Source organism: Bubalus bubalis, chromosome 14 (genome assembly GCF_019923935.1).
Source record: "Bubalus bubalis isolate 160015118507 breed Murrah chromosome 14, NDDB_SH_1, whole genome shotgun sequence".
NCBI classification, from domain to species: Eukaryota; Metazoa; Chordata; class Mammalia; order Artiodactyla; family Bovidae; genus Bubalus; species Bubalus bubalis.
This window is the reverse complement of record NC_059170.1, coordinates 23171675-23314744: the sequence shown is the minus strand read 5'-3', so window position 1 is coordinate 23314744 and position 143070 is coordinate 23171675. Positions and strand designations below refer to the sequence as shown.

The following is a 143070-nucleotide window of genomic DNA, read 5'->3' as shown; positions in this document are numbered from 1 at the left end:
CCGCCTGCAATGCAGGAGACCTGGGTTTGACTCCTGGGTTGGGAAGATCCCCTGGAGAAGGGAACAGCTACCCACTCCAGTATTCTGGCCTGGAGAATCCCATGAACTATATAGTCCATGGGGTTGCAAAGAGGCAGACACGACTGAGCGACTTTCACTTCACTTTACTTAAACAGGTCACAGCACATGGCTCTAGAGGGCTACAGCCAGACGGTCTCCAAGGGCCTGTCCAGAGATGGAGCTCTATAATGTGAGAAGAAGAACTCCAGACTGGAATTTTATATCAGATAACCATATTTTTGTAACAGATAGTGTGCTGTGTTTACATGGTTCACAAATCAAAATTATGTAAAAAGATCTACACTGAGATGCTGCAAACATCCCAGCAGTCTCTATGTGTCCTTCAAAGTCTGCTTTGCGCAAATACAAAGAGAACATATTCTTCCTCCTCTTCCCCTAAGTCCAAAAGACCATACACTGTCCACCTACCTTAATGTTGTTCACTTATCAACTCAGCCTTGAGGCCTGTCGCCATCCATCAGCCAGTGAACTCTCCCACCCCACTCTCTTTGTAACAGGTGTGTGCTATTCCAACAGGCCATCATCTCTTCCACTAGCCCCTCTTCTGTGAATGGCACAAAGGTTGTCTCTTATGTTTTGCTGTTATCAACAAGACTGCAAGCAACAGTAACCTCATGTATAACTCATGGCTTTGGAAAATCTCACAGTGAGAAATGGAGTCACTGTTGATTGACATTTCCCATGGCGAATGAAGGGGACGGTCTAAGGCTTACTTGTATTTTTCCCTCTGAACTGTTCATATCCTATGTCGACGTCTCTGTTGGGTCTTTTTGTTCTTAATCTGCAAAAACTCTTGACATATTAGGAAGATGAACCTTTTGTCTGTGCTTTACATTGCAGTATTTCCCCCCCCGCCGCCAGATATCATCTGTCTTTTGATCTTCTTGTTGGTATTTTTTTGTCATTTTTTGCAGAGGCTGTTTTATTTGCTTGCTTTTGTGTGTTCTAATATTTATGCAGTAGAATGTATTATTGTAGCCACGTGTTCCAGGAAACAAACTCACTCAGAAAAACAATGCAGATAGTGGAGTGCAGTTTATTACACCAGCGGGCCCAAGGCAGAGTCTCCTCTTAGCCAAGGACCCCGATCAGTTTTTGTGAAAACCTTATGTACCCTAAGTGTACGTGCCCAAACCCACCTCCCCAAATTCCCTGAAACTAGTCTGAACAAAGGAAAAGAAAGATACAATCAAAGTTAACCCGTGATTCATATGCCTTAGGCCTAGGTAGTTAACAGTGGACAGTTATCAATAGGCCTGTGATCATACCCCAGTAAGCATAATAGAATTTATGATTCTATTCGGTTACACAATTAGGGTATTCTTTTAGGTGAGGGAGAGTCTAGGTACGAGCCCTGAGGCTCTTCCATCTGGGGGGGGGGGTCTGGTTTTCCAGTTGGTATGTCATTTCCATAGATACTGGGCATATAGCTCAAAGTCCACAGTCAGGCCCAAGATGGAGCCTGTTCTGTCTGTTTCCTCCTTCAGTATCAAATTTTTCTTTTGTGGACTCTGGATTTAGGAGTCATGATTAGGAAATCTTTCCCTGCTGAAGGGTTAGTTATAAAGGGATTTGTCTGTGTTTTCTGCTAATAAAAAGCCAACGTGTTCATGGAGAGGGGAATAATAAGAGAAAACCCTGGGCCCAGAAGCACAGTCTTTTGCTATATGATGCACCTGACATTGCTCACCTGATATTCTTCTCTATCAGACACATTGCAGGCTGATCTGCAGAGGGAGCTGCCTCCAGCCCAGGGCGGACGACACCATGGCCTTCCTGATACACCTGCTGGTCTGCACGTTCGGGATGGGCTCCTGGGTGGCCATCAACGGGCTTTGGGTGGAGCTGCCCCTGCTGGTGACAGAGCTACCGGAGGGCTGGTATCTGCCCTCCTACCTCACAGTGATCATCCAGCTGGCCAACATCGGCCCCCTGCTGGTCACCCTGCTCCATCACTTCCGGCCCGGCTGCCTCTCCGAGGTGGCCGTTGTCTTCGCCGTGCTGGGGGTGGGCACCATCGCCTGCATCCTCTTCGCCTTCCTCTGGAACGTCACTTCCTGGGTGCTGGGCAGCCAGCACAGCATTGCCTTCCTGGTCCTCACCTTCTTCCTGGCCCTGGTGGACTGCACCTCCTCTGTCACCTTCCTGCCCTTCATGAGCAGGCTGCCCACCTACTACCTCACCACCTTCTTTGTGGGCGAAGGACTCAGCGGCCTCCTGCCCGCACTGGTGGCTCTTGCCCAGGGCTCGGGTCTCACCACCTGCGTCAACGTCACGGAGATATCGGCCACCACCCTGAGCCCTGACACCACCAGGAACGTGGACAGCCCACAGGTATCTGCCATCTCTCAGGGTCGTTGCAGCTCTGTCCTTGGTCACAAGCAAGATCTTACCAAGGTGTTCCCTAGATGTTGGGTGGACCTGTATTCTTGACCCGACAGCACTTTCGATCACCTGGGGGCACTGCTGAGACACACACATATCTAGGGTGGGGTTCCTCTGAAATCCTTGCGGTCAGGTGTATTTTGAAATCTGGAGTTTCAGATCGTAGAACACACTTACCCCACGTCTAAGACAGGGCCTGTGACACAGCAAGGGGCACAGCGATCCCCACAGCCCACAGCCCAGGGCATTCATGCCCCATAGGCAGATGAGGGCTATAAACAGCTTCATATCCAGTTCAAATGTTGCTGTCAACCAAGTCACGAAAACATTCTGACTTTCAGAGCCTTTCAGATTTTAGAGTTGCAGATAAGGGATTGTGAACGTGTCTTTATTGAAAATTCCCCAGGTGCCACTAATGTACAACCAAGCTTGAGAACCACAGACTTTAAACGTGGATTAACGTTTAGACGTTACCCCATGTGTTTACAGCATCCAACTTTCTCACTGGATGTGGGACAATATATGTGTCTGATATTATCCAAACCGCAGCAGTGCAGCAATGGTTGCAAACCAGCGGCCTGGGCCACCGTAACAGGCAAGCTTTTTTTTTTTTTGAGAGTTTGAATTAGTTAATAACATTCAAATGTTTTGAAATTTCGCATAAATCTAGATGCATGATATCTCTTGAAAACAGTCACCACAGGGCGCCTTTGGGTGGGGCTGTTCTTCTGTCTCAAGCCAGCCCCATCTCTGAATATGCATATTTTCGGTTGCCAGCCCTGGAGGGCACTGAGTGGGCGGAGCTGTAGCTTCTGTCCTGACACCTCCGCGCTCCGTAAAGTGGGGATGCACTGGCGCTGTCAGAGGACACACACAAGCTGATACAGATCCAGTGCTGCTGCCCAGCGAGCGAGTCAGTGTGAGCATGTATTATCCTCGCCATAGTAGCTGTGCGTATATTATCCATCACTTACATAATAATGATAATGCCTAGTATTTCTTCTATACACACAGACCTCGGAGACAATTGCAGATTTGGTTCCAGACCACCATGATAAAGCAAATATCTCAATGAAAAAGTCACACAAACTTTTTGTGTGCCTATAAAAGTTATGTTTACGCTATATGTCGTCTATTGAGTGTATAATAGCACTGTGTCTAAAAAAACAATGTCCATAGCATAATTTTAAAATATTTTATTAATAAAAAGTGCTGACTATCTAGGAATTTCCTTGTGATCCAGAGCTTACAACTCAGCTTCCACTTTAGGGGATCTAGGTTCAATCCCTGGTTAGGCAATGAAGAGCCCACAAGCTGTGTGGGGCAGCCAAAAAAAAAAAAAAGAAAGTCAACTATCATCTGAGCCTTCAGTGAGTCATAATTTTTTTGCTAGTGGAGGGTTTGAAATAATTCAAGAATTACCAAAATGTGACCCAGAGGCAGGAAGTGAGCAAATGCTGTTGGAAAAAATATGAATAGACTTGCTCAACATAGGGTTGCCACAAACCTTCAGTTTGTTAAAAAAAAAAAAAAAAAATCACCCAGGGATCTGACTGGCCCTTGTTTTGTCTTTGCCAGGGAGCTAGCAGCACTTTGGTGTCTAAACTCGCTGGGACAGCACCCTCCGTGATCCACCTGGAAAGCCGTTACCTGCCCGCCAACTTCTCGCCCTTGGTCTTCTTCCTTCTGCTCTCCTTCATGATGGCCTGCTGCTTCATCTCCTTCTTTTTCCTCCAGCGTCAACCCAAGCGCTGGGAAGCCTCCATAGAAGACCTCCTCACCTCTCAGGTCACCCTCAACTCCATCCGGCCACAGGAAGGGAAGGACCTGGGTCCCCCAGAGGAGAGCGGCAAGGCCCAGGACCCCCTGGAGGAGAAGACGGCCCCCCAGCGCCTGGCCCACCTGACGTTCATCTACGTCCTGGTGGCCTTTGTGAACGCGCTCACCAACGGCGTGCTGCCCTCGGTGCAGACCTACTCCTGCCTGTCCTACGGGCCTGTGGCCTACCACCTGTCTGCCACCCTCAGCTCCATGGCCAGCCCTCTCACCTGCTTCCTCTCCATTTTTCTGCCTAACAGGTCTGCCCTCACCTGGCTCTGGAGAGCTCGGGTTGGGGGCGCACTTCGTGTCAGACCCCAGAATCCACCACGCCTACCTATCAGGCTGGAGGTGGGATAGTTAAGAACACGGTGTCTGGGGCTCAACTGCCTGGGTTCAAGTCCCGGCTCTGCCACTTGCTAGCTCTGTGATACTGGACACCTCTCTGGGCCTCAGGAGTCTAATCTGGAAAATGGGGAGAATAATAGCTCTTCTTAGGTTGCTGGGGGCTAATTTTGTAAAGCTTTTAGAGCAGTGAGTGCCTGGCGCATGTCAGGTCTACATTCACCACCACTGGCCCATGAGGAGGAATAAGCAGGCAGGAAGCGAGGCTCCTATTTACAAATGGAAACCCTGAGGCTCGGAGAAAGCGTTTGCTCGGTCTAATTCCCAGGATTTGAGTCCTGCCCTCCTGCCTCCGGCCCACGCTGGCCCTCTTACAGCTGTAATTCTAGAAGAATGGCTGGGCAAATTGATAAAACAGAAACTGAGTCAGCCTAGATCGAGGCCTGGGGTTCCAAATTTTAATAAGCAACCTAAGTGGTTCTGATGCAGGGGCTTCAGACCCCCACAGGAGAAACACCCACCTTGGGGTCATGAAATTTTAGGTCCCCCCTGCCTCCCACCTTCTCCTCTGCCCTGCCTGTCCTTACTGCCTCTCAGCCCTGCCCATCCCCACCTGCCATCCCCACCTGCCATCCCCACCTCCCCTAGTCCTGCCCACCCCACCCCCACCCCCTGCCAGGGAAGGAGGGATCATGAGGATGGGAGAGCTGGACAGATGTCAGTTTGCCAGAAAGCTGAGTTTTCTCCCTTGGGTTTGAAAATTGTGGAGCGAAGCTGGAGATCTCTGAGGGAACAGACCAGAGGCTGCAGATCTGTGGACTCTGAGATGCCCAGAATGTTAGAAATATAGAATCTGAGAGTCCCAGAATCCAAGAATCCTGAGACAGAAAATGTCCTTAGAGGTAGGCAGCCCTCCACTCTAACATGTCAGCGTGGATGGGGAGATCCCAGGGAAAAGGCCTCAAATGAAGGATGGTGTCCTCAGTGGTCAGACCGAGGGCTACACAGAAGGTCACCGGTGCCTCTGAGCTGGCTACCAGGGCCCATGGATCATGCAAATCTCACATTGTGGACCAGGGAGCTGAGGGTGGAGGGAGGAAGGGTCACCCGAGGCTGCACAGCACACCCTACAGTCACGGTGCCATGATCCAAGCCTCCCACTCATCTGCCCAACTTCCTAGAGTGGGTGCGAGGTATTGCAGGAGGAAATAGCAACAGTTGCTACCAGGTGGGCCCACAACCAGGGCCAGCCCCTACACACTCTGCTCCCCTGCATTCTCCCAGCCACATAAGACTCATCTCACAGGTGAAGAAACTGAGGCTTAGGGCCCAGTCTTGCAGAAGGAACTGGGATTTGAACCAGGCTTGTGTAGCCCCAGAATCTGTTCTGTTTCTTCCGCTGGGATGCTGGGCTCTGCTGTTAATACTCAGGATGACTTGTGCCAGTCTTGATCTCAGGAACCTCACTGATGCACTTGAACTGGGTAGCCTGGAAGTTTCCACATGGGTCTAGCCTCTAAACCTGGAGAAGCTGACCACTCCATGTGGCCCCCTGGAGCTTGAGCCGGGTCGGGGAGTAGGGGCAAATGTTCAGGCTTCTCAGTCTTCCAATCATGCCCCACGCCCCCAACTCTGTCCTAGGTCTCTGCCATTCCTGGGAGTCCTCGCAGTGCTCGGGACCAGCTTCGGAGCCTACAACATGGCCATGGCTGTGATGAGCCCCTGCCCCTTCATGCAGGGCCACTGGGGCGGAGAAGTCCTCATTGTGAGTGTCTGGACTGTGGCGCTATCCACCCCCAACCCCTACCTAGCCAAGGCCTAGGAGACCCAGAGTACAGCTCCTTCTACTGACCAAGTGCTTTGTGGTTACTTGCTCAGGAAGCCCAAGGTGGGTGTGAGGAGGAGGAGGGATGCTCTCATTGGGGAATAGAGGCTTCGGAAGGTTAGTTGGCTGGTCCAAGGTGACAGTGCAGACTCTCCCATGAATGCCACACTCTCCACTATGTGTATGGCAGCAGTAGCCTTCTCCCAGTTGCCCCTGACTTGATCATGCTGTGCTGTGCTTAGTCGCTCAGCTGTGTCTGACTCTTTGTGACTCCATGGACTGTAGCCCACCAGGCTCCCCTGTCCATGGGGATTCTTCAGGCAACTTTGGGTTGCCATGCCCTCCTCCAGGGGATCTTCCCAACCCAGAGCTCAAACCCAGGCCTCTCCCATTGCAGGTGGATTCTTTTACTGTCTGACCCACCAGGGAAGCCCAAGTATCCTGGAGTGGGTAGCCTATCCCTTCTCTAAGGGATCTCCCTACCCAGGAATCGAACTGGATTCTCTTGCATTGCAGGTGGATTCTTTACCAGCTGAGCTACCAGGGAAGTCCTGACTTGATCATGGGGGACAGAAAGCCATTGGGTTCTCCTTTATCCTTGGGGAGGTCAACTCAGGGGGCCCCATTAGCTCTCCTTGCACTTAGAGGCTATTCCATGGGGTTCTCTTAGCCATGTTAGGTCACCCTAGAAGTGCCCTTTGCCCCTGGGGCTCACCCCAAAGTCACCTTCACTGAGCGTCTCTCCCAACGTGTCTCTGCAGGTGGTTTCTTGGGTGCTGTTCACTGGCTGTCTGAGCTACGTCAAGGTGATGCTGGGTGTGATTCTGCGCGACCACAGCCGCAGCGCCCTCCTGTGGTGCGGGGCGGCGGTGCAGCTGGGCTCGCTCCTGGGAGCGGTCGTCATGTTCCCGCTGGTCAACGTGTTGAGGCTCTTCTCATCCGCTGACTTCTGCAGCCTGCAGTGCTCCGCCTAAACCAGCTGAAGGGACGTGATCCATCATAAGGCCCCGCCCTCATTACTAACTCCTGAAAACTGGGACACCTCGAGGCAAGGTGTGTGCCCAAGGTCACAGAGCCAGTGGTAGACAGCAGGGAGGCAGAGCCTGAGTACTTTTGTGTACAACACAAACTCCTCTCAGGAAAGGTGGGGAATGGTATGGGCCTCCCAGGGGACACGGAAATGCAAAGCACAGCCCACCCCAACTCTGTCACAGCGCCTGCCGTTCTAGCTTCTCAGATCTCATTTAGCTCTTGAGAGATGACTGTGAGAAATGAACTGTTTTCTGCCATATCAATAAGCAAAGGATATCACAACCACCAGCAATTGCAGGTGTCCAACATGAGCCAGTGAGCCCTGAGGAAACTCAGGATATGAAAGCACAGGATACTGGCCCCAGATAGCTGAGGTGCATGTCAGAGGGATGATTTCAGTGAGCCCAGACTCATGCTAAATACATAGAAAAGCGCTGAATTGCTTAGCTTGCAGTTTCTGGTTTTCTTTCATAACAGTAATCTATTGATGTTTCCACTACCTGCCCTTTGTGGCCAAACTCCTATATCCTAGCTTCTCCCCTAACCTCTAACCGAGAGCAGTTCTCTCAGGATTACTTGAGATGCTGCCTCCCAGGCTTGACGTCCTAAAAATTCCCGCTGAATAAAACATAACTCTTTAACTTTTAGATTGTGAATATTTTTCACGTCGACAACGGTTCTGCAGCACCCAGCTGGATGGTGTTAGAAGGGGAACAGCTGGGAGGGTGAGCCGCCTGTTATAAGCCATGTGACCTTAGGGAAGTCACTTTATTGCTATGTGCCTCTGTTTCCTCTTCCACAAAATGGAATTATTAGCACCTATGTCATAGGTTTGGCACAGGGATAAAAGGGAGAAGCACCTAGAATGTCCTGATCTGATGACCAAGAGTAATAACAGGAGTGACAATCAACAAAGCCTAGAAGTGGCTAGAAGGGTTAAGAGATGTTCCCTTCTCCATATCCTTTCCACCCCTGTTCTCACAGAGAAGCTTCTAGAAGACAGATGGCTAACGGTGGACTCTCTCTCAGGCATCTTGGTGTCCCAGTATGGAGGAACGTTGTACCTCACCTACCCCTTCTTGTTACTCCTGCTGACCCAGGAAGGCTCACTCCTTGGAGAGTAAATGACCTCCTAAGAGGCAGAAGGAGAGGTTTGGGGTGGAGGGGCCACAGCAAGACTCTGAACATGAGTTCCCCCACCCCATTCACTGGCTGGCTCTGAACTGGGAGGCAGTCCTCTGAACTGGAGGGAGGAGAAGAATGGGGAGGAGTGTGTTAGCTACCTGATAGTTTTGGGGCTTTATCTTTTTAAAAAAAATAAATAAACAAAGATATTCCTTGTTTTTACACTAAGGTCATTCTTCCAGAGAAAGTCCAACATGAATGCCAAAAAAATGTTTCAATATAATCAGCTTTCAGTTGGTGCTAAAGTGAAGGCTGAGCTCAGAAACAAACAGAATCAAGGGCTGAGAGAAGGTCTGATCCTGGGACTTCTTTTCTTCACAGGTTTGTTTTGTTTGCTTACCACCACCCCTCCTTTTTATTTTGAATAGATAATATAAAGTCACATATTTCAAAAATCATAAAATATAAAATGATATTCAGCAAAAAAGAAATTCCGTCCCTCTCTACTTCCCACTCTGTCCAGTTCCTCTTAACACGTACATGAGCACTTTTATTACTTCCTTGTTTATTCTTCCAGAGATTATGCAAATGTAAACAATTTCAAATATAGAGTCTTTTTACACAAAGAGTAGTAAATCACTGTGTACTTTGCATTTTCGCGCAACAGTGAAAATGTAGTCTTCTCATTCTTTGTCATGACTGCATAGTACTCCGCTGTGTGGAGCTGCCAGATTTGTTTCAGCCAGCCCTCTGTAGAGAGGCATTTGAAGGTGTTGGAGAAAACATTTTAAAAATCTCCCACCAAATCCAAAAACCTCCCACAAAAGCAGAAAACATAGAAAACTGATTATTGAATATATGTTCAGTGTGATTGTGGTACACATCACGGACAGTCTGCTAAAGAGACCGCAGAGGTGGAAAGAAACTCCACCCTTTTATAAAGCCCAGCAGACACAACCTGTTAACATTATATCCAGGTCCTCAAATGACAACTTGTCCTCAAGAAAGAGAACTAGATGGTACGGTTGGTCATCCCAAACTCGGCTGGCCTGTGGGGTGGCTGTCTGTTAGCTAATTGTCCTCGTCCACAGGAAAGAAGAATCCATACCTTTCTATGGAGGTGGCATTGCAACTTGGAGCCAAACCTTGAGGTTAAGCTCCTCACCTGGCCCGGAGTGTGGGTGAAGGGGGTGTGGCTTCCTGATATTTACGTTGCAAACAGAGGGTTCCTCCATCCTTGAGAAAAACATTCCTGGATGGAAAAACTGACAAGAGGCTTATTCAGCTTTTTAAAAAGACTCATATACAAGGGAAAAGGATCCGAGAAAAAATTTACAAGTTTTCTAAAGTAAATGCTCTAAGAGAAAGGGATGTCTCTTTCCTTTTTTGGTGCCAGGAAGAAATGTTTTTATTTGTATTTGCCCTTCCAAGGGCATTTGGATTGTTTCTAGTCATTCCACCCATAAAAAATACTGGAGTGGATGATGAGCACAAAGACCATCTCTCTGTACTGACATGGGAAGACGCTCCAAGATTAATTACACACACAGGAAGCAGATGCAGAAGAGCGGGTAGCCTGCCGTGCTAGCCATAGCAGTACATTCTGTCAAGGACGATGTGGGAGGGCAGTGACTTGGTAACTGGAAAAGGCACCTCCATCTGACAGCCCTCCCTGTGGTTTCGCTTCCACCCACCTCCTTGGGAGTCCTGTGACCTTGACAGCCTTTAAGTTACCTTGCACAAGTCAGCTCTCCTTGGTCTCTTCCTCTGTACAATGGGGACAATAAAAGCCCCGCTCTTTCAGGGTTCTGGTGAGGATTAATTAGCTTCACATCTGCAAACAGTGAGCGCTCAGTCATTTTCATTAAAAAGCTTCCGCTTTGTGAGAATATCTGCTAGAGACCCTGAATGCCCCTTAACCTCAGGCCTGCCCTGCAAGTCTGACCCAAGTCACATGATGTCTTTATGGTCCAACCAAGGGCATTTCCCGGAAGAATGAGATCAGGACTATGGACTCTGCCTAGGGTTGGCAGCGGGTGGGTATCCCTGAGGACACCCCCTGATAGAATTAAGGTTATAGATCTTAAATAGGGTGGTTACTTTGGATTACTTGAATGGACCCAATCTAATCACATAAGTCTTTAAAAAACAGAGAATCAGAAGAGACTCAGTGGGGACTCGCATGGTGGTTCCATGGCTGGGACTCTGCACTCCCAATTCAGGGGGCCCCAGTTCCATCCCTGGTCAGGGAACTAGATCTCACAGTCTGTAACTGAGTTCACACGTCATAACTAAAAAAAAAAGAAGAAAAAAAAAATCCCACATGTCACAACAAAGGTCGAAGATCCTACGAGCCACAACGAAGAGCTGGTGCAACCAAATAAATAAATAAAAATAAACATTAAAAAAGAAGAGAGTCAGTGAAAGAAATAAGAAATATACAGCATCATACCCTTCAATAGCAAAAAAAACCCCAAACAATCCTATTAAGAATGGACACAGGAACTGAAAATATGTTTTTCCAAAAAAGACACACAAAAGGCAAAAAAAAAAAAAAAAAAAACCCAAAAAACTGTATTATATGCTTGAACATCAATAAAAGAGTGGATCTGAAGTATTATCACCACACACAAAATAGTAACTATTGGAGGTGACGCATGTGTTGACTAACCTTATTGAGGTTACAACATATATGTGTGTCAAGTCATTACAGTCATACGCCTTACACCTACACAGTGTTATGTGTCATCAGAGCTGGAGAGAGAAAGGGAGGAAGGGGGACGAGGGAAGGAAGGATGGAGGGAATGGAAGAGAAAGGAAAATAAAAGAAAAAAAGGAAAGAGGGAGAAAAAGAAGGAGGAGGAAGCAGGGAAAGAAGGAAGGAAGAGAAAGGAAAAAAAGACCTGGCAGAAGTCAGAGAGATGCCAAGTGTCTTGGCTCTGAGATTCAGGAAAAACCTATATGCAAAGACCAAGAAGAGAGGCACCGAGGAGCCAAGTACAGCCCTGGCTGACAGCCATCAAGGAAGCAGGAAGCTGTGACCACAAGGAACTTGATTCTGCTGACAACCTGAATGAGTACGGAAATGGATACTTCTCCTGTGTAAGGACACAGCCCTGTGGACACTGCGATTTAGCTCTATGAGACCTGTGTCCAACTTCTAACTGAAGAGTTGTGAGATAGTAAATTGGCATCACTTCAGGCTGCTGCTTGAGGTAACCAAGCAGCAACAGAAAACAGGTCCAGTGGTGTGCCCTCTTGCATCCTCACAGACTCTTTAAGTTTATAAGGTGCATGATGTGTGTTATGACAGCCTTTATAAAACAGCCCCCAGAATCCAACATCACACGGCAGATGTGGAAGCAGAGGTCCAGATGGTGGAATGAATGAGCCAGAGTTCCCCAGAAAACGGGCTGCAAAGTCAGGGCACAGACCCTGGTTCTGAATCCAGGGTTCTTTCTAATGAGCTGTTGGCTTAAATACTGAGGTATCATACTTCGGATTTATCCTGGAGGAAGGTGGTCCCAAGAACTTGGAAACGTAAAATCAGGACTGCTCTGAGGAGAGACCTGTGGAGTCATCTAAAATCGGATTGGTCATCACTGGAATCCCCGAAAAGGAAGTGCCCAGCCCCCCACCAATGTCCACCACAGTGACCTAAAAGCTTCCCACTGCCGCCCTTCCTGGTGGGCCAGATGCCAGGCATGGGGCCATTCCTGCGGTCATCCGCCACAGGTCTCCCCATGCCCTGGGCTCTTCCTGAGCCTTTACTGATTTAATTCTCACAGAAGCACTATGAAATACTTCCTGTTATTATCAGTTCTATTTTGCAAATGAAGAAACTGAGGCACAGAAAGGTTAAGTATCTTATGTGAAGTCACACAGCCAGTGAGTGGGGGAACCGATACTTGGACCCAGAATGCCTAGGCTCTGTATTACATGATCTTTCTGCATCAGAGACGTGAGTCTCAAAGCATGCGAACCAGACAGGAAAACCTTGGCTTCAGACAAGGAAATGGGGCCACAGAGAGATACAGCGCCTTCTCAGTTCATTGTCATTGTCATCTGGTTTGAAATAGAAACAGAAAACTCCAGTCCACCCTGTGGCCCCAACTCTATCATTCCACAGGACAAACACACACACACACACACACACACACACACACACACACACACACACACACACAGACTCCTCCGGAACTGAAATGAAGAGACGAGGAATTACTGCTTTTGTAGGCAGAATGTGCAGAGACTAGTGCTATCCCTTTAAGAAGGAGTAGCTGAGACACTGGAACTTGCCAGAGTTGTGTATCATGTATTACAATTCTGGTTTTGCAATCGCATGGTCTTTCCTGATTCACTTCATGATGTTTATAGAGGTAAAACCTGGGGGAAGACGTGAGACGTACAGAAAATATAAAGTAAGATGGCAGATGTCACTGTAGTTCTGATTGGACAAAAATACCATGCTGTAACAGGAGACACGTTCTAGATTCAAAGATACAGATAGGTTGAGAGTTAAAGGATGATATATATATATCATGAAAACAGCAATATCAGAGGGTTAATCCATCAGGATGATATAAAACTATAAACATATATGCACCCAAAATATATGAATATATAACAACAGAGCCCAAAAATATATGAAGCAAAAATGGACAGAATTAAAAGGAGAAATAGATGATTCAATAATAAGTGGGCCCTTTAATACCCCACTTTCAATAATGGATAGAACAACTAGGCAGAAGATCAACAAGGAAATAGAAGACTTGGACAACACTATAAACCATTAGATCTAAAAGACATTTATAGAATATTCCACTCCAAAACAGCAGAATACATTTTTCTCAAATGCACATGGGAAATTCTCTAGGATAGACAATATGTCAGGCCACAAAATGAATCTCAATAAATTTTAAAAGATTGAGATCACACAAATAGTTCCTTTTACCACCAACTCTAAGAAGTCTGTGGAATGGTTCCACATGAAGATTTAGCCAGAGGATTTCATGGTGGTTGTTTGAAAGCTGGAAGCTTCTAGAAAACTTTAGGGCCTCTATCTAAGCATTACCTCATGTCACCCTATAGTGAGCATTAACTTAGTTAACACTTGAGAAGCACTTACACATGTGCCTGGCATGTAGTGAGCATGTGGTAAATTGTAGATGTCATAATTCTCACAATAATATTATGGAGCAAGCTTCAATATTTTCCCTATTTTACAGGTGAGGAGATAGAGACTCAGAGATGCACAGTAAGCTGCCTGAGGTCACACAGCAAGTTAGCAGGGGTCCCGGATTAGAAGTTAGTTAGACTTCAAAGCCCATGCAAATGCAGAGGGGCAGGTCTCAAGGCTTTCATCACCATGTTATTTTCAGTAGCTTAAAACTGGAAACTGCAGAGGTCCACCAGCAGAGCTGTTCTGTAGCCCGGCACACCCAATCAGGCAGTGCTTTGCGCTGGTTACAAGCAACGAGGCCACCCTCTATGTAGGGACATGGAACCATCCCCAAGGCATTTTGTTCAGTAAAAAGAACATCTGAAGAAAAGTTCCATAGCCCACAGGAAGCAAAGTCAAACCTTCTGTAAAATCTATGTTCGTATGTGTGTGTGACCTAGGAAGGCTCCTATGAACAAATGAAGGTGATTTAAACAATAGGATCTATTTATAGGATGCTTCCTTTCTTTAGACTGTTCTTTTTGTAGAGTTTTGAAATAACACATGCTCAAAGAAAAAGATTCAGAGTACAGCAAATTGTCAAGAAGAAAAAAGGAATCATCAGAAATCACTTCCTCCAGAATTAATTAGGCTAACATTTTGGTATCTATCTTTTCAAGTCCTCTTTCTGTGTGACTGACTGTGAGTGTGTGTGAGTGTGTGTGTGTGTATATATATATATATATATATATATATATATATATATATATGGTTTTTCCAGTAGTCATGTATGGATGTGAGAGTTGGACTATAAAGAAAGCTAAGTGCCGAAGAATTGATGCTTTTGAACTGTGGTGCTGGAGAAGACTCTTGAGAGTCCCTTGGACTGCAAGGAGATCCAACCAGTCCGTCCTGAAGGAAATTCAGTCCTGAATATTCATTGGAAGGACTGATGCTGAAGCTAAAGTTCCAATACTTTGGCCACCTGATGAGAGGAACTTACTTATTGGAAAAGACCCTGATGCTGGGAAAGACTGAAGGCAGAAGGAGAAGGGAACAACAGGGGATGAAATGGTTGGATAGCATCACCAACTCAATGGACATGAGTTTGAGCAAGCTCCGGGAGTTGGTGTTGGACAGGGAAGCCTGGCTTGCTGCAGTCCATGGGGCTGCAAAGAGTCGGACACAACTGAGCAACTGAACTGAAATTATATATATGTAATATGCTTACACATGGAGAAACATACATATACAAATCTCTGGAGCAACCCACTCCAGTATTTTAGCCTGGAGAATTTCATGGACAGAGGAGCCTGGCAGGCTACAGTCCATGGGGTAGCAAAGAGTCAGACACGATTGAGCAACTAACACACACACACATATACAAATATGAGAATTCCGTTGTGTAACAAAATGTCCCCCATATTATAGAAGCTTAAGAAACAGAAAAGTGTATTTCTCTGTCACATTAAATCTGGGTTCCAGGCAGAGTGTTGCTCCACAATCATCACAGTTTCAGCCTCCTTCTATTTTCTTGCTGTATTACTCTCAACCTGTGGCCTCTCTTCAAATGGGTAGCATGACCATCAAGTGTATGGGCTCTGGTCCTAGACTTCCTGGTCTCAAGTCCAGTCTCTACCGTCTACTAGCTCTGTGATCTTGAGTTAGTCACTTAACTTCTCAGCTCCTCAGTTTACTCATCTGTCATAATGCTACTTCATAGCGTTATTAGGAGGATGATGTGAATTAATGCAGATAAAGGTCTCAGAACAGTGCCTGCTCAATAAATGTTAGCTGTTTTTATTATGTAACTTCAGAAAGGCAACTGTGTGTCCAGAAAGAAAGAGAGGGAAGGGAGGATGCCTACACTGTACACAGTGTGGGCGGTTCGGCCTGGACATGAGCCCAGCTGTGAGCAAGATGCTGGGGGTGTGGACAGAATCCCACACATCTGAGCGAGAGCGAATCTAAAATTACAGTGTGCAAACCAATGCAATGGCTAACACATTCTGCCACTCTTTATGTTCAGTGTATTTATTACTGCAAAGGACTCTATTCAGAAAACTGCCAATGCCTTATTTTATGAGAGATTGAAAGGATTTTTCAGTGTTTTTTTTAAAAATGTGTTTAATTTCAATTTTCTCCTCACCCACGTTAAATGCTCTCCCCCGCAGTAACTATCTTTTCAAAATGATAAGGGCTAGAATAAATGCTAGGGACTTACCGAAGGTTGTTGAGCTGATAGTTGGGGAAGCCAGAGAGAGACTCCACCTTGAGGACTCACAGTTCAGTGCTCTTTCTTCTTCGATCCGAGCCCTGGAGGACAGCCATGACATTCTCCCACGGACCCCCGACCTCCGCTCCGGCTCCTTCCTGAGTGGAGGGGAGGGCAAGTCTACATGTAGAACTTGAACATACTCTAGAAGGGTGTTTGGAGTGAGAAGAAAGGGGATATGGATTCGAATCCCACCCAGATTCACAGCTAGCTCTGTGTGACGTCCCTGAGGTTGCTGCATGAAGGTGGCACTATAGAGATTGACACCTACGTCGACATAGGCGCACACAGTAAGAGCTCCAGAATTTATTCTCTTCCCGCCATGTAGACAGGGAACTCTGGATGCAATGTAGCTTTAAGCCAGCAGGTGGCGCTGCAACCCAAGAAGCAGGAGAAGGGGTAAGAAAAGGGTCTGTCTGGAGGATTGATCAGCTAGGGTCCTGCTGACTGGAGGGCGGGGCCGGGGGCTCATCCAGAGGGAAGATGTCCGCACGACTGCCTGCCACGCCCACACGGGCAGACACACCCAGCATCTCGCGCAAGTGCCTAACCAACAACCAACCTTACATGAGAAGGAGGCCTTCCCATATGAGATCTTCTTGAATCCTCACAACTGCGCTATGGATAGTGCCAATGCGATCCCATTTTACAGGTGAGGAAACTGAGCCCAGAGAGGCAAAGTGAGCTATGCTAGGTCAGAGAGCAAGTCCGTGGCAGAGCAGGGATTTGAGCTATGCCCATAATAATATTAACAGCCAACCCTAGCAGCGGAGCAGAAAATGTTCTGCTGGAACAGCTAACACTGTTCCAAGGCCTTCTGTACACATTAACTCAATAAATCATAACAGCCCTATGAAGTAGGTATTAGCATTTTTCGTTTCAGGTTACAGAGGAGAAGATGAAGGCACTGAGAGGTTGGGCCACTTGCCCAAGGCCACACAGCCAGAGCATAAGAGCTGAGATTTTTAACTCCAGCGTCTCTGCTCTAAACCACTGCACTCCTTGGCCTTCTGAGGACAGGCGTATGGGATGCATGGACACACCCCTTCTCGTGCTCACATTCTCAGCCAGGGTGGTGCCAAACTACGAGTGCAAGGTCCCTCGGTGCTATGCAGGGAACAGAAACACAACACACCCCTCACCTGGCCCTGACACCACCCTCTCTGGCCATGTCAGGAGCCACTCCCCTGTGGGGAGGAGAGGAGACGTCCCCTGGGGAGGCCCCTGCTAAATGCTGCCATTTCCCCAGGGGAGCCTCCTACTTGAAGTCTTCCTGCAGCCCCCCGATGCCATGAGGCCACCGCTCCTGTCACAGCCCCACTTAGGCACGAGGGCAGGATCTCTCTGGCCGCCTAGGCAGTCCAGGAAGAAGTGAACAGAGAGACTGGTGCGGAGGCCATGGCAGTGGCCCAGGTGGTGCTTGTGGAAGTGGAAAGAAGGATTTGAATTCTAGGTATATCTTGAAGGATGAGCCCACAGAATTTGATGAATTTGATGTGTGGGTGTGAGAGAAATTGTTATGATATGGAATAAAATGCATGACATACATTTGGTGAGAAGGTATTTGTTATCAAGTGCTGCACAGCAAACGAACTCAAAACTCAGTGGCTTAGGATGACAGTAAACGTTTATTATCTCAAACTGTTTCTGTGGGTCAGGAATTCAGGAGTGGCTTAGCTGAGTGGCTCTGGCTCAGAATTTTTCATGAGGCTGCAGTCATCTGAAGGCTTCGCGGGGCTGGAGAATTCATACCCAAGGCAGATGACTCACATGATGCAGGTTGTCACCGAAGAGCCCTAGTTCCTCTCCACAGGCCGCTTGAGTGTCCTCATGACAAGATGGCCACCAGCCCCCAGCCAGTGACTAAGTGAACAAAGTGAAAGATGCCGGGCCTTTTATGGCCTAACCCAGGAGTCACCCTCTCATTCCTGCTACCTGTTGGCTGCACAAGGCAGCCATCAAGGCACGAACAGCAGCAGGCTGGGTCCCTGGGCACCATCTTGGAGCTGGCTCCCACGTTAGAAGAGAATTGTTCTCCTTTCTTTCTTTCTTTTTTTTTTTTTGTCTTATTTTTTAAATTTTTGGTAAAATATATATAACATAGAAGTTACCATTTTAAGTATACAGTTCAGTGGCACTAAGCACATTTCCATTGGTGTGCAACCAACACTACCAGTTATCTGCAAAACTTAATCATCTTTCCAAACTGAAATTCTGTACCTGATCAACTACAATGCCCCATTTCCCCTTCCCCCGAGTCCCTAGCAACCACGATACTACTTTTCATCTCTGTGATTTTGATTACTCTAGGTAGCTCACATAAACGAAATTATGTTTGTCCTTTTATGCAACACATTTCCCTCAGCATAGCATCGTCAATGTTCACCTACATTCCAGCATATGTCAGAAATTCCTTCCTTTTTAAGGCTGAGTAACACTCCATTATATACGCCACATTTTGTTTATCCATCTATCTGTCGTCAGTGGACACTGGAAATGCTGCCACCTTTTGGCTGTTTCGAATAACGCTGCTATGAACAGGGGTATACAAATATCTGCTCAAGTCTCTGCTTCCAGTCCTTTAGCTATCTACCCAGAAGTGTAATTGCTGGATCATATGGTAATCAGGAAGACACCCTCGAGAAGGAAATGGCTACCCACTCCAGTATTCTTCCCTGGGAAATCCCTGGCGGGCTGCAGTCTGTGGGATCGCGAGAGTTGGACAACTGAGCGACTAACACTTTCACTTTCATGGCAATTTCATGTTTAATTTTTTGAGGAACTGCTATGCTCTTTTCCACAACAGCTGCACCATTTTGTATGCCAACCAGCAGTGAACAAGGATTATATTTTCTCCATATCCTCACCAACACTGTTTCTCTGTGTGTGTTTTTTTAAAACAATAACCATCCTAATGGGTGTGACATGCTATCTCATTAATTGTGATTTTGATTTGTGTTCCCTTAATGATCACTGGGCTTCCCAGGTGGTGCTAGTGGTAAAGAACCTGTCTGCCAGTACAGGAGACTTAAGAGATGCAGGTTTGATCCCTGGGTCAGGAAGATCCCCTGGAGGGGGCATGGCAACCCCTCCAGTATTCTGGCCTGGAGAATCCCATGGACAGAGGAGGCTGCTGGGCTATGGTCCATAGGGTCGCAAAGAGTTAGACACAACTGAAGCGACTGAGCACGCATGCAATGATGACTAGTGTTGAGAACCTTTTTATTGGCTTACTGACCATTTGTATATTTTCTTTGGAAAAATGTCTGCTCAAATGTTTTGGCCATTTTTTTCATTGGGTTGTTTGTTTTTTTGTTGTTGTCGTCTCCTTTCTTGGCAAATACATACCCTGCAAGCAGCAGCAAATCATCCATTTGGGCTCTGCCTGTTTTCACTTAACTTCAGTTTCTGCCAAGCCTCACTCTATGGATGCTGTGCAGAGCATAACTCAAAGTTACCTGCCCCGTGGAGCTCACTCCATGGGGAACCGGGTGCTGATGAGAGGTCAGCTGGTGACAGAGTAGCTTTTATTTCAGGGAACAGCAACAGGCAGTCCCAGGCCCCTTTCAGCCTTTGTGCCTGGCATGTCAGCTCCTCACAATGTGTTCTAAAAGTCTGAAAGAGTTTCCAGTATTTTTAAAAATTGGGAGACAACATCAAAATGTAGATTTACTGCTACTTGGGAAAAACTGAAAGCTGTGACCACTGGGCCTGCCTTGCCCACTAGCCGACATCACCTGGATTGAAGTGCCAGCCCCGCCCCCCGCCGCCCCCATGCCTGCAGTGTTGGCTGCTGACAGCTCATCCCTCCAGAAGTCACTCCAAAGACTGGTCAGTGCAGAGTCTGACCTGCCTGTCGTAGATCGTGACATTTCTGAAGGGCTGTCCCCACTCCAGAGCTCCTCATGGAACTGCCCAAGGCCTCCTCTGTTGCAACTGCCTAACCATACCACTCTCACTCCCTCAATATCTAAAGAGTGTTCCCTGGGAAACCACCTGCTCACAAATCTTCATCTCAGGGTCTGGGGACCCTGACCTTCCAGAAGGATATGTGCTTGCATGCTCCCCAAAGCCCTGGCATAGCCCACCAGGCTCTTGAGTTCTCCAGCCTTGGTTATGCCCTGGCCTCCCCATCATAATAACAAAAGGAGGAGCTAAGGCTTCTGAGGTGGAGACCATGTGCTCATGTTATAGGCATTATTTCCAGCATTTAATGCCCACAACGACCTCGTGACCCTGTGATCACTACATACTTTTTGAAAATCCAATTAAAAAAAAACAAAACTGACAGTCCTAAGTGCTGGTGGGAATGAAAATGGTACAGTCACGTTGGAAAACAGTTTTTCAATTTCTTATAGAACTATAAATATAGTTGTAATATGATCCACTAATCACACTCCTGGATATCTACCCTAGAGGAACAGGCTCATGTCCACACAAAGGCCTGCATGCACATGTTCATAGCAGCCTTATTTATTATAATCACCAGTAACTGGAACAGGCCCAAATGCCTTTCAACTGGTGAATGAGAAACAAGTGGTGGTGTATTCATATAATGAAATACTACTTGGCAATAAAAAGGAACAGACTTCTGACAAATGGAACCACATGGATGAATCTCAGATGCATTATGTTGAGTGAAAGAAACCAGACTCAAAGGGCTACATACTGTAGGATTCCATTTATCCAACATTCTTGAAAAGGCAAAATTCTACAGACAACAGGTCATGGTTGTTGGGTGTATTCATTTCCTAGGATTACAGTAACAAAATACCACATACCAGGTGGCTTAAAACAACAGAAACTGGTTCTCCTATAATTCCAGGGCCAGAAGTCTGATATGAAAGTGTTGGCAAAGCTGCACTCCCTCAGAAGTTTCCCAAGGACAAGCTGTTCCTTGCCTCTTCCAGCTTCTGTGGCTCTCTCCTTGGCTTGAGGCCACATCACTCCAGTCTCTGCCTCTGTGGCCACATCAGCTTCTCCTCTGCGTGTTTGCCTCTCTCTTATAAGGGATGTGATGGCATTTAGAGGCTGCCTGAATAATGTAAGGTAATCTTCAATTCAAGATCCCTAATTTTATCACATCTACAAAGATTTTTTTTTTTCCAAGTAAGGTAACATATATGAAATTCAGGGTTAGAACTCAGCACCTTTTCGGGGCACCCTTATTCAACCTACTGTACCAGGGATTGAGGGAAAAGAAATAAACTACAAACAGGCATGAGGGAAGGTGGGGGTGATGGAAATGTTCTATATATCAATTGTGGTGACAGTCACCTAACTTACACATGTGTCATGCCTCCAGCGGAACTGGGGATGAAGGAGGCAGGCTTGGTGCTGAGACTGTTCTCAAGGTAATCAATGCACTATTTATTATTTGGGGAGAAAAATGAGGTAGGGTGGGGGGGCGTTCTGTGTTCCACTGCTAATAATTAAGCAAAAAAAGTTTGAAAATGATCGGAAAGGATGAGCTTCCCGCCAGCAATGACATTTCACGATTCTCCAGTTCTTTGGCTTTCAGGCTCCTTCTTTCAGAATTTCACAAGGCTGAAGATGCTGCCCACTCTGGAGCCAAGAGGGCAGTTGTCTGGGATGCAAGAGCTGGGTGGAGGCGGGGAGAAGATGCTAGGGCTGGATGGAAATAATAGCAGGGGGAGGGTTCTGACCCCTCTCCCCACAGAGCACTCACACCCTTTCTCTAGGGACAAGGCCTCTGTCCCCTCCATTCACTCACCCCAGCTGATACCACACCCCCCCACCAGAAGCCCCCCGCCACCTCCTCTCATTGTCTGAAGGGCTCAGATGGAGGGGCAGCCCATTAACCCCTTCCTGGCCTCATTGCTTCACTCCGCAGCTGTCACACCCGCAGCCTAAGGCCCGAGCAGGAAAGAGGACCCGACAGTTAATCACAATTACCACGCAGAGTGTCAGCTGTGAGGCTGGCCTCCTCCATCGACTGCCAGCCGGCCCAACCCGGGGCAACCCGCACCAACCACGCAGCAGATTCTAAGACCTACAGAGGCAAAGAGAAGACAGTCTCTTCCTGGTTCATTTCTGGGGACTTCCCCAAAGACCTTGGCAAGGTGTCCTCCATGGTCAGGGCTGCAGCCAGTAGCCTACAAAAGCCCCAAGCCCGTCCCCTGCCCCCAGCACCTGATCATCACATGGTGGATTCCTCATCTAGAAATGTCACCTCCTCCAGGAGGCCTTCCTTGAGCATCCTGGCTGATATGGGGCTGCTATTCCCAGTCAGCTCTCTGTACATGCCCTGTTTATGAGCCGCTTTACTTTTCCCAAGCACTGTCACTGCCTAGGATTGTCTCAGGTGTTGATTGGTTTAGCATGAATATTAGTTTCCTGGGGCTGAAGTAAGAAATTACCACAAACTAGATGGCTTAAGGCAACAGAAATTTATTCTCTCACAGTTCTGAACACTTGAAATCCAATATCATGGTGTCAGCAAGGCCATGCAGTTTCTAAAGGCTCCAGGGAAGGAAAAGGATGCTTCTTTACTTTTCCAACTGTGGAGGATTGCCCGCAATCCTTGGTGTCCCTTGGCTTGTAAACACATCCCTCTATCTCAACCTCCATCTTCATATGGCCTTCTCCCTTCTGTGTCTGTGTCCAAATTTCCTTCTTCTTATAAGGACACAAGTCACTGGATTACCTAATCCAGTGTGACCTCATACTTGATTACATCTGCAAAGACCCTATTTCCAAAGGAGGTGATCATAAGTGCCAGGGGTCAGGATTTAAGATCACACAATGCCAAGAAATGTGTCTTCTCTACATGTCCTAAGAGAGCAGGGCTGTGTTGGCCTTGTCATGGGGTGGATCCTCTATGCAGCTCTTGGTTTCAAAACATCACATTTATCAAGGCCTCTGCCCCAGGCCAGCAGCTCTAATGCAGTCTCTGGCAGGAGAAGCCTGCCGTCTAAAGGGGAACAGACATGGAAGCAGGTTCCTATCCATCTCCAGGAACCCTGCGGTCCAGCTCGCAGTGAGCACCAGTACACATGGCAGTCTGGACAGATGAGGAAGAAAGGAGGACCATGGAGGCCAGAGCAACCCACTCAGCCTGGGGGCTGGTGAGAACTTCGCCAAGCAGCCAACCCTTGCAGGAAAGTGTGGCTGAGGTAAGAGCACAGGCACGCAGGACTGAGAGAGCACTGGCGTTGAGCTGTCGGTAGGCAGGTGACAAGTACCTGGAGGGATGCTGCCTGGATGAGGCCGGAGAAGGCAGAAGCAGCTCAGAGTCTGAACTTTGCCCTAATGGTGCTGGGGAACCACTAAAGGATTTAAAGCAGGGGCGTGTTCATGTCAGGGTTTCCCCGGTAGCTCAGCGGTAAAGAATCTGCCTGCAATGCAGGAGCCACAGGAGACATGGGTTCGATCCCTGGGTTGGGAAGATCCTCTGGAGAAGGGAATGGCAACCCACCCCAGTATTCTTGCCTGGAGAATCCCATGGACAGAGGAGCCTGGCAGGCTACAGTCAATGGGGTCACAAAGAGTCAGATATGACTGAGCACTGAGCACATGTTGATATCAAATTTGCATGTAACTGATCTCTTCATTTTTTAATTTTTATTTAGGTAATATATTCAGCTATATAAGAGCTGAATTAAGAGTCAACAGGTGTAATAGGATATGGCAAAGATATTAAGAGTCAACAGATGTACCAGGATATGGCAAAGAAGTCTCCTTCACCACCCGGTTCCCAACCTGCAGGCAGCCACTGTTACCAGCCTCTCCCAGAGACAGTCTATGCAGATACAGGCAAATTTCTTTCCTTTTTAAACATAAAGGACACATAATTTACATATTGTTCTGCACCATGCCTTTTAAAGGTGAAAAGGAATCATTTAATACAGTGAAATGTATCTGTGTAAACAATACGCAACCATGAAACAGAACATTTCCAGCACCCCAAGAAGTTCTTTCACATCCCTTCCCAGTCATTCCCTCCCCATGGCCTGTGGGAAGTCACTGATCTAATTTCTATCACCATCAATTGATTTATTTCAATTGTTCTAGAATTTCATATCAATAACATCACTGCGGCAAGTAATTTTCTCGTGTCCAGCTTGGTTTTGCTCAGCTGTGTTCTGAGATTCTTCCAGGTGGTTGCATGTATCACTAGCTTACTCACTGGTGCCACCGTGTAGCATCCCACAATGTGGAGTAGCCAGTTTGCTTATCCATCCCCTGGTTGACGGACACTAAACTGGCTCCACTTATTGTCTATTACAAATGAAACTGTTATGGATGTTTGTGGACCAGTCCTTGTGGGAACATATATTTCTTTGAGGCAAAAACCTATGGGCGAAGTTGCTGGGTCATAAGGTAGGTGTATGTTTAACTTTATAAGAAACTGCCAAACTGTTTTCCGAGGTGGGATATCGGATAGCTGTTTCATGTCAGTGCGCCGTGAATGTCTTCGTTTGTGTTTATGGCTGCGTAGTGCTCCAGTGCCTGGATGTCACCAAATGTGTTTAACCAGTCCCCTAGTAAGGTTTTCAGTCCTTTGCTGTTACAGACAATGCTGCTGTGAATAACCTTTGTAGATATGTCACGTGTCACATGGGTGAGAGTGAACCTGCAGGACACACCCCTCGAAGTGACAGAGACTAATGGTTCTAATAAGACTAATAAGCCTCTACTGTCCAGGCTTCACTTCTTCCTTTGAGACAGAACCTACTGTTTTCATCTGGACACAGGATGCCCGGAACACACACTGTTTTTCAGCCTGTCTTATAGCTTGCTGTGGCCATGCAATCAAGTTTTGGCCTATGAAATATAAGCAGAAAGATTGCGTGTGACTTCCAGAAAGGGTCTTTAAAGGGACTTGACCTCTTTCTAATGACGGGAAGCCTCTCCCTCTAGGATGCAAATGTGATGGCTTGTGTGTGAGCAACCATTCTGGGCCATGAAGTAGAAGCCATATAAAGCCAATATATGAAAAAGATAGAAGGAGTCTAGTTCTTCAAACTACAGAGTACCATGCCAGGCCGAGACTGCTAGCCACCAGACTTTATTTACATGAGAGAGAAATGCCTCTACTTTGTTTGAACCACTATCAATATGGGGTTTCTGCCACATGCAGCCACTGAGATCCTGTGCGTTTATAGATCCTGTGTGTTTGTAAGTTTAAAAAGTAGTGCCACATAGCTTTGCTTTTAGAAAGGTCATTTTGGGAAATGGAGTACAGGTAGACTGAAGGGCTGAGGAAAACAAGGAGATATCAGGACAGTGGTAAAGGGGAAGAATGATAAGGCCTGAGCCCACATGGGAGCAAGTAGATGGTGGGGGATGGAGAGAACAGCCAAATTCTCTCCAAATCTAAAGGAAAGAAGGATAAACTAGAACCAACAAGACAGGTGCTCCCATCCCACTCCACCCACAGCCTATGCTTTCATCTGACCTTTACCGGCTTGGCCACCCCACTGCAGAGTAAGTTCCAGGCCTCTCCCCAGTGAGCCAGTCTTCCTGGGTACACCCTACTTGCTGTTACAGCAACCCTGTGTACCTGCCGACCCTTCTACCGGCAAAGCCCTCCTCCCGCCAGGCCCTCCACCCCCTCAGCTGGCTAATAACCTCTTGTCTCTCTGGCCTTATCTCAGACTAGGCCTCCTCCAGCCAGCCCTCTCAGGCTCCCTCCTCTGCAGAAGGTCTTGCTCTGAGCCCACGCCCCGTTGCCGCCCTTCGACTAGCGTTTGCCAGGCTGCGTTATGATTGTATAGAAGTCTGCCTGCAGCACTAGAGAGCCTTTGGCTGGTGAGAGAGGAACCAAGAGGGGCCCAGCCCAGGACGCGGCATTTTTAAAATGTGACCCACTTGTCAGGCCCTGATCTGAGCACTTAACACTTGACTAACTCAAGCAATGCTTCGCAAAGAACAACGCTGCGGCTGGGCAAGTGAGTGAACGAATGAATGAGTGAACGAATGAATGAAGTACCCACCAGGGGGCGGTGGCGCTTTGCCTCTTCAGACTGGGAAGAGCCGCTTTCCCACTGCCCCTCCTCTTCGGGTCTCGCCACACACACGCACACACACACACACAGCCCCACGAGGGAATCGCCTAGCCCCGCCCGCCCCCTCCCCGCCTCAGATAATTAACTCGAACCAATAAAACGCTGATTGCGGCGCCTTTGTACGCGCCGCCTCGGCATTGTCATGGAAAACGGGGGTCCGCTCCCCATCCCGGTTGCCCGCCCCTCCCCAGCCCCCGCAGCTGGCCCAGAGTCGGCCCGAGCCACCTGGACGGGACCGGGGGACCCCGAGCCGTCCGGCGCCCCGTCCATCTGCTCCTGCTCCCCAGCCCCGCCCGCACCGTCAGCTGCGGACCCGACCCAGCCCCGAGCCGGCGAGGGCTGCCTATGAAGCCCGCACCTCTTTCCTCCACTGCACCCCGCGGGACCTGGGAGCAGGCGCCCCTGATCCCTGCCTGCAAGCCTGGGGTCCGTCCTCAGACACTGCTTGGGTGGAGGTGCGTTCATGGTCAGAAATATTACCAGTGATGAGAAGCCAAAGAGTACAGAAGGGAACCAGTGGGAAAGCCCACCCGCCCTCCATCCTTAGCTCCCCAACCAAACCTTCCAGAAACCTTCCAATATATGTAAGTACATATAGGAATATATTTTAATGAGGACACAAGTAACAAGGAAAAGAAACTGGAGGTAAGCAATTCAGAAACTGCCCTAGGTTTCACAAGACTGTTCCCCCTTCGTCCTCACCTCCCCCACGACTGTCAGTTTGGGGATATTTCTCCAGAGAGCCTTCTCTGCGTGCACATTCATAAATGCATCTGCATATACACACACATGTACCACCCTAAATGGAATCATGCTCTACCAATTATCTACGGGTCGCTTTATTTTACTTGACAAGGAATGTAGTGAGATCCCTTCGTAGATGTGTTGTCTACGGAACAACACTGCCGCAGGCCCCTCTGATGGTTCCCAGCCCCCTTCAGCCTGGGTGTGATCTGCTGCCTGACCTGTGTGCCCTTCCCAACGCGCTCACCCTTAGGGGAAGGTTCTGTCCCAGTGTCCCTGCATGAATATGGGGGCAGGGTGAGGTCTGTGTGTTTCTGGGCTTCTGGGAACCTATCAGGTCTGTGAGCTGCCTTTCAGCAGAGAGAATAGGAAAAATAATAATAACAGCAGCAGCAGCTGCTGTAATGCAAATATATCCAAAACATAAGAAACAAGACAAAAGGAAGCCTGTGTGTCTTTTCAATGTCATCATAAGCACTGTCTGATCAGCCCATCAGGGCACCTGTTTCTCTGGGTGATACACCTTTGTTTGACTTTGCTGTTGATTATTGATCCATGTCCTTGCTCAGTGAAGTTACAAGTTATCTTATAAAAAGATACACAGTTGCAAATGATTTCTGTCCTATAGTAAAAATAATGGGAAAGCTTGTGACTTTGTTGCCCTGTAAGATTTTCACCTCAGGACCATCTTGTCCTTTACTGAATCAGATTTACCAACCTTCTGTTTCCCCCATTACAGAGTTAAATAAACCTTTGACGTGTACTTACTCTGTATTTGCATGAGCTTCATGTTTTCAGCTTTCTGAAAATAATACTTTGAACCAGTTAACTTTTCATGAAGGTTCACTTTGTGCCAGGCACCTCCTCTGGGCTTCACTTGGAAGAAGGAGCTTAGAGGGCCAACTCTAGGGTGACAGATCTGGGTGTGACTTCCCCTTTGGCCACTCACCAGCTGTGACATCTCAGGCAAGACTTTATTAAGCACTATCTCTGTGCCAGGCTCACCTACATTCTTATCTTTTACTCAACTCAAATTGCATGACATCCTTGCAAGAGGAGAATGGCTTTTACATTTTCCAGTTTGTACATGTCCTGTGTACATCCCTTCCCTCAAGACTTGGGCTCATCGACTGTGAGGTGAGGTTGGTAATGGCAGCCTCCCAGAAAAGTATGAAGATATAGTGGGATAATGCTTGAAAAGACAGCTCCATCAGAAGTGCATCTTGGTACTTGTAGTTCAGCAGCCAGAAGCTCAGGGAGGGGAAGTAACCTACCAACAGTCACAAGGTCCCAAAGCCTGGGCCGTCACACCTGCTGCCTCAGTCATGTAATGTCTCAGAGCCTCCATTTCCACACCTGTAAAATGCGAATAACAAAAGCTGTTGCCAAAATGAAAGCAGACCCTGCTTGGCAAAGAAGTCAGCTCTCGTGGCAGCTGCAAACTTAGTTTCATTGTATGAAAGCTGCAAAGTGCTTATGTCACACCTCAGGTCACCTGTTGAGATGCCTTTTGACTCTTGTTTTTATTTATTTTAAAAATATTTATTTACTTGGCTCTGCCAGGTCTTAGTTGTGGCATTTGGGATCTAGTTACCTGACCAGGGATTGAACTTGGGCATGCTGCATTTAGCCACTGGACCACCAGGGAAGTCTCTTGGCTCTTGTTTTTAGAACTAGCTCCTAAGAGGAGGGGTATTTTTCTTTCTTTCACCCCAACAAGATGATTGCTTGTGTTCTGAGTTCCAGGCTCTTGTTAGGGGATCCTTGGCAGCCTCTTTGTTTGTCTAGGGTTTTCTTCCCTTAAATGGACCCATCCAGATTTGGGGTCAAAAGTAGCAGCTCCCAAGACCTCAGGGTTAGAGACTGCATTGTTTTCTGAGACTTCTGTAACAACGCAGCAAAACAAACTGAATAGCTTAAAATAACAGAAATAATAATAGTATTGTCTGATAGTTCTAGGGGCTAGACACTTAAAATCAAGGTGTGAGCAGGGCCATCTTTCCTCTGGGGCTCTGGGGAAATATCTGCTCCAGGTCTCTCCTGACTTCTGGGCTTGTCCACAATGGGTGGCATTCCTTGGCCTGTAGAAGCATCACTCCAGTGTCTGCCTCCATTATCACATGGCCATCTCTCTATACCTGCGTCTGTGTCTAAATTTCCCTCTTCTCATCAGGACACTAGGCATTGGCTTAAGGGCTGCCCTACTCCACTATTACCGCATCTTAACTTGATTACATCTGCAAAGACCCTATTTCTAAATAAAGTCACATTCTGAGGTTGTGCATGGACATGCATTTGGGAGAAGGGGATGTCATTCAACCCAGTACAGACAGCAAGTATCTCCCTGGTGATCCTGAAGGGACCTGACCCTCCCTACATTTTCTGGATTGCTAAAACCCCAGGATTCCTGTGAGACCCTCTGGATGAGCAGTATTGTCTGACCATCCTATCAACGGAGAGCTAAAAGTGGCATTTCCTCTGATAAATAAAGTATGAGCATGCGGGTGAGGGCTGGACGATACCTACGGCCCATGTCTCTTCACTTTAAACTGTGCACGTAGTGCTTGGCTCTGAGTTGCCAACAGGTATCTGGTCTGTTTTTCCTCATCTGTCAAATAGGGCACAGTGAGAATACTTATACAAATTTTGAGAATACACAACATTCATGGTGATAAAAAATCAGAATAGTGGTCACCTGGGGGTTAGGCAGGAGGCAGCCTGCTGGGTGAGGAAAGTGTTCTATAGATATGGATAGTAGTCACACGGGTGTATACTTACACATTTAATAGCACACTTCAGATGTGTGTGCTCTAGCTACTTTAGTGCATTTTTTAAAGGTTATTTATTCATGGCTATACTAGGTCTCCGCTGCTGCTCACGGGCTTTCTCTAGTTGCATCGAGCAGGAGCTGCTCTCTCGTTGTGGTGCACAGGCTTCTCATTGCCATGGCTTCTCTTGTGGAGCACAGGCTCTAGGCTTGCTGATTGAGTATTTGTGGTACCCGGGCTTAGTTGCCCTGTGGCATGTGAGATCTTCCCAGACCAAGGATTGAACCCATGTCCCCTGTACTGGCAGGTGGATTTTTAACCACTAGACTACCAGGGAAGCCCTAGTTTGTATATTTTAAACCTTAATTAAAAAAAGCTTAGAAAAGGAAGGAAAGGGAGAAGGAGGGAAAGAAAAGTGAAGGAAGAAAGGTGAGCACAGTGGCCCTTGCCAGGCCTGGCTTCCAGGACAAAGTGGAGAGACCCACCACCAGGCCTTCCTGCAAATGGTGGGCAGAGGGGCCCTGAGTTGTAACCCTGGCAGCAGAAACTGAACAATGGGGTAGTGTTGGGCATGGCCTTCTTTCTTTGTCCTTGCACCCCAGGCCTGTATGTCTCCCAGGCCTCCCTCCTGGAAGATTGGAAGGAGGACTTGGGAGTCACATCCACTGGTTGTGTGACCTTGACACACACATCCACATGTTGCTTGCCTTCTCTGAGCCTTAGGCACCTCACCTGAAACCTAAAGACAATACTCTCAGAAGTGTGGCAGGGACTGGGTCACTGGCTGGTGGTGGGCCCTGGTCAGTGGTTCACGCTGCTGCCGCTCTGCTCATAGCTGCTCCTCCTAGCCCAGGCCCAGCGTGGGCAGGGACCCAGCCACACTGTTCTATCATGATTATAGGCAGGTGAGAAGCAGTGCTGGATTCCTGGGGTCAAGTCCTGATGTCTCTCCCTCACCACTTAGGTGACTGTAGGTCAACCGCTTGTCTTGGTTTCCTCCTCAGTAAAATGCCTCCCCTCCTGAAGTCATCATTTCATCCACTCAATTCAACCTGGGGCAGTTTCCCACACTTTTCTGTGGCTCAGTCTGTGTGTGTGATAGTCACTCATTTGCGTCTGACTCTTTGTGACCCCATGGACTGTAGCCCACCAGGCTCCTCTGTCCATGGGAAAAAAATCTAGCAAGAATACTGGAGCAGGTTGCCATTCCCTTCTCCGGGGTCTCTTCCTGACCCAGGGATCGAACCCACGTCTTCTGCATTGCAGGCAGATTCCTTACCATCTGAGCCATAGTGGCTCAGTCTGCTCATCTCTAAAACTGGGATTTAGAGAGGCAGAGGACTGATGTGATGATGAAAGAAATCTGCGCTTAGAGCAGCATTTGGCCCAAAGCAAGGCTGATATCACCCTCCATGCCCACCCACTGATTGAACTCCTGCTGTGTGGGGGGTACCAGGCAGGCACTGGGGGGTCCCTGTGAGGCCAGCCATCCAGCAAGTGGAGGAGAAGGGGCTTTGGAGCACCCAGCCTTCCAAGGCTGCTGCCTCCCAGGCTGAGTGTTTGAGCTGTACCCAGGCCAGATGCACAGTTCTGCCAAGTAAGGTGCTGAGAGAGGCTGTCACCCCGCGGCACAAAGGCAGCTCCACACGTCATGGGCGGGGCTGGGGAAGAGCTCCAACCACCTGGCTCTGCAACTGCTCCAGGGGCAGCCTGGCCCCATGACTGCGCTCCTGCTTCTCCTCTCCGGTCCAGGAAGGATGAAGCAGGGCAGGGCCTGGGCAGGAGGCAGGCCCAAGATCCAAGCAGAGAAGGGGCGAGAGCTGGAGCATAGGGTCTACAGGCAGGGAGGGAGGGAGCCCACGAGCAGGAAGGAGAAAAGGAGGGGAGGGAAGAATATCAACAGAGGAGCAGATGCTCACTAAGCAGTGACTCCTCAGTTATTCCTCATAACAGCCTCAGTCACTGGCCTGTTACTCCTCATAACAACCTCACTCACTGGCCTGTTACTCCTCATAACATCCTCAAGAGACATACCTGTTTGTGAGCACTTCATTTTACAGTTCAGAAAACCAAAGCACAGAGAGATTAAGTAACTTGCCTGAGGTCACACAGCCAGTACATGTTGGAGCTGGAATCTGAACCCAAGACAGCCAGGGTCCACGCTGTTAATCTTTATGAAGATGAAGAGGAGGGTAAAGGAGAGGGGAAGAAGAATGGCTAGAAAGGCGGAGAGAAGGACAGAAAGCAGAGGGAAGGGAGAAAGGAGAAAAAGAGGAAATGAAGGAAAGAATAACAAAGATGGAAGGAGAGAGAAGGAGAAAGAAGAGAGAAGTGGAAAGAGTGGAGCGGGGGGAAGCAAACATTCCATGGGAGAAGGGAGCCCCTCCTTGGGGGCCTGGGAGAGGGAGGCTGCCCTCTGCCCATGCCATCCCTCCCCCTGCTCCTGCACCCCCAGGTGCTACCCACCCCACCTCCCCATCCCTCGTCCCGCTTACAGAGCTGCTTCCTGAGTCACACACCAGGCTCCTGAGAAGGTGGAGAGTTGAAGCCAGAAATGGTGGCTTCCCTGAGAGAGGTGATGAGGCCAGCGGCTGCCCAGAGCCAGAGAGAGGAGGTTGAGGGCCAAAGAGCCAGAGGGTCTGCCAGGCAAGGAGTCCCCAGTGTGCCTGTCCAGAGGCCTTGTTTCTACCCCATAGCCCCGCTTCAGGGGGCTTGTCCCCAGTTCAAAGTTGAAGAAGCCAAAGTCAGAAGGTGAGGTTAAACCCCCAGGGCCCAGGACTGGTAAAGCTCCACTGCAGAGCTGGAGCCCACGGTCAACCCAGAGGCTGCTGCACCCTCAGCCTCCACGCTCCTCAGCCTCCACGCTTCCCAGCCTCCAGAGCCCACAAGGTGGAGGCTTGGGCCAAGTACCAGCTTCAGCACCAGGCAGAGCTCAGCTGGAGAAGCCGCTTGTACACAATCCATCGGGTACGCTCACCCTCTTCTCTCAAGTGACCTACTCAGCACCCCAGACCCACCAGCCTCTCTGCAGGACAGTCGGCCAAGGGCACAGAGAGGAAAGCCCAGGCCACTCCCATTCGGCCTGGACCAAGCTGAAGGCCCCCTGCCGTCAGCCCAGGCTGTGTCATTACATAAACATCAGATCAAAGCTGAGGCCTTGCTTACTCCTCACTGAGCTGATGTCCACTAGGGGCCAGATGGGGACTCCGGAGTCTGGGGGGCTCAGATTCTGTTTGGGGTGGCCTGAGATCCCTTTGAAAGTGCACCCCAATTTAATTCTGTGTATAAGTAACCTTTTCTGGCCTTTGTTTTTCATCAGACTCTCAAAAGGGGTTAAATCTCCCCAAAGGTTAGGAGTCACTAAGAGACATTCAGCTCAAACAATTGGTGACTTAACGCAGATGAATTTAGAAAATCACAGTAAAATAGGAGGCCTGAATCTTGGAACTCTGAGGATAGGGGCCTTGTCTATTGTAACCTGTGTCTCCAATGCCTGATTCACAGGAGGTGACCGATAAATGCTCGTGAATGAATGAGTGAACAATTTACAGAAGGCCACCAGAGCAACAAACAGGAGGAGCCAAGAAGGGGTGGGGAAGAGCCCTCATTGTTTGATGCTGCAAAACAAATCACCCCCAAACTCAGTGACTTATAACTACAACAACCATAAGTTAATGGGTTTCAGGAATTCTCTGGGTCAGGAATTTGGGACCAGCTTGACGGTGGTTCTGGGGCTGCACTTATCTGCAGGCTTGACTGGAGCAGGAAGATCTGCTTGCAGAGTGGTTCATTCATAGGACTGGCAAGATGGTGACAGCTGGAGGTGGGCCTTTCCACAGGCTGCTAGAGTGATTTCATACACGGCAGCTGGCCTCCCCAGGGTGACCAAATCCCAAGACCAAGGCACTACATCTCAAGACCTAGCCTTGGAAGTCACATTTCACCATTTCCAGAAAATCCAACTGGTTACACAGGTCCACATTATTAGAATTCAAAGTTTATGTGAATTTCAGGAGAAGGGGATCCTTGGGGGCCACCTTAGTGGCTGGAGGCCACAGAGGAGTCTGAGGAAAGGTGAGATGAGTCAGGAGTCAGGTGCGAGGAAAATATGGAGAACTCAGAATCCTGAAGATCAGAAGTCTCCTGCAGAGAGCAGTCCTACCTTGAACAGAGTCTGGGTCCAAAGCTTAACCACACTCCCCTGGCCAACATTCCACTCTGCCTTACTTCTGGCCATACCTTCCTCCTCCCTCCACCCACTGTCTCGGCATTCCAGACTTGCTGGGTTTTAATCAATTTCCTAAAAGCAACAGGAATTCTCCCACCTCCAAGTCTTATTTCTAGTCTTCGCTCTGCCTTGCATGCCCTTCTCACTTCTCCGCTCAAGCTATCTTCTCCAGGAAGCCTCCCTGAATGCAACCCTACCTGAGTCAGTCACCTTGCCCAGTCTCCAGTGCCTCCTCCATGGCTGCATAGTCACCCTTTACCACATCTACCTCTCCCATCCCAAGTGCCCTGGGTTGGAAGGCTGACCCACAGGTGCCCAATGCTGTATGCCAAATGCATGGATGATGGTAACACCCCACACAGCAGGCGCAGAGAGGAACTGAGACATGGCTGATGACCTCCCTGGGCCTCAGTGTCCCCACTGGTCAAACCCCTCCCAGCCCCAAGATTCTGCTCTTCCATCTTCCTATCAGTATCCAAGGGTAGCATTTGCAATTAGAAGAGATGGGTCAGAACAGGGCTCAAACACCAGAGCTTCCAATGACTTCATTTGCATAGTCAGGCAAGTTGTTGACCTCTCCACACCTCAGAGTCCCCAGCTGTAAAAGGCACAGGTGTTCTTCACCTCCCAGGTGGAGAGAGGTGAGTGCTATGACATGCTGCTGCTGCTAAGTCACTTCAGTCGTGTCCAACTCTGTGCAACCCCATGGACTGCAGCCTACCAGGCTCCTCTGCCATGGAATTTTCCAGGCAAGAGTACTGGAGTGGGGTGCCATTGCCTTCTCCAGCTATGATATGAGAGGGGTTCAAATTCTGGCTCCACCTCTGGGCAAATGACTTCATCCCTCAGAACCTCACTTTTCCCATCTGTTAAATAGGGACATAGCTCAGTTGGTAAAGAATCTGCCTGCAATGCAGGAGACTCCAGTTCTATTCCTGGATCGGGAAGATCTGCTGGAGAAGGGATAGGCTACCCACTCCAGTATTCTTGGGCTTCCCTTGTGGCTCAGCTGGTAAAGAATCTGCCTGCAATGCGGGAGACCTGGGTTCGAACTCTGAGTTGGGAAGATCCCCTGGATGAAGGGAAAGGCCACCCACTCCAGTATTCTGACCTGGAGAATTCCATGGATTGTATAGTCCATGGGATCACAAAGAGTCAGACACAACTGAGTGACTTTCACTTTTGCTTTCTTTCAAATAGGGACAACTAGATTTGAGTTGTCAGATTGCTCTGGTTCCGCAACTGCAGTCATCCAGGTAAATGCTCTACCCAGAGCCTGGCACATGGCAGACACCACAGCAGGCTTGGCAGGGTGCTTGTTCTCCCTTCAAGGGAGAACTTGCCTTTTGGGTACCAGGAGAGCAGTGAGCCGACAGCCTCCAGCTACAGCAACCTCAGCACCCACCTCAGCTTTTGAGCCAAGGTCACGGCCTTCCTGGGCAATCCCAGCCAATGTCCGAGCCAGCAGGAGACTTCTCAGCGTGAGGCTTCCCTGATGGGCAGACTCTTCTCCAGAGCTCCCCGTTGGGTTGGCGGTGCCAGACTGCCACATGGCAGTCTCAAGTTCTCTCTGTCCACTTCTGCTCCCCACGCCCCTGGTCTTGCATAGCCATCAAGCCCCAATAAACCTCTTACTCTCCTGGCTCCATCTCAGTATCTGCACCTAAAGGACCTGAACTGTCAGGGCCCTCAGTGGAGCAGTGGTTCTCAACGTGTGTCACCAGAAGCAGCAGCATCACCATCACCCAGGAACTGGTAAGACACGCACATTCTCGGGCCCTACCTTAGACCTAGAGGAGGGTCCCAGCAATCTTACGCAGCCTTGAGGACTGCCGGAAGAGAGGAGAGCTATTGTTTAGACATCACAGTGGCAGTGCGGTGGGGGGTGTGGGGGGAGTTGATCTGTGGGAAGGAGGGAATGTTTTATCACAGCCTCAGCAATTGCCACCCACCAAGTCCCTCCCTCATTTATTCCCAGAATCCAGAGGGCTGAACCAACAAGCACCCCTCTTCACCCCATTTGAGGAAGGGACCAATCTAGCCTCCAGCTGGAGATATCACAGGTCCAGGGTTTGTGAGGCTGCACATAGCCCTGCCTCCTTTCCTCCTGCTCCTCGCCCCTCCTTCTTCCCTCCCTCCCCAGGGGCACCCCAGCCCCACCCGCCTGCCGCCCCTTTGTCTGCCAATCTGTCTCCATCCCAAGATGAGCCCCGGGCCTCTGCCAGCCAGTCTGTGCTCTACCTACAGGACACAGAGAGAGGCCTCTAAGCTCCTGACTTCTTCTCACTTACCCTGGGGAAAGCTCCAGGGGAGTAGTTCATACTTCCCAGCCTAGGCCAACATTCACCACCTCTTCACTGCCCCCAACCCCCCGGGTCTGGAGTGCACCCTCCTATCTAAGCACTCAAAGCGTCTCCACGTGACATGTGAGGAAATGGGACACAGAGGCACAGAGGTTTGCTCAAGGTTACAGAACAAGAAACAGGAACAGCCAGAACTTGGACCTTGCTCTCTCTTCCCGTCTCAGCCTCCCACTCCCAGGCCCCAGCAGGTGGCAGATGAATTCTGAGATGGTCACACATGTAGCAAGGACATGGCTGGCCCTGGGAGATCAGAGGCCACACAAAAGCAGACACAGCCTATCCCTGTGGCATGGAGGGGCCACATTCTTCTTTCTCCAGTGGGCGTGCTGCTCATCCTTCTTGCTCATGCCACAGCCCAGTGCATAAGACTCAGAGACAGGCAGACACTGGCCAGAGGTCACACAGCTGCTCTCATCTTTCTAAACTGGAAGTAGGGCGATACTTTATGGGTATCCAGCTCGTCTTCTCTCTAGCCCCACCTCAGAGAACCCTGGACTGTCAGAGCCAGAATAACAGTGGCAGTAAGGACAAGCACGGGCTTCTCAGGTGGCTGAGCAGTAAAGAATCCACCTGCAATGCAAGAGACTCAGGTTCGATTCCTGGGTCAGGAAGATCCCCTGGAGAAGGAAATGGCAAATTCTTGCCTGGGAAATTCCATGGACAGAGAAGCCTGGCAGGCTACATTAAGTCCATGAATTTGCAAAAGAGTTGGACACGACTTAGAGATTGAACAACAAAAGATAGGCAGACTTACAGAGCACTCACTGCGTTGCCAGCATGGCCGGCATGTGCTCCACAGACTCTGTCCTGCATAATCCTCCACAGGAGCCCACGACAGGCATGCAGCTGTCAGCCCCACTCCACACTTTCAGTCACGAGCCTCGGAGAGGCTAATACCATAACTCTAACTGCCCTAGACCAACCCCTCCATTTTATTTTATTTATTTCATTTATTTATTTATTTATTCTGGCAGCTTGTGGGATCTTAGTTCCCCAACCAGGGAATGAACCTAAGGCCTCAGCAGTGAGAGTGTGGAGTGTTAACCCCCCAGGGAATTCCCCAATTACCCCCCCCACCCCCCACCACTTCATTTTATAAATGGGGAGTTTGCAGCCCAGAGAGGTGATATGATTTTTTCAAGGACGCATAACTAGTTAAGTGGCAGGACCAGCCTTCCCCAGGCAGCTTACCTAATGAGACTAACCCTAGTCCACTCATACAGCACCTGATGGCTGCCAAGCTCTCATCCTCTCTCAGTAAGACAGGGTTTCTTTTGCTTTGCTTCAGTTCAGTTCAGTTCAGTCTCTCAGTCATGTCCAACTCTGCGGCTCCGTAAACTGCAGCACACCAGGCCTCCCTGTCCATTACTAACTCCTGGAGTTTACTCAAACTCACATCCACTGAGTCGGTGATACCATCCAACCATCTCATCCTCTGTGGTCCCCTTCTCCTCCCGCCTTCAATCTTTCCCAGCATCAGGATCTTTTCAAATCAGTCAGTTTATCACATCAGGTGGCCCAAGTATTGGAGTTTCAGCTTCAGCATCAGTCCTTCCAATGAACATTCAGGACTAATTTCCTTTAGGATGGACTGGTTGGATCTTCTTGCTGTCCAAGGGACTCCTCTTTCGCTTAATGGTTATCATTTGGGGTTTTTATATGTTGTGCCAATATAATTCTGAAAACTTTATAAATATTCACCCGTTTATTGTTTACAAATACTCTATACAAGGTGGGTGCATTTATTATCCTGATTTTACAAGAGAGGAAACTGAAGCCAGAGAATTTAAGTCATCTGCCCAAGGTCACACAGCCAGGATTCAAATTCAGGCTGCCTGAGGTTTTAACCACTATGATGTCCCGCTTCCTTCGCAGATGAAAAACCCAAGGCTCAAATAGAGGACATGACTTGCCTGAGGCCACAGAGCTGGGGCTGGGGAGGGAGATGGACAGCAGCTGGTCCTCCTGACTCCAAGCCCAGCGCTGGTTTTCCTCCCCAGCAGTGCTCTTTCTCACTCCATGTTTGTTGATTAACGTACACTGGTTGGGAAACTTCTTTGCCAGAACAGCCTGTCCCAAATGTGAGGCAGACAGGATACAGACACTCACAATACCGAGGGATGAACAGGTTCATGGAGGTACCAAAGACAGCTGTGGGAGTACCTAGCAGGACACTGACCCACCCTGGTAATAAAAGGAGACTTCCAGAAGTCTGACCCTTGAGTGGAGTCTTCAAGTTCAAATGGGAAATTTTCCAGGACAGGGAGACATAAGGCATCCCAGACTAAGGAAAATCATTGTGAAGAGTTTGGTTCAGCCCTGAGCAAGGGTGGGGGCAGAAATAACTGCACAAGGATCATGAAATGCTTCTGAGAGAATCAGGATACTGAAGTCCTGGCCCCCAAATCTGCCTATATCTCAGAGTGACCTCAATATTCCCATCCACAAAATGGGAGTGGCAGTAGAAGATTGGCATCTAAGGGCCCTGTCAGCTCCAACTTTCAGCTGGTGGAGTCAGGATGGATTTGAATAGGAGGAAAGTTTTTATATGAAGGCAGGAAGCAAGGGAAAGAAGGTCATTCTGGGAAGAGGGAACCATAGGAACAAAAGTCCAGAGGAAAGAAAGTGTAGGGCAGGTGTTGAAAATGGTAAGGAAAGGCTATAGTTTCAATACAGTATCTCTGGGATGGTACAGACAGAGGAAAGCATGTGAAAATGTTGTATCAGTCCGGATTCTTAAGTTACAACTCAAAGGAAGGAAAAGAAAGGAACCATTGATTTATGAAACTGAGAAGACCAGAGTACTGCCTTCAGGCATGGCTGGATCCAGGAGCTGATATATTATTGTATGGACCTTGTCTCTCCTGCCAACTTTGTTTGATTTCTACATCATCATCTTCACTCTCAGGGAGTTTCTAACCTCACAGAAGCAAAGGTAACCATCAGTACCTCCAGCATCCACCACACAAACTATACTCCTAATGAAAAAATAGATGCTCAAACCCACTCATGGTGTTATCCTGGGCCCTTTTCTTTCCCTCATGTCTAACATTACGTCTATCCTCAAATCTGGTTGGATTTACCTATAAAAGAGATCCAGAATCTGCCCCCACATCTCTCCACCTCCACTGGTAACAGCCTTGTCCAAACCACCCTCATCTCTATTGTGCTATTTGAGATATTGCATTCATGTGGATGAGAACACAACCAGAAATGTACACGCAGTTCAATGAGTTGTCACACAGTTGACACATGATGTAGCCTCCATCAAGATGCAGAACGCTAACAGCATCCCAGGAGCCCCCCTCGAAGTCTTCCTCATTAATACCCCCCACAACAGTGTATCCTTTTATGTGTCCAAGTCACCATCCCTCTCTTCTGGTTCATTGCACCAGTTCCTGGCTGTCTCAAGCGTTCACTCTTGCCTCTCTTGGTTAATTTGGTTAATTTAGTCAATTCAAAGATCCTGTAAAGTGTACGTCAAAAGATCGTCCTTTGTCTGCCCAAACCTTCCCACAGTTCCCATTTCACCTGTTATAAAACCCACAGTTCTTACCATGGCCTGCAAGGTCCTACACAAGCTGGCACCTCATCTCCTCTCCCAAGTCACCGCCCCCCCCTTCCTCAGCATCCCCTGCTCTAGGCATACTGGCTCCTTTCTGTTTCTTGAACACTCCCAGGAACACATGCACAGGACCACTATACTTGGCCGGCCCCATTATCTGGATGGAATCATCTTCTTCCCCCCTACACCCATATCCCATGGTTAACTCTATAATCACCCCCTTCAAGTCTGTGAAGGTTCCATTCTGATGCCTGCTCCCACCCAAGATGGAGTAACAGGAACTAAATTGACTCTCCCACTTGAAAGAACAAAAACCAACCAAACAAACAAACCAAAAACCAAGACAAAAGACATGAAATGACAGTTTTCAAGGCACTGGGTATCAGGCAATGAAGAACAGTGATTCCTGAGTGAAGAGAAGCAAACAATATGAGCCCTGTGGTTACTCAGGTATACTGCCTGGGAGGCGTTTACAGATCCTAGTACAGGAAGGAGGTGATGTCCAGCAGATGCTCTGAGTTAAGGAAATGCAGCTGAGAGTCCACGAAGACCAAGGAAAGCAGAGTTTTCCCTGGTGGCTCAAGTGGTAAAGAATCCTCCCGCAATGCGGGAGACCCAGGTTCAATCCTGGGATAGGGAAGATACCCTGGAAAAGGGAATGGTTACCCACTCCAGTATTCTTGCCTGGAGAATTCTATGGACAGGGGAGCCTGGCAGGCTGCTGCTGCTGCTGCTAAGTCGCTTCAGTCGTGTCCAACTCTGTGTGACCCCATAGACGGCAGCCCAACAGGCTCCCCCGTCCCTGGGATTCTCCAGGCAAGAACACTGGAGTGGGTTGTCATTTCCTTCTCCAATGCATGAAAGTGAAAAGTCAAAGTGAAGCCATTCAGTCGTGTCTGACTCTTAGCGACCCCATGGACTGCAGCCTACCAGGCTCCTCCGTCCATGGGATTTTCCAGGCAAGAGTACTGGAGTGGGGTGCCATCAACTAACACTTTCACTTTTACATCAGACAGGAGAGAGCTGCACAACATGAGAATTCTAGAACTCTTCAGGAAGTTCCCCTACCCTAGAATATTACACTGAGTACTGGTTGGTTCTTTTGTGTAACAAAACTACTCTGAGCTGGGAAAAACATGGTTAAAGATTAGAGAGCAGTGCCTAGCAGTCACACAGGACCAAATATAGTGCCAAATAGAGAAAAATCATAATTCATGGGGTAATGGTTAGAGTAATCAGGAAGGTCGTCTCTCAGTATTAGTACAGAATTAGCCTTTAACAGAGCACTGCTCTAGACACAGTCAACAAATCATAATAGCAAGACTTGAAAGGATCAAAGTATTTCCAAGTAACCTAATTGAATCTCAGAGCAAAACTCAAGATTTATCAGTTCGGCTCAGTTGCTCAGTTGTGTCTGAATCTTTGCAACCCCATGGACTGCAGCATGCCAGGCTTCCCTGTCTATCACCAACTCCCGGAGCTTACTCAAACTCATGTCCATCAAGTCGGTGATGCCATCCAACCATCTCATCCTTTGTCATCCCCTTTTCTTCCCGCCTTCAGGGTCTTTTCAAATGAGTCAGTTCTTCACATCAGGTGGCCAAAGTATTGAAGTTTCAGCTTCAGCATCAGTCCTTCCAATGAATATTCAGAACTGATTTCCTTTAGGATGGACTGGTTGGATCTCCTTGCAGTCCAAGGGACTCTCAAGAGTCTTCTCCAACACCACAATTCAAAAGCATCAATTCTTTGGCACTCAGCTTTCTTTATAGTCCAACTCTCACATCTATACTCAACTACTGGGAAAACCATAGCTTTGACTAGATGGACCTTGGTTGGCAAAGTAATGTCTCTGCTTTTAAATATGCTGTCTAATTTGATCATAGCTTTTCTTCCAAGGAGAAAGCGTCTTTTATAGAAATATAAAAATCTATAGCATCCACCAAAGGTAAAATTCACAATGTCTGGCATCCAAATGAAGATTACAGGCATGCAAAGAGGCAAGAAAACATGGCCCATAGTGAGGACAATAATGAATCAGTTGAAACTGACCCAGAACCGACACAGAAGTGGTGGATAAGAACATTAAAACAATCTAAAAAACTGTATTCTATATGTTCCCATGTGAAAGAGACAAGTGGAAGATATAAAAAGATCCAAATCAAACTTTTAGAAATGAAAATTACAAAATCAGAAATGAAAAATGTGCTTGAATTAATGGCTGACTAAACACGGCAGAAGAAAAAAATTAATGAATTTGCAGACACAGCAAAGAAAAATCATCCAAAATGGAACATGTAGAGGGGGAAAAAAATTCTTTAATAAAAACAAGAAAAGTTTCAAGAAATGTGGAACAACTTCAAATAGTGTAATATATATGAAACTGAGTTCCCCAAAGGAAAGGAAAGTTTGAAAAAGAATGGTTGAATATATTCCAAATCTGATGTAAACTATGAACTCACAGATGTAAGAAGTTTAAGAAACCTCAAGCACAAAAAAACAGAAAATTACCTATCATGATCAAATGGCTCAAAACTGGTGACAAAGAGGAAAATATTTTTTAAACTGTCAAAACAAAAAGGTATGTTAAGTACAGAGGAACAAAGATAAGGATAATGGCAAACTTCTTATTGGACACACGGAAGGGAGAAAATAGTAGAGCCACATCTTAACTTACTGAAAGGAAAATAAACAGGTCAACATAGATTTCCATTCCCTGTTAATATATCTTTCAAACATGAAAGTGAAATAAGATATCTTCAGACACACAAATGCTGAAAGAATTCTTTACCAACAGATCTGCACTACAAAAAATGATAAATGCACCTCTCCCCTGCACATGTCTTTTTAGGCAGAAGAAAAATAATACCAGACAGAAATATGAATCTATAGAGGAATAAAGAGCAAAGGAAAAAATGTTAACTACATGAGTAAATATATAAGATTCTATATTATCAGTTCAGTTCAGTTCAGTTCAGTCGCTCAGTCGTGTCCGACTCTTTGGCAACCCCATGAATCGCAGCACGCGAGGCCTCCCTGTCCATCACCAACTCCCGGAGTTCACTCAGACTCACGTCCATCGAGTCAGTGATGCCATCCAGCCATCTCATCCTCTGTCGTCCCCTTCTCCTCCTGCCCCCAATCCCTCCCAGCATCAGAGTCTTTTCCAATGAGTCAACTCTTCACATGAGATGGCCAAAGTACTGGAGTTTCAGCTTTAGCATCATTCCTTCCAAAGAAATCCCAGGGCTGATCTCCTTCAGAATGGACTGGTTGGATCTCCTTGCAGTCCAAGGGACTCTCAAGAGTCTTCTCCAACACCACAGTTCAAAAGCATCAATTCTTCGGCACTCAGCTTTCTTCACAGTCCAACTTTCACATCCATACATGACTACTGGAAAAACCATAGCCTTGACTAGACGGACCTTTGTTAACAAGGTACTGTCTCTGCTTTTGAATATGCTATCTAGGTTGGTCATAACTTTCCTTCCAAGGAGTAAGCATCTTTTAATTTCATGGCTGCAGTCACCATCTGCACTGATTTTGGAGCCCAGAAAAATAAAGTCTGACACTGTTTCCCCATCTATTTCCCATGAAGTGATGGGACCAGATGCCATGATCTTCGTTTTCTGAATGTTGAGTTTTAAGCCAACTTTTTTCACTCTCCTATTTCACCTTCATTAAGAGGCTTTTTAGTTCCTCTTCACTTTCTGCCATAAGGGTGGTGTCATCTGCATATCTGAGGTTATTGATATTTCTCCTGGCAATCTTGAGTCCAGCTTGTGCTTCTTCCAGCCCAGTGTTTCTCATGAGGTACATTTAGTTGTCCTTAAAAGGTAATTTGCTGTTTAAACAAAAATAATAATATTTGGTGGAGTTTGTAACATCTACAGAAGTAAAATGCATGACAATAATAGCATTAAAGTCAGGAAGAGAGAAATGGAAGTACACTATTATAAGGTTCTTACACTACATATGAAGTGGTATAATATCATTTGACAGCAGACTGACAAGTTAAAGACATATACCATAAATTCTAATGCAACAACTGAAATAACAGAATGAGGAATTATAGATAATAAGCCAATAAAGGAGGGAAAATGGAATAATGAAAAGCACTCAGTTAATCAGAAATGAGGCAGAAAGAGGGACTATCCTGACAGTCCATTGGTTAGGACTTCGCCTTCTAACGCAGAGGGTGTGGGTTTGATCCCTGGTCAGGGAACTAAGATCCCACATGCCTCAGGGCCAAAAAATCAAAACATAAAACAGAAGCAATGTTGTAACAAATTTAATAAAGACTTTAAAAAATGGTCCACATCAAAAAAGAAAGAAAGAAATGAGGCAGAAAAAGAAGAAAAGGAAAGAGCAAATGGGACAGAGAAAGAAAATATGAGATAATAGGCTTAAATCGAATCATATCAATAATCACATTAAATGTAAATGGTCTAAACACTCCCAATTAAAAAGCAGAGATTGTGAGATTGAATTTTTATAAAGACCCAAATACATGCCATCTACCAAAACAAAAACAAAACCACACATCCACTTCAGATATAAAGACACAAGTTAAAAGTACAAGCATGGAAAAAGATATACCACACTAACACTAATTAAAAGAGCACTAGAGTGGTTAGGTTAATATCAGAAAAAGCTCATTTCAGAGCAAAGAATCTTACTAGGGATAGATAAGGTCATTTCATAACCAGTAAGGGATTGATTAATTAAGAGCATAAAACAATTTTAAATGTTTATACTCCTAATGGCAGAGATCTAAAATATGTACAGCAAAAGCTGGTAGACCTCCAAGGAGAAACAAATCCATAGTTATACATTGAGATTTCAAATTTCAATAAATGAAAGAACAAATAGAAAATCAAATATTACCTTCCTAGTATGTCCTACCTTGACCATCAATTTGAATTGTGCTTCCTCACTCCCTAACCCTCTCTCCTGCATATGTCATCTTCTAACAAATTGTGTATCTGTCTATTTATTTATTAATATTTAAATTTATTTATTTGTATAATCCAAGAACAGTGTCTGGCACTTAAAAGATTCTTTAAATCAGATCAGATCAGATCAGATCAGTCGCTCAGTCGTGTCCGACTCTTTGCGACCCCATGAATCACAGCACACCAGGCCTCCCTGTCCATCACCAACTCCCGGAGTTCACTCAGACTCACGTCCATCGAGTCAGTGATGCCATCCAGCCATCTCATCCTCTGTCATCCCCTTCTCCTCTTGCCCCCAATCCCTCCCAGCATCAGAGTCTTTTCCAATGAGTCAACTCTGCATGAGATGGCCAAAGTACTGGAGTTTCAGCTTCAGCATCATTCCTTCCAAAGAAATCCCAGGGCTGATCTCCTTCAGAATGGACTGGTTGGATCTCCTTGCAGTCCAAGGGACTCTCAAGAGTCTTCTCCAACACCACAGTTCAAAAGCATCAATTCTTTGGCGCTCAGCCTTCTTCACAGTCCAACTTTCACATCCATACATGACCACAGGAAAAACCATAGCCTTGACTAGACAAACCTTTGTTGGCAAAGTAATGTCTCTGCTTTTGAATATGCTATCTAGGTTGGTCATAACTTTCCTTCCAAGGAGTAAGCATCTTTGAATTTCATGGCTGCAGTCACCATCTGCAGTGATTTTGGAGCCCAGAAAAATAAAGTCTGACACTGTTTCCACTGTTTCCCCATCTATTTCCCATGAAGTGATGGGACCAGATGCCATGATCTTCGTTTTCTGAATGTTGAGTTTTAAGCCAACTTTTTCACTCTCCACTCACCTTCATCAAGAGGCTTTTTAGTTCCTCTTCACTTTCTGCCGTAAGGGTGGTGTCATCTGCATATCTGAGGCCATTGAGATTTCTCCCGGCAATCTTGATTCCAGCTTGTGTTTCTTCCAGTCCAGCGTTTCTCATGATGTACTCTGCATATAAGTTAAATAAACAGGATGACAATATACAGCCTTGACGTACTCCTTTTCCTATTTGGAACCACCACAACAAAAAGAACTGTTGAATAAAAGCATGATTGAAAGACTGTTAGTTGCTATCGTTATGACAAATCATGTGACTCTGCATGGAGTCTTTCTCTTTTGTTACTTCAGTGAGTAGACCCCAACAAAAATCAATATTGGGGTCCCAGAATTCTAGAACACAAGGGCAGAAATCATAGACATCCAGAATGTTCATGTAAGATGTATAGAATGTTAATATTCTAGAATGTCAGAGTCAACAACTCTGAAGTCTTAGAATGTTTAGAGCCAGAACATTAGAATCAGGGACTAGAGTTGACAAGGGATCTAAACTTAGTCTGTACTGGGGAGCGGACGGGTGGTGCATTCAGAGTCAAATAGTATTCTCTTTATTTCACTTGCTGGTTCTCGGTGTCTCCTAACTTTAGTACCCATCAGTTCAATTCAGTTGCTCAGTCGTGTCTGATTCTTTGCATAGGGAGGTATATACCCAGCTCACTAACTCAGCTTAGCAAGGCAAATGGACTAAGAAACTATTCACCCATGGCCTCAGGGGCTGTGGGAATGAGGGAAGTTGGGCCAGGGGAGGGAAAGGAGGGGAGGAAGGGGAGGCTGTATTTCTTCATTTTAATTCAGCTTTTGCTCACAGGGCCCCTTCTGGACTATAAACCCGTGAGGCCTTTCCGTCATGCAAGACTGGAGGCTGTCATTATCAGAAGGAACCACCACCACCACCTGCACAGGAATAAGGGGGAGAGCCCACAGCAGACTGAGCCAGCCCATCATCCCAGGGACCCTGCCCCTGGGATGGCCACAGAACTGCAAGGGGGTCTAGGTCCCAGGGAGTAGAGAGATAGGTTGCAGAGAGTCAGGGCAGCCTAGGTCCCTGCATTCCAGAGTGCAGACTTCACTCCCCAGGCATCGGGGCATCCTGGTGGTGGTGGGGAGGGCATGTCCAGCAAGTGGGGCCCACACACCAACTCAGTTGTCCTGCTTTGTTTTTATCTCCGGCTCTACCACCTCATGACTTCTGTGTTTATCTTCTTTCTCATCCATCTCTCAGACTAGATTGTGAGCCTGTGAGGACAACAAGCAGCTCTGCTTTGCTCATGCTGTCCTAGCATCTGGGGGTGCCCTTGTGAACTCTGCAAACAGTGAGTGTTCGGTCAGCATTGCTGGTGGATTACTCGAATGAAGCTGCTTTGCCAGCCCTCTCCTCAGGGATTCTGTGCACACTGGGTCACACCCTTATTATGAGCACTAGTGAAAGCTAAGAATCCTTTACTCAAACAAAACTCGAACCCTTCACAAGCTGGTGCAGACACTTCCCAGGGAACGAATACACACACACACACACACACACCAGCCCTAAGCTCTGCACAGACCACAAGCTTTGCACCCCTGGAGCAGGAGGAAACTCAAGAGCCTGTTTCCAGCATCATCTTTCACCCATCAGCTTTCAGTCCCTGTCCTGTGTCGTCCAGGGAAGGCCAGAGAAAATCCCAAGAACCAGCACATGCTGGATGCCCAGCGCTGACAGCCCGTGGCCTCCACCACCCCTGGGCATAGAGCTGTTACCCGAAACACAGCCTCCCACAGTGAGTTGGGAGCCCCTTCTGAACCACCTTGCTATTGGTCTCTACAATCGTCCTTCATTTAGCCTCCATTTAGGACCCGGGTTCTCAACACTCACTAATCACAGGCTGCCTTTTTGAGGCTGGGTCAACTGCTGGCAAAACACCAGGAAAAAATGCACAAAGAAGCATGACTTATCAGACAAATTCCCAGGGCCTCTCCTTCTCTCTTCCTACCCCAACCGCAGCCATCCGAGTCTGCAGAGCCCCAGGCGTGTAACCAGGGGTTACACACCCGAGTACAGGATGGGTGGCGGGGCCCCTTCTTTTTTTGGACACAGCTCGGAAACCCCTCCATTGCTTAGACTGCTGCTGTGCCTCGCGCCCCCCACTTCTTAATTACTACCGCGCTGCTTAATTGGGCGCTGTGTGTGTGTGCGTGTGTGTGTTTCTCGGGGGCTGGGGGGCGTCTCTCCTACACATGGAGCGATCGGGTGGAGGGGGTGCTGGCTCCCGGCCCGAGAGCGAGACCCCTCCCCAGCCAGGCCGCTGGAGGATTGCGCAGCTCAAACAGATGGACCGAGCCGAGGGGGCGGGGGCGCGCTGACGGGGTGCTAGACGGCAGCGACGGCCGCGCCTCCCCGCGCGCGGACAAAGGCGGGGGCCGGGCGGCGCGCGCGCCTTATCAGCGCTAGCAGACCGGCCGTCCGGGCGGGCGCCGGCGGCCCGCGTGCAGGCGCACAAAGGCCCGGGCCGGGCGCGGGGGGCTGGGGGGACGGCGAAGATTAATTGCCCAATCAAGTTGTCGGCGCGGGGCGGGGGCGGGGCCGCGGCCCCGGGGGGACGCGGGGCGGCGCATAATGAAGTGTGCAAAAAGTTAATTTGCTCGGCGATTCGCTGCTAGCCGTAATCAAAGGCGGGCGGCGGGGAGGGCGGGAGTGGGGAGTATGCCCCTCCCCGACCCCCGACCCAGACTGCGATCCCGGGGGGCGCCGGGGTAGGGGACCCGGGACAGCCCCCCAGCGCCGGAGCAGGGGTGGGGTAGAGGTCTCCAGACGCGCGTTCCACTTCTCCACTTCCGCCGGCCGAGTGTCCCAAGCGCCGCTCGCCTTTCCTGCAAACACAAAGGTTGACATTTCTGGAGTGTTCACTCCGGCCCGGCTCCGCGCCAAGCGTTTCCGGGCGTGATCTCCACTCTCAACCTGGGGAGGTAGGGCCGGTGATCATCACGTTTTGGAGCAGAGGAGCCCGGAGCCCGGAGATGCTTAGGAAGTGATCCAAGGTCACACGCAGGGCCCTAAAAAGGCTCGGGAGCCTTAGCTGAAAAATGGCACAGTGGAAGAGTGTCAAAGACAAAATACATCAGACAATGGGAGAGGTGATTTTTTTTTTTTTTTTTCAAGCTCCTGCAATGGAGAAGCACCCGCGAGCCCAAGACCACGGTGTCTGGGCCGGGCCGGTTTGCCTGACTTTTATAGGGTGGAGTAGACAGGTTACAGGTGGGGGATGTTTTACAATCAGGGGAAGTCGTCTCAACCAGCCGAACAGGAAATGTTTATCTCTGTGTCTAGTTTCAGATGGCACAAACAGTTCTAACCTCAGCTAATCAACCAGGAGACAAAGAATGGGAAGGTCTTTGTTTGGCCTTAGCAGGCTCAGGCAAAAGCGAAAAGGTCACAGGCAAACAAGGGGAGTCTAGTCTTAGGGGAGCCATGAGAAAGATGGATAGAGTCTTATCTAAGTATTATGGAGAAGGTGGTGGCTTGCAGTAAGCCATTTACCAGAACAAAATGGGTTGCTGCTGCTAAGTCACGTCAGCCGTGTCCCACTCTGTGCGACCCCATAGACGGCAGCCCACCAGGCTCCCGTCCCTGGGATTCTCCAGGCAAGAATCCTGGAGTGGGTTGCCATAATGGGTAGAGGGACTGCAAAAAAACAAAAGGTTGAGGAGATTTCTTAACCATCCATATTTTCTATGGGCACAGGTAAAGTTTAACATTGTCAAAAGGTTGGCAGATGGTAAGGCAGAAGCTCTGATTTCCTGTGACAGCAGCTTTGCTGAGTGGTTTAGAACCACTGCCTTGTGGGGCCCTCGTCCTCAATAAATATAAACGCCCCTTTAGTCAGCTCCCCTGGGGTTGTGACCTTGGGCAACTCATCTGACCTCTCCTCATACAATGGGAGCCATAACAAAATACCCACCCTATAAGATATAAGTCCCCCACATACAAACAAGTTCCTTTCCAAGAGTGTGTTGGTAAGTCCAGTTTGTTCGTAAGTACAACAAAGTCACCCTAGGTACCCAACTAACACCTAGCTATATAATACTGTACTGTACTAGGTTTATCATACTTTTTTTACACAAATTATACATTAAAAAAACAAAAAATAAAACATTTAAAATCTTACAGTATCTTGAAAAGTACAGTGGTACAGCACAGCAACTGGCATACAGGGGCACGTTCACGTCTTTGAAAGTTCCTAACTTAAAGTTTGTATGTGGGGGACTTGCTGTATTATTATCAGTGAGAGCCTAAACAGTAAGCACCAAGCAAAGCACCTGGGTCATGGTAGGTGCATCATTCCTGTTAGTATGAGTGCTAGCATTTTCTCAGGAAGCAGAGGTGTCAGGATTTGAATTCCAGCAACACGGTTTCAGAAACTGCGAGCTCACCCAGGTGCACAGCCAGATCTCTGTGTACGGCTTCAGTTCTCCAACACCAGATACATCCAAAACCTGTGTCCCAGGTACTGGGTGTACAAGAAAAGGAGCAGGCCCTGCCCTCCTGGAGGGGGTCATCCTGCAAGGCTGGCCAACCCCAGACAATAGCAGGAATGCCACAGTGGCCATGGGAGCTCTGCAGAGGTGCCAAACCTGGGCTTGGGGCTGGCTTTGGGAAGGCATGGTGGACATGCCCCAGATACCCAGGACAGCTGGCACAGAGGATTGGCAGCCATGACCCGAGCCCCATCAGATTTCCACCCAGACCCCCTCCTCAAGAAGCAGCTTCCACGCCCTGGAGCTGACTAGTGGCTCCTGAATCCTGGTTCTCTGATCCGTTGCCCAGGCCTGTCCCTGAGCCCAGGCAGGACCAGGAGACTGGAGAGGAAGCCCTTGAGGGTGACAAGAGCCAGGCTTGCAGGCGAGAAGGGGCGGGATTACAGCCAAGCCAAGATTTATGGGCCCCATCATAATAATGAAAGAAAGAAAGAAAAAAGGGACGCGTGTTCGGCAATGCCCAGGGACCAGGGCTGCTGCCCTATTACCAAAAATGTCGTAGCTCTCGACTCTGCAAATTAGCATAAAACATGCTGTTTTGCATCTATTTGCATGTAATTTACATGCTAATAACTTGACGCCACAATGCACCCAGTCCCCTAAGTGGCTTCTGGTCCTTGCTTTTCTCCCAGCTCCTGCCCCTTGTCTTGCTTTGAGAAAACCAGGGGATCTTGGTTCTAGGCTAGGCTGAGCCACTCAATCCCTGTGGGACCTGGACTGGTCCCTGTCCCTCTCTTGAGTCTCAGTTTCCTGACTGTGAGCTGAAGGAGACAAACTGAGCAGGAGTTCTCAAATTATGCTCCAGTATCCCCCTTGAGGGCTGCAGACACAGAGACGGGGAAGCAGGTGGGGCAGGCACCCCCTCCCTCTATCCCCTTGAACAGCTGGGCTTCTGAGTAAAATTTCTCTTGAGCAATGCAGAGCCTCTTGTTAAAAACAAAGACCAAAAAGTTTGCAAACAAACAGACTCGGTTATCTTAGAGTCTTTCTAAGTCTTTCCAGTTCAATATTCTCTTAAGATTTGAATAATAATACCAATCAGAGTTAAATATAGCACTTACCATGGGACAAGCAGTGTTCTAAGCACCAGACACAGTCTTCCAAGCACACATAACTCAGTCTTCAGACAACCCTTGAAATAGATGCTATTATTATACTCCCATTTTATAGATGAGTAAACTGAGGCACAGAAAATAATTTACCTAGGTTCAAATAGCCACTACATGGGAAAGTGAAGATTCAGACAGTCTATCTCTAGAGTCTGCACTGAATTTAGTCAAGTCAACCCTTCCATTGTATAGATGAGGATACTGAGGCCCAGAGAGGGAGATTGAAAATTTCTAAGCACCACAGCTAAACTGGCACTTGAACCTTGCTTCCTGCATGAGCCCCAGGCTCTTTGCCATCTGGGGAAAGGTGAACAGAAAAGGGAAGTCTGGAGTTTCATAGGTGCTCAGGACTACTTCTCTCTGGGTCTAATGGGCTTGCCAGGGTGAGACATGCTTTCTACCCGGGTTACTACCAGAGCCTGCTTCCTCCTCCTCAGCCAGCCTCATCCCAGCTGGTGGACCTTGGGGAACAGGCCCTGAAACCAGCCAGGATGAGCCCCTAAATCAGGACAGACAGCAGGCTAGTGAGAGCACCAGGTGTGCCTGTCAGAGCCAGCACACAATGCCCTGGCCGGCTGTGCAGGTGGAGCAACTGCCCAGGGGGGCGCCACTGCAGGGGGCTGTGGGGCTTTATCTCTGCAGAGGCAGACAGTGCCAGGCCAGCAGGTGCTCAGCGCTCCCCCTCGGGGGTCTGGCTGGGAAACCCCCAGATGTAGGGACGACTGGCCTGCCCAAGCGGTGCCCCCCTGTGGGTCTAGTCATCCCTCTCTTGATTCAGTATCCCTCGATGGCACCCTGGCCCTTCTCACGTCCCTGTCTGACCTGCCACCTCTCACCCTGCTCCAGCCACCTGGCCTTCTCTCTGCTCCTCCCCGACACCTCCAAGCTCAGTCCTACCTGGCCCCTTTGCACTTGCTGTTTCCTCCAACTGGAACACCCTGCTTGGCTGCTTCGTGCCCTTCAGATCTCAGCTCCAGCCCTCAAACCTTCCCTGACCACACCCTCCAAAGCTCTGCCTCCCTTCCCCCTCACTCGCTAGCACTTAACCTTGATGTCTTCTCTGCCATTATTACAATCTGAATTTATCTTGTTTATTTATGTGTCTCCTCATTTAGTGCCTGTCTCCACCACTAGACCCTCACTTCAGGAGAGTCAGGACCATGTCTGTCTTATAGAAATATAGTTCTCAATAAATATTTGTTGAAGGAAAGAAATACAGAGGGAAGACAGTAGCTGCTGAAGATTTATTTGGTTAGTTTCCTCCACCTCCCCCTCCCCAACTCTGCCCTAGAATGTTAGCTCCATGGTGGGTGGGCGGTGGGGGGCGGGGCGGCGGGTACAGGCATTTATGCCTGTTTTTGTCATCTCTGTGATTCCCAGAGGCTAGCACTGTGCCTGGCACACAGTAGGTGTTCAATAAATATTTGTACATGAAGGATCCTGGGCAAGTTCCTTCCTTCTGGGGACCTCCATCTCCATCTCCTCATCTGAAGCCTGGACTTGAGAATCCCTGTCACCTTCACCAGGACCACAAAAGGGAGAGTGCAGTCTGTCCTCACTCCTCCGTGGGGAGGCAAACGGGGCAGCTGGTGGAACTCCAGGGATTAGGGCCTGAAATCGGCCAGGATAAGCCCCAGGAGGCAAGGGGCAGAGAAACCTGGGTTTCAATCAGGACATGGTTATTACCTGGCTGCATGGCCTTGGGGGAGTCACTGTTCCTCTCTGAGCCTCCATTTCCTCATTTGCAAAAGGGACACAGTCGCTGTGAGGACTGCCGCAAGATGACAGAAGGGAGCACTGTGTACCATGCCCACAGTTGTCATTTCTCATCAGCAAGGCAGTGCAGCATGGAGATCATGACACGCCTCTACCCAGCGTGTTTGTTTCTTATCTAAAGAAGGAAGTCCTAAGGGTACCAACCTAACAGGTCACTGAGGTTGGATTGAGATGGGAAAATGTTATCTAAGTACCTGGCACATGGTAGGGACTTTTACAACCACAGCCCTTAAAGTTTTCAACTGCCTCTGTGGCTGATCTTGATTATGGATTTCCCAAATCATCAGAGCACAGAGGAGACTCGGGGTTAGAGTGGGTGTGGGTATGGTTTGAGTTCAGTGTTGGGGGTGGGCTGGAGAGGATGAGGCAGCAGAGGTATAAGGTCAGGATAAGATCAAGCAGTCCTGAGAGCTGGATAAGGAGTTAGCCTTTATAGTGGGAGCAGGGGGAGCTACAGGATGCATTAAAGCAGGGAAACAAGATGATATGAGTTTAAAAACACTCACTCTGGCTGTCAGTTTTCGGGTGTGGCTGGGATTACTGGTGCTTTCCAAGCCTACGGTCTCCCTTTCGCTTAGTATTAGGACCCTGTAGACACTGCTGAGCACATGGACACTAGAATAGAGACCACACTTCCTAGCCTCTTACAGTCAGGTATGGCCATGTGTCTCCATCCTGGCCAAGAGGGGAAAAGTAGACCACCACATGCAATTCCTGAGAGAGGTCCTTACAGAGAGGCAGAGCATTCTTTGCCTCTTGACCCTTCCCTTGAAATGTAAATATGATGACTGGAGAATAAGCAGCTATTTTGGGCCGTGAGGTGTTGAGGAGTGTGGAACAGTAAGATAGAAGGAATCTGGGTCCCTGTGAACCAAAGAGCCATCTTGCTAGCTTAGGACTGCCGGCCTCCGGACTGTTTATGAGAAAGATAAATCAGTGTTTGTCTCCTTTAAGTCGCTCTTCTTTGAAGTTCTTTTCCACTCACAGCCAACTCCAAAACAGATGCAGTTGGCACAGGTGATCTTGGAGCACTGTGGCCCGTCTTGAGGTGCACAGGGCAGAGAACTCACCTGGGTCTCTTTTCTGCTCATATTGGCCCTGAAGCCCCCGGCCTTTGCAGCCAAGCTCTGCCTGTCCAAAGGCACAGCCCAGGTCAGCCCAACTGGTGGGTATCCCTGGCTGGGCTAAGCTCATGAGGAACTAAGATTAGGACTCCTACTGAGTCCTTCACAGAGAAGGGCTTCTCAGAGTCCTTCTCAGTGCTTCAGAGCTCTGAGAGGCAGGGCAGAGAGAAGACAGTAGACAATGGCAGGATGGCACTGTCCATCCCAGTGGCCACTTCAAGCCCCTTCTCAGCCTCTCAGCCTCTCCACATGGCACCCTTCTTAATGCCCTTTCCCAAACTCACAGATTCCACCACAGCACCCTCCTGCGGCCCCCCAAGGCCTTCAAATTGACATCTAATCTCCTCTCTGGCCCACCATGTCCTTGAAGATGGTGCGCAGCTTTGAATGAGACTCATGAGGACAAATCCCCTCTCTTAGGTGCTCTGTGACTTTGAGGAACTCATTGAAGCATCTTGGATTTAATTTCCTCCTCTGTGAAATGGAAATGACTATAACAACTACTTCCTGAGTCAGCGCAAGGGTTCTGATTATTGACTGTTGAGTAACAACCCACCCCAAATACAGTGTTGTTAACCAGTTTCTTAAGCTCACGGATTCGTATGGGTCAAGAATTCAGACAGAGCACATGGGAGATGGCTTCCTCCCATTCTACAGTACCTGGGGCCTCAGCTGGAAAGAACTGAAGGCCAGGCACCAGAATCATCAAAAGGACTCTGCTCTTACATGTCTGGCAGCCAAGCCTAGCTCAGCTGAGGCTATTAGCTGGAACAGCTGTATGCAGCCTCTCCTTGGGTCATGAGCTTCCTCACAGCATGGCAGATGGGTTCCAAGAGGGAGTGTCCCCTGAGACCCAAGCACAGGTGATTATGGCCACATCTAACCTATCCTCAGAAGTCACACAGTGTCACTTCAGCCATATTTTATTTCTAGAAACCATCACAGGAGGGGTCATAGACCCTGCCCCTTGACAGGAAGAGAGTCAAGGAATTTGGAGTCACATTTTTTAAAATGCTTGAACAATGTGTAGCTCATCATAAGGACACATTAAATGTTAGCTGGAAGAAGTGGCAGTAGTAAAATAGTGGCAGGGTGCAATCCTGTATATACTGAAATAGCCATAAGACACTAGGCATAAAAAAGTTAATGGAGGAGGCACAGAAACAGGTCCCTGGAACCTAACATCCCCACTAGGCTGAAAGACAGAGTTTGGATAATAAGAGCTAATAGGTATTGAGTGCTTACTAGATGGCAGGCACAGAGCCAAGTACTTTCCATGTATGATCTTATATAATCCACATAGTGATCTAACAGGCAGGTCTTAGCTTCCCACCCATTTACTGATGAATAGCCAGGGCTCAGAGAAGCGAGGGCTTCCCGGTGGTGCTAGTGGCAAAGAATCTGCCTGCCAATGCAGAAGCATGAGAGATGAAGGTTCAATCCCTGAGTCAGGAAGATCCCCTGGAGAAGGGAATGGCAACCCTCTCCAGTATTCTTGCCTGGAGAATGCCAGGGATAGAGGAGCCTGGCGGGCTACAGTCCATGGCGTCCCGAAGAGTCAGACACAACTGAGTGACTAATACCTTCATACCAGACAAGGGAAGGGTCTTGCCTGAGCCCACGCAGCTAGGAAGAGGCACAGTCAGGATTTGAACCTAGGCAGCAGGTTGTCAGAGCTGGGCAGCAGGTTGTCAGAGCTGGTCCTCGTTTCCCAAGACGAAGCTGGGCACTAGCCAGCCTGCCAGGTGGAACAGGCCATCCTGACTGTTTGGTGACAGACAGGGAGGGCTCGTGCTACTGGATGGAGAGCCAGGACCAGGAGGTTTGTCAGCTGCAAGCCCACAGTCACAGGCTGGGGGAAGGGGGCCAAGACCTCCGTCTGGAGGGATGGGGGAGGGGGACAGTGAAGAGAGCCCAAAGAACAAGACAGAACCCCAGAGGCAGCAAAGCACTAAGGGATGATGATAAAGCCTGGGTCACCAGAACTGAGCCTCAAGATCACAGGGGGGCTCTGACCTCTGTTCCCTGGAGCACCCACCAGGCGGTCACTGGTCCCCCGCCTGGAGCAGGACTCAGCCTGCCACTGGAAGCCAGGAGGACTCGGTGTAGTGGGAGGAGCAGGAGGATGGGGAGGGAACACCACTCCATACCCCAGCCAGGAGGGGACTCACCATAGTTCCAGGTGCATAAGGGAGGCAGAACACTGCCGGGGGCTGGGTGGCTCTCTCCCACTGCCAGTGGGGTGCTGCTGGCCTTGGCTCCTCCTCTCAACTGCTCGCTTTCCCTTCCTTCCTTTCTTTCTTATTTCCAGCCAGCCCTCCTTCCATACTTCCTTCTATCCTTTCTTCCATGCCTTATTTCCATGCTCCCCTTTTCCTCTCTCCTTCCTTCTTGCCTTTCTGGCATTCCTTCCCCCTTATGAAATCTCACAGGGAGAAGCTACATTCCCCAAAGGCAAGGGTCAACCTGGTCCTAACCTGGTCATGACCATGGACTTCTTCATAAAATGAAGCATGTCTGCTGAGTCATCACAAAGCCAGTCCTAAGGGTGTCATGTGTCTGTGATGAGCTCCTTCGACTCTCCCCAAATCAGATACTGTTGTATCTGCCAAGTCTTCTCTACCCCAGAGTCAGAGGGCATCTCCCAGAGCACATGAGTACCCTGAGTGTTACTAGAAGGCAGCTTCAGGGGCACTGGATTATGAGCTGGATCGCCTTGGCCTAATTGCTCAGTGCCTCTGAGCCCTGGTTTTCTTGGCTGAAACCACTTCACAGGTTGAGAAGAGGGTGGGACAGAACAACAGCTGTGCCCAGTCCCAGGAGGACTCTGTCTCCACCAGTCCCCTGCTGGCACAGGCCTCTGACCTTTCTCCCAGGCCCATGAGGCAGAGCCAACTCCCAGCTGACATTGGCAAGCAGCTAGGAGGGTGGACCGGCAGGCTGTCAGGGCCGGCCTTGTGCCCAGAGAACCTTCTGTGCCACTGTTCCTCGGCCAGGCAGGCCCAGCCCACCAGCCACTTCTCGTGTCCCTGGCAGGACAAGGCTGGAGGCCCCTCCTCTCTGCCTCTTGCTCAGTTGACCATGGTGGCTACCCTCCTCCCCCCAGGCCCTGGAAACAGAAGTCTCCAATATAAATGCAAATTCGCTGTGGTCCCTAGTCTCAGGCTGGCAGCTCCAGCCTGTACCACAGGCTGGGGACCTGAGCTGACACTGGCCCAGAGCAGATAAGCCCCTCTGGGCCACCCCCGCCCCAGGCCCTGCCCACTCCTCAGCCTGTCAGCTCCACAAAGACCCCAGGGAGTCCCAGGCCTTCCCCTACCCTGCCCCAGAACGCCTGTGATGAGCTTGCGAAGCCCCCCTCACCATAATCAAGAAGGACTGCAATCCTCAAATAGTGGTGATATTCTACTTCCTGAGCCTCCTATTCTAGCCTCCTGGGCTGGCAGGGGCAAAGCCTCAAAGCAGAGAGAAGGGCAAGCAACATGGGCCAATCTCTGCCCTCATAACCCACCAAGCTCAGGTTCACCACTAGCCCACAGCATCCCTTGGTGTGAACCAGGAACAGCCACCCCCTCTTCCTGGCGCCAGGTGGCCTCTTAGCTTACCCTCTTAGCTGGGTACCCTTGAGCCCAGCACTTGTACAACGTAAGCGTGGCCCAGCTCCTCTTTGGGACTTGGTCACCTTTCTGGCCGAGGGATCACCTGGAGAGACCTCTGGGTATTGCACAACTCCTCGAACACAGAGGCCCTAGAACTGGACAGGGCAGTCCCATGGGTACGAGCTCTTCCGGTTGGGGTGTCTTATCATCCTTTCATTCCTAGGTCCCAGAAACTCCTGTCCATAAGCCACAACTCTAGGACACTTAACAAGGGAGCCAGGTGACTCTGGCAGAAGCACCTGTGAGCCACATGAGACTGAGTGGCATAGGTCTGAGGTCATGAGTAGGGCTGGGTACAAATCCAGCTCATTCATGGCGCCAGCTTCAATGTCACCTCCTCGGAGAAGCCTCTCCTGATGACCTCATGTGGCACAGTCCTTTCCTTACCTCCGTATCTTTTTGCCCTGTTGGTTTTCTTCATAGCAGTTATCATTATGTGAAATTACCTCATTCATGTATGTCTTTCTGTGGTTGTTTTCTGCCTTACTTTTGCCTTACTGGAATTCAAGTTTCTACAAGAGCAGGCACCATGAATTGATAACTTCTCCCTCGACACTTTCTGGGAAGTGATGGATCCGACGCCAGAGGGTGAGTGTAAAGTGTTCATGGAGACAGCCAAGGTTGCTTAGAGAGCCAGCACACAGCAGGCACTCAGTAAATGCTAATGGTTATCGTTAACTGTTGTCATCAAAGGGTTGTGGGTGTCCTGGCCCCAGAGGTCCAAGCCTGATATACTTCTTCACAAATTCCAAAGCCACCACTAGAGCCAAGTCCTCCTCTCCCATGTATTCACCCCATAAGCGTGTGTGTGTGTGTGTGTGTGCGTGTGTGTGTGTGTCACTCAGTCATGTCCAACTCTTTGCAACCCCTTGGACTGTAGTCTTCCAGGCTCCTCTGTCCGTGGGATTCTCCAGGCAAGAATACTAGAGTGGGTTGCCGTTCCCTTCTCCAGGGGATCTTCCCTAACTTCCCAACCCAGGGTTTGAACCTGAGTCTCCCACGTTGCAGACAGATTCTTACCATCTGAGCCACCAGGGAAGCCTGCTCACCCCATGAGCAGCACGAGCAAATTGCTTCTTCCCTCCAGGCCTCCATTCCTCTCTGTAAAGGAATAGGGTAACCTCCCCCATAGCCTGAAACTGCACAAAGTTGCTACAAGTATTAAGTGACAATGAAGAGGGAAAGACACTTGTTAGTCCCTACATATGTTTTCAGTAACATAAAGAATGACTTGCCCCTCCTCTGAATAGGATGTCTCCATCTTCTGGAGCTGCCCAGAGTCCTCTCTAGAGTCCTGAGGCTTTGCTGTTCCCTGACCCAACCCAGCCATGTCTTAGACTTCTTCAAAGGAGGGGGTTTCCATCAAGGCAGAGTTTCTCAAAGTTTCGACACAACTATACCACCTCTCCCCACCAACTCTTTCTTTCTTTCTGTTTGTATTTCATATAATTTACTCAATATTTTTCTTTAAATTGTCTCATTAAAAAAATAATAAATAAAGCCAGTTCTCACTAGTGGAAAACTTTACATCACTGCCATAAACAAAATTTAGTATCAATTAATAATTTTAGATTATGTTGATATTTGCTAACATAAATATTTATCTATTAAAAGTGTGATACTCCTAGCAAGATGAGGGTCCTATTCTAAGGTTTTCAAGTTCTCAAGCTGAGCATTCTCTGGGGGACTTTTTTTATTTTTCGGTTCACTGGGAAACTACTTCATGAGAAAGCTTACTCAGTCGCAGTTGGAAGCAGCTGTAAGTGACACTATTATCAGCTCAACACACAGAAAAACTAGTTGGGGCGGCCACTCACGCCATTCCAAATATGATTAATTAGAGGCTTCTTTGGCAGTCCACTGCAGAGCTTCCACTGCAGAGGGTACAGGTTTGATCCCTGATCGGGGAGTTAAGATCCCACAAGGCATGCAACGTGGTAAAAAAAAAAAAAGAAAGAAAGAAATACAATTAGTTAGCAGAGAAGTAACACCCAGGCCAGTCTCAACAGGTATTTCTTGGCTCTTTCTGTTCAACACCACCTAATAAAGGCGTCTTACCTGTGAGGGGAGTGGGAAGGAGAGGGGTAAAGTCTTCTTCCCGTAGAGGGACCATCTCCATGCCTGCAACCAAACCTACCTCCTAACTACTCCCAGCTCAAAACACAGTCTCCAGGACCCCCTACCTGGTGCCATCCATCTACTTTGCTGATTCTAGACTCTTGGGAAGGGCAATTTAATACAATGTCATGTTGTTCTGGGAAGGGAATCAAGTAAGACCTCTGGCAAATTTGGTACAATGGATCAGAAATCTTTAATTGGAGGGGCAATTTCTCTCCTAGGACTTTATCTACGAGAAATCACCATGAATGTAGACCAAATAGCTGCAGGATGTTGTTGACAAATCTGTTGATAATAATGAAAAGCTGAAAACAACATAGGCGATGAAAACATGCATAGGGGATTCAGTAAATAGTATGTTTCATGCAATAAAAAACTATGCAACCATTTACCAATAATGCTGTAGAATTTTAGACATAGAAAAATGTTCATGTTATATTCTTAAGTAGAAAGTATTAATCACTCAGTCATGTTTGACTCTTTGCAACTCCATGGACCATAGCCCGCCAAGCTCCTCCATCCATAGGATTTTCCAGGCAAGAATACTGGAGTGGGTTGCCAATTCCTTCTCCATGGGATCTTCCCGACCCAGGGATAGAACCCGTATCTCCTGCATTGCAAGAAGGAGATACTTTTTACCATCTGAGCCACCAGGGAAGGCCCCATAAGTAGAAAAGTAGCTATAAAATAGGACATACAATATGTCTTATTTTTAATATATGTACAAATGTACTGTAGAAAGATTAGGATGGATTTGTGTTGGAGAAAATTTCTCAAACAAGAAGCAAAAAGTCCAAACCATAAAAGGCAAATATTAATAAACTAATCTACATTAGAATTAAGACTGTTCAAAGTTCACCATAAAAAACTGAAAAAATAAGCCGCAAACTGGAAAATGTTTGTAACAATCTGACAAAGATTAGTATTCAAAGTATATAAAGAGTTCCTACAAATCAACAAGACAAAGACAATCAAAAAGAAAAATAAGCTGAAAATTTGAACAAACACAGAAAATAGAAAACATGAACAGCCAATGAGCATATGAAAAGATGCTCAACCTTTTAGTAAATCAGGAAATCCAAATTAAAAGCTCATTTCATGTTCACTAGATCGGCAAAACCTAAAAGGCTGAACAAATTCAAATGTGATCACTTGCATGGAATAAGGAAAGCTCCTTGACACTGGTTTTAGCGGGGTCAATCTGTACAACTTTGGAGAACAACTTGTCATTATTCTGCACTTACTCTACAACCCAGCAATCCCATTCCTGGATATATTCTAGAGAAACTTATACCTGTGCACAGGAAAGGTGGGCAATGATGCTCAGGTTGGCAGGACAGAGCCCTCAGCCTCCTGCCCTTCAAAGTGAAAGCGTCAGTTGCTCAGTCGTGTCCGACTCTTTGTGACCCCATGGACTATAGCCCACCAGGCTCCTCTGTCCATGGGATTCTCCAGGCAGTACTACTGGAGCGGGTTGCCATTCCTTTCTCCAGGGGGTCTTCCTGACCCAGGGGTTGAATACCTACTTCCCACATTGCAGGCAGATTGTTTACCATCTGAGCCAAAGATGCCTAAAGCACCTGATGAATTCATCTCCCTTCCACCCTGCCTTCTGGCTTTCTTTCATTTCATTTGCCCTGGGGCTGGGCCCTAACTCTTGCACAATTCTGGGTGGTGTGATTCAGCCTTCAGCCTTGTTGGGCAACCATGGATGGGCAAGCAGATCTCAGACTCATCAAATGAGTGGAAGTAGTGAGATGAGCCGGAGCTTCAGTGACTCTCCCAGGGGCCAGGGAGAGGCCAAGAGTGTTGGGAGAAGTGGTAGGTTTGCAGGCACAGCTGGCTCACAGACCACTCCGCTGCTGTACAAAAGACCAGGCAGCTCGATACAAAATCATAAGAAGCATCTCTAAGATACACTGCCAAGGGGAAGAAAGCAGGCAGAGCAGCTACCCTTGTAAAGTGTATATACGTGCATTCACTTATGTGCAGAAAATACTTCTGAGCCCAGAAAACTGGTGTCCAGAGAGGAGGAGCAGTGGCTAACCGTCAACAGTAGGAGAGATTTCCTTTCATTCCATCCCTTTCTGTACCTTTTTATTTTGTATGCTGTATATGATCCTATGGGGAAATAAATACAGTAATTAAAAAATGGAAACAAAATGCAATCATATTAAATATAACACCAATGTAACTATTTGGTGATTCCAATCTGTTGTTGATCACCATTGACATAATGCTGCTTTGTAGACACATAATTAAACTTTATTGCTTTGAATTTTAGAAAGTTTTCATTATTTTTTATTTGGCTGTGCCGGGTCTTAATTGTGGCATGTGGTATCTCAGCTGTGGCATGCAGGGTCTAGTCCCCTGACCAGGGATCAAACCCGGGCTCCTGCTTTGGAAGCTCATAGTCTTAACTGCTGAACCAACAGGGAAGTCCCTGGGAAGTTTTGAAAATATTTTTCCAGTCAACTTTTATAGGTTTCAGGACCCTATGGCTTCTTGCATTGCCCCTTCCAGGTCAAAGGCATAGAGCAGGCCCCTTCAGCACCTATGCCCAGCAGCGCACTGATTCCCCAAGGGCTACTTTAGGCCTGCATCCCTTTGATTTAAATCATCTTTTGGGTCGTACCTCAGGGTTGCTCTGTATCTCAAGTGGGTCCATGGGGAACTGGCATGGCCCTCCCCTTACTCAGGAGCAAAAATACCCAAGGTCACTTTCTCGACCTCAGTCTCCCAGTGGTCTCTATGGTACATGTGTGTCTTCCCACCTGAGATACTCGGCTGTCTCCCACTCCTCCTCCCCTTGCTCACGCTTGTATAGCCCCACTGGTTTCCCTGTTCCTCAACTCCCACCATGTCAGGAAGCATTCTAAGATGGCACCCAAGATTTCCAACCCTCTAGGTGTGCCTGTCCAGCATAATCCCCTGGGCTGTGACTAGGATGGAGTTCACTCCCATGATTAGGTTAGGTTATATGGCATAGCTGACTGTGTGATGAGATGGTTGGATGGCATCACTGACTCAATGGACATGAGTTTGAGTAAACTCCAAGAGTTGGTGATGGACAGGGAAGCCTGGCATGCTGCAGTCCATGGGGTCGCAAAGAGTCCAACGTGACTGAGCGACTAAACTGAACTGACTGTGCCAGACTTGGGACTCACAGAGGTGTGAGCTAAATGGATCTTGTTTTCAGCCACTAAATCAATCCCTGGGTCAGGAAGATCCCCAGGAGAAGGCAATGGTAACTCACTCCAGTATTCTTGCCCGGGAAATCCCATGCACAGAGCAGCCGAGTAGGCTACAGTCCATGCGGTCGCAGAGTCGGACACGACTGAGTGACTTAGCACGCACGAACGCCAGGTCTTCGTTGCAGCCTGTGGGATCCCCAGTTGTGGCATGCAGGATCTAGTTCCCTGGCCAAGGATTGAACCAGGGCCCCCTGCTTTAGGAGCTTGGAGTCTTAGCCACTGGACCACCAGGGAAATCTCCATAGAACCCTATTTTTATCCAGTGTGTTGTAATCATTTATTCACTGTCATCATTTTTTCTGATGCTCAAATCATCCCAGCAGTTCCTAGGCTCTGCTGACATGTCCCCAGCATTACTTGAGCGCTTCTACTTATTTTATAGCACAAAGTAGACGTTCCAGGCTTACTGTGTACTTTCCTTGGGCCAGCTCTCAAGTCAGTCATTTCCCCAAGGATTCCTGGTTCCTTTCAGTGGACAATGCTACATTTAGCAACCAAGATTTGGTGTTATGAGTACTCATTGCTATGCGGGTATTAGTGCTCTTAGGCTCTCTTTGTGGATAGAGCTGAGAAACACATGTCTGGGGCACAGACACACAAATTTACATCTATGCGTATCTGTCTATACTTATCTAATGCCATTAGCTCACCCTGATTCCCCCAGCACCACGGGGTTCACACTAGTCTTTTCCATTTCCATATCTGTGATTCCCTTCTCTGACCCGTCCTCATTCAGCTGCTTTTCCATGACTGGTCCCACATCCTGCCCACCACCTGCAACAAATATTGGAAAAGGGAAGGAGGAAAGAGGAAGCTGAAATTAAAAACTTTTTTTGAACTAGTACAAAAATTAAAACTATAGAAAAGAACATAGTGAAAAATCTCCCTCCCACCCATCTCATTCCAATCCTGGTCCTGTCCACAGCTAACAAGTATTATTATTAGTTTGTTATATGCACAAGCTGGTTTTAAAATATTTTTTATTTCCCCCCTCTTTTACCCAAAGCATTCCAGACATCCCTTTTATTTGTCAATATATCTTGGAGATCTTTCTGTATCAGTACATAAAAAGCGAACTCACCCTTTTTGTAGTTGTATAGTCTTCCTCTGGCTAGTCCATACTTCATTTAACTTTATTTAAATGATAGACATTTAGACACATCTGAGGTGAAACAAGACTAAACTGAGCTAAACAAGACTGCAGTGAATAACCTTGAATGTATTCATTTCACATGTGTCCATACACATCCACAGAATACATTTTCAGAAGTGGGATCATTGGTGTGACCTTATATATTTAAGTGTTTAATGATGAAAGGTCTCCCCTCTTAGAACATCAGCGCCGAGAGGAAAGGGACTCTGTTCTTTTTTTTCCCCTGGCTAAACTGGGTCTTCATTGCAGCCGTGGGCGTCCTCTAGTTGGGGCATGCAGGCTCTTCATTGTGGTGCATGGGCTTCTCAATACAGTGCTTCTCTTGTTGCAGAACATGGGCCCTAGAGCATGGGCTCAGTAGCTGTGGTTTGCAGGCTTAGTTGCTCCACTTAGTATGTGGCGTCTTCCCAGACTAGGGATTGACCCCATGTCACCTGCATTGGCAGGTGGATTCTTAACCACTGGACCACCAAAGAAGTCCAGGGACTGTGTTCTATTCATCACTGTTTTCCCAGCATCCAGAACCATCAGACTGTCAGGCACTCAGTACATACGTATTCACTAAAAGAATGGCCAACGCCCTCTGGTTGTGGACTTGAGTCTCAAACACGAACGGACCATTCACTGTGTGCTAAGTGCTATGCATCATCTTGCTAATCCTCCAAACACCCCTGTGGGGTAAAGACTGTTTGGACGCCCCCACTTTACAGATGAGAGCCCTGAGGCCCAGAGAGGAAACACAATAGGCTGATGTCACACAGCTAATCAATGACAAAGCCACAGTTCCCATCCAGTGAGTCAGACTCTGGAGCCACCAACAACCTCACCTACTGTTCTCAGTACATCTCTTCTCTCCCCACACACAGCTCAGTCTCCCAGCCCCACGTGGCCCCTTCATCTTGATTCATCTACTTTCCTGGTCCTAGCCACTTCTTCTTAGCCTCAACCCCAGCCAAAGGCACCGGCTCCGCACCCTCAGCCAACACAGGACAGATCCAAGGAGAGGCGCTGTCATTTCCATACAGCTGTCCCCAGGAGCCAGGCCCTGCCCAAGCCCCCCCATTTCCCCTGAAAAAGCTGAATTGTCTTGGCTGTTTGGGGGGCACCTCTCGGCACAGGCCGGGCTGCCTGGGCAGGGCCTGGCTGAGCTATTATCCTACATTATCTCACTCCCCTGCTCCTGAAAAGAACCAGTGACTGCTCGCCCCCCTCAGCCCTCCCCTGCCTGCTCCTGTCTTTTACACTTAATTACCTCACTCATTACCCTGCAGCCTGCAGAGGCCGGACCACAACTGGGGCGTGAGTAATCCCCACATCACACACCCAGCCAGCCGGCCAGCAAGGAGCAAATTGCTCACGCAGCCCATAAATAAAGGAACAGGGCCCACTCAGGCCTTCGGAGCAGAAGGACCTTCACGGAGGCTACAGTGTGGGGCAGGCATGGGCCTCAGCTTCCCAGTCGGCCTTTGCCAGCCCTGGTGAGATGATGGCCCCTAGCTGCCCTACCTCTGCTACCCCAGACGGTGACCTTGAACTTCCCCAGGCCACTGAAGTCACAGCTCATTGCCACTGACAGATGGGGCAGCAGGGGCCCACGCACCTTCCTTACCGCAGCCAGGGAGCTGTCCGCATGGCTCCCAGGCTCCCTGTGTGACCTCTCCAGCCATCTCTCACCAGCTCCAACCCCCACACAGAATGCCCCTGTGTCCTCTTTCTTCCTCAGCTCCTCTGCACGTGCTGCTGCCCCCGCTTCCTAAGAACCTTTCCTGAGCATCCACAGACCTTGTTCATGTCTACTCACTTGAGAGACCACCTCCTCCAGAGAGCCTTCCCTAATCCCTCCAGGCTGTGCGAGGGAACCTCATGGACCCATCAAAGCATCAAGCCTCTACGTTGCCACTGGCTTTGCTTGTGTCTTATGAAGGGAGGACTGAGCCACACACATGCCCCTTTGCCTAGTGCCCAGCCTAGGTCCTGGCACGTTACCAGGTCACTTACATGAGTGAGTGAATGAATGAATAAGTGAATGAATGAGGTTGATGACTGGTAAGCTGTCTGTGCTGCATGAAGGGATTTGAACCCCCTTTCCCCTGTGACAAGGGTCTCCCCCTCCCAGGCTGTAGGTTCCTGCACTCCAGGGCCTCTGAGTTCATAAGGGAGGATGATCTAGGACTTCTCTAAGGCTAAAACTTCCCTCCCCCTCTAGAAGGTCAGGCTCAGGCTCTTTCCCTTGCATCACCTTGGCAAACACAAGCTTTTCCCCACTGAGACAAGATAGCCCAGCCTTGGCCAGGAAGTCACCTACACAACCTCTTCTCTTTCACTTCCTACATCACCTCCCACCACTTCTGCTGGTCCATCACCTCTCACAGCACTTCAGGGCAGCTGACCCAGGGGCTGGCTGTGTGGTCAGCTTCTCCTGGCCTGAAGAACTTCATCTCACCCTCCTGCTCCCCTCATAGACCCAGGATACCGGAGGGAACTCAGAAAGGTTCCCTTGGAAAGGCAGGGAGCTCCTAAAACCCGATGGTCCAGAGTTCATGAAACCCTTTTTTATCTGGTGAAGCCTATGGACCTCTCTGAGAATAATGTCTTTAAATTCATAAAATATATAGCATTACAAAGGAAACCAATTATATTTAAAGTTATCAAAATATTAAAAATAAATCTACATTACAGTAACATATATGCTTCTTGATTATGCATTATAGCACAAGGATTTGGCAAAAAACTGTTGCAATTTCCAAGTCATGATGAGTGTAAATGGTATTTCAAGTTATCCGGAACATCTGTAATGTGACAAGAAAATATCTGTGATTTCTATTAGTGACAATGTTACAGGCCCTGTTAATGCCACTATGGTCTGTGGCCTGCATTCATTACAGAAGAAATGATAAATTTCAGAAAGAAGCTAGTGAAATTGAAGGCGCAATCCTTTTTCTATCTCAGTTAATGGTGGGCCTCCTGTATTATTTCTATGGACCCCAGGTTAGGAGCATCTGTGACGGGGAATGACAAGTGTATCTCAAGTAGACTAACATTTCCATTCCTATATCTTGGCAGACATCATTAATCAATTATAGCAGTCTCCCACACTAAGCCCAAACTCAATTCCAAAATCTATCTCAACACTATGCTTTTGGCTACAGCTACCAACCAATCAACATGGGTTCTTAAGCTGAAGTCAATTTGCCATTCCTTGGGGTGGGGAGGGGGCAATGCCATTGTCAGAATGAGATTAAGGGCAAAGAGGCGGTAAAATGAGGTCGAGCAACAGAGCAGAACAGCACAGCAAGAGCGTATTAAACAGCAATAGCGCATTAAACAGCAGAGACATTACTTTGCCAACAAAGGTCCGTCTGGTCAAAGCTATGGTTTTTCCAGCAGTCACGTATGGATGTGAGAGTTGGACCATAAAGAAGGCTGAGTGCCGAACAATTGATGCTCTCACACTGTGGTGCTGGAGAAGACTCTCAAGAGTCCATTGTACAGCAAGGAGATCAAATCAGTCAATCCTAAAGGAAATCAAATATTCATTGGAAGGACTGGTGCTGAAGCTGAAGCTCCAATACTTTGGCCATCTGATGCAAAGAGCCAACTCACTGGAAAAGAACCCTGATGCTGGGAAAGACTGAGGGCAGGAGGAGAAGGGGCAACAGAGGATGAAATGGTTGGACAGCAACATCAACTCAAGGGACATGAGTTCGAGCAAACTCCAGGAGATAGTGAAGGACAGGGGATCCTAGTGTGCTACAGTCCATGGGGTTGCAAAGAGCTGGACATGACTGAGTGACTGAACAGCAACAACAGTACAGGGAGAAGGCATAAAAGCAGAACAGCCTAATGTACGTCAGCCGGACAAACAGTCACCAAAAAGCTTATGAAATATCTGGACAAGTCACTAGAAGTCCAATATCTAGAGTGAGGAAGGTGACAGTCCCTTTCTGCTCAGCTCTGCTTATATATTTTGGGGAGTTCTGTGTTCAGTTCTGGGCCCCACACTCTCAGAAAAACATCAAAAACTGGAACATGGTTCAGGGAAGCAACCAGGATGGGCAGATATGCGGAAAGCATATCCTGTACCACTAATTTACTCATGTGAACAGGTTCTAAGACTTTCCTCTGAGTCACCTTGTGCTGGGAGCTGGGGACACCAATAGGAGCAGCCCCAGGCCATGGCCCTTGGAGTGAACTTGGAAAGAACTGGGTGTCTTCCTATCCCTGAAGAGCCATTCTGGACCAGAAGGATGGAACCTGTGGTATTCCACTCAATCTGGGGAAAATATTACTACTGGAGTTTCTGGCTTCCCAGGTGGCACTAGTGGTAACCCACCTGCCAATGCAGGAGACATTAGAGACTGAGGGCTAGATACCTGGGTCGGGAAGATCCCCTGGAGGAGGGCACAGCAATCCACTCCAGCATTCTTACCTGAAAATCCCATGGACAGAGGAGCCTGGCGGGCTACAGTCCACAGGGTCACAAAGAGTCGGACACAGTTGAAGCAACTCAGCATGTACCCTGGAGTTTCCAGACAATGGCTGCTGAGTCATCAAGGATCCATGGTAGCAAACACGCTTGAAGAATCTCCAAGAGGGTCAGACACCAGGATAAGAGGCTTCTTGTGTCCAAAATAAAAAAGAAGAAAAAAATAGGTCATAGGCCTGGCCTGAGGGAGATGTCCCTGCTAAATGGGCCCCAAGGCCAACGCTGGAGGCTGAGTCCCTGATCTTTGTCCCTGGTGCTTTTGGACACTCAGTGTAGAGGCTGACATACTCTAGCCAGTGTGTCATGGGCTTAGGGCTGACTACATGACTGTCCCTGGCTAAGAGGACATGGGGGAGGCCAGTACCGACCCTGCTAGTGGGAGGAGGGGACTCATCAGACCAGGTAGTTGGAAGGTTGTGGGCAATTGAAAGGAAGGTCACCTGTCCACTCCAGTCACCAAGGGTTGGGTTCCTCTGCTGTGCCTGACTCTGTGCTCAGCACTTTCCTTGGATTGTCTCTGTTAAGCATCTCCTCTCTCCCCAGGGTGTGACGCCTCCAGCGTTGGCCTTGGGGCCCATTTAGCAGGGACATCTCCCTCAGGCCAGGCCTATGACCTATTTTTTTCTTCTTTTTTATTTTGGACACAAGAAGCCTCTTATCCTGGTGTCTGACCCTCTTGGAGATTCTTCAAGCGTGTTTGCTACCATGGATCCTTGATGACTCAGCAGCCATTGTCTAGAAACTCCAGGGTACATGCTGAGTTGCACATTTGACAATGCACATTTGACAGGTAAGAAAAGCAAGACCCAGAGGAATTAAGTCATTTGCCCTGTTCTTTTAACTCCTCCACAGAGGTGGGCCAGCTGAAGCAGAGGGAATCACTATCCACTTTGAAGCCAACCCAAACAGGTGAGTTCTAGGTGCCCCCAGACCTGGGATCTCTAGGACTGCAGACTGCACCTGCCACAGCCAATGCAAGTGTGGATTCCCTGTATCCCAACCAAGCACCTGCTGCCTTCTGGACTCTATGCAAAAGTCATCTTTTCAGAGAGGTTCCTTACACACCCCATCTAAAACAGCCCCATTCTATCTCTGCCCCACATCACTTGTCTTCCTGACACTTTGTAAATAGGAAGCTGGCATATCTACCTGTTTATTATTTATTATCTGTCAGTACAGTAGGGTGGACATGAGCTGCCTGAGAGCAGGTTTTTATTCTGTCCACTGCTGCATCCTCAGTTCTGAGCATGGTGCCTGGCACAGAGTAGATGCTCAGTAAATATCTGAAGACTTATGAGCTGTGAGCCCTTGGGCAATTTCTTAACTTGTCTGTGCCTATGTGGTCCTTTATAACCTGAGTGTCATCATACTACATCCAAAAGCGGTCATGAAAATTCCATGAGTTCATGCTGTATCACAGCCAAGGAGGAAGAGAAGTTGCTCAGACATGTCCAACTCTTTGCGACCCCATGGACTGTAGCCCACCAGGCTCCTCTGTTTGTGGGATTGTCCAGGCAAGAATACTGGAGCAGGTTGCCATTTTCTTCTCCAGGGGATCTTGCTGACCCAGGGGTCGAACCCAGGTCTCCTGCATTGCAAGCAGATTCTTTACCCTCTGAGCCACCAGGGAAGCTCCTGTGTCACAGCCAAGAAGACCTTTTAATGAGCCCCTACCATGTGCCAGGTCAGTGGGATTTCACCACAGGGTCTTGACCATTGGAGCCTCAGGAATCGACAGGAGATACTCCTTGGGGCTGAAAGGTTTAAGAGGTCAACAGAGAGAGTGAACTCCACATTCAGAATGGCTGATGTTACTGAGTACCAACTGTGTGTGAACGAGCATCCTAAACATCTCACTGGATTCCCACCTGCTCTGTGAAGGAGGTACAATTAGCATCGTCTTTGACAGCTGAAGAGACGGAGGTACAAAGAGGATAGGTAAGTTGCCCAGGGTAGATAACTCATCCGTAAGCAGCAGAGGAGGGATCTGAACCCAGGCCATCCAGGCTTTATACCTCTCTACTCCCCTGGCCCTCTACAGCCAGAGTGAGAGAGAGGGAGGCTGTGAAGGGGTGCACTTGGAGCCTGTGGGTGTTCTGACTTCTTAGGGGTCTGTCCACTAGTCTGGGGTCAGGCACAGGTCAATATTGACAGCCCCCTGCCTCCATGCACCTGGGCCACCGCCTGACTTTCTCCGGAAGCTGAGGGGTCCCAGCTGGTATATGAGCAGAGGCAGAAGCAGGAGACAGAGCTAGAGGGTGCAGAGAAGGGTTGATTCCTCTGTGCCAGGAGCCCTGGGAGCCCGGAAATGCCAACTCTGCAGCTTCGGCAGCCGCCTTAGCATCTGCCAGGGATGGTTCTCAGCTCAGCTGGTAGGGAAGATATGGAGGCAGGAGAGGCCACCATGGGGTGAAGGAGCCAGCCTTGATCTGGCAGACAGAAGCCTAAAAGTTCCAAAGAAGGCACTTGCTTGTTCCATGCCTCAGTTTTCCCAACTACCAAACAGGGATAGTCAGGGAATGATGCTGATATCCTGAAGCCTGTTCAAGTAGAGCTTCTATTTATCAAGTGTTGATTATGCTCCAGGCCTCATAGAGCCCTATTTAGCCTCAGTTTACAAAGTTGACACAGAGGCACATAGAGGCAAAGTGACTTGCCTAAAATCGCACAGCCTGAAGACGCACAGCTGGGATTAACACTTGGCTCAGGGTGACCCAGGCCCAAACTCTGAGCTATCTCATTTGCTTCAATGTGAGGCTCTTGTGAGACGCTGTTTAGCCTCTCCATCCCTGACACATGCTGAGGGCTTGTCCCAAGGCCCCCTGACCTGGCAGGGAGCCCAGTGATCAGATTCTTGCAACCAGTCCTTTTCAGAGGTTTCAGGGAGTTGCTTAAAGGGTGACCTTGCCATGGTTCAGGAACATTTCAAATTTGGAAGGAAAGATACTTTAATGGGGGAAGGTCAAGGACTGTGGTAGTCAGGATAAGGACTCAATTATCCCCCAAAGGTGGAGAAGGCAATGGCACCCCACTCCAGTACTCTTGCCTGGAAAATCCCGTGGACGGAGGAGCCTGGAAGGCTGCAGTCCATGGGGTAGCTGAGGGTCGGACACGACTGAGCGACTTCACTTTCACTTTTCACTTTCATGCATTGGAGAAGGAAATAGCAACCCACTCCAGTGTTCTTGCCTGGAGAATCCCAGGGACGGGGGAGCCTGTTGGGCTGCCGTCTATGAGGTCGCACAGAGTCGGACATGACTGAAGTGACTTAGCAGCAGTAGCAGCAGCATCCCTCAAAGGAGAGGAAAACCTTGAGAGTTGATGAACTAACCCAAGCTCAGGCCAAAAAGGATCAAGGTGAGTTGGGGGAGATGCATCACAAGGAGGTTTTTCCAGTCAGTTTATTCATTCATTTAAGATACATATTTATTGAGCACTTATTATTTGCCCAGCACTATGTAGGTAATAAGAGTGTGGCAGTGAATGGAAGAGATATGGGCCCCTACCCCCATTAAGGAGCAGTCAGCCCTGGGGGATGCAGAGGAGGGAGACTCCCTTTGGCACCTCTGGCCCTGTTAGAAAGAGGGATTGTATATTTAAGATCAGGGTTTGAATCCTGACACCTAGCTGGGTCTCCGTGGGCAAGCCACTTTGCCTCTCTGAGCCTTGGTTTCTTCATCTGTAAAATGGGGATAGCTGTGGGCCCCCACTTCAAAGACTGTTGTGATGATTAAATGAGGTAATCCACAGAAAGGGTTAGATTTGGCTCCTGGCACATAAGAAGTGCTCAATAAATGTCAGCTAGCATTATTATCATCTGTGTCTTTACAACACGCTCCTTCCCACTGCATATCATCTCTGTCCTGGGCTAGATCTTGGAGTCAAGCAGGGCAGCAATGGAGGAGGGGTTAACTAGGCAAAGAGGGAGGGAAAGCATGCTCCGGGCAGCAGAAACAGTATCTGCAAAGGCCTGAGGTGGGAAGCTTTGAGGAACAGGGTAGGAGCTCCAGGAGCATGTGGGACCCTGCCACACACTCAGCTGCACTAGTCAGGCCCTTTCCTAAAGTCTGTTGAGGCTCTGAGCTCTGGAGCCCTCTACAAAATGAGAATGGAAAGGTTCCCAGGAGAGGAGGTGGCATGGCAGAGTGGTGAGACCACAGCCTCTGGGGCGGGCTGCCTGGACTGGACCCATGGCTCACCACCTACTGGCTGTAAAGCCTTGGACAAGTTATGTAACCTCTCTGGGCTCAGTCTCCTCCCCTGAAAATGGGGCTCATGATACTGACGAGTCAAAAGGCGAGTGTGAGGATTAACTAAGGTGATATTTATAAAGTGTGTAGATGAGTACCTGGCACATAGCCCAGAGCTATGTTTATTAAATGAATCAAGAAAAACATGCAGCAGCTGAAGGGAGGTGCCCGCCGCTCTGGACTGCAGTCCCTGACAGGCTCCCACTGCAGCGCCCTCTCAGTAGGCCACAGCATCTGAGCTGAGGCCACCCTCCTTCCGGGACAATCGGCTGATGCCTGGGCACCATGGGGAACCAGGGCCTGGTATTCCACCCAGCATGAGACTCCTCTGCAGGAAGTCTTGGGCCCAGAGCTCCCTGTGGCTCTGGCCAGACTTCCTTTGAGCTGCACCGCTGCCTGGGGCTCCTCTTACCCAGTCTCCTTCTCTCCTTTCACAGATGTCAGACTTGCGCCCTAGTCTGAAGGCGTACTTCTTTTTCTTGCAGGTGTTATCCCCATAAGTTGCACTTCCATCTTGGTTTTCAAATCTGCTTCCAGGGACCAAATTGACCAGAGAGAGAATATAGCAGGGATCAGATTCCAGACGCCCCGCCCCCGCAAGGCCTTGGGCCACTCTCTCCGAGTCATGGTGTACAGAGCTGTGAAAAGTCAGTTTCAGGCTTCTCCTACCCTCTTTCCTTAGGCTTGGAAGAGGGAGGGCCTGGAGAAATACACTGGAGAAACAGGCAGACTAAGGAAGCTTACCAGAGAAAAAGCCCCATCAACATCAAGTGGATGCATTTAGCCACTCTCCTCCTTGGAATTCATACAGAATTCCATTATTGGCACTGGAGGGCAGCTCAGGGACCAACTTGTCCCATGCCCATTTGACAGGCCAGAAGGCTGGAGCCCAGAGGAGGAGCAGAGAGAGAAGAATCAGGCTCCCAGCTCCCAGAGTGGTGTTCCTTTCTAATACCATGGAGTGAGGCCTGAATATAATGCCTGGTCCCCTCTTTACAGATGTCCAGAGTGAGGTTCAGGTGGCTCTGCCAGCTAGCTGGGGTTACACAGCATGCGAGTCACACCAAGACACTAGCAGCTCCCCTCCTTCATGATGGGCAAGACAGGGTTGAAATCTGAAGGACAGCAGAGCAGATCGGTAGGGCAGAAAGGGATGAGCCTGCAGCCTTCACCAGCTAAACCAGTTATGCCAAGCCTGGGACTCCTGGAGAGGCAGGCAGTAGACCACAGGGATGTGAGACCCTCCCAGCTCTTCCCCACAATAACCATATGGCCTTGGGCCAGTCATTTCACCCTCATCTGTCAACAGGTCAATAACAGAGCCTTCTCCCATGAGGACATGGTAAGGCTTAGATGAGAAATGATATATAAACAAAAGTACAGTCAACAATTATCAAGTCAAATGACTGTGTGCCAGGCACTGCTCTAAACCCTTTACAGATAGATACATTATCATTTAATCCTCATTGCAACACTGGAGATGGGCTTCCCAGGTGGCTCAGCAGTAAAGAATCCACTTGCCAATGCAGGAGACACAGAAGATGCGGTTCAATCCCTGGGAGAAGGAAATGGCAACCCACTCCAGTATTCTTGCCTAGGAAATCTCATGGACAGAGGAGCCTGGTGGGCTAAAGTCCATTGGATCACAGAGTCAGACATGATTGAGCAACTGAGCACACACGTACACAACACTGGGGATAATCCCTTTTAAAATCTCCATTTTACAGATGAGGAAATGGAGGTACGGAGAAGCAAAGCTGGGAAATGACAGAGCATGGATTAGAACTGAAAACAGGCTGATTCCAAAGCCCTCTACAGAAAGCCTCTGGCAAGGCCAGTTTCTGTGAAGGGTAGATGTTTAGAACAGTGCCAGGCACGTGAAGCTACTGTTGGTATAGTAATAATTATTGTTTGTCATTGGAGAAATTTGCCATAGGCAATGCTATCTTCTCAAAAGTCAGAAGAATGAGTTTCCTGACATGTTTTTTGAAATTTTATCATTTCTTCTCTTCAGAAATAAGGGAGAAGTTAGCAAGTGCTCAAGATAAATGTTTCTTGAACCGCAACATTTTATAGTCTTCTTTGAAAACACAAAAAAGAAGGTGGAGAAACACATAGTTCTGCCATCCTTCTTCACTTTTCTGTGCATATTTATCTTTATTTTGGCCCATAGTTGCAAACGTGTTGTAAGGGATTTCAAGATTTTGCATCTTTCATTGAAAGACAAGGTCTTCCTCCATATAATTTTTAATGGCTGCAGAATATTCCATCAAGGGAATGTTTTCCTCACAGCTCCTCCCCATTTTCTCCAACTTGAGGCTTTTATTCCAGTCTCTGATGCTGTATCAAACATGCCTGGGATTAAAATTCTTTCCTTATTTGATGTGACTTGGAGAAATGAATTCCTAAACATGGCTTTTCTGAAACCAGTGAGCCAGTACTGGGGGGAAGTTTGGGAGACAGAAGGCCCTCCATGGTGTCCTAGAGCTGAAACCATGCCAGAGGTTGTGTATTTCATCCTTGCTTAAGGACACCCGCCCACACCACCTACTAGTCAGAGGTCAGAGACTTGGGATCTGATCTTCAACCCAACAATAGTGAACTATGGACCTTGGATACATCACTCTGTGGGCCTCTCTCTGTCAGTTCAAGGGGGAATTACCTCTCTCAAGGGTGGGAATTACCCACCCTGCCCACTGAGAAGATCTGATGAGGGAGAGTCCAGTCTCAGTCCAGTTCTATGCCTAATTCACTGTTGGACCCTCACTGTCCTGGGAAGCTCTCTGGGCTCAGTTTTACCATCTCTTATGTAAAAGGTTGGAACGGCAGGATGGTCAGGCAGGTAGAAGTGAACTCAAGGGTGCCCACTTGCATTATTTACTCCGCTGTACTAAGCACCACTAAGGGACAGACATCCCAGTACAAACTCAAGAAAATATGGCTACACCACCAATAACTAATAACAATTTCTATGTGAGCAGTGAAACGTTGTTCTCCAACTTTAAAGATCTACCTTTGAATAGATCCACCTTTTAAGGCTGAATCTCACCCAAGAACCAGAAATCAAATTGCCAACAATTTTTGGATCATAGAGAAAGCAAGGGAATTTTAGAAAAACATCTACTTGTGCTTCATTGACTATGCTAAAGCCTTCCACTGTGTGGATCACAATAAACTGTAGAAAATTTTTAAAGAGATGGGAATACCAGACAACCTAAGCTGCCTCCTGAGAAACCTGCATGCAGGTCAAGAAGCAACAGTTAGAATCAGACATGGAACAATGAAAAATTGAGAAAGGAGTTTCTCAAGGCTGTATATTGTCACTCTGCTTATTTAACTTATATGCAGAGTACACCATGTGAAATGCCAGGCTTGATGAATCACAAGCTGGAATCAAGATTGCTGGGAGAAATATCAACAACCTCAGATATGCAAATGATACCACTTTAATGACAGAGAGTGAAGAGGAACTAAAGAGCCTCTTGATGAGGGTGAAAGAGGAGAGTGAAAAAACTGGCTTAAAACTCAACATTCAAAAAACTAAGATCATGGCATCTGGTCCCATCACTTCATGACAAATAGAAGGGGAAAAAGTAGAAACAGTGACTGTCTTTATTTTCTTGGGTTCCAAAATCACTGCTGATGGTGACTGCAGCCATGAAATTAAAGACACTTGCTCCTTGGAAGGGAAACTATGACAAACCTAAACAAGCATATTAAAAAGCAGAGACATCACTTTGCCAACAAAGGTCCGTATAGTCAATGCTATGGTTTTTTCCAGTAGTCATGTATGGATGTGAGAGTTGGACCATAAATAAGGCTGAGTGCCAAAGAATTGTTGTTTTTGAATCATGGTGCTGGAGAAGACTCTTGAAAGTCCCTTGGATTCCAAAGAGATCAAACCAGTCAATCCTAAAGGAAATCAACCCTGAATATTCATTGGAAGGACTGATGCTAAAGCTGAAGCTCCAATGTTTTGGCCATTTGATGCAAAGAGCAGACTCATTGGAAAAGACCCTGATGCTGGGAAAGATTGAGGGCAAAAGGATAGGAGGGCGACAGAGGATGAGATGGTTGCATAGCATCATCAACCAATGGACATGACTTTGAGCAAACTCTGGGAGATAGTGAAGGATAGGGGAGCCTAGCATGCTGCAGTCCATGGGGTCAAAAAGAGTCAGACATGACTTAGCAACTGAACAACAACAACTCACCCCATAGTCATTCACTCATGATTTATTGAACACCTTCTGGGTTCTGGCCCTGCCAACTTCCTGACCTCATATCCTCCCACTCCTTACTGTTCCTGAACTGGCCCAAGCTCATTTTTGCCTCAGAGTCTTTGAACTTGTGAAGCCTCTGCCCAGAGCTCTCTTTCTCTGGCTCCTTCCATGGCTGGCTCCATCTCATCACTCAAGTCTCTGCTTAGATGTCACCTTTTCCAGGAGACCCTTGCTGGCCACCCTGTCTAGGAACCAGCACCCTCCATTGCTCACCCAATTTTATGTCCCTTGAATGTCACCTCCAAGGAGACCAGGGACTGTTGAGGTTACCATCTATTATGTAGAACCCCACAAACATGTGTTAGATGAATCCTGGGTGCTCCCGGCGCAACTGTACTTACAGAACACACACAGAATGAGCACCTCCTATAGGTAAGTGCTCATCAGCAGGCTTACATACCTACTATATGCAAGCCCATTTTATAAGATGGGAAACTGAGGCACAGAGAAGTTGAATAACTTGCTTAAGATCTCATGGCTAGTAAGTAGAGGAGCTGGGAGATCCTACTGCACGTTGGAAGAGTATGCTGAGCCAAACACAGGACAGAGTCACACAGCTCAGGGGCCAATGGGCAAGCTGGCCCAGTCTACCATGTAGGAAGTCAGGGACACTTCCCAGAAGAAGTGAGGCCTCAGCTATGCCAATGCAGGGTTCCTCTGAACAGAAGAACCAGAGCAGAGGCCAAGGAGAGAGTAATAAGTCTGCAAGATGAGAAGTCGGCTTGTGTGGCTGAAGCAGGGAATACTGAGTGTGTCATGAGTCCAGGGGTGTGGTCAGCTCAACCCTCTGTGATTGAGGTTAAAAAAAGTCCCAGAGGGCAAAATGTGGGACAATATCTCTGAGAAGATGGGCAGGACCCTCCATATCATTCAGGACCTTGGCAAGATCAGAGGTCCAAATTTTATTCTAAGATTTCTAAGCAACACCTCAAAATTTGTGTGAGGTCCCAAAGGACCACAGGAGTCTCTGGAAATTTCTGTTGACTCCCTGTGGGACCCTGGGCACCTCTGCGGCCTCTCTTAGTCTTCAAGGGTCTTAGTCTCCCAAATGGTATTAGATGATCCAGTCCCAAAAGCACAACCCCACTCCATCAGTCTAGCATACCATAAACAGAATGCTGTTAACCAATGAGATCTTGACATTCCTAGAGTCTGATTCTGGGACTCTTGTGCTCTGGACATCACATACTTGCTAAGGCCAGCCCACCACCACGGCACTTTGCCAAGCAGCCTCTCTGAGCAGGGGTTTGCATTCTCCTGCTCCTTGGTCCTACCCAGATATGGAAGCTCCCCTAGGTTTTGGCTGGATTGGAGGGGGGTTTCTGCTGAGATCCTCCTGGAGACAAAGGAGCTGACCTGCAAAGAGTTCCAGCGGGAGCCCCGCTCCCCCTCCCTTCCCCCCCTCTCCCTTCCCAGTCCACGTGTCTCTATTGTCTGCTCCCCGCTTCAGGGAAAGACACAGCCTCGGATGTGTCAAAACCACCACCCCCCGGCAGCAGGGAAATTAATTACTGGACGATTTTCACTTCCTCTTGCAGCGCCCGCCTGAGCTAGGCACCGGAACAGGACTGGCTGAGCTAGGCTGGGCATCAGCATGGGGGACTTGCTCCCTTCATCAGTTCTGGAAGAAGAAAGTTGAACCCCAAACCCAACAGGGAGCTTCAGTGGGAGGACAAGCTGGGGAGGGGGGATGACTTCCCCTAGTTAAAGCTGAGTGTCCAAACTGACCCCTTCAGAACTAGGGGACAGGGAGGGGGCTGGAGGCGGGGGTGGGGGGGGGGGTCCGCCGCTGGCGAGCTCACACTCCTCTCTGCATTCCCTTCCTTGTGTCCCCATGTGCCTGAACCCCGCCTGCTCAGATCGGTCTACCTCCTGTCCTCTCTGCTTCTGTCTTGCACTTCTCTTCCCCTTTCTTTGCATCCCTGGGGTGCTTTCTTTTTGTGTATCTGGAGGTCTCTTTTTCTCCCGTGGGTGTGTGTTATTACTTCTCTCCGTCTCTGCCTTTCTCTCTCTCTCTCTCTCTCTCTCTCTCTCTCTCTCTCTCTCTCTCGTGTCTTTTTGTCCTTATCTTGGTTTCTGCTCCTATTTCAATCTCTTTCACTGTGTATGTGTCTCTCTTTTTCTGTATGTCTCTTTCTGTCTTTCTCTGTGTATCTCATCTCCGCGCGCTCTCTCTCTCTCTCCCCCTTGTTCCACCCCCCCGCGCCCCCACCTTTCTCCGTCTCTCTATATCTCTGCTTTTCTCGCCCTCACTTTCTCCCCTCCTGCCTGCCCGCTGCTCCCTGCGCCTGGCCTGCCCCCACCGCCGCCGGTTCAGGGGAACGTGTGCGGAGCGATTGTCCTGGGGGACATTTGATGGATTAGAGCGCTGAACAGTTCCATTGCTAGGGGACCACCTGATCTCCTCCAGCCTGCGTCCCATATAAAGCCGGCAGCCGGAGTGCTGAGCACAGCTCCAGCGATCGCCTGTCTGAGAGCCGCCGCCGCCAAGCCCGAGCGGGAGCCAGAGCTACAGCCGGGGCCGCCGCCACCGGTGCCGGCTCCGCGCTGCCGCCCGCCTGCCGCCCGCTGGGAGCTGTCCAGTGCTGAAACCCCGCGCAGACAGCCAATCGCGCCCGGCTGGCCTCCTCCCCCCGACCAGGGCCCCTCGCAAGTGCCCCCGCCGAGTCCCACGCCAGTCGCACCATGCCCCGCTCCTTCCTGGTAAAGAAGATCAAAGGCGACGGCTTCCAGTGCAGCGGGGTGCCGGCCCCCACCTATCACCCCTTGGAGACCGCCTACGTGCTGCCTGGAGCCCGGGGGCCTTCCGGGGACAACGGTGAGTGGGACCCGGCGGGGGGGAAGAAGAGGGGAGGGGAGTTCGGGCCCTCCCCAACTCGGGCCACGAGGAGGGGTGCGCGCGGCAGGGAACCCCGGGAGGAGATTTCCTTGGCTGTGTGCGCCTCCCGGGCTTCCCGAGGGCCAGGCAGGCGGGGCGAGGGCCAGGTCCGTACAAAGGGAAAGTCGCAGGGTCGGCCCATCCCGCCGCCGAGCGAGCGTCAGCCTGGACTTTGAAAGTTGTGGCCCTAGATTGGAACTGGAGTGAAGGATGGTGAGAGAATGGAGAGACAGAGAGTGGTGTCCATTAAGGGTTAGTGCTGGGGGGCTAATGCACAAGGCGTTCTAAGGGTCCCCTCTTCCTGGTTGAGGGAAGGAGGCTGGTTGTCCGAGAGTGCTCCCTTGATGGCGAAGGTAAACTGGCCTGGACCACCAATCCCTGGGGAGAGAGGGTTGGCTCCCTAGGGGTAGCTGGGGGCACCCTCTTTCCCTTCAAGTCTGCTCTCCCTGGTGATGCCAGACAAGTCTTCTCAGCCCCCTCTCTCAGCAACTCTTTTGTTACCCTCAGCCACATGCCTGCCAAAGGCTGGGCCTGTCCTGGGGACTGAGAGGAAGAGGGAATTTCTAGGAGGGGTTCCCCCAAAGTGGCTCGTGGTCTCCTAGGTCGTACCCTCTTCCCCCCTCCAGCTTCTCACTCCCCTCTAGAGCCAGCCCTGCTGTTTATTGTCAGTCCCCCACCCCCAACACACTCTATTTCTTTTCAGAGCAAGTTCCTATAGTGACAAGGGTTTGGGGGACAAGAGAGGTCATTCAGGCCCAAAAAGGGGTGATCTCTGGAGGTTGTGGGGGAAAATTAGAGACTGGTTCTGTGGACCCCATCCCCCATCAAGGGGATCATAAAAGGGTTCTCCTCTGATGGTCCCCCCAGGACAAGTGTCTGAAGAGGAGGCATCCCTTTGGCAGAAGAAATTTGACATCACATGTGGCATCACCTTTGGGGTGTGCGTGTGTGTGTGAGCGTGTGTGTGAGCGTGTGTGTGTGTAAGTGGGAAGGAAAGAGGAGAGGAGAGAAAAAGGAGAAAAGAAAGGATTGAAGATGAGGGGGTAGCTGAGATGGCAAAGGCAGGAGGGTGGGAGCTTCTGCCTCAGGGATTTCCAAGCACTTCACCCACATTCCATCACTCCGCCAAGCCAGGTAGCAAGAGGGTGCTGGGTAAAATGCTCTGTGACCTCATCAAGGTCAAAGAAATTACGGAGCTAACAGGGATACAGCTCCAGCCCCTCACCCCCTGACCTCCCCCAGATCTCCAAGAGAACCAACCCCCTTTTCTTTGCCCCACGTGTTTCTTATTCTACTGTCCTCTTTCTTGACCCCAGGGCCTCTTGGGGTTGAGGACTGAATCCCAGGGATATGGCTGGGCTTATCTGAGTGCTGGCAGGGCAGAGGGTGGACCTGGGTCCATGCCAGGGCTGGGGACCTCGGTAGAAATGGAAATGCCTGCAGGCCTGAAATGTGGATCCCTGGGAGGACGGACACAAAGCCCTGGGTTCCTGCCCACTGAGGGCCCCTTGGTCCTGTCCCAGGCCAGCTGAGGAAACCCAGAGAAGCCCAGAGAATTTCTCTTGCACAGCCAAAACTGCAGACTGTTCCTCGGGAGGGAGGCAGGAATGCCTTGCCTTGAATTCAGTCCAAAAAAGCTTTGAAAGGAGCCTCTGAGCAAATAGTGGGAAGCAAGGTAAGGGCCAAGCCATCAGCAGGGATGTTCTACCAGCTTTAACCCCCTAGAACCAGTCCTTGGCCCCTTCCCTAAAGGACTCCAGACCAGCTCCTTCTGGGGAATTGTGAGGCTGTCCTAACAGTTTGATATCTGGCGTGGAAGATATCCTAGGCCTGGGCTCTAGGTCTCTGACTTGCTATGTGACCTTGGGCAAGTGCCTTTCCTTCTCTGATCCTCCATCTCCTCAACAGTGGAAGAATTTGGATGGCATGATCTAAGCATCCTTCCAACTTTGACAAGCTCAGTTTCTGTGAAGGTCAAGTGTGGGGTGGGAGGCATTGGAGATGACCGGATGAGGGTCTAACAGAATGCAGGGGGCCATTGTCAGGGTTTCTGTAGGGCTCCGTTCACCATTCGACGTCTGGCTGAGGGTGGCAGAGTTTCTGAGGCCAAGCACTTTTCTTGGCTTCAGTCTCTGCAGGCAGCCCCGGGACGAGGACAGGTACTCTGCCCTGGCTGCTCTGGCAGTGTCTGCAGTAAATGGTTAGTGCCAGAGACCAAGGGGTGACCCTTCAAGCCTGAGTACGCCTGGGAAACACAGAGTCTGCCTTATTTTGTTATGGGGCGGGGTGGGGGGGGGGGCTCTTCCATCCCTGGGGTGTGGCCAGACCGGGAAATGAAGGCTCCCTCATCCCATGGGTGGGTAGGGGTGCTGGGGGTCCTCGGAGAGCCTGCCAGCATCTAGTGGTCCCTTGTCTCCGCTCTGCCGGAAATAACCTTGCTGAGCGTTTGAGGGAAGTGTGAAAAATTGCTGAGCCGACGTTTTTCTCTCCCAGCGTGTGTAAGTGTGCTGGGTAAACAAGGAGAAAGAGAGGAGGGGGGGAGGTGAGGAGAGTGAGGGAGAGGAGGAGGGGGGAGGAGAAAGGAGGGAGGGAAAGGGGGAGAGCCTGGGGCTGGAGATAGTTCCAGTTATTAGAAAGATCCTCTTACAAGCCATTCCTGCAGCAACAACGGCCGCAGGGTCAGGGTGAGACCAACGGGAGGGGAATCTGGGGTGGCGGTGGGGGCAGGAAGGGAGCCTGTGAATGTGGAGGTCAGGGGAACCACAGGCTTCTGACTGATGAAGATGCAAGTCCCCAAATTAAAGAGTACCCCCAGCCCAGGGAAAGCTTGGGAGTGCTGGAGAATTCCTGGAGGACTCCTCCTCCTACACACACACACACACACACACACACACACACAACAGCAGCCTCCGTGGGCCCGGCAGAGGGTGTGGCAGGTACATCTGGGCTCCAGGCTCCCCCTGAATGCACCTAAATAGGGAAGAAGCCCCACAACGGGGCAAGTTCCAGGTTTCTTTGCAGCGCTCCCCAAAGAAGGGAGAGCAGATCTAATTTCACCATCCTCTCCAACGTAATGCCTCTTTTCTCCCCCTCTTGCTTCTCCACTGCTTTCTACCTCCGTGGAGCTCTCCCTTCCCCTCCTTTCCCCTGGGTGATTCTGAGCACAGATTCACTCCCCCAGTGAGGTGGCAATTCACATCCTCCCAACCCTCTCAGAACCTCATCTTCCAACTCCATCAAACTTCCCCCTTCCCAGGCCTGGGCCCCATCCTGGGGAATGCTAGGGACTCATTCATTTCAGAGAAGGAAGGTGCCCACCCAGCTGCACACCACTGGTCTCCAAGGATCTGTGGACATCTTCACTGGCCCCGGAGTATCGACCTCTCCACACACCCTAACTCTGAACTCCAGCTGGATGCCAGGTCCTCCATCCTCTTAACCCCCACCACGTCCTGCCCTCATACTCCTTCAGAGTGCATCCGACCCAGGCAGATGAGGGATCAATGCCAATCCAATAACGCAGTTGTCTGCCCTCCACAGCTACATTAAGCCTCCCCAGCAGCTGAGGAAGTGCTCCTACTTCTGCCCGTGGGCTTCTCTAGTTGACCACATTATACCAACACCAGCTTCCGCTCACTCCCTCTGATGGCGCCGAGGAGTCGCCCCAGGCCAGGCCTGGGAATCTGCTCAAAGTCCCCAATTACCACATGTCTACCCTACACTTTAGAAAGCCTATTTGGGGTGCAGGGATGCAAAAGGGTAGCCCCGGTCCCTTGGCAGAGGGAGCTCAGAGAGGGCTGTAGAGGGGTCAAAGGACACAGAGCAGGCCCACCTGAGTGTCTTTAACCACCTCTGCCCCTGGCATCTTGGTCTCGGTCTAGGTCCAAGGTCGAGATTAGAGACATGGCAGAGGTTCAAGTTCAAAGTCCATGTCCAACCTTCATTCTAGGACAAGGTCTGAAGTCTAGTTCTAAGGTCAGTGTCCCAGGTTACAGGCTCACTTCAAAATTCAGAACAAATTCATGTCCAAGTTCAAGTTTCAATCCATGTCCAAGTCAACTTTCATGCTCCAGGATCTGCATCTGGATCCAGATCCAATTTCTAGTCCAAGGTCATGTCTAGGTCCATTCTCAAAGCTGGCCAGTTCAAGACTTAGAGCCAGCTTCCTCTGAAGCTCTGAACTAATCTTCCCTTACCCGAACCTCAGTTTCCCTCTTACAAAAATAAGCAGTCAAACTTGATCTCTTTCAGCTCTGGCCTTTCAGGGGCCCAAAACTCGATTTTCTTAAAAATCTGTCAGTGGGAATGTGCAATAAAAGGGATGGGATACTGAATATGGGATACTGAATCTAGGGTCCATGCCCCCCGTTAAGCCTGGGGTCACAAGGGGGACATGAAGGAACCAGGCTGAATGTCCACTCTTCAGACAGTCTCAGTTTTTGGCTCCTGATAGAGATCAGGAGAGTATATCAAGTCCCTATGGCAGCATAGCAATTTATACATCCCAAACACACACACATACACACACAGAGTGGGCACAGGGCAGCAAGCTCAGAGTGCAGGTGAAGGTTAGCTTCAACCTCCAGAGGCAAAGCTGAGACTGGAGAGGTGACTTGCCTGCGATGACAAGGGCATAAGTGGTGCCTGCATCACCCCTCCCAGGTGGGTGCTTCATACACATCCCCGGGACCCCCTCAGCCTAGAGGCCCTCTCGGAGCGGGGGGGCGGGGGGGCCTGTGAGATGCTGCTGGGAGAGATGAGGCCCCAGAACTCTTGGCTTCCTTCCAGCTGTGGTCTCCCCTGGGATGGAGTAGCCGCCGCCAGCCTTTGGCTAAGAAGGGAGGTTGGAATGGGCCCTCTGCCTCTTCTGGGGCACAGAGAGGGTAGGGCAGGAAACAGGGGGCCCAGAGAGACAACATACATTATACGAGACACCAGGTCTCCAGAAGGAGGCCCAGAAAGGGCCCCAGAGGTGCCCGGGAGGGAATGGGAGGCTGCTCCACTGACCAGTGCTAGGTAACTCCAGACCCTCAGCCACCAGGTCTATTTCCTACAACCCCTTGAAAAATCTTTCCTATTGATTCCTGCAGAGCTGTGGACCTCCCTGTGGGCCACAGGAATTGGGTCACAGTCAGAAGAAACCAGAATATGGGGGATTTCAGGAGGCGGGGACAGTGGGGAGAGGCTCTGGAGTGCTCTCCACATTCCCTTGGTTTGAGTCAGTGGGCACGAGCCCCACACCCTACAGCCCTGGTCATGTTGGGCCAGACCCCATTCTGTCCCCCCTTATCTGGACTCAAGGGCCCCCTCCCCAGTGGGCAGGTGTACCAGCTGCCAGGCCCTTGGAGGAGGTGGGTGTCATTTCTGGTCCAGTGCCCGGGGAACTGCGAACAAAGATGCTATAATAAGGGGAGGGGGAGGCACCAGCCCCTTTGCCCAGCTCTGTGAGCAGACAGGAGAAACTATTTTTATCCCGCTTTGCTGCTGACAGACCTGGCTTTCTGCTCAGCTGGCTGGAGCTGATTCTCAAGGCCCGAGGCCCTGGCACAGCAAGACGCAGCTCTAAATATATTCATGCAGCAGCCCCTCCAGCCCCCCACCTAGCAGGGCCCAGCCCTCCTCGGAAAAGTGGGCTACCTGGGAAACTGGCCCATCACTAGGCCCCTTTCTTCTACCCAACTAGAGACAGGGAAGTGGGATTTGGACTGGAGATTCCCTGGAGGAAGTCTGGGACACTGGGAACCTGAGGGAGACTGGGAAAAAGAACACTGGCCTAGGAGGCAGAGGGCCAGCCTAGCTCTGGTGGGAATTTGCTTTGTGACCTGGTAAAGGCCCCTCTCTGGGCTTCAGCTTCCTCGGAAGTAGGGCATTGGAGCAAGTGACCACTACATTCCCTTAGACATGAGCTAACAGACATCAAATACCGAGCAGGGTGCCTTGTACACAGTAAGTGCTCAAGCAGGGTTAGTCATTACTTTTATTAATTATTCACAAAGGTTTACAAAGGGCTGGTGCATTTTCTAGAAGAATAGCTTCTCCCCACCCCCAATACCTCATCATTACATCAGACACAGGCCAACTAGGTGGTGATATTTGAAGAAACTCATTGCCCCTGCCTCCCACCAGTTGAAAATCTTCCCTCCCTCAACAGGTTTCCATGCCTGCTCAGGGGTTTGGGGAAAAAAACACAGATTCTGGAGGATTTCAAGCCTTACTCCTCCTCTAGTGACCTTGAGCAAGTCCTCTGCCCGCTCCAGGCCTCTGGGCTTAGTGCAGTGCCTGGCACAGGGGGTGGGCACAACGGTAGCTGGAATCAGCAGTGCTTCTCAGAGAATCCCCCACCTTCATCCCAGGGGGTCAGACAATTGGAAGAGACAATGTTTGTGAAATGCCCAGCACCTGATTTCTCATAAAATTCCCTTGCAAAAAAATTTTTTAATGTATTCTGGATCTTCAGTCTAAAATATCAAAACTCTTGAGCAGGGAAAATCCAAAGTCATTCTCAGGTGATGTACATGACATCTCCACTTCTCCTAAGTGTTTCTGAGCCTTCCTTATAGCCCCATGCGACTGGAGGGGCTCTGTTCTATCCCTCAAATGGGGCACTGGAGCCCAGAGAGGCTTTGTGACTTACCCATGGTCACACAGCTGGAATATGAGTAAAAGAGTCAGTCTTTTCTCCCTGGGTCCCTGGCCCTCCCTGCCTCTATCTGTTTCCAAATGAGAGAGGCCTATCTCACCCTGTCAGCAAGGAGACAGGTAACTCATCCTTCTATAGTCACCTGTAGGACAGAGGGAGGCATCTAAAACCTGTGTGAGCCCCATGCACAGAGTCAGAAAAGCGCTGCCTATAGTGTCCTAAAGGATTCTCCAGGGTTGAGGTCCAGAGAAGTGAGGTGGTTTGCCCAAGGTAACGCAGCAGCCTGAGATGACCCACGTGTGTCCCCTTCACTCTTTAGCAGATTAGAGGGTATCATTAGAAAACATAGGAACAATAATAATGACAATTAAATAACGGCTTGAGAGGCTATTGTCTGCCAGGCATTACTAAGCATTATACACCATTAATTCAGTCAGTCCTTTTATAAGTGCCTTTATCCAGATGCAACACAAAAAGGTTTACTAACTTGCCCAAGGTCAGATGGGCTTCCCTGGTGGCTCAGCTGGTAAAGAATCCGCCTGCAATGCGGGAGACCTGGGTTTGATCCCTGGGTTGGGAAGATCCCCTGGAGAAGGGAACAGCTACCCACTCCAGTATTCTGGCCTGGAGAATTCCATGGACTCTATAGTTCATGGGGTCACAAAGAGTCGGACATGACTGAGCGACTTTCAGTTTCAAAGTCACATAGCTAGGGAGAGGTCTGTGAGTCTGAGGAGAATGAGATGGAGCTGATAGGGATTGCAGGGTAGGGGACAAGACAATGGGCATCATTGAGGAGTCGGTTCAGCCACGATGCAACAAGGGTCTTTCTAGCATCTCAGTCAACCTTTTACAGGTAGAGACAGAGTCCAGAGAGGTCAGGCAACCTGATCACGATCACAAAGCAAGTTAGAACTACCTCCACCAAGACGACCACATAAACTCTCATACAACCCTCCACCCCCACCCCACAACTCATGCCAAACTCCGCAGGAGCTGACCACCATGTCTGGCCCCACAATTCCTGACCAGAAGGCAATTCCGCAGCTGTCCCTAAGCAGAGGCTCAGCCTTTGAGGTGCCAGTATTTCTGTATAGAGACCCCCAGCAACCGGAGTGATGCAGTACTGCAAGTCACCACCAGAGGACACCACAGAAAGAGAGTCCCCCTAGGGCGAGAACTGCCCAGACCATTGAGAGGCTACCAATTCTCTGGATCACCAGCTTTCTCATCAGAGCATGAGCCAGAACCTAAACATCTTGGGTGAGGAAACAGTGGCCCAGGTTGGAGGTGCAAGATGTCTCTGTGCAGATGCCAAGAACACTGTGGGTTTCCAGCACAGAAACCCACCTGGGGAGATTGTTATTGTTCAGAGTAACAGCCAACATGTACCATGCCAGGCACTGGGTTGGAATTCTGGCTCTAAGTTACCAGCTGCACAACCCTGGGCATGTTGCTTAACAACTACTTTATGCCTCAGTTTCCTCATCTGTAAGATGGTACCAACCTCAGAGCCATGAGGGTGGGATGCATTCGTGTGTAAAACCTTTAAATTGTATTAGACACAAAAGTGCTCTGGCAATGTTGGTTATTATTTGTTCACTTCTCACTTATTGCTTGCTTATTCATGGACTCTGTACTATAAACTGTGTGAGTTAGGTGCTTTTATTGTCCCCTATTTCACAGCTGGGGAAACAGAGGCATAGAGAGGTCAAACACGTCTAAGATCACACAGCCAGGAATAGTAAAGCTGGAACTCAATCCTGGTAGTTTGGTACCAAAATTGTGCTCTTAACCAATATGCCATCCTTAATAATAGCACATCCAAGGTCACATGATCAGTGAGCCCCTCCAAATGGATGCTATACTATCCCCATACCCAGAGAACGGAGCAGAGACGCAGGAAGACATACAACTTGCTCTAGGTCACCCAGCTAGAATCAGTGTCGGGAAATCAAATTGTCCCAAGATCTGGTGGACAGCATGGTCCTGGCAGACCCTGCTGCACTAGGGATTGAGGCTGGCCTAGCAAATCTTTATCACCCATTCACCACCCATTTCACAAATACTTATCAAGTGCTCACTAGCTGGGGCTCTGCTAGTAGATGAACAACCCAGCCATGCCCCTTCCTCCCAGCGTGTGGAAGAGGAGCAGTGCAGTGGGTTCCAACTCTTGTCCCACCCTTGAGCAAGTACCACCACCACTCTGCATCAGTTTCCTTATCTGTAACACAGGTATTTTTCTGGTGATTCAGCAAGGTGATGGGAGTGAAGCACTTAGCACAGAGCTTGGTACTTAGTAAGTGCTCAGTAAATATCAGCTAGTATTATCATTATCATCAATAATCACAATGGGAAGAAACACAGAAGAGGGAGTCTAGGCATACCTAACAGGTATTTGACTCAGTCTGAAACAACACTCCTTGAAAGTTTTGGGGGCTTTAGTACCAGGCCTGATTCCTGGAGTGGGAGGAAGGGGAACCTCCAGACCAAAGGCAGACAGGAGGGGAGAATGGGTTGCTGAGAGGCTGCACAGCTGCCCCATTATAAAACTGCCACCACCACTGCCCTCTCTGCATCTGACCAATGCCCTCCCTACTGAGTCTTCCACCTCCACAACCCCCAGTCATTGTGTGTAGAGGTCCCTGTTGGGCAGCTGAAGGGACAGGGTTAAAAAATAAAGGTACACCTTCTGGGCCCGGGTGCCTTCTGCACAGACTTCACCCTGTGACCATCCCAAAGGCCAGATGAGAGGCAAAAGCACAAAGGCTGAATCAGGCAGGTTGTTTCAGGGGATGAAAGCTCTGAATCCAGCTCCCTGCTTACAAAGCCCTCCTCCACCTGCTCATTTGAATCAAGGATGCTGGGGGTGGTGGAGGGTCATATTTCCCGCTTTGCCACTGTGGGTAAAGAAGCCTAACCCCCATTGTTTTTTGCAATCAAAGGACAAGGGAGATACTTGGTATCTCAATGCCAGGTTGCTAAGTTTGTGTAATATCTGCCAGAAACTCTCCTGGGAGCCCAGGCCCCAGGGCCCTCAGGGAAGGTGCTGGGACCAGGCAAGGCCCAGGGAGGCAGAGTCAAATCAGGGTGGTGCCTGCCCTTGGAAAGCCCCTGTAGAATGTCCTGGGAGGGTGCCAGCCCACCCACCCAACAGTCATTAGATCCCAAAATGGACAGGACTTCTGGTCCAAATCTAGAGAGGAAGGAGGGGCTCAGAGGGGGTATGAATCTCACAAGGGGACTCCAGAAGACCTCCAGTGGAGCAGAGAGCAAAACAGGCTTGGGAGCAAGTTACAAGGACATGCCCTTCTTAGAGCATTTATTACATGCTACATACTTCACCTCTTTTAAATCCCCCAGCAACCCTAGGAGGTGGGTTTAACAGGACTGTGATTCGTTCATGCAATGTCTATTCTTTGTACACCTCCTTTGAACCAGGCACGTGCTGGGCACACAGATGTCACCCTGAGAAGCTCACAGTCTGGTGGGGGGGGTGGGGGGCGGGGGCAGACAATTGAATAATCTTCAGCGAAGTCGCTTTTTCAAGCAAGTAAAAAGCATAATTGTAACAGCTAACATTTATATAGCAATTGCTGTGTGCTCTTTCTTTACTTCCTTATATGTAAAATGGGAATTAAAACAGGATCTACTTCATAGGATCAGTGATGACTAAATGAGTTAACAAGAGTAAAGCATGGAGGCGGAGCTTGGTGCACAGGAACAATTAATGCATGGCTCTTTTCATCACTTAGTCCTTCCAAAGACCCTGGGAAGGATCATAAGTTCCATTTTGTATCCGATCATAAGTTCCATTTTGCAAATGAGGAAGCTGAGACTCAGATGAGTCAAAAGACTGGAATGGCCGAATGCTGCTGGAAGAAAGAAAGTCTGGGTTTTCGCATCAGGCTGCCAAGGTTTGGATCCTGGCTCCACCAAATACTTGTGGGCTTGGACTATATACCTCAGTTTCTCTCTCTGTACAGATCATACAATAATACCTTCCCTGCGTGGCCTTGAGCACTTAAGAAGATAGTCAACACCAAATCAGTAGAATTTGACCTCACCATGCTCCACAAGGATGGAGTTGGGTGGTTTTTATTGCGGCCCACGGAGTTAGGATCTGAACCTGGGCATCCTGACCCCAGAAGCACAGAAGCAGGACAGGGGCTACTGCTATACAAGCAGACTTCAGTTCCCAAAGAGAGGCCACGGGGACGCCTCCTGGGCGCCTCACCTTCCCTGCCCTTGTCTCATCCCCTCCAGGTTACGCTCAGCACTGCCTGCCCCCCAGCAGCTACGATGCGGACCAGAAGCCAGGCCTGGAGCTGGCGCCGGCCGAGCCCGCGTACCCGCCGGCGGCCCCGGAAGAGTACAGCGACCCCGAGAGCCCTCAGTCCAGCCTGTCGGCGCGCTACTTCCGCGGGGAGGCGGCCGTGACCGACAGCTATTCCATGGACGCCTTCTTCATCTCGGACGGGCGCTCGCGGCGGCGGCGCGGCGGGGACGCGGGCGGCGCGGGGGACGCCGGGAGCGGCGGGGGGCGCGCGGGGCGCGCGGGGACGCCGGCGGGCGGCGGGCACCGGCACGCGTGCGCCGAGTGCGGCAAGACGTACGCCACGTCGTCGAACCTGAGCCGCCACAAGCAGACGCACCGCAGCCTGGACAGCCAGCTGGCGCGCAAGTGCCCGACGTGCGGCAAGGCGTACGTGTCCATGCCCGCGCTGGCCATGCATGTGCTCACGCACAACCTGCGCCACAAGTGCGGCGTGTGCGGCAAGGCCTTCTCGCGGCCCTGGCTGCTGCAGGGCCACATGCGCTCGCACACCGGCGAGAAGCCGTTCGGCTGCGCGCACTGCGGCAAGGCCTTCGCCGACCGCTCCAACCTGCGCGCGCACATGCAGACGCACTCGGCCTTCAAGCACTACCGCTGCCGCCAGTGCGACAAGAGCTTCGCGCTCAAGTCCTACCTCCACAAGCACTGCGAGGCCGCCTGCGTCAAGGGGGCCGAGCCACCCCCGCCGCCGCCGCCCGCCGGCCCCACCAGCTGAGCCTCCCATCGCGCTCCCCGGTCCCCCAGCTGCGTCCCCCTGCCCACGGCCCTCCTGGGGACCGTGCTCCCAGACCAGAACTTTTCTCTCCGACCCCCAAGCCCAGAACTCGCTTCCGCCACTGTCTTCCCCAAGTACATCCCGACCCGCCTCGTCCTTACCGGCTACCAAGATTCGGACCTTGACCCGCTGTCCGCGCCCTCAAGGCTCCCAACTCAGGCACCAGGCCCGCACGTTTGCCGGGCCCCCTAGCCGGAATTTTCTCCCGTCCAGACCCTGCAGTCTCCCTAACTTGCAGACCTTTCCTCTCACTTCCCAACTGCGTTTCAGGCCGGTTCTCTACTGGAGCCCCCCCTCCCCTTAAGGCCTAAACCTCCCCTTGACTCTCACGCCTGCCATGGATTCCCCATCCACACCAGGACGCAGGCCTTAGGAATCTAATCTTCACTCTCGGAGGCCCCAACCTGTCCCAGATCCCCCTGCCCTTACCTTGGCCTTAGTCTAGCCATTCACACACCAACTTCCTCATCCTCTGGGGGACCTTCTCACTCATTCCCACCCTCTACTCTCTCCAGACCCCTCATCCCACTAGCAGCTCTCAACCCTCTGAGTTCACCTGACCTGGGGCAGACATGAGGGCCAGTTCAGGGCTCGGCCACCTAAGGTAGCCCCTCTCTCACTCTGGGACAGCCCCTCCTTGGGCTTCCAGCCTCTCCTGCAGATTCTCTGAGCACTTTCCCTACCCACAGGACTACAGGTACCCTCTTTATGTATTGGGGGGAGGTCTGGGGCACCTCACAAATGCCCTTCTCCCCATCCGGCTGGGCCTCTCCAGTGTATTTGTGTATTTATTTATTTATCTATTTATTATTCTAATTAATCTCTTGCCCTCACCCAGTAATGGTCTGGCTTCCCCAGCTGGACTGGGAGGTCAGGGAGCCAGGCAAGGAGAGGGACAGCAAAGGCCATAGAGGGCTGTCCCCCACCCCGACATACCCCATTTCGGGGAGTGGGGAGAAGCCCTACCCTCATCAGAGCCTGAACTTGCTGGGGAAGGGGGCGTGAGAATGGGAGGGATAGCCTGCTGACCCTCAACGGGGGGTGGGGGGGGGGACATCAGGAGGTCAGTCTTGGGGCAGGTCCCCGCCCTCCTGAGCCTTCTATTCCCACTGCAGGGAGACCGGAGAGAGGAGCCTCCCCGATATGTTTCCTATTCATTCCTCTTCTTGAGGAACCCCAAGTTCCAGGGACCGACTGAGCCCCGGACCCGCTGGGGCTTCCGGCCCTCTCCGCTCCGCTCTGCTCCGCTCCCCGGGAGGAGCGCTCCCTCCCGCCACGTCTATGCAACTCCCCGGGCAGAGGGGCCGGGGCTCCCAGCAGCGCCCCCATTGGCCGCCACTACCTCCCCCGCCACGCTTTTGCATGCCCGGGCGAGGACCGAAGCACACACCTCCATGCTCGCGGGCCCTGGCCCTCTCTGCTTTAAGCACACGCCTCTGCCCCATCTCTAGGCGCCCAGCTGGGGGCAGGAGTCCCAGAATCTCTGACCCTCCCCTCTCTTCCCTAAGCCGCAAATGAGGGTGGAGCCTGGAGGGGGCCCCCCACTGGGAGCAGGTGCACTTCTCTAGGGCTTCCCAGCTCCAGGCCCACCTGGGAAGGGAGGCGGCAGGGATGAGGGGAGGGAGAGGGGGTGCAGAAGCAACTACGGAGGGTGTTGATCCTGTAAATAGGAACTTCCGACAGCAATAATTTTCCATGCATGCTAAGCCTTTTGGCCATATTTTGTATGAGCGCTTGGCGCTCTCCCTCCCTTCTCCTCTCCCATCTTCCACCCCAGACTCCCATCCCTTCCTCACCTTCAGCAGTATTACTTGTAAGGCAATTCAGGGATATTAAAGGGACTTTGGCCACTCATCAGTGCCTCTAGACCTTCTGATGGGGACAGGTGGGGTGGGGGGACATCTAAGAAGCAGCCAGATTTTTGTTCCACTCAATCCCTCCCCCGTCCCACCAGCCTGACCAGCCTGTAGCTGTCCCCAGCAGTCGCACAGCTCAAGGATTCCCTTGACATCCACAAGGTTCCAGGCATCCTCAGTCCTAAATGGTCCTCATCTACTGGGATTGCAAACTGAAAGGGTTCAAGACCCAGATTAATAACATAAGTAATGAGGCAGGCTGCCCTAAGACATTGGGGGATGCTGGCAACTGAAAACAGCATGTTTCACCTTAAAGCACTGCAATTCAAATTAACTGCACCTCTCAAACAAATACAACTGTGGGCCAGATTTGTCCCTTGACAGCCAGTTTACAACCCCTATATTCTTCCCCACTTTCACGCTTCTCTCTGGGGGGGAGGGGAGGAGGGGTTCTGGCCAGTCTTATTGGTCATACAAGTGGTAAATGCAGGCATGCAGAAAGGTTGACTTTGGCTCAGCCACGTTGTCCCAAAACTAGGAGCTGCCCCTAGAGCCTGTGGGCTACCTGTCACCAAGTGTTCAGTTAGCCGGTGGAGCACCAGTCCATTCCACTTGCCAGCTGGCTTGGTGAGCTTTCAAAATGCAAATCTCTCCTTGCCTTATTAAACAACTTCACTGGGGACCACTAGCATCATGCCATTTAACTCCAACCCTCAGCACAGACTCACAGGGTGGGGGTGTGCTCTGAGGGCCCAATGCCAGGCTGGGGGCTTGGGAGTATAGGCTGGAACTGCATCTCCCTTTGAGTCACCTTTCAGTTTTCTTCCTTTTATAGACAGGGCACTCAAATTTTATACCCTTAACCTGGTGTCTGTCCACCTTTCCTTTCATATACCTCTGGACAGGCTGACTGCATCCTGAGCTACGTGCTAGGTGTCTCCAGCAATGACAGCAGTGTGGAAATCCCCCACAAAGTTTCCAAAGGGAGTCTGACCGGCCCAGGCACCTGACGCCTTCCCTGGCCATCCACACTGCTCCTGATTGGTTACTGCATCCGTTACATTTGTTTCAGGTCCAGGGACCAGAACCCACTCTAGATATCATCTTATATTAATAAACATCTCATGTATCATCTTGTGACCTTAAAGGGAACCAGCCTTACATGAAGCCCACAGCCTGGATGGCAGAGCAGACATGGGAAAGCCCATGTCCCCATTACCTGCATCCCAGAGCACCTCAATTAGCATATGTCCAGTCTGCTTTTCACAGTCCTCTCAAAAGAAGGCCTCTGGGATGCAACTCTGGCTCTCCTCTGCCCTGTCTGGCTGCTCCACTTAGTGACTTTGCAGACTCATCTTCCTGTGCCTAAGTAAGGAACCCACTTCCTGTTCCCTCTTCTGTCCTGGTCTGTGCTCCTCAAGGTCTCTCCTAGACTCCTCTTCTCACTGTGTATTTTCATGAAGCAATCTCATCACACCCACGGCTTCAATTTTCACCCACATGAAGATGACTTTCAAATTTACATTTTCAATTCTGACCTCCTCTCTGAGCTGCAAATCCACATCTCCCTGCAAACCACCTCCACATGGATATCCCCAAAGTACCACAGACCAGCCCAAGTCTGAAGCCATGATGTGGTTCTCTCCTGCATCTGTCTCCTTTACCCTTCCATCTAATCCATCAGGTTCTGTTTATTTTTTTCTCTTTGCCTTCTCAGTCTCCACCCTAGACCATAGCTACCATCATCTCTTACCTTCTTACTGGTGACCCTGGATCCATTCTGCCTCCACCACCTCCCTTCCTCTCTCCATAGTGACCACAGGGATCTTGTTTAAAATGCAGATCTGATTATGTCACTCCTGTTCCTCTTCTATGTTTGAATGCCTCAATGATTTCTCACTGTGGGGGGTGGGGAGAGGGAGCTGTTTTCAAAGACCTACCCAGTCTGACTCTTTCCATCACTCTAGCTGAATCTTCAGACATAAGCCCCTTTGCTGTTTGAGTTACAGCCACCTCTGTTTAGCAGTTTTGCTTTCCCCACTGCCACAGGGCCTTTGCATAAGCTGTTCTGACCACCAGTAACAGACTTCATTTGCAAAGCCAATAGAACCACTGTTGACTAGTTATTTCTTTTCAGTCTTCATCTCCCAGCTTGATGATCACTTCCTCAAGGACCACATGATCTTGGTTCACAGCACTTACCAATAATGTATACTTTTCCATTAATTACTGTGCTATCTGGTTATTCTCTGTCTCCCCCATTAGATTATAAGCTTTATGAGAAAGGGACTGACAGTCTTTTTGCTTGTCATTAAATTTCCTGGGTCTACCACAGTACCTAGCCAATAGCAGATAACCAGTAATTTTTTTTTTAATGAACTACACACGTTGAAGTCATAATCAATAAATGGCACCCCACTCCAGTACTCTTGCCTAGAAAATCCCATGGATGGAGGAGCCTGGTAGGCTGCAGTCCATGGGGTCGTTAAGAGTCGGACATGACTGAGCGACTTCACTTTCACTTTTCACTTTCATGCATTGGAGAAGGAAATGGCAACCCACTCCAGTGTTCTTGCCTGGAGAATCCCAGGGACGGGGGAGCCTGTTGGGCTGCCGTCTATGGGGTCACACAGAGTAGGACACGACTGAAGCGACTTGGCAGCAGCAGCGGCATGCTTTAAAAAAAAAAGTCTTGTTCCCTCATGGCCATAGATGATTGGTTCAGATTTGCGCATCTGACTAGCACTTGGAAATTTCCTTTCTCCTTCTCTCCAAATCATAAGACCTGTAACTTGAGAGCTGTGGCTCAGATTGCTAGCTACTTATCAATATCTATCCTCTCCTTCCTTAGTAAGAGAACTCCATTGTTTGCTGAGCACATTGCCACATTGAGTGAATATTACATATCCCACCTGCCCTTGCCACCAGCGGTGGCCATGTGATCAAATTCTGGTCAATGACACACAAGGAGAATGTTATATGGAATTCTGAGACAACACCTGAAAAAGGAGGGGGTCATATCCTTTGCCTTTCCATTTCTCCACCTTCTTCCAGGCAGGCACTTCAGGAACACCCTTGAACTAGGAGGTGACCCTACTCTCCAACGATGGAGTTGAGGATAGAGAGGGCCTGTGCCCCTAGTGATTGTGGAGCAGCCACCCCACCCCAGTCCTGGACTGCCCACTTCCAGATTCTCTTTCCTGAGAGGAAACGTGTTGGGGCATCTTAAGCCTTGCTTGTCAGGTTTCTATTACTAAAAGCCAAAGATAACCCCTGCTGATCGCCGCGTTCCTATCACACAGAGATAATCCCTCTGCCAAGGGAGGGACAGAAAAAAGTCTCTGAACCCACTTTTCTCTGAGGCCTAGTTCCACCTTGCAGCCAAGGGAGTGGCCAAGTGTTCCATTTTCATTAAGCTGATTCACGCTGGCTTTCTACACCTGCAAACAGGAGCCTGGGCTAATACGCTGGGACTAGTCTAGAAGTGCAAACACAGAGAGACCTTTGAGATCTATTATAAATTTAAAATGTTACCAAACATATTTGATTTGATATTTGACAATATGATATCAACATATTATCATATTTATTGAGCACTTACAGTGCGTTGGGCACTGTTCTAAGAACCTTACTTACATCATCTCTTTATTGTCTCAACAACTCTACAAGTTAGGCACCATTATGAAGGCCATTTTGAAAGTTAGGAAAACAAGGCACAGACAGGTGCCTGGTCCACGGTCGGCTAACAAGACATGTATAATTTTAACACAGGCAAGGCTCAGAACTATTGAGGATGATCCATGAAACTCCCCCTTTGCCTTAGTTTTGACTTCCCAGTAGCAAAGTCTTGAGTGCACGTAGTTTATTTGGGAGGTGATTTCAGGAAGCAGGAGTGCAGGGGCAAGAAGAATGAGACAGAGGGTGTGTTAGTGGGGTTGTGGCTGTAGCAATGGGTCTGGTACTGCTGTTTTCTGAGAAGGATCCTAAAAAGGTCCAAACGGTCTGGAATGCTTCTCACAATTCTCCACCTGTGACAACGTAAGACACTTTTACTTACCAGCTCTGGTTGCCACTGGTGAACACCTCAACACTTCCAGGAGACTCCCACAGGGATGGAAAATATGGAAGACACCAGAAGCCTTGGCTGGGAAGCCAGCAGTGCTAGTGAGTCTGGGTTTGCACCATACTTCCCACCACAATTTTAGCTGAGATCAAAAGTAGGCCAAGGGGACATGCCACTGATATCCAGGTCCTTGGTCTACCCTTTCCTTGTCGACAAAGCTCACATCTGTTCAGACATGTATTCATCACTTAACCCATCCAGGGAGCTCAAAGGGGGCTGACCCCAGGGGTGTGGCTGATTGGTCTCCTCCAACCCAATCAGAGTCATCCCAGTGGGTGACAGGTTCCAGCACCCATACGTAAGCGACTCAGCACATGGTACAACCGGGTGGTTGTTGTTCAGTTGCTCAGTCGTGTCTGACTCTTTGTGACCCCATGGATTACACCACGCCAGGCTTTCTCATCCTTCACTATCTCCTGGATTTTGCTCAGACTCATGCCCACCGAGTCTGCCATCCAACCATCTCATCCTCTTCTCCTTTTGCCCTCAATCTTTCCCAGCATCAGGGTGTTTTCCATTCAGTCAGCTCTTTGCATCAGATGGCCAAAGTACTGGAGCTTCAGCATCAGTCCTTTCAATGAATATTCAGGGTTGATTTCCTTTAGGATTGACTGGTTTGATCTCCTTACTGTCCAAGGGACTCTCAAGAGTCTTCTCCCAACACCACAGTTCAAAAGCATCAATTCTTGTGCGCTCAGCTTTCTTTATAGTCCAACTCTCACATCAATACATGACTACTGAAAAACCATTGCTTTGACTACATGCACCTTTGTTGGTAAAGCAATGTCTCTGCTTTTTAATATGCTGTCTAGGTTGGCATTAGCTTTTCTTCCAAGGAGTAAGTGTCTTTTACTTTCATGGCTGCAGTCACCATCTGCAGAGATTTTGGAGGCCCCCCCCAAAATAAAATCTCTCACTGTTTCCACTGTTTCCTCATCTATTTGCCATGAAGTGATGGGACTGGATGCCATAATCTTAGTTTTTTGAACGTTGAGTTATAAGCCTGTTTTTTTTCACTCTCCTCTTCCACTTTCATCAAGAGGCTCTTTAGTTCCTCTTCGCTTCCTGCCATTAGGGTGGTGTCATCTGCATATCTGAGGTTATTGAGATTTCTCCCGGCAATCTTGATACCAGCTTGTGCTTCATCCAGCCCAGCGTTTCGCATGATGTACTCTGCATATAAGTTAAATAAGCAGAGTGACAATATACAGCCTTGACGTAAGCCTTTCCTGATTTGGAACCATTCTGTTGTTCTATGTCCAGTTCTAACTGTTGCTTCCTGACTCAATGTTTACATCCCCCAAAAGTCCATATGTTGAAGCCTAATCCCTAGCGTGCTGGTAGTTGGTGGTAGGACTTTGGGGAGGTGATTAGGTCATGAGGGTGGGATGATTCTGATGTATGATGTTTCCTCACAGGGTCTCCAGCAGAAGTGACCCCAGTTAACCATCATGTTAACTGCTCATCAGTGTCCTCTATACTGGCATTTCTCCCTTCCCCAGTCCTTCCTGGGCTCACTTCCTACAGCAGATTGTCTTCCAAAGATGGTCCCAACAATATCTCATTTGTGGGAACAAGCTCTTTTAGGACCTTGGTTCTCTTTCCATCAAGACATGGAATCTCCGTACCTTCCCTTGAGCCTGGTTGGGGGCAGGGTGGTGGTGTGACAGCTCCTACAAATAGAACAGCACAGAAATGACGCCGTGGGACTTCCAAGACTAGACTGGAAAAGGCCATGAAGCTTCTGCCAAGTTCTCTTGGGACACTCATTCTTGAAAGCCAGCTGCCATGCTATGAGGACGCCCAGGCCACATGGAAAGGCCCCGTGGAGGTGTTCCGGCTGACAAGCAGGATGGTCCAGTGCATGTGTAAGTGAAGACACCTCGAGATGATTCTAGCCCCAGCCATCAAGTCACCCCCAGCCATTGAATCACCTCTCAGCTGATGGCCCAGACATTGCAGAGAAGAGACAACCAGTGCCCATGGTGCCCTGCCTGAATTCTTGACCCACAGAATCTGTGAGGATAATAAAAATGGTCGTTTGTTATTGACTATGCCAAAGCCTTTGACTGTGTGGATCACAATAAACTGTGGAAAATTCTGAAAGAGATTGGAATACCAGACCACCTGACCTGCCTCTTGAGAAATCTGTATGCAGGTCAGGAAGCAACAGTTAGAACTGGACATGGAACAACAGACTGGTTCCAAATAGGAAAAGGAGTACGTCAAGGCTGTATATTGTCACCCTGCTTATTTAACTTATATGCAGAGTACATCATGAGAAACGCTGGGCTGGAAGAAGCACAAGCTGGAAGCAAGATTGCCGGGAGAAATCTCAATAACCTCAGATATGCAGATGACACCACCCTTATGGCAGAAAGTGAAGAAGAACTAAAAAGCCTCTTGATGAAAGTGAAAGAGGAGAGTGAAAAAGTTGGCTTAAAGCTCAACATTCAGAAAACAAAGATCATGGCATCTGGTCCCATCACTTCCTGGGAAATAGATGGGGAAACAGTGGAAACAGTGTCAGACTTTATTTTTTTGGGCTCCAAAATCACTGCAGATGGTGACTGCAGCCATGAAATTAAAAGATGCTTACTTCTTGGAAGGAAAGTTATGACCAACCTAGATAGCATATTCAAAAGCAGAGACATTGCTTTGCCAACAAAGGTCCGTCTAGTCAAGGCTATGGTTTTTCCTGTGGTCACGTATGGATGTGAGAGTTGGACTGTGAAGAAGGCTGGGCGCCGAAGAATTGATGCTTTTGAGCTGTGGTGTTGGAGAAGACTCTTGAGAGTCCCTTGGACTCCAAGGAGATCCAACCAGTCCATTCTGAAGGAGATCAGCCCTGGGATTTCTTTGGAAGGAATGATGCTAAAGCTGAAACTCCAGTACTTTGGCCACCTCATGCTAAGAGTTAACTCATTGGAAAAGACTCTGATGCTGGGAGAGATTGGGAGCAAGAGGAGAAGGGGACGACAGAGGATGAGATGGCTGGATGGCATCACTGACTCGATGGACGTGAGTCTGAGTGAACTCCGGGAGCTGGTAATGGACAGGGAGGCCTGGCATGCTGCGATTCATGGGGTCGCAAAGAGTCGGACACGACTGAGCGACTGAACTGAACTGTGCCACTGCATTTTTCAGTGGTTTGTGTTACAGTGATATAATAACTAGAGCAGCTCCCCAAGAAAGTGCCTGCACACAATTCCCAGTCTCAGAGTCTACTTTTGGAAGAACCCAAACTAAAACAAAAGAATATTGTTAGATCCCAGAATTTCTCCAGCTTCCAGTTGCACACTTACATTAGCCTCAGTGGAAGGTACCTCATCTTAATCCCAACACAAGGGTCAGGTCTTCATGTCATTAGTTTATGGGTGGTGTTGTTCAGTCACTCAGTCGTGTCTGACTCTTTGTGACCCCAAAGACTGCAGCACGCCAGGCTTCCCTGTCCCTCACCATCACCCAAAGTTTGCCCAAGTTCATGTCCATTGCATTGGTGATGCCATGGATAGTTTAGGGATAGATGGGCCAAAATAATAGAACTGCTGACTAGCCAGGTCCTCTTCCCCCATCAATCCTCCTTTCTCATGGAATCTTCCCCAAAACCACACAGGAAAACAAGGTTGAAGTACCAGGCCTTGCCAGTTCTGTTCAGGGATCAGAGGCCATGAACTTCAGGGGAGGGTAAACCTTCTTGAGCCCAGAGGTGAACACCAATTAAGCTAAACCAATCAGTGTAAAGCTTCCGAGGTGTAAAGAATCCAGGGGTAAAGAATCCAATGCAGGAGACTCAGGTTCAATCCCTGGGTTGGGAAGATCCCTCCTCCTGCCATCCCCTGGAGGAGGAAATGGCAACCCACTCCAGTATTCTTGCTTGGGAAATCCCATGGACAGAGGAGCCTGGTGGGCTACAGTCCACAGGATTGCAAAGGGTTGGACACGACTGAGCAACTGAGCATGCATGCACACAATCAGGGTAATCCCACTCTCCTTGCCTGGGACTGGTTTAGGCATGGAAGTATGATGAGACATGAGGAAAACACTCCCGGGCAGAAGGGTGGGGAGGCAGAGGATGGTTACTAAAGGTTTCTTCAGTCTTAAAAAGAGGGGCAAAGGGATGTCAATGCCCTAACTTCCACCTTTGAAAGCCGTTGTATATGATGCTTGAAGCTACAGCAAAACATCTTGGGACCATGAGGGGCAAGCATGAGGATAAAAACAAGAACACGGAGGATGATGGTACAAAAGGCTGGAAAGAACCTGATGTTGTTCAATTACCTCTTCACCAATCACGGATATACCTGCCTCCAGAAATCTTAATTATGTGGAAATACAAGTCTTCTTAAGGCTTAAAATTCAATTTTGAGTTGAACCATAGGTGTCTAAACCTACAGAATTTGTTGCCAGGAGTGGGGGGTTCTCACTGAGCAAACTATGATGAAAGATTCAGGACAATTCTCCATTTTTCCATCCCAGAAGCTGTTCCCTCATTTCTTCTTACTTTCTGAAAGAAGGAAGTGGTTCTAAAGGAACAACTTCCCTCTTGATGAAATTCTCTAATTACCAGTAATTTGGGGGCTGAGGGGAAGCCCAGGTGGCTCAGCAGTAAAGAATCCACTTGCCAGTGTAGAAGACACAAGAGACTTGGGTTTGATCCCTGGGTTGGGAAGACACCCTGGAGAAGGAAATGGCAACAGGCTACAGTTCATGGGGGTCCCAAAGAGTCAGACATGACTGAGTGACTGAACACACACCCACGTGCCAGATTCCTTTCTAAACACTATGTGTTATTTTCATTTACTCTCCCTGGCAATTGAGAAAGGAAACCAAGACACAGAGAAGTTGAGTATCCCACCACACACACACACACACACACACACACACACACGTCACACTGGCTAGTCGGCGGCGGAGCCAGGACTTAAATCCATCCCATTCAACTAACTCCAGATCCTATACCCTAAACCATCACCTGCTTCTTCCCTGTTTTCCCTCTCCAGAACCAAGCCACTTTCCAGTGTGAATAACCCCTCCTCCAGGAAGCCTTTCCCGGTTCTCCTTCAGCACTCTGGGTGTCATGATGAAACCTGTCACCTTCCTTGATTATCACTATGTAAGCACTGATTTGGGCTTCCCTGGTGGTTCAGTGGTAAAGAATCCCCCTGTAATGCAGGAGATGCAGGTTCGAACCCTGGGTCAGGAAGATCCCCTGGAGGAGGGGATGGCAACCCACTCCATTATTCTTGCCTGGAGAATCCCATGGACAGAGAGCCTGGCGGGCTACAGTCCACAGGGTCGCAAAGAGTCGACCAAGACTGTAGCGACTTAGCACGCACATCACTCTCTAACACCCATTATCTCCAAATGTTTTCACAGTTCCCTCACTATCATTTTACAAAAGAGAAGGCTGCTGCTCTTGCATCTTCCCTGAGACCACACAGCCAGGGAGTGGCCACTGGGGATCTGAACCCAGGCCAGTCTGTGCCAAAGTCTTAATGTTGCCACAGATGCTATAAACACCAGAGATTAAAACCAGGAGCCTCTGCCTGCCTCCCTCTGGCTCCAGAGGACACTGGGTGCTGAACCTGGGATCAAGGGAATAGAGAGCTTTAAACAGAAGAGAGTGGGGATACCAGTCGGCATGTTTGGACCTACGTCATGGGCTTCCCTGATAGCTCAGCTGGTAAAAAAATCCACCTGCAAAGCAGGAGACCTGGGTTCTATCCCTGGGTTGGGAAGATCCCCTGGAGAAGGGAACAGCTACCCACTCCAGTATTCTGGCCTGGAGAATTCCATGGACTCTATAGTCCATGGGGTCGCAAAGAGTTAGGCATGACTGGGCGACTTTCACTTCACTTCACATCACCACCACCCTTGCAGCCCTGGTGTCCTCATCTGTAAGCAGCTGTTTAGTGGCCTGAGACTCTGAGCTCAGCATTTCATTTCCAGCTGCCCTACCTTGGACAAGTGCTTCAACAACCATGTCAACTTCCTCAAGGTGCTGTGAGGATGAAAGCAGTTATTGTGGAGGTTCAGGGCACTGCCCACACACTGTCAGCACCCTTCCAAAAGGCTCCCTTGGACTTCCCTGGTGGTTCAGTGGCTAGGACTCCACAGACACAATGCAAGGGGCCTGGTTGGGCCATCCCTGGTTGAGGAACTAAATTCCTCATGCTGCAACTAACACCCAAAGCAGCCAAATAAATACTTACAAAATGTTCCTTGGAACCCTGGTTCAGCCACTTACTAGGCCCATGACCTTGGGGGAAACCACTTAAACCTCGCTATGCCTCAGTTTCCTCATCTGTAAAATGGAAATAATAATCATACCTAGCTAGTAGGGTTGTTTGAGGTTTAAATAGGTGATGTACATGCAAAGTGTTTAGAACAGTGCCTGACACAGCACCACATTCAGCAGATTCCTAGTATTACTGTTTTGGGTATTAGTACCACCTCTGCGGCTATCACCACTAGCGATCCAAGGGCCGGGCGGCCAAGCGGCGAGTTTTGCCGACTCACCCTCGCTGGGCACGTCCGGCCCCCTCTACCCTGTGCCCCCGCCATGGGCCTGAGTCACCCCGGAATGTGCGTCACCCGCGCCCCTCCCACTCCACGACCTGCAGACTCACCCTGAGTCAGCCTGCCAGGCCGCTTCCACTCCCGGGACGCCGCGCAGCGGACGGCAGGCGGCGAGGCGCCCCCCATCGGAGGGCCGAAGCCCCGCGCGCGTCGGGCAGCCGGGGGCGAACGGAGCAGAGGTCCCGCAGGGGCGCTCGCTGGTCGGCGGGACCACCCTGGGGCCAGGGGAGAGAGACGCTCCGCGCTGCCCGGCTGCGCCCCCCTCCGCCCGCGCGGAATGGTACGGCCCGGCCGAGGTTAAAGCCCGGGGGTGGAGGTGCCGCGTCCCGCGACGGCCCAGGCGGCGGCGACGGTGGGATGATGGGTCTCCGCGCGGGAGGAGCGCTGAGCAGAGCCGGGGCGGGCCGGGGGGCGCCCGAGGGACCTGGGCCGAGCGGCGGCGCGCAGGGCGGCAGCATCCACTCGGGCTGCATCACCGCCGTACACAACGTGCCGCTGAGCGTGCTCATCCGTCCTCTGCCGTCTGTGCTGGACCAAGCCAAGGTGCAAAGCCTCGTGGACACAATCCGGGTGAGGCCCCGGGGAAGCCGGCTGCTGGGAAGGCTTCGGAGGAGGGAGGTCGCGCTGGACGCGAGAAGGGACTAGTTCAGTTTCAGCCGGAGTTTAGCCTTTGCTCTGTGACCTTGAGCAAGAGTTTGGGCCTCTCTGGGCCTCTATTTCGTCATGGAGCAAGGAGACTGGAGGAGGTCATTAAAATAACTATCTCTGACTCCTATAAAGATAGCACTTGATATGGCCTTCCCTGGTGGCTCCCAGTAAGGAATCTGCCTGCAATGCAGGAGACCCGGGTTCCATCCCTGGGTCGGGAAGACCCCCTGGAGGAGGGCATGACAACCCATTCCAGTATTCTTGCCTGGAGAATCCCATGGACAGGGGAGCCTGGCAGGCTGCACCCCATAGGGTCACACAGAGTCCGACATGACTAAAGCGTCTAAGCAGCAGCAGCTTCTTCATACCAACCCTGTAAGGTAGATACTACTATTGTTCCTCTTACAGACAAGGAAATGAGGCCCAAGAGGATCCAAGCACCTTGTCCAAGGTCAGGCATTTTTAGAAAGTGGCACAGCCTGGCCCCAGTGCCCAGCTGCATGGCCACCACATAACCTGTGTGGTCACTTCTGGGGGTGTCCTGTGCTGGGAAGACCTTGTTTGAACTGGAATTGGGAGAGAATGGGGTCAGCCACATCTCAGAGAGAGCTCAGGAAGGTCGGGGTGATCCTGGAGGGAGGGGACATGAGTGTCAGGTTAGGCCTGCACAGCATCATGTCCCCAACCCCCAGACGCTCAGAAGTGGCCACAGGAGACCCCGAGGCCCCACCAAACCTCTCTACTGCTTGCCTATTGTCTTTCAGTCCTAGAGTTTACACTGCCGCTTCCACTGTCTGGAACTGCTTCCCAGAGAGCCGCAGGGACTGGTCCCTCGCTTGGGTCAGGTGCCTGCCTCCCAGCAGCCCTGGCTTCTCTAGGTCTCCCATTAACCTGAGTAGTTCACCTTGAAAGCATAATTCAGGATAACGCCTGAGTTATGTTATCTGTGTGTTTGTTTGTGTTTTATTGTCTCCCTTCCCCCATTTCATTTGCACTCCAAGGAGCTGGGGTTTTGTCTGGTCATAGCACGAGCACGGTGCCTGGCTGTTTGTGATAGATCTGTCCAGGGATACTCTCTCCTACCCCTGGGCCTTTGCACAAGCTTTCCCCGCTGCCAGAGACACTCCTTCATCTCTTCTTTACTGTTTCTAAGTCCTTCTCGGTCTTCTGTCAGTGTCAGTGTCTTCCTTGACAGCCCCTGTAAGGTTAGGGGCCTCCTGAGGGCCCCCAGCCACCTCCATACCTGTCAGCATACCTCTGATCTCGTACAACTGGGGTGTAATGGCCTCAGACACCTGTCTTCCACACCAGCACCATACCTTCTGGGAGGCAAAAACCAGGCCTGTCTTTGCTTATCGCATGTATTAGTTTTCTATGGCTACTGTAACAAATTCCAGAAACTTAGTGACTTAAAGCCAAGATTTTATTACTTTATAGTTCTATAGTTCAGAAGTCCAGAATGGGTCTCACTGGGCTAAAGTCAAGGTATCAGCAGGGCTGCATTCTTTTCTGGAGTCTCTGGGGGAGAATTCATTTCCTTGTTTTTCCCAGCTTCTAGAGGCCACCCACATTTTTGGCTTATGACCTCTTTCCTCCACCTCAGAAGCCAGCAATATAAGATCTCCTCTTGCTCCTCTCTGTTCCACGTTTAAGGTCTCTGGTGATTACTTTTGGCCCATCTGGACAACCCAGGATAATATCCCCATCTCAAGATCTTTAACTTAATTCCATCTGGAAAGTTCCTATCCCTTGGGAGTAACATATTCACAGGTTCAGGGGATTAGGATGTGGACATCTTTGGGGGCTGTTATCCTGCCCACCCATCATCACAGCCCTGACACCCAGCACAAGGCTTGCCTGGCACAACTGCCTCTCTTTGCTGCTGAACTGTCAGGCAGGCTGTGCTCCACGCCTAACTTATATCAGCTTCCCAACTTCATCAACAGCCTATAGGGTATCTATTCCCATCTTACAGATAAGGAACAATGCCCAGTGGCAAGGCCCCTTGCTTACACCTCCATCCCTACCCAGCCACCTCCCTCCCCACTCCTGCTGCTCTGTGGAGTAGCTGGGATTTAAATTCAGGTTTGCCTTGTGCAAGAACCCCAGCTCATAACTGCTGGGCCTTACTGCTTAATAATAACTTCTGGGATAAATGGAAAAATGAATCCATCAATGCAGCCTAAGAAGAGACCACTTTAGGGCCAGTGTGGAAGGCCTTCTAGCAACTCACTTAATTCCATCTCCCCCTACTCCATACCACCCTGCACCAGACTTTCCCTATGTAGAGGTCCACCCACTCTCCATCTGGCTACTAAGGCCCTGAACAGGAAGTCAGCTTAGATTTTCTTCTTCCTCTTTTCCTCACATTCACCCCTCCCCTGGGATCTGTCCCCTGAATATGTCGCTAACCTGTCCATCTCTCCCTGTCCTCTGAATACCCTAACCCAGGACAGCCTTCTCTACTGAGTACCTGCTGGGGACTCGCCTCTGTCCTCCCTGCTTTTGTCTTTGTCCACCTCACCAAGACTGCTTTCTCATTACACCTTTCTAGAATGTCCCTCATATCATGTCACCCTCTCCTGTTTAAAACACTCCAGGACCTAAGAGGTATAAACTTCCATTTATAAAATAAATGAGTCGTGTATGAAATGTGCAGTGTGGGGAAGATAGTCAAAAACTACGTAATATCTTTGTATGTTGATGGATGGTAACTAGACTCAATCATGATGATCATTTTGAAATGTATAGAAATATCCAATCACTGCGTTGTGTACCAGGAACTAACATAGTGGTTTACATCAATTATACTTCAAAAACAAACTTGTAGAAAAAAGGCCAGATTTGTGATTACCAGAGGTAGGGGTGGGAGGGGGAGAGTGAAGAGAAGGAAAATTGTATGTAGGTGGTCACAAGGCACTAACTTCTATTATAAAATAAATAAGTACCAGGGATGTAAAGTACAACATGATAAATATAATAAACACTGTTGTGTATTATATATGAAAGTTGTTTAGAGAGGAAGTCCTAAGAGTTTTCATCTCAAGGAGGCTTCCCTGGTGGTTCAGATGGTAAAGAATCTGCCTGCAATGCAGGAGGCCTGAGTTCAATCCCTTGGTTGGGAAGATCCCCTGGAGAAGGGAATGGTAACCCAGTACTCTTGCCTGGAGAATTCCATGGGCAGAGGAGCCTGGCGGGCTATAGTCCATGGGGTTGCAAAGAGAGAGACTAACACAAGTGAGAAACTAACACTTTAGTCACAAGGGAAAAAAATTTTTTATTTCTTTAATTTTGTATGTATATGAGATGATGGATGTTCACGGAACTTATTGTAGTCATCATTTCATGATGTTTTAAGTCAAATCATTATATTTATACCTTTAGCTTATACCGTGCTGTACATCAGTTCTATCTCAATAAAACCTTTCTGGCCTCTTCTGCTCCACAGACCCCTGAGTCTCTTCTGGCTACACTGGCCTCTTTGCCATGCCTGCAATACAGCGAGCGTGTTCTCGCCTCAGGCATTTTGCATTTGCTATTCCCTCTGCCTGGAATGCCCTTGCCACGGGTAATACACACTGTGCATTACTGCGTCTATTCCATGTGCCAAGTGTTGTTTGAAGCACTGTATGTCTGTTAACTCATTAAACCCAACAGTTCTATGAGGTGGTTGTGCCATCATCCCCATCTGGGGCAACTGAAGCACAAATATGAATTGCCAAAGGTCACAGAGCAATTAAGTAGCAGAGCTGAGATTTGAACTTGGCAGTCAGGCTCTTTCTCTACAGATTCTACCTCTCTGTCTTCCCCAGGGGAGTTCTCTGTGTTCAGGTCTCTGCTTCATTGTCACTGCCATCATTGTCATTTTTTTTTTTTTCCATTTAAAATGTTTTATTTTTCTTTTTAAGCTAGATTGTGAAGTGCCACTGAAATAGGCAATGTTGGCAAAACAATGTCTGTTACAATAAAATACATTAGACATTTAAATAAATAACCTTAAAAACTATGTGAGGGAACAGAACAACAGAACAACAGAACCTGTGTTATTGTCTTCATAGCATTTATCACTCTAGCATCCATGTGCCCCATGGTGGCACGGGCTGTGTCCGTACCTTATTCCCAGAGTCTAGAACAGTGCTAGGTAATATACATGTGGTGTGATAAATGGTTAACAACCTGGGGGTGGGAAGAAGCCCTGATTTGTAGTATCTGTCAATTTCCTTGGTGTAAATACTCTTACCATGACTGATTTTCATGCTACCAAGGTCAGCCAGCTCACAAAACTGACCATGTAACTGTTGCCTTTCACAAACCAGTGTGAGCACCTGGAAGAGTTCTGCCCAGGTTAACAAAGTCTGCTTTGCAAACTGTCCAACACCGTGCCACGCTCATTCACCCTGTGTCCTCTTGCCACCAGGAGAATCCAGACAGCGTTCCCCCGATCGACGTCCTCTGGATCAAAGGGGCCCGGGGCGGTGACTACTTCTACTCCTTTGGGGGCTGCCACCGGTATGCAGCCTACCAGCAGCTGCAGCGAGAGACCATCCCCGCCAAGCTTGTCCAGTCCACCCTCTCGGACCTAAGGGTATACCTGGGCGCTTCCACGCCGGACTTGCAGTAGCAGCCTCTTTGGCACTTGCCACCACTACCAGGAACCTGGAAGACACCTGGCCTCCAGTGGACTAGGCCATGAAAAGGTGTAGCAGGAGTGTATTCTGTTTGTGAGTGGCAGGTGGGTCTGGCGTGAAGCACCCTCTTAGCTAGCTTCAAGACCTTGGACTCATGACTGAACAGTGTGGGAGTCCCACTTCCCACCTTGGGGAAAATGGGATCCTGTGTTTGCTCTTGAGAGATTATTGAGAGGCTGAAATGAGAAAGGAGACGGATTTGGAGAGTCATATGCTACTGGCTCCAGATTCCCAAGGACAAAGATCCTTCTGCATTTCTGTCCTTGTATCATGTGAATTCATTCATCTGCAAGTGAAGGAAAACCTAGGTTACAGTGACTTAAAGAGAAGTTTGCTTTTCCACATAGCATGAATTCTGGAGACTGTTGGCTAATGGTACTGGTTAAACCACTCAGCAAAGTTAGGGCACACATCTCTGATCCTTTCAGCCTTTCCCTCATTGCTTATCACTTCACAGTCACAAGATGGCTGCTGTACCTCCAGCAATCGTGCCTATGTCCAAAGAAGAAGGGAGTCAGGGAGGAAAAAGGGCCCAGCCAGCTGGACCGATCAGCTCCTATCATAAATTCAGGACTTTTTCAGAGGCCTGTTTCCTGCTCTCTTCCCCCGTGTATTTCTACTTAGATCTCCTTGGCCCAAACCAGGTACAGAAGCCACCCCTAGCTGCAAAGAAAACTAAGACAGCAGGAACACAATTGTCACAGTTGAGTAGATCAATCATATCCCATCTCCTAGAACTGTCACACAGCCTCCTAAAAAATACTGGAATCCCATTGCCAAGAGAGAAATGAGAAATTGTGTATCAGTTAGCCTTTGCTGAGAAACCAACAATTCCTGAACTTGGCAGCTAAAAACAAATTGTTTATTTGTCTACAATTCTGTGGGTTAGCAATTTGGGCTGGACTCATCTGGGCAGTTCTGCTGACCTTGCCTGAGGTCACTCATGGGGTTGTATGCAAATCAATTGTCACCCAAAATGGCCTGGATGGTTTCAAATAGCCTGACTCCCTTGTCTGGGCAGTAGATGGGCTGTTGCCTGGGTGACTTGGTTCTCCTCCAGGTGGCCACTCCACCAGTTAGTTCAGGCTTATTCACATGATGGCATCAGGGCTGAGAGAGAGGGAGAGAGAAAGAGAGAGAGAGAAGTGGGGCGTGCATGGGGGACAGGAAGAGAGAGAAAGATGGAGAGAGAGAAGAAGTTGCAAGGCTTTTTTGAGTTCTAGGCCAGAATTGGTGTAACGTCACTTCTGCTAAGTCCTTTTGGTCAAAGCAAATCAAAAGTTTGGCTCATATTCAAGGGCTGGGGAAACAGACTATACCTCGTGGAGAAACTACAAATGATTTGTGGCATTTTTTCTATCTATCACAAATGACTTTGGATAGCAAATAACAGTGTTTCTTTGTTTCTTTCTCTCGTGCATGGGGCCTTGCTCTGTCCAGGCTGAAGTCACTAAACACTGTCCTGGCCCTGCCGAGGGGAAGAAGTGAGGGGCGGTGGATGGGGCTCTCCTAGGGCTGGGCCCACTCTGGGAGGGCCCTCAACATCTGTACTCTGGTGGGTTAGGGCGGGTGGGTAGGCCAGGTAGGACACGCCAAAGGAGCTTCTGAAATCCTGAAGTCCTGCGGGGAAGCGAAGAGGCAGAGGAAGGGTGCAGAGTGAGGGGGACCTTACTCTTACTGCACTGCTGAGGGAACTCCACCACTTAGCATTTTCAAACTTCATTTTCTCCAGCTCAGTAATGAAGACAACAGCTTTCCCACCAGGATGTCCCAGGGATTGATGGCTGAGGTGACCAATGGAATTTAAAAGGACATAGTCCTAAATGTAGTGTGATATCCTGGATTGGAACTTGAAACAACAGCAACAAAAGGACATTAATGGAAAAACTGAAAATCTGAAGAAGGTCTGGATGTTAGTTAATTTATCCAAATGTTGATATTGGGGTGGGCTGAGTACAGAGGATATGGGAACACTATACTGTATTTACAACTTTTCTGTTAATCAAAAATCACTTCCAAATAAAAGTTTATTTAATAAAAAGAGAGGGGTAATTGAGATAAACCAATGGTTCTGGTTCACAAAATGGGTTTGCTGAATCACAGATGATCAGACTGCACCCCCAGAGTTGCTAATTCAGAAGGTCTAGGGTGGAGCCTAAGAATCTGCTTTTCCAACAAGTTCCCAGGTGATGTTGACGCTGCTGATCAGGGACCGCAAGCTGAGAACCACTGATCTAGACTGTGTTGCTTCTTTTCAAGTATGGTGACAGCCCTTCACCTCCAATGGAGAAGAAAGAGTTGGGTCCCAGGAGATCCATGTTTTGGAACTAGCTTGTGCACCCACTCCGTATGACATTGGACAAGCCCGTTCCTGGGGCTTCTTCCAAGTTGTCTAATGGACTGTCTACCCCTGAGGTTTGTAGTGGCGCTTGGGGGCGGGGCGCAAGGTAGCTGAGGACATGCTTTATAAGCTGCTGTCATGACTTGCTGCTTCTCATGTGAGACACCTGCACCCACTGAGTAGCAGAGCGGTTACCCCTTCTTGGAACGACTTCCCTTCCTACAGATAAGGCCCAAGCAGGCAGCGCTAGGGGTACTACTGGGCACTGAGAGGAAGCTGCAGAGCAGACTTGGTGCGGGAGGGACTGGTGGTTCTTAAGAAGAGGTGCTGGGTTTTGAAGCATCAAACCTGGTTGCTGTCAGTGGAGACTAAGAGCTGCATTTCCCGCTTGGGGCAGCAGATGGCGCTGCTTTCTGGCTGCCCGAGCGGGGTTGGGCCTCCGACCTACAGAATAACTGCTGTGGGAAGAGGGAAAGGTGGAGGGGTCTGACTGTGAAGGATGCCCATAGATTGCCCAGAGAAGCCAGGCTTCAGGCAGGAGAAGGAGACCTGGCTGGGGGTTTGGAGTTTCAGGTTTACTTACCCTTGTCGGATCTTGCTCTCTGGCCCCACACACATCATGGCGTCTCCAGGCCTGTCATAGGAGACTAGGGTCTCTACACGGGGTGTGCTGGGCCAATTTATCCTAAACTCACCTCCTGCAAGAAGCTTCCAGATCCTCCAGGCTGAGCTCCATATCTCTTCTGGGCTCCCCCTGATCCAAAAATGTGTCCCCTCCCCAAACAAACCACTGCTCCAGGGAACTTGGGACCTCCTATTTCCCTTACTGCCCTGGGATGAACCCCTTTCACCATGGTAGACTTTTTAAATGTTTTATTTTCACAAGGTAAATGTGTGTATATTTACCTTTTAAACATTAAGATAGCAAAATGCTAAATAATTAATATTAACAACGTAAAATATGAGAGACAAGCTGATATCCACCATGACTCCTAGTCCTGGTTGTCCCTTTGCCCTCTCTGTTTGTAGGGTTAAACACCTTCATGAATTTGGCATATACCCTTCCAGACCTTTTTCTAACTTAGTAGGTGTGTGTGTGTGAATATACAATGTTTTTCTTTTTTACTTAATTTTGCAGGTCATATTTCTTCGCTAGTGATGTGCCTTAGTCCTCCACCCCATGAGTGCCTTTATTCTTCTCCCAGAGTCTCCCTCATTCTAGTTGCTTCTTGAAAGTGAAAAAAGCAAAGTGAAAATGTTAGTCGCTCAGTCGTGTCTGACTCTTTGCAACCTTATGGACTGTAACCCACCAGGCTTCTCTGTCCATGGAATTCTCCAGGCAAGAATACTGGAGTGGGTAGCTATTCCCTTCTAAGAGGGATCTTCCCGATCCAGGGTTTGAACCTGGGTCTCTCATATTGAGGGCAGATTCTTCACCATCTGAGCCACCAGAGAAATCCCCTGGTTGATTCTCAGAGGGGCCTTTTTTATCACCGTTTAAGGTGTCACCTCTCCCATCATTCTGTCACCGCACTCGGTTTTATTTTCTTCATGGCATTTATCACACTTCTCGAAATTACCTTTTGCATCTGTTATGCCTGTCTCATCCACTAGAATGTAAGTTCCTGAGGCAGGACTTGATCTGTCCTTTGACTGTAGGCCGAGTGCCGAGAACTGCCTGACAGGGGCTTTCCCTGGTGGTCCAGTGCTTGGGAGTCCAATGTGGAGGACTCAGGTTCAATTCCTGGTCATGGAACTATAATCCCTATGCCACAGGGCAACTAAGCCCCCGCCCCCTCGCCACAACTAGAGATGCCGCAACCAAGAACTGACAGAGCCAAAAATAAATAAATATTTTTTAAAAGCTGCCTGACACATAAATGTTCAATAAAAATGCTAAATGAGTAAAGTCCATATAGGTCTAGCTCATTCTTTTCATTGCTGCATAGTGTTCCAGGGTCTTCATATAACCATGTATTAGTCATTCTGTTAATGACTGAGGGGTTACTGTTATTTGCTACTATAAATGCTTTCTGCCATCGTGTTCTGTGCTCAATCAGCTTTGTACACAGGCATGGCACAGCCTGGCCTGTGCATGGGTGTTGGCCAATTGCTCTCCAGAGTGGCTGTTCCAAGTGCCTTTCCCTGAGTTTGGAGTAGGGGTGGGGGTCAGCTTTCTGTCCCTGCACTCCAGCCGGTGTTTCTTAACCTGCTTTGGATGGTGAACACAGTTGAGAATCTGAAAGACAGCCATGAGCTCCTTCTCCAGAAACACACACAAATCTGAGGATTTCTGAGGATGCCTGGATTTAAAGGTCTTATCCCCCAGGTCCTGGGCCCAGTGTTTAGAATCCTAGTTGTTTCATTGCATGGCCAGCAATGAATGAGGCACACACAGGTAAGGGTGTGAACAAATGAACAAATGGGCTCTAGTTTTGTGAGGCAATGGCAACCCACTCCAGTGTTCTTGCCTGGAGAATCCCAGGGACGGGGGAGCCTGGTGGGCTGCCGTCTCTGGGGTCTCACAGAGTCGGTCACGACTGAAGCGACTTAGCAGCAGCAGCAGCAGCAGCAGTTTTGTGAGGGTAGATAAAAGTGCTCAGACCCTGATCTGTCTCCAGTCAGAAAAAAACAGCTATGTTGGAGGCGTGGGGGCATCCAGCCCTGCTCTATCTTGCACCCTGGGGTCCCCTGAGAACCAGATCCAAAGGCTTTCTAGACTAGGTCTGGGTGGCTCCACTTGTCAGCCCCGGTGAGAAGTAGGCCAAGTCTGGCATCCAGGGTCAAAGCTGGGAACCAGAGAGAGGCCTTGAGTCCCCTGGGCCAGATAAGGACACCACAAGGCGTTCCTCCCTGCCTCCCACCCAAACCATATTTGCTCCAGTGTTCGCAGGCAGCCCTTGGGGTTCGAATCCCACCTCTAGCTCTTCCACAGAGCAGGAACATAGCGGATGCTCATTACAGAAAGGTTCCACCGTCAGCACCTCCATACTTGATGCAGCCGTCCCAAGAACTGGACAGAGAGGGAATGATCTTCTCTGTTGGACAGAGGGGTAAACTGAGGCCCGAAGCGGCGGGGGGGGGGGGGGGGGGGAGCCGGGTTACGACCGCACACAGGGACCCCCGCCCCATCCCCGCCCGCCCATCCGCCCCGCCCTCCCCGGCGGCCCCTTCCCCGGGCCTGACCCCCGGCGCTGCCTGACAGATGACCTCAGCTGCCGCCAATCCATTGGTTCCAGCTCCCGGGGGGAGCGCAGAACAAAGCGCGCTTTGTGGTGGGGCCGTCCCCTCCCCCGGCGCGCCGCCGCCGGGACCCCCTCCGGAACTCCGCGCGACGCCCCCCGGCCGACAGCCGTGTAATGTCTTCCAGGCCCGCGCGGCTCCTCGCAGAGCCCCCGGAGCCGCTCTCGCCTCCCCCGCCCGCCTGGTGGGGCTCCCCGGGCGGCGGGATGGGCGGGGGCGCCCCCAGCGGGAGGTCGCGAGGGCCGCCCACCTGTCCTCGAGAAGGGAGCGGGAGGGCGAGGCACCAGCCCCAGTGGTCCCGGCTGTAGGCTCCAGGCAGGTGCTTCCCGCTGACAAGCTGAGTGCTGCCACACCGGGTGGAAAGTGTAGGTGACTGCGTTACTATTATTGTTATTGTTGCCATTACTATTATTGTTAAGTATTTTGTGATTGTGAGGGGGAGTCGCTTTCACAGACATAGGTTTGCATCTTGGCTTTGCCACCTGCTGGCCATGGAACCTTCGTGAGCACGTTCAACTCTCAGAACAACAGCAATAGTAGCCAGCATTTCTTGAACACCTACTTTGTGCCAGACCCTAAGTGCAAAGGCTTTGTGCTGTGCTTAGTCGCTCAGTCGTGTCTGACTCTGTGCGACCTCATGGACTGTAACCCACCGGACTTCTCTGTCCTCGGGATTCTCCAGGCAAGAATACTGGAGTGAGTTGTCATTTCCTTCTTCAGGGGATGGAACCTAGGTCTCCCACATTGCAAGTGGATTCTTCACTGTCTGAGCCAATGAACTCATTTAATTCTCACCACTAATTTAGGAGGGATGATTATCACCCCTCTTTCACAGAGAAAGGAACCCTGGCCCCAGCTTTCCTGAAGACACATTCAACTCCTGTGCCTCAGTTTTTTTGTCTGCAAAATAGCTCCCCAAGAGCTGTTCACTCTTATTGGTCTTACCTCCTTCCAGTTGCGGACTCAGGGCTGGGAATGGCTTGCTCCCTGGCTTGCTCAGGAGCACCCCACATGGGTCTGCCCCCAAACCCTCTGTCTTTTGAGGACTCTTCCTAGAGGGCAATGCTCTTGCTGGTTACTGCTGGGCTCATGGGGGAGGGAGGAGTGTCTGCCTGCAGCTGGAAACCTTTCCCCTGAGAGATAAGCTTCCGTATCTTGTGCTGCCCTTGAGGGCTGAGGAGGTGAGGGCAGGGAGGTGGGGATGCCATGTCCAGAGAGGGGACCAAGGAGCCAGGAGGGGGCTGGGAGTGGCTGCCCCAGCCCTCACACACTCCCTGGATGTTCCTTCTCCCGGGGACCTATGGGGCACCAGACTCTGCTCCAGGTGCTGAGAATATCAGAGTACAAAACAGATGGAAACTCTCATCCTCTTGAAGTCCACTCGCAGGAGATGAGCAAGAAACACACGTGGAACATGTATGAAATGTAAACTGCAGTATCTGATAGTGTTAAGTGCTGCCAGGGAAAAGCAGGGGAAGAAGAAAGAAGGAGATGGGAAATATCAGTTTCATTAAGGTGTTAGGCTTCTCCAAGGAGGGGACATCAACCTGAACAGAGAGGAAAGAAGCCCTATGGCTGTCAGAAGGAACAGCACGTGCAAAAGCCCTGAGGTGAGAGCCCCTTGGAATGTCCAGGAAACAGCAGGGTGGCCGGTGTGGCAGGGGCAGCCTGGATGGGACAAGACTGGGCCGGGCAGCTGATGAGGTGGGAGAGGTGGGCACTGTCAGCCTGGCACTTTGACTGGGAGCCATGTGAGGCTTGGAGCAGAGGAGGGACCTGGTGTCGCTGGCTGCTGAGTCAAGCAGGGTTGGAAAGGGGGTGAAGGGGAGCCTGTTGCTGACACCAGGGCCCCAGATTCTGGTCAGTGGGTGGGATCAGGGTGGAGAGAAGTGACCAGAATCCGGATGTAATTTGAAGATAGAGCCCAAGAATTTTCCAATGGATGGAACTGGATCTGAGGGATGAGGATAGGAGAGAGGACTCTAGTGAACCCCCAGATTTAAGAGTCCACCAGCCCTTTTCAGAAACTTCACTGCAGGCCAGAATGTAGACAGAATCCCCGGGGTGAAACCACTCTGTCCCCAGTGCCCTGGAGGACTCAGCAAGCATGAGACACACATTAGGGCTTCCAGTTCCTCAAGAGTGCAAAGAGGAGGTGAAGTTAGAAACATGTTTCCTAAAATGCCATCAAGAGCCTCCTCCACAATTTGGGCCACTTGGGACAGGAGGGCTCAGTATCACCTATAGGAACCACTGTTTTTGAATTGTTAAATCTATTTGCTTTTGTTTTACTTAAACAACAAAGAAATTTTTTTAAGGAACTGGAGATAGTTGGACTAAATGGAAAATCAGTAGCAGGTGACATAAAACTATGTGATGATCAATGTGAACAGTGTAAACATAACACTGTTACTTTGTCCAACTTCTCTCTCCCCCTCCCCCCTTCCTCTCCACCCGCCTTCCCCTCTTTCCTTCCCTCTCTCTCCCACCCCCACCAATTCAGGACTTTCTCCTGGACTCAGAGATACTGAAAAAAGATTAGTCATCTTGCTATCTGTGTCCTCACCTTTTTTTGTTTTATTTAACAGACAAAAGCACTTGTTATGTTATTTAAATGCTTCCCGAGTATAAAGGCATTTAATCTTCACAACCACCACATGCAGTGGACACACTTATGATTCCCACTTTGCAGATGAGGAAGCTGAGGCTCAAAGGGATGAGGCCCCTTGCCCACAGTCACACAGCAGGGCTGAGGCAGAGCCTAGAGGCAAACCTAGTCAGGCCCATTCTGAAGGCCACTCCTTGTCACGTGAAGGCATATTATTATCACTATGAAAGTGCTGAACTACTGGAACTAGAAGAGTCTTCGGTTAATTTTAAGTCAGTACACATTTATTGCTGCTGCTGCTAAGTCACTTCAGTCGTGTCCGACTCTGTGCGACCCCATAGATGGCAGCCCACCCGGCTCCACCGTCCCTGGGACTCTCCAGGCAAGAACACTGGAGTGGGTTGCCATTTCCTTCTCCAATGCATAAAAGTGAAAAGTGAAAGTGAAGTCACTCAGTCATGTCCGACTCTTTGCGACCCCATGGACTGCAGCCTACCAGGCTCCTCCGTCCGTGGGATTTTCCAGGCAAGAGTACTGGAGTGGGGTGCCATTGCCTTCTCCGACGTATTTATTGAGTGTCTACTAAAGTGAAAGTCATATCGTAACACCTTTGCTTAACAGTATTTGAGGATCGAATCTAGAAAACAATTCCAGGTTCCTCGCCATCAATGCCATGAATGACCTGCCCTTCCTCACCTCATCCCACTCCAGCCAGGCTGGCTGCCTCAAAGTTTCCAATTGCCTTCTGACCTCAGGGCCTTTGCACTTGTTCTGGACTCTGTTTGGAATGCTCTTCCTCTGGTTCTTCTGGCTCCCGCACATTCTCTAGGACTCAGTTCAAATATCAAATCCTTAGAGAGGCTTCCCTTGCTCCTTCATCTCCCCCATAGATTCCCCAATATTCTCACCATTTTTTTTCCTTCATGGCTTGTAATTGTTTTATTTACCTGTGTACTTGTTCTGTATCTTGCTGCACTGCTATGATGTAAGCTCTTTAAGCAACTAAGCATCTGGGGTGAAGAGCCCAGAGAAGAGCAGACTGGGGGAGGGGCATTTGTGTTGTCCCCAGATAGGGAAGCAGATGTGTTTGTGGAGCCATAGAGGGCAAGGGGTCACCAGGAAGACCAATTTAATGTGAGGAAAAGTCTTTCACATAGTCCTAACATTTGGACATTAGAAAAGGCTATGTCATTGGGTAGTGAGCTCCCCATCACAGGGGCTATGCAAGTTGAGATAGGATAGCCCCTGGTATGTTGGGGCTATGTAGGATTACTATCAGTGGGGTAGCTATCCATTCACTTGCTCATTTACCCATTCATTTATTCTGTTTTATCTATCCATTTATTCAATGACTCCACTCAGTTGGTAAAGGAGCCACCTGCAATGCAGGAGACCCTGGTTCGATTCCTGGGTTGGGAAGATCTGCTGGAGAAGGAATAGGCCACCCACTCCAGTATTCTTGGGTTTCCCTTGTGGCTCAGCTAGTAAAGAAGCCACCTACAATGCGGGAGACCTGGGTTGGGAAGATCCCCTGGAGAAGGTAACAGCTACCCATTTCAGTATTCTGGCCTGGAGAATTCCATGGATTGTATAGTCCATGGGGTCGCAAAGAGTCAGACACGACTGAGCGACTTTGACTTTCACATGTCTTGCTTTCCATGTTTCCCAAACTGCTGTGTGATGGACAACCTTCATGACTTGGCCACACCCACAGGGCATCTGTGTTTAATATCTTAATATATATGTTATGTACATAATGTCTTCAGTCAGCCTTGGGAGGCTGACTGAAATTTAAATATGTGTTTTAAAATCAACTTTATTGAGGTAAAATCTATACAGAATAAAATGCATCTATTTAGGTGCACAGTGCAACATATTTTAACAAATATACACACCCACGTAACCACTACCTCAGTCAAAACAGAACATTCCATTACCATCACAAGTTCCCTTGTAACATCAGGCCCCCAGCACCAGCCTGGTCCCAGACAATCACTTTATCAGAAAATGCCAACACCTCCATAGCTTCTCCAGGGCCACTTTGTACTCTCACCAGTAATATCCAAACAGAAAAAAAAAAAAAAAAAAAAAAAAATCAGAATCCCTTACCACAAATAAAAAGTAACTGACCAAAATGAGCAAAATGGAAACAAAACAATATTCTCAAATTCTAGCTGGATACCATTGTCTGTAGAAGTTCTGGGTCCAAGATCAGCTTTGTCCAGATGAGAGAGAGAGCAAAAGAGACTGGGAGAGCACACACGTGATCCATGGGTATTCAAAAGATGTTAAAAGCATCGTTGGAGACTTTCTCTTTGGCCTATTGGAAAATCTGGAAGATACTGAAAAAAGAATGACTTTTTCAGGGTGTATTTGTTTTTTTAATACCTTGTTATTCACCCACATCATCTTTGGTCCACTCCCACAATGACCCCACTGATACAGATTCCATATTCGGGAAACATGGCAGCTCCTTATCTCCCCTTTCATCCACCCACTCATTCATTTATTTACAAAACAAGTGTTAGCAGCCATACTGAGCCAGCTGCTGGGGCTAGGAGAGACACTGTCAGCCTTGAGGATAGCGTAGTGGCCAACACCTTGTGGACTGTGAGCAAATACCTGTTGCATGGATCATTGTGGGTTGAAAGACACAGTCACATTCTCCTTGATTCTCTAAGCTGTTGCTCCAACAATGTCTTCCTAGGGCAATCAAGGAAGGCTGCCCTGAGAAGGTGGCCCTTGAGCAGAAACCTGACCACCATCTTCCATTCATTTGACAGGTCAGGAAACGGGGACACAGACAGGTAACTTTCTCAAGGTCACATAGGAAGAAGAGAGGAAATGAGGGATGGGCAGAGCCTAGAACTCGGGGCCCCAGCCCACCGTTTATCCCAAGGGCTCAGCCAGGTCCCAGACTGGGAGACCAGAGAGCAGGGCTGGGGAGGGGGCCCCTAGGCCCTAAGTCTGGAATCCATTTGCTCTGGCCCAGTAGTGTTTTCCCAGGGAAGAGTAGGAGGCCCTGGCCCTACCCCTGCCCACCCCCCCACCATCTGCTCCCTGTTTATTTATTTATACTTAAGTCTCACCTCCCAACCCTGCCGGGGGCACAAAACATACTGGCATCCCTGCCGAGAGGGGAATGAGGGGGAGAGAGACGCTGTCAGCCCCATGGCCAGGGGGAGCCAAGGTCCGAGCCCCACTACTCTACCCTGCAGGGACCAGCCAGATGACTGGGTTCAGATCCCAGCTGTGGGGCCTCTGGGTTGTGTGAGTGCTCAGTGCCTCTGTCTCCTCATCTGTAAAATGGGGTTACTAATAGCAACCACTGGTTTCACCAGCACTTCATGGAGTTGCTAGTGAGATTCAGGAACGTACTTCAGATAGGGTCTGGCACAGACAGGCTCCCAAGTGTTTCTGTTGTACTGTGTGACCTTACACAGCACCCTACCCTCTCTGGCTCTTTCTCTTGTTTCTGCAACGGTGGCTACTTCAGGATCTAAGGGGTTCCAAGCCTAATGTCCTGAGATTTGCAAGCACTAAAACCCCGGTCCCCTCCCCAGGACCCACACCCCTGGCCCTGACCAAGATGGATAATTGATGCCAGCCCCCTGCCTCCAGTGGACTTTGCCCTCCAATATCCCCTAATCTGCAGGGGATGAGAGTGGGGCAAATCAACGCCTTCCCCAGCCCTGCACAAGGCGGGGAGGCCCTTCCTGAGATCTTACCTCAGCTGCCGGAATAATCACCCCCTGGAAGGCCAGTCTGGCTGCCATCCACAGAGGTGCTGCTGCACCGAATATCTGCAAATGCAAATCCCAGGAAACCGGGCCCAGCTGCTCATTAAAGACAATTAGCTCAGGGTCTGTCAGCTGGGAAGAAGCTTCAGGCGACTGGTCCCACGGGCTTTGTTCTGGGGCTGTGCTCCACGGACCCAGCCTCCTCCTCCCTGAGCTTCAGGGGGACGGTGGGCACCCACTTCTCCCCAGACTGATGCTCCCCTATGTCCCTGGCCTCCTGCCTGAGTCTTCATCGCCCTAGGCCCATTCTCCTCTCTGAGTCTACAGCACCCTCTCCTTCTGTCCCACCAGCCTCTTCTCTGTGCCCCAAGCCTCTCTCTGAGTCCCTGTCACCAAGAGCCCCTCTCACCAAGTCCCGGTGTATTTCACTGAATCCTTGTTCCTGTCTCTGCTCTCACATCTCCCTTGAAGACCCTTTTCTCTCACTAAGCCCCACTCCTCTTCCCCCATCCGTCTCTCTGAGCCCATTTCTACCCCCAGTCTGGCCTCCTGAGCCCCCCACCTCCTTGCACACTGCACACTACCAGGTACCCACTTGGGCCGCATGTGCCATCTACAGGGCTTCTGGACAGGGCGGTCACAGGTCAGCTAGACAGGCCCCTCCACTCTGGGGTCCACACTGTCATCTGGTAGCCACAGGGGGGCAGATTTCTGTGAAGAAGGGAGAACGGGCAGGGCTGAGGAGCCACCTCACCACGGAGTGAGTGCCCATCACCCGAGCCCAGAGACAGAGACCTGTTCACAGCTGTGACTGGGCTCCTCACAGTGCAAAGACACAGCGACCCCAGGGGACTTGAAGGCCAGGAGCCTTCTTGGGTCAGCAGGCCCAGCTCAGTTCTACATTCCTTCTGGGGAAGGAAGGCGAGTTGGAGAAGATGGGTGGGGGCTTCCATAACTAGAGAGGGATGAGCAGTGGGAGTTTTGAGAGGCTGATGGGAGGTCGTGGAGACAGTCACCAGCTTGCTTCACTGCCTACTGGACCATGTGAAGTATGTTCGCTCCTTCTTGTCCCAAGGAAATTGAAGCTCAGGAGGCGCTATTATCTTTCATAGAGGAGCCTGAGCTGTGATTGGACCAAGCCAGGCTCACTCCATATCCCACTTCACTACAGCCAAGCCTCCCAGGCCAGAAGGAGAGGAGAGGACTTGGGTGAGCCCTGTCCCTCTCCCTGTCTCTGCCAGACGGCCCTGCCTGGAGAGAAGAGGCTGGGGGAGCAGTAGACCCAAGGAGGGCAGGATGATGGGGGAGGGAGAGAGGAGGCAGGTGTCTGTGGGATCTTCTCTCCTCTCCTCCTCAGGCCTCTCCCCCACCAAGTGGGCCCCTGACCCCCCCAACCCCATTCTCATCTGGCCTCCATGTGCTCAGCCTGCACCTGAATACACACTCGCCAACGATCTGTCTTGGGCTGTCAGAGGATCAGTGGGGCTCCCAAGGCCCTGCCCAGCAGGGAGCTACAGGGAAGTCCCTAACGAGAGCTAAGAAAGAGAACAGGGGCCTGAGCCTGGCCCTGGTGTCTCATCTGGGGCAGCCCCTGGAAGGCCTGGTTCCCCAGTGGGGAGACCCAGCCACTCTTTCGTGCCTGGGACCCAGGTTGCTTTCCAAGTCTCCTTCTCCTTCTAACTTTGGGGACCTGTTCCTTCCCCACTCTGGGCCTTGGTTTCCTTATTTGTGAAAGGGAAGGGATTGTATCTCAGGTGGAAATAAGGTACTAAAATCAGCAGGAGATCTTTATGTGCAAATATATCTCCAAAACGTTAAGTGAAATAAAGCAAGATGCAGAGCAATGTGTGTATTCAGCTACATTCCGTGTGCATATAGCTGTCAAAGAGGGACATGTGTGTATTAGTCTGCCTAGTGTATAACCTGCTAGAACACTTCTTGAAGGACACAAAAAACAGCAAGAGTAGGGATGGCTCATGAAGGAGACCCAGTGGTGTCTGGAGATGGGGTGGGAGAGAGACTCGTCTTTACACTCCTTTGTCCTGTTGAATTCTTGGTCCATGTTTACGTATTCTGTAGTCGAATAGGAATTACATTTAATGCAAAAGATGTATGTGGGTAGGAAGTAGGAAGAGAAGCAGAATATCTTCATTGTCTTAATGTATCTCCCTATCGGGAAGATCCCCTGGAGATGGAAATGGCAACCCACTCTAATATTCTTGCCTGGAGAACCCTATGGACAGAGCGAGTCAGACACGACTGAAGTGACTTAGCACACACACACAGATAATGACAAAGAGAAAAAGAGTAACTTTACTGTGGGCAAACTGGCAGACCCCGCCTTAACCAAGTGATCAAAGTGGACATCAGTAGTAATCGGGCAAAGTGAAATTGTGTGCCCCCTCATACGTGATGTAAACAGCATCACTTCTGTGGGCTTCTTGCCTGAAGCACCTGATCTGAATCTATTCATAAGGAAAGATCAAAAAGATTCCAAATAAAGGGACAATTAGCCTATATAGATTCAAAAATGTCAAGGTCATAAAAGTCAAAGAAAAAGGAGCTGTTCCAGATTTTAAAAAAAAGAGTAAAGAGGCACAAAAACTAAATGGAACATATATCCTGGATTGGATGTTGGGTCAGGAAAAAAAGTTTTTTGTTTGTTTGCTTTAAAGAGCAAGAGTGGAATAATTGGCAACATTTCAATAGGTCTAAATGTAGATAATAGTTACCTACAATGTTAATTTCCTAATTTTTGCATCTGTTTTTTAGAAAATGTACATAAAACCATTTAGAGATAAAAGGGTGTCCTGTCTGCAGTTCATTCCCAGCAGTTTAGACAAAATATATGCAGAGACAGAAGGATAAAGCAAGGGTAGTAAAATGTTAACACTTGAGGAATCTGAATGAAGGGCATACAGGAATTCTTTGTACTATTTTTGCAAACTTTCTGTAAATCTGAAATTGTTTCAAAATAAAAAGTCAAGTGTAGACTTGAAGAACCAACATCTCATGGGTGTCCAGAGGCCGTGCTCAGTGCTTGGCGCACACAGTCAGATTTCATCCTCATAACAACCCCATGAGAAAGATGTAACTATTTCCTCTTTTGAGCAAATGAAGGCACCCAGGCACAGGGGGAAGCAATTTACCCAAGTTCACCCAGTTGGAAGAAGTGATGCCAGGGACTCTTCTTAAACAACATTCTAAAGATCTAGGAATGAAGGGCCTAGAAATCAGGATTCTAGGCTTTGAATTGTTTTCCCAGCACTGAGATTTTGCTGCTGTTGGAAAAGTAGCCTTGATATCATTACTCACGCTTTCAATCAGGCATTCATTGATTCATTTATCTGTCCAACAGCATGTATCAAGCACTTCCTCTCAACCAGCCCCTGAAGCTATAAAGGTGAAATGGGATGATCCCTGCCCTTGTGGAATGCCTACCACGTACCAGACTCTGGGTTTGGCATGAGGACTAGAAAAGATGAGCCACATCCAGCTTCTGCCCTTCAGAGGCTCACTGGCCATTGAGGGAGACCCGCAGGAAAGCCAACCAAACCAGAAAAGAGAGCTGCAAAGGGCTGTGGGAGCCCAAAGGAGTGGAAGGCAGGAAGAAATTTCACCCAGGAGAGAGGCTTTAGTGGGTTTGTCTGGTTGGTTGGTTGCACTGGGCATTTGTTGCTGCACACGGGCTTTTTCTCTAGTTGTAGCAAGAAGGGGCTCCTCTCTAGTTGCGGCTCACAGGCTCTCACTGCAGTGGCTCCTCTTGCTGCAGAGCACAGGCTCTCGGGCACACAGCCTTCAGCAGTTGCGGCTCACAGCCTCTAAGGCTCAGGCTCAGTATTTGTGGCACACCGGCAACCTAAGCCAGGGCAAGAGGGTGCCTGGCATGACTATGATTATACCTCAGGAGGCCAGCTAAAGACTTTTTCCCAGGGTGGGGAGGGGTGGGAGCACCAGTATAGGCAGGGAGGAGTGGGAGACACAGAACAATGGGTATAAGATAAACTACAAAGTTGTATTGTACAACATGGGGACATAGCCAATATTTTGTAATAACTGTAAATGGAGTGTAACTCTTAAAAATTGCATTATATTTTTTAAATTTTAATAAAATTTAAAATTTTTAATTAAAAAAGTAAAAATAAAATACTTTCCCCTTCTTCTTCCTCCTCTTTCTCCCCCACCACTACCTCTCCCTCTTCATTCCCCTTCCCCAAATTTGGTACCTTCTTCCCTTCTTAATTTTTCTCCTGACTTACTTATTTTTCCTATTTTCTGTTGCAAAGAGAGAGCACATTCCATAGGGGTCAGAATATTTGTCAGTTTTGCTCACTTATGGCTGTTTCCCCAGTGCTTGGCACACAGTAGGTCCTTGGTAAAGATTTGTTGAATGAATAAAAGGAAGGGTCGATGCCTGGAACCACATATAGTTTGAAAATAAATTGAAAAATGGAGAAAGAGATGGAAGACAGCTAGGCTGACAAGCTCAGAAGTCATGCAAAAGAATACCAGAATCCTAAGTTGCCAGGGACCCTTCAGGACTCATGTTCAGGAGCCTCCCTCCTAGTCCCTGGGGATGCTGCCCGCCAGGGAGCAGGTACCATCCACATCCAGGGCCCACCCCCCCCACTGCCCGCCAGCCCTGCTGCCAATTCTGGACCAGAATCCCCTGAGACTGAGACAGCTATGAGCTGCCTCATCCCAACTCCACAATTCACCCTGGGGCCCAGGTGTCCAGAGAGACAGAAAGAAAGAAAATGAAGTCGCTCAGTTGTGTCTGACTCTTTGCAACCCTATGGACTGTAGCCTACCACGCTCCTCTGTCCGTGGGATTTTCCAGTCAAGAGTACTGGAGTGGGTTGCCATTTCCTTCTCCAGAGGATCTTCCCAACCCAGGGATAGAACCTGAGTCTCCCGTATTGTAGGCAGATGCTTTACTGTCTGAGCTATCAGGGAAGTCAGATGCCCTTTTAATTTCACCATACTTCCCTCCTCTGACGTTCCTGGGAAAGTACAAGATACTGACTCATTAGAAAAGACCCTGATGCTGAGGAAGATTGAGGGCAGGAGGAGAAAGGGACTACAGAGGATGAGATGGTTGGATGGCATCATGGACTCAATGGACATGAATTTGAGCAAGCTCTGGGAGATGGTAAAGGACAAGGAAGCCTGGCATGTTGCAGTCCATGGGGTCGCAGAGTTGGAAACGACTGACCAACTGAACAGGAACTGATTTGGAAAGACCCTCCTGTCCTGTTGCTGGAGCTGGGCTGTAAGTCCAGACTCCAACTTCTGGGGTTTAGTGTCCAGACACCTGGAAGGAGATGCGGGGGAAGAGCTATGAGCTGCTGAAGCACAGCAGGACCCTGCTGAGGCTTGGATCTGGGCCAGGGAGCCAAATGGGGGGAGGCAGGATGTTTTAAAGCCATCAGGGCTGAGAGACAGGGGGCTGGGGAAATGACTGGGGACACCAGGATGCTCTTGGTGGCGGAGGCTTCAGAAGGGTGACTGTCAGCCTTCTGTTTACCTTCCTCTCCACCCTGCCCTTCTCCTTCTTCCTCCTCTGCCCCTACCCTTCTCTAAAGCTGGCAGGGTGAGTTAGTGGTTAGACAATCAGCTCTGGAGCTAGTCTCTTCTGGCCCAAATCTCAATCCCTCATTTGCTAGTCCCATGACAAGTTAGTTAGCCTCTCTTTGCCTCAGTTTTCCTCTGTAGCAAGGGGAGAGTAATAGTGTCTACTTCCAAGGGCTAATGAGTAGCTGAAATGAGAAAAATCCTGTGCCAGCTTAGAACATGCCTGTCACAGATAAATAGCACGGGCTCAGTAAATGGTAGCTATTCCCTTGCAAACCAAATCGCCCGTGGAGACCAAGCTAGGACATGAGGAAAGAATGGGGGCTCTGCGAAAGCTGAAGCTCACTCCTCTCTACCTTGCGGTGGCCACAGAGGCCACTCTCAAAAGCTGAATGAAAGTCGCCCCAAAAATGATCTAACGTTTTTACCATGCAGGTGGAGAAATTGAGGCCCGAAGTGAGGAAGCTATTCTCAGCCGTTTCTAATATAGCACGTTTTTGTTGATGATCTACTGTGCTTCAGGCCCTATGCTGGGTGTGTGGTGGGGGTGGGCAGAAAGGGGGGAAACTGGGAGGAAAGCCCTCCTCATGGAGCTACTCTCCAATTCAGGGAAAGGACCAAAGGACTGACAGCTGACCAAGCACACTAGATACTGGAAGGAAAAGTCAAGGGAGCACCAATAGAGACCAGCTTTGGGGAGCCCTAAAGAACCCAACAGCTGGGAGGGGTGATCAGCAAGGTGACATCACAGCTGGGATTTCAAACAAGAAGTTCCCACATGAAGGAAGAGTAGAGGGTAACTAGATGTTACCGAGACTGTTGTTTGTAATACCAAAACCCAGAAATGACCTGAATGTCCACCAACAAGGAGTTCTGGATAATACACTGTGGTTTATTAATACAACGGGATGCTGTACAGCAGCCACAAGGACCTGCAGCTGCCTGCCTCAACACAGATGCATCCCGAAAGCGTGCCTGGGGTGCTTAGTCATGTCTGACTCTTTTCAACCCCATGGACTCTGCCTGCCAGGCTCCTCTGTCCATGGGAAAAATCTAGCAAGAATACTGGCATGAGTTGCCATTTCCTACTCCAGGAGATCTTCCCGACCCATGGATCAAACTTGCGTCTTCTGTGTCTCCTGCATTGGCAGGCAGATTCTTTACCACTGCACCTCCTGGGAAGCCCCAAAACATGCCATGGAAGAGAAGAAGGCAAGTGAGACAGGATACATATCATAAATACAAATGTATGTTTTACATCATGGGCACGTCTATACACTTTTGAGAATGAAATACAGTCCTATACATTGTATAATGATTTATATCGACGCAGTAAAAGTTAAAACATTCCTGAGAATAATAAATACCAACAGAGGAGTTTCTTTTGGTTGGAGAGGGAGACTGTTGTTGGGAAAGGATATCAGGGGCCTTCTGTACTAGCAATCTATTCTGCATAACAAATAACCCCACAACATGATGTTTTAAAGCTACAATAGTCATTTATTATTTCATTTATCATTATTTCTTACAGCTTTTGCAGGTCAGGGGTGGTTTAGCTGGTGGCTTTGGTCCTCAAGAGTTGGCATTAGAAGGTCAAGTGGAGCCGAAGTCATCTGAAGACCTGACTGGGGCTGGAGAAGCTGCTGACAAAGTGGCTCGTGCACATGGCTGGCAGGTTGGTGCTGGTTGTTTGCTGGGCATGCAGGGGAGGGAGAGCAGAGGGACTCAGTTCCTCTCCATGTCACCTGAACCCCATCACAGCATGGGGACTGGACTCCAAAAGTGAGCACTGACAGACATCTGGGCTGAAGCTGTATCCTTTTTAGGACCTAGCCTTAAATATTATTTCCACCCCATTCTCTTCATCAGAAGAGAGTCACTAAGCCCCACCCAATACTCAAAGGTAAGGGAAACTAGGGCCCCCCTTTGAAGGAAGGTGTTTCAAAGGATTTGTGGACGTATTTTAAAACCACTACACTCTCTTAGGGCTTCCCTTGGTGGTTCAGTGGCTAAGACTCAGCGCTTTCACTGCTGGGGGCATGGGTTTGAACCCTGCTCAGGGAATTATAGGTTCTACACACCACGTGCAAAAAACCCAAAAAACAAAAAACCACTATACTCTTCAATTATGTTTGGTATTTTCTTCCTTCACCTGGGTGATAAGAGCGTGGAGCTTTGTTATATTAGCCTTTGTATTTCTTTGAGTGTTTAAAAACACAGCAGGAGATGGGGAGTAGAGAAGGGGAGCTGCGATGGGTGAGTGGTAAGGAAGGCAAGGCCGGCAACCGGTGAGCAGTGCCCCCAACCATGCAGAGTCTTGTTGGCCAAGGTCCTGTCACGGATACGGCAGAGTCAGAACCCTGAGCAGGTCAGGATGGGGTCTGCTTTCCCTCTGAGCCCCTGCACCAGGCAAGCCTGCCTGGAGAAGATGACTCCAGTGCGGGCGATGATTCTTTCTCTGAACACACCTCCTGGGTACCAGCTCTAAGTCTCCCGTTCACTTCTGTCCCCTGACACCTGGCTCTTTTCCCCAGAAACATCCACTAGTATTAGTTTTTGTGACATTCTTACACAGAGATCCCATTTGTTTGTAAACATAAACACAAATACATACATTTTTATTCCTCCCCCCCCCGCCCCCGCCCCCGCCAATGGAGGTGTATTATACACACCCTTCTAAATCACTTTTTCCCCTTGCCAGGGTACTTTAGCGATTCTTACAAATTTAACTAATACATAGCAAGCTTCTCCATTCTTTTTCATGATTTTGTTGTCATGTGAAGGTACTGTAATTTATTCAACCAACTCCTATTTATAGACATTTAGTTTGTTTACCTTTATTACTACATTTTAAGCTTCAAATGTAGAGACCTAAGTTAAACAAACAACAAAGAAAAACACTCCTCAGTTCATGGCTGATGGTCAGTGTTGACCCCTGCATGCCCCTCCTTTGTTTTATTTCTCTCCCTCTATTCCTTTTTATCCTATCTCCCCTTCCCACTTTTGGGACCTCCATAGACCCTTTCTGTTGGGTTCCATGTGTGTTCTTTGGGGTGTAAGTCTCCTTGTAGAACATAATGAACACAGTGTGCTTGTGTGTGTGTTGTTGCTTTCTGTGTTACTGTGTTTTCTGCATTTTTAATTTATTTGTGCTCCAGTACTGATTCCCTGTTTAATACTGATATAGTTTGTGACTTGACCTGTGACTTCTAATTGCTGACTAAGACTCCTTGGTTTGCATCCACCACATTCATTCTTCTCTCTTACTTTTCCAGTGATGAGCACTGGGTAGTCTCTAAGTCTACCACCATAACAGCACTGCTATGTCCTTGGATGGGCTGGCATGAGAATTTTGTTTGGACAAATAGGTGTATAATTACTGGTTCATTGGTTATATGTATTCTGGTTATCTTTTGTACGACAAAAATTTGCCCTCAACTGAGAGGTATAAAACAACACTTTGTTTTGTCTGTGATTTTGCAGGTCAAGAATTCACAAAGGGCTTGGCTAGGGAGCTCAGCTCTGAACATGTAGTGTCAGCTGAGACAGCTGGGGCTGAAGGTTCCCTTCCAAGATGGCATCTTCACTCGTGTCTGCAGCCTTGGTGTGCCTGGCTGTGCTCTCTCTCTCTTTCTTTTTCTCTGCTTCCCCACCCTTGGCATCTCACCCTAAAGGACACTTATCCATAGCTACCTGAACTTCCTTGCAGCATGGCAGTCTCACAGTGGTTGGATTTCTTTCTTGGCAGCTAATTTCTCCCCAAGCAATCATTCCAAGAATGATTGGAAGCTGCTAGTCTTTTAAGATCTGGGCCTAGAAACTGACACAGCATCCCTTCTGCCATAGTCGTTGGTCGAGACAGCCGTGCGCTGTCAACCCAGATTCAGAGAGCAGGTGCATAGACCTCACCTCTCTATGGGAACAGTGTCAGAGAAGTGGTGGCCATCTTTTACACATTCTGATATATATATTTAACACAACAGATTGTTCTCCAGATGGCAGCTCCAGCCCCCACTTCCCCAGCACTATCTCCACATCCCCACCCACACTTGGCTGAATCCAGCCTGTTCAGTTCTTCCTTTACATGCAGCTAACGTTCTTGCATATGGGTCATTTCCCCATAAGCAAGTGTGAATGTAGGAAAAAGTCCCAGAGGCAAATGTGCTAGTCAAAGGATATGTGCATTTGCAATTTTGACAGATATTGCCAATCCTTCAATCAACTCTGAGCTCTGTTTCTTCATAACAAATCCAGGGCACTTCTCACCACCTCTGCCTTCATCACCTGGGTACCAGTCACCCTCCTGGTGACCCTGGACTCCAGCTTCCATTCCAGCCCCCACAGTCCATTCTCCACATGCAGCCAGACGCATTCCCTTAAAACCTGAGTCAGATCCTGCCCCTCCTCTGCTCAGAAGCCTCTGCCGACCTCGCATATTACTCAGAGTAATACATTCTCTCGATTACTCTGACACCCTGTGTGTCCGCCCCGGTGATCTCTCTCACCTGGTGCCTTCCACGTTCTTCTCTGCCCCACCCGGCATGTTTGCACCCCTGGCTCCTGGCAGGAGTTTGAACTTTCCAGGCATGCTCCCATCCCAGGGCCTTTGCAGTCAATGTTCCCTCTACCCAAAATGCTCTCTCCCTGAAGGTCTCCATGGCTCCTCCCTACTCAATCTGTGCCTCAAACACCACCCCTCCCAGTCAAGCTCTTCTCTTTATCCTGTGTTGGTTTCTTCATAGCAGTTCTTCCTCCAACATGCAGTATGGGGAGTTGTATGTTCGCTTATTGTCTGTCTCCTCTCCAGATCACAAGCACGGGGCAGTGGCAGATCATCAGCTGTGCTCAGTACCTCGCATTGAGGAAGAGCTCTACAAACATATCTGGGATATTTGTGGAGTTCAACCATCCTCCACAGAGATTTGTGCCAATCCACTCACCACCAGCAATGTACAGACCTCAGGAACTGGAATCAACCCAAATGTATTCCCAGATACACATTGTTGTTGTTTAGTCGCTAAGTCGTGTCTGAATCTTTTGTGACCCCATGGACTGTAGCCCGCCAGTTTCCTCTGTCCATGAGATCTCCTAGGCAAGAGTACTGGAGTGGGTTGCTATTTCATTCTCCAGGGGATATTCCCAACCCAGGGATGGAATCTGTGTCTCCTGCATTGGCAGGAGGATTATTTACCACTAAGTCACCTGGGAAGCCCCCCAGATACATAGCCTTTAAGTTAAATCCTCCCTTGCTCAAGAACCTTCAAGGACTGCCCATTACCTTGCTTGGCACATCTCAAACTGGAACCCAAGACCTTTTAATACCAGTCCTAAGTGTTTCCCCAGCTCTCTGGAAAGAAGTGCATGGATGAGATTTTTCTCGGTGTTGAGTTTTTCCCTTATCCATTCTTCTAACATTATTGGCATAGACTCCCACTTAGCTGGAAAAATCCTGGAGATAAAAGGGGACAGCTCACAAACAATGAGTTCACTGGTTGTGGTTTCTAATGCTCTACTGAAGCTGATCCCATCTCAGCCCCAGTGAACATCACAACTGACGTCTTGGACCAAGTGTGCTCTCCTGGCTGAGCCTCAGTTTACCCATTGGTGGAGTGAACAGAACAGCACTGTTCCATATGGTCTGCTTGCTGCTTGCCAGGTGCAGGGCCAGGTACTGGGCACATTTTAACTCACTTGATCCTCATGGTCACTGTAAGAGGCACGTACGATAATTATTCTCCTTTCTCAGATGAGGAAACTGAGGCCTAAAGCAATTAAATAACATGTCTATACGTCCATAGCTGGGGAGTAGTGAGGCTTGGATATGAACCCCCCACACCCCATACCCAGGATGGACACAAGGTTGCATGACTGAAGTTGTGCTGTGACAAGTCCATGGTCCTCTCTGGGGTGTGAAACAAGGCTTCTGGACTCCCAGATGGCTTTTCAATAACATTCCAATCTCTATCATTATTAGAATAATTACCATCAATAACAGCTAACAACTATTACACGTCTCCTGAGTGCTAAGAATTTCCTCTGCATTTTGAATCTCTCAACAACCCTAGAAGTTAATGACTCACTTAACCCCATTTTACCGGTGAAGAAACTGAGCTCAGCAGTGGAGCTGGGATTTGGCCCCTGTGCCACTGCCCACCATGAGTCCTTGGAGCACCTCAGTTTAGCAGGGACTTTCACGCCTTCATCTCATTGGACGTCACAGTCGTGCCCTGAAGCCCATCCTCCTCCTCTCGTTCCCATTTTGCTGATAAGAATGTTGAGGGGCAGTGCCCTTGCTCGAGGCCATGCACAGCTCTTTCCAACCAATCTGCCTGCCTCACCTCCCCCAGCAGCATCCAGGATGTCACAGCTGGAAGGGACCCGATTTATAGCGCAGGAAGGAGCAAGTCAAGGCCTCTGGGGTGTGGGGCAGGGTTCTCAGGCAGTTGCCCAGAAATCCTGTTTACTGGCAGGACCGGAGACACACCAGACCAGGAAGGAGGGAGGCCCAGGAGACAGCCCATGTGTGCATCTTCAAAGCCTTGCCCATCCTCAGGACTCCCCAGAGGGGCAGCAAGCTGTCACTTCCATGGTACATCCCCCTGCCTGACCGCACTGACTCAGGCTGGCCTCTCCACCCCTGCGCTTTCCTGAGACCCGTCTGCCTCCCCACCCAGACAGCCCCCTATCTGGGCTTCGGCAACGCATTCATTCACTCAGCAAACCACTCTTAAGTGGCAGCTACTATTTTATGTAAGGGGGATAGATACATTCATGAATAAACAGTGATCCCTGCTCTGTAGTGTTAATATTCTGGGGTGGAGAAAATATGGTAAGTACAAAACACACTAAGTAAAATATATAGCATGTTTGCTATGTTTAGAGAGGATAACCAACAGGAACCTATTTTATAGCACATGGAACTCTGCTCAATGTTATGTGCCAGCCTGGATGGCATGGGGGGGTCAGTGGTGTTGGAGGAGAATGGATATGTGTTTATGTATGGCTGAGTCCCTTTGCTTTTCACCCGAAACTATCTTAACATTGTTAATCAGCTATACCCCAGTACAAATGTTTTGGTGTTAAAAAAATTAATTAATTAAATTAAATTAAAGAATATTATAGATGTAACATGTTTGGTAATTATAAGGACCATGGCAAAATAAAAAAGAGAGCAAGGCAAGTGGTTTGGGAGTGGTGAGGGAGGGTCATGGTGTTAAATAAGGCAGGCCTCACCAAGAAGGTTGGAGAAGACAATGGCACCCTACTCCAGTACTCTCGCCTGGAAAATCTCATGGACGGAGGAGCCTGGTAGGCTTCAGTCCATGGGGTCGTGAAGAGTCAGACACGATTGAGCAACTTCACTTTTACTTTTCACTTTCATGCACTGGAGAAGGAAATGGCAACCCACTCCAGTGTTCTTGCCTGGAGAATCCCAGGGACGACAAAGCCTGGTGGACTGCCATCTATGGGGTTGCACAGAGTCGGACATGACTGAAGTGACTTAGCAGCTTAGCAGCACCAAGAAGGTGACATCTGAACAGAGACCTGAACCAGGCAACACCTGGAGGAAGTGTTCCAGGTGTTCCAGGCAGTGGAGCACTGTCCACAGCATGTGCAAGGGTCCTGAGGTGGAGTGTCTTGTGTATAAGGCAAGAGGCCAGTGTGGCTGGAGAGGTGTCAGTGAGGGGAGAGGGTAGGAGTTCAGACAGAGGGGTGAGAGGGTAGGAGAGGGAACAGATCACCTGGGGCCAGTGGGTCATCGTATGCGTTCAACTTTTGCTCTGAGCGAGCTGGGAGCCAAGCAAGGGTTTTGAGCAAGGGTGAGGGGTGGGGTGAGAAGGGTCTCATCTGTGCTTTATAGGACTTGTCTGGCTGTTATGTCGAGGGCACATGGCAGAGGGGAAAGGAAGGAACCAGGATGCTCGTGAGACTGTTGCAGTAATCCTGGCAAGAAATGAAGGTGACTTGTCCAGATTGGTAGCACTATTCCAGTTATCACTGCTACAGAACAAACTCCCCCCAAACTGCTTAAAGCAACTACTATTTTGTGCTACTTATGAATTCAGAGCTGGTGTGTTGGGGATAGCTTGTCTCTGCGAAGTGGTATCTTGAGCCTCAACTGGGTAGACTCAGAGATCAATAGGAATTAACAACTGAGGGCTGGAATCATCTGGAGGTCCCAGGACTGGAATGACTTGAAGACCAGGACTGCCAGTAGGAATAAATACCTGCATGTGACCTCCCCATGTGGCCTGGGCTTCTTCACAGCATGGAGGTCTCAGAGCATTTGGACTTCTTACTCAACAGCTCAGGGTGTTCCAGTAAACAAGCTGAAGCTGCCTTGCCTTTCATGACCTAGCCTCCGCAGTCACATAGAGTCACTTCTGCCATGATCTATTGTTTAAAACAGTCACAAACCCACCCAGACTCAAGAAGAAAGGGCGTGGACCCGACCTCTCAATGGGGTCATGTGTTAAAACCACCACGAACACTTAGCATCTGCATGAAAATTGAAAGTTTCTTTTGTTGGCTGATGCAGAAGGCACAGGGGAGAGCCATATCAGAAGTGGTTTTGCTCACCCAGGGTTCATAGCCCTGTGACCAAAACAGTTACCTCTCGGGGTAGAGGCAGCCAGAGGAGCTCCAGTCCAGCTTGGCAAATCAGGGCAGGCTTCCTGGAGGATGCAATGGATGAGCTGAGTCTTAAAAAGTGAGAGGATCAACCAAGAGAAATGAGAGCGGGCATCCCAGGACAGGAAGAATTAGGGATGCTCACATTGAGAGGCAGGAGCGTGAATGTTTGAGAGATGGAGTCTGGGTTTGAGTTCCCAGTTGCCATTCCTAGTCAGTGACATTAGGCAGAACACCTTGCCTCTCTGAACCTCCGTTTATTGTAAAATAGATGTGATAATAATTGCGCTATCTTCAAGGGAGAAAATGCAGCAGGGAGCCTTCTAGATGGAAAAAAAAAACCAACCCTCAAACTGTCAGCTCTGACTGGGAAGCCACAGGTAAAGTGAGCGGCTTAGGCTGTCTGGGAATCAGAAGAGGAAATGGGCAGATTTGCCCAGTGCCACCCAGCGTCCAAGAGAAGGACACGGACCACACCCCCACTGACTTACCACAGGCTGACCTATGACCCCTCCCTGTCTGCTCTTACTCCTCACCTCCCCCCGACCCCACAAGTTCACTTGAGACAGGAGGTGTCACTTCTTCCCTGTATGTGCCCCATCCAAGAAATCTTGTGAGGCCTCCAAAGGGGATCACCTGATCTAGAGGTGAGGCCTTGAAGATGGGGTGTGACTGCTGGCCTGGTAAGGGCTCCCCTCTGCTCCCTTCTCTGCATCTCCATTCAGCAGGAATTTCTCAGTCCAGCACAGAGTTCCGGCGGATTTTATGGGCCAGCCGCAACAGACAAATGGAGAAGAAAAGCTTCCCTCTGGAGCTCTGCTTAGCTCTCAAAATGTGATTTCCGCTCTGCTGGAAGGAGCCTGGGCTGCTTTAACCCTCTGTGGGAGGGGACCACAGGGTCTGATTCACGATCTTCCTAGCTGACTGCCCTGCCTGCCCACCCCACTGGCTCCCTTCCTTCCTCAGCGGCTCTTACTCTGGCCCCCACCCTGCCCTGGGGCTCAGCTTCCCTCCTCCCTTTGCAGAACTGCCTCAAAGACCCCAGACCCCATTTAGGATCATCCGCAAAGCATCCACTTGCCATGAGCATACCACATGCTGGCATCTTGTAAACACAGGCTCATGAGAAGTCTGGAGTGAGGTGGTTGAGTACATGGGCATTGGATGTGAACAGAAATGGGTTTGAGATCTAGCTTTGCCTGTTCCAGTTTGCAAGATCTTGGACTAAGTCCCTTCACCTTGCTAGGTCAGAGTTTCCTCATCTGTAAAATGGGCTTCATGATAGGATCTGTCTCATAGGAGTGTTGTGAGGAATCAGTGAGATCAGATATGTAAAGTGTTTAGCATGTAGCCTTCAGTAAATGATAGTTGTTATTATGACTACCTCCTCCCCTCCACAAACCCGACAGGGTAGGTATCATCACCCACATTTGACCACATGACAAAATCAAGGCTCTTGGGACTCGTCTTCACATGCTCAATGCCTTACTTTCTACAATTATCAATCAGGACTGCAAACCCTGAGCTTGTTAAATAATACACTCGATCCTTATTACTTGGAGATTCTGTATTTGTGAATTGGCCTGCTCCCTAAAATTTATTTGTAACACCAGAATGAATACTTTCTAGTGGTTTCATGGTCATTCATGGATGTGTGCAGAGTGAAGAAAAATTTGAGTCACCAACACCCACCCACTTTTCCAGCTAAAGTGGATCATACTAACTCTGCCTTCTCGTCTCCACTCTCATGCTGTAAACAAGTGTCTTGCTTGCGGTCTATTTAGTGCCACTCTTTGCACATTTTCATGCTTTTTGTTGGTGATTTCTCTGTTTAAAATGATCTCAAGCATAGTACTGAAGTGCTGCCTGATGTCACCAAGCTCAAGAGGGCTGTGAGGTGTCTTACAGAGAAAACAATGTGTGTTAGATGAGCTTTGTTCAAGTGTGAGTTATAATGCTGTTGTCCATAATTTTAATGTGAATGAATCAACAGTATACATTAGCTAGTGCATGCGTACATGCTCAGTCATGTTCTATTCTTTGTGACCCCGTGGACTATAGCCTGCCAGGCTCCTCTGTCCATGGGATTTTCCAAGCAAGAATACTGGAGTGGGTTGCCATTTTCTTCTCCAGGGGATCTTCCCAATGCAGGGATCAAACCTGAGTCTCCTGTGTCTCCTGCATTGCAGGCAGATGCTTTACCACTTGAGCCATCAAGGGGAAGCATCATATATAATAGATAAAGCATCCTTATCTAATCTGCTGCTGCCGCTAAGTCACTTCAGTTGTGACCCCATAGACGGCAGCCCACTAGGCTCCCCCGTCCCTGGGATTCTCCAGGCAAGAACACTGGAATGGGTTGCCATTTCCTTCTCCAATGCATGAAAGTGAAAAGTGAAAGTGAAGTCAGTCGCTCAAGTCATGTCCAACCCTCAGCAACCCCATGGACTGCAGCCTACCAGGCTCCTCCATCCATGGGATTTTCCAGGCAGGAGTACTGGAGTGGGGTGCCATTGCCTTCTCCGTTATCTAATCTAAAGCACACCTAAAACAAGGCTATTTATTGATCAGTTGATGAAAATGTGACTAGAGTCTCACAGCAACTACCTCTATATTTTTCCCTAGGAATGACGTGTTCTGTATTTGCTAATTCAGTGTTGGTGGTGACTTTACAGACTATAATTACAGCAAATAATAAAAAAATCAATTAAATTTTCAGGGGGTTGGTACTTCCAGGTGTGAAGATAATACTTAGGAGGCATTGCAGTGAGCTGCAGTGACAATTAGCATTGCTATGGGACAAATTACCCTACAAGTTAGTGTCTTAAAATACCCATTTTCTTATGTTCACAGAGTCTATGGTTCAGGATTCATAATAATCGACACAGCAGGGAATGCTTGCCGCTGCTCCCTGATATCTGAGGCTTCAACTGGGAAGACCCAAAAGTAGGGGTGAGGGAAGAGGGAGGCTCAAGAGGGAAGGGATATACACATAGCTGTAACTGCTCTGCATTGTTATACTGCAGAAACCAACACAACGTTTAAAGCAATTATCCTCCAATTTAAAAAAAAAGTGAAAATGTTTCAACAGCTAGGGATGGAATCATACGAAGGCATTTTCATTCACCCATCTGTCCCCTGGGCTGGGAGGATGGGAAAAAGAGTATAACCGATTAGAAGCACCATCATGGGGCCTGGGCTTCCTCACAGCATGGCAGTCTCGGGGAATTTGAACCTGTTACATGGCAACTCTGAGCTCTAAGTAAAGTGGGCTCCAGTGAACATGGCAGAAGATGCATCACCTCTAAGACCCTGCTTCAGAAGTCACAGAGGGTCACTTCTGTCAAATTCAACTGGCCGGGACCTTCCCTGGTGATCCAATTGTTAAGAATCCACCTGCCAATGCAGGAGACACTGATTTGATCCCTGGTCCAGGAAGATCCCACATGCTGCAGGGCAACTAAGGCTGTGTGACAAACTACTGAGTCCTCTCGCCTAGAGCCTGTGCTCCACAGCGAGAGAAACCACCTTAATGAGAAGCTTGAGCATCACAACAAAGAACAGCCACCGCCCCACCTCTCCCACCACTCCCCCCGGCCGCAATTAATGCAACTAGAGAAAGCCTCAGAGAAGGCAATGGCAACCCACTCCAGTACTCTTGCCTGGAAAATCCCACAGACGGAGGAGCTTGGTAGGCTGCAGTCCATGGGGTCGCGAAGAGTCGGACACGACTGAGTGACTTCCCTTTCCCTTTTCACTTTTATGCATTGGAGAAGGAAATGGCAACCCACTCCAGTGTTCTTGCCTGGAGAATCCCAGGGACGGGGAGCCTGGTGGGCTGCCGTCTACGGGGTCTCACAGAGTGGGACATAACTAAAGCGACTTAGCAGCAGCACAGAGAAAGCCTGCATGCATCAACGAAGACCCAGCACAGCCAAAAATAAATAAATAATTTTTAAAATTCAACTAATCAAACAGCCACCAACCTGTCCAGACTCAAGGAGAGGGGACATAGCCCCTCGTTCTTGATAGAAAGAGTTGGGGGAAGGGTATGTTTTCAAACCACCACAGCCATTAACACCAACTTAATAAAATTAGAGACCCAGGTCCAAATCTTTGACTCTCCCCTTCTCCTAGTTGGGCAATTGTGGGCAAGTTCCTTAACCCCCTCTTAACCCCTCATTTCCCTTTCTGTTACATGATGGTAATTACAGGCCCCCACTTCTAGGATGGTGAGGATGAAATGAGACAGTGGATACGAGACTGTTACTCAGTGCCTGACACGCAGTGCAGCATAGATGGTGACAGGATGAACGTTATTCATGAGACCTGGGTGGACTGATAACAGCTTGTATTTGACTGCATGGAAGAAAAATCCCATAGAGTAGCTTCACCAAATAGGAGTTTTGTTTTGTCTTTTTTTTTTTTTTTTCTCCCCCAGGAGATTAGGAACTACTGTGCCCACTCAAGGAAATTATCCAGGACCCAGCTATTGTGGCTTTCCACTCTGCCATCCTCAGCATGTGACCTTTGTCCTCACCACAGCACGTTAGCTGCTACACCTCCAGGAACTGCATCTCCATTCCAAGCAGGAAGAAGTTGAAGGGGAAGGGACAAAAACTCCTTAGGAGACTCTGTCATTTCACTTAAGGAAGTAGGCCCTCCCTAGGAACTTCTGTCTTCATCTCATGGGCCAGAATGAGGCACATGGCCACCCCTCGCTGCAGTGAAACCTGAGAAGGGGATTATTAACAGGGAGCCCATTGCCACCCTAGACAACTGAGGTTCTGTTGCTAGGGAGGGCGTAGATATTGTGTAAGCAGATAGAGAAGTCTACATGCCAATCCAGGAGGAGACTCACAAATGTACCTGTTGTGCCAGCATCACCACTGACAGCTGAGGTTAGATGGAAATACAACTTCATCATGAGCGAGCGAGTGAGTGAGTGAAAGTCCCTCAGTCATGTCCAACTCCTTATGACCCCGTAGACTATGCAGTCCATGGAATTCTCCAGGGTAGAATACTGGAGTGGGTATCCTTTCCCTTCTCCAGGAGATCTTCCCAACACAGGGATAGAACCCAGGTCTCCCACATTGCTGGTGGATTCTTTACCAGCTGGGCCACAAGGGAAGCCCACAACTTCATCATGGGGCTCCCTTATTTGAGGTAACTGAGACACTGTAATCTGGATCCAGACCACCTCCCTCAGAAAGCCTTTCCAGTCTGCACAAGGTATCTGATGTCACTCTTCTCTGAAATCCTGTTGTCTGGTCTGGGCTACCAAACCTGGAGCTGGGGATAGATGATCTGTCTATGCCAGAGTTCTCAGGGGCCCACTCCCCGACTTGCACCCCTTCCACCATGCAGAGCACAAAGCGGAGTAGAGCAGTCCACAGGCACAGTCAGCAGCTGAGCTGGGAATGAGGTGTCTGCCCCTGACACTCAGCCTTGAGGATTTTTAACAGGACTCTAACTTTTCAAAGGACTCCTTCGATGGTGGTTTCATTTAGCAAGTTTTGAACTTCTGTATCATCTTAGTGACTGTGTCACCTGGCACTGGTATGAGTGCCAGCCTGAGCCAGGTGGGTATCTGGGAAGGCTAAATTACTTAGTACTTTCTTCAGCTTTATGGCCTCTAAACATGAGACTGATACTCCTTTGGAGAGATGGAGCTGAAGGCAAACAGCCATAGCAGGAGCTACCTCCTCTCTATTAGTGAGCAATTTCACCTTGGCCTCAAATTTGCATCCCCAACCCCACAAAATCAGAACACTGCAGTTAAAAGGACTTTTCTCCCTGGGGTGGAGTTTTGTGAGCATCTGATTTTAAAATACCCTAAAGTGGGTCTCTTCCCTCCTCATCCCGGTCACAAACAATTTATCAAAGAATTCCTGTCACTCCCTAGCTGTATGACCTTAGGCAAGTTACTTAAATCTCTCTGCTCCTTACTCTACTCATCTGTTAAATGGGAATATTAGTAGTACTTAGCTCATGGGGCTGTTCTGAGGATTAACTGAGAAGATGCCTACAAATGTTTATAAGAGTGCCTGGCAAATAGTAATCCCTCAATAATAGTATTCTTCCTATTTTCATTGCTCTTTCCCTGATCAAAGTGCCAGGAAACACATTTCCCCCCCCAACATTCTATACTTCTAATGATGTTTTGGTGTCCTGTAGAGAGTGGGGCTCTGAGAAAATGCCCAGAATCCCTTTCTTAACCCAACTCTGCCCGGTAACCAGCAGCCAGCTGCTCACTTCCCCTCACCCTTAGCTAATGTACTTTCAAGAAAGAATGGGATACCCACTCATACCAAGATAACTGTCATTGACAACAGCTGGAGAAACGTCCTCTGCAGTCTTTACTGAGTGTCTGTGTCAGGTGGGGTGGAGGGGTTTGCAGGGGGAGAGTCTGTGATCAAATAAGCCTAGAAAATGAAGACTGAAAAGAAGCCTATGGACGTTATTTGTGCAGGATTTCTCAGGGATTTTAATAGGCTAATATCTGCCACTCTCTAGAAAGAAGAGGCAAAATGCAGCTTCCCAGACTTTTTCTTATCATGAAACTCTGGGCATCTTCCAGAACAAGAGTTTCCAGGAATTCACTCTTAAAAATAATGGCCTGGAGGGACCTCAGAGGGACTGAGCTCGGAGGAACCACATGGGGTCAATGATGCCTTCTTATTAATAGAGCAACAAAACAAAATAAAACCTGGCATCTTTATGGAATGACAATTTAAATGTTTATTCGACAGATATTTCTGGATACATATTATGTGCAGGGTACTGCTCTAGGTCTTGATCTTGCTGTCTAAGAATTTCAATGGGATGATGCAAGTGGGAAAAATTGCTATCAGGCCAAATTCTGCTTCCACAACTTACTAGTTGTGTGACCTTGAGAAAACCTCTTTCAAGGATTAAATGATGATAACAGCTAACACTTATGCCAAGTGCCAGGACTGTTACAAATGCTACGAATTTTGAGTCATTTAATCCTTACAATAACCCTCTACAGGCAGGCTCTCTTAGAGCCCATGATTTACAGACAAGGAAACTGAGGCACAGCGAAATTTGGTAAATTTTTCAAGATCACAGGGATGGTAAGTGGCAGAGCTAA

The 143070-nt window shown here is 49.1% G+C and overlaps 3 protein-coding genes and 2 long non-coding RNA genes across 6 annotated transcripts in view; 3 read left to right on the top strand and 2 right to left on the bottom strand.

Moving 5' to 3' along the window:
- Window positions 1-8133, top strand: part of SLC52A3 (solute carrier family 52 member 3) — a 16009-nt gene extending 7876 nt beyond the window's left edge. The window contains exons 2-5 of the mRNA XM_006048967.4: window positions 1792-2415; window positions 4045-4544; window positions 6271-6394; window positions 7216-8133. Of these exons, the coding sequence (XP_006049029.2) occupies window positions 1849-2415; window positions 4045-4544; window positions 6271-6394; window positions 7216-7428 (1404 nt within the window). The 5' untranslated portion in view covers window positions 1792-1848 and the 3' untranslated portion in view covers window positions 7429-8133. The remainder of the gene's footprint in view (window positions 1-1791; window positions 2416-4044; window positions 4545-6270; window positions 6395-7215) is intronic.
- A 40050-nt stretch (window positions 8134-48183) lies between these two features.
- LOC112578752 lies at window positions 48184-104658 on the bottom strand. The gene is made up of 2 exons (XR_006544480.2): window positions 104534-104658; window positions 48184-48416 (listed from the first exon to the last, which is right to left on the bottom strand). It is a non-coding gene; the product is annotated as an uncharacterized LOC112578752 (long non-coding RNA).
- Window positions 79654-92002, top strand: SCRT2 (scratch family transcriptional repressor 2). Its single transcript, XM_025263718.3, has 2 exons — window positions 79654-80111; window positions 91078-92002. The coding sequence occupies exons 1-2, from the start codon at window positions 79979-79981 to the stop codon at window positions 91860-91862; spliced, it is 918 nt and encodes a 305-aa protein (XP_025119503.1). The 5' UTR covers window positions 79654-79978; the 3' UTR covers window positions 91863-92002.
- Window positions 104635-111860, top strand: SRXN1 (sulfiredoxin 1). 2 transcript variants are annotated; one of them, XR_006639952.1, is made up of 3 exons: window positions 104635-105053; window positions 109549-109863; window positions 111552-111860. XR_006639952.1 is itself a non-coding variant. In XM_006040116.4 (2 exons), exons 1-2 carry the CDS (start codon window positions 104841-104843, stop codon window positions 109750-109752), a joined length of 417 nt encoding a protein of 138 aa, XP_006040178.4. In that variant the 5' UTR covers window positions 104635-104840; the 3' UTR covers window positions 109753-111860. The 2 variants fall into 2 exon arrangements, 1 of the variants encoding a protein (XP_006040178.4); XM_006040116.4 differs by having other exon boundaries at window positions 109549-111860.
- A 7949-nt stretch (window positions 111861-119809) lies between these two features.
- LOC123329187 lies at window positions 119810-120761 on the bottom strand. The gene is made up of 3 exons (XR_006544479.2): window positions 120634-120761; window positions 120194-120353; window positions 119810-120059 (listed from the first exon to the last, which is right to left on the bottom strand). It is a non-coding gene; the product is annotated as an uncharacterized LOC123329187 (long non-coding RNA).
- Between the last annotated feature and the right edge of the window lie 22309 nt (window positions 120762-143070).

What these genes read in the sequence shown, in the direction of transcription:
- SCRT2 (XM_025263718.3), top strand. Translation starts at nt 79,979, where the DNA reads ATGCCCCGCTCCTTCCTGGTAAAGAAGATCAAAGGCGACGGCTTCCAG. An exon ending in GGGGCCTTCCGGGGACAACG is followed by an intron (nt 80,112 to 91,077) that starts GTGAGTGGGACC and finishes CATCCCCTCCAG; the next exon opens with GTTACGCTCAGCACTGCCTG.
- SRXN1 (XM_006040116.4), top strand. Translation starts at nt 104,841, where the DNA reads ATGATGGGTCTCCGCGCGGGAGGAGCGCTGAGCAGAGCCGGGGCGGGC. An exon ending in GCCTCGTGGACACAATCCGG is followed by an intron (nt 105,054 to 109,548) that starts GTGAGGCCCCGG and finishes TCTTGCCACCAG; the next exon opens with GAGAATCCAGACAGCGTTCC.